At 36.1% G+C, this 144,179-nt stretch overlaps 4 protein-coding genes and 1 long non-coding RNA gene across 26 annotated transcripts in view; 2 read left to right on the forward strand and 3 right to left on the reverse strand.

Moving 5' to 3' along the window:
* Positions 1-2,223, reverse strand: part of LOC148679791 (uncharacterized) — a 7,129-nt gene extending 4,906 nt beyond the window's left edge. Inside the window, exon 1 of the long non-coding RNA XR_015945353.1 lies at positions 1-2,223. This exon is cut by the window's left edge and continues 1,134 nt beyond it. This is a non-coding gene — a long non-coding RNA (uncharacterized LOC148679791).
* The window catches only part of mrpl3 (mitochondrial ribosomal protein L3), a 28,300-nt gene extending 26,075 nt beyond the window's left edge, over positions 1-2,225 (forward strand). For both annotated transcript variants that reach the window (XR_015515759.2, NM_200007.2), the window contains 1 exon segment: positions 1,870-2,225. Coding sequence is in view for 1 of the 2 variants with exons in the window: in NM_200007.2 (NP_956301.2) it covers positions 1,870-2,010 (141 nt within the window). In the remaining variant the exon portion in view is untranslated.
* Positions 2,226-25,538: 23,313 nt separating this feature from the next.
* On the forward strand, positions 25,539-45,320 carry ptpn23b (protein tyrosine phosphatase, non-receptor type 23, b). 3 transcript variants are annotated; one of them, NM_001044928.1, is given in 20 exon segments: positions 25,539-25,798; positions 28,131-28,205; positions 28,342-28,469; positions 28,560-28,636; positions 28,747-28,796; positions 30,100-30,231; positions 30,358-30,438; positions 30,523-30,648; positions 30,742-30,831; positions 30,942-30,998; positions 31,387-31,445; positions 32,309-32,388; positions 32,483-32,597; positions 32,713-32,778; positions 33,146-33,285; positions 33,544-33,849; positions 37,279-37,433; positions 37,535-37,686; positions 39,549-39,728; positions 43,099-44,758. In NM_001044928.1, coding segments are annotated over 20 exon segments (3,690 nt in total). In that variant the 5' UTR covers positions 25,539-25,714; the 3' UTR covers positions 44,636-44,758.
* Positions 45,321-49,953: 4,633 nt separating this feature from the next.
* cspg5b (chondroitin sulfate proteoglycan 5b) lies at positions 49,954-109,614 on the reverse strand. Of its 18 annotated transcripts, none has more exons than XR_015515994.2 (8): positions 109,134-109,614; positions 89,395-90,238; positions 79,362-79,550; positions 72,652-72,727; positions 69,737-69,793; positions 66,414-66,454; positions 59,144-59,269; positions 49,954-52,797 (listed from the first exon to the last, which is right to left on the reverse strand). XR_015515994.2 is itself a non-coding variant. In XM_087294588.2 (8 exons), the coding sequence occupies exons 2-8, from the start codon at positions 89,624-89,626 to the stop codon at positions 52,507-52,509; spliced, it is 882 nt and encodes a 293-aa protein (XP_087150714.2). In that variant the 5' UTR covers positions 89,627-90,238; positions 109,134-109,614; the 3' UTR covers positions 49,954-52,506.
* Positions 109,615-112,483: 2,869 nt separating this feature from the next.
* smarcc1b (SWI/SNF related BAF chromatin remodeling complex subunit C1b) overlaps positions 112,484-144,179 on the reverse strand; it is a 37,630-nt gene continuing 5,934 nt past the window's right edge. Inside the window, 22 exon segments of one of the 2 annotated variants that reach the window (NM_001089367.1) lie at positions 112,484-112,891; positions 116,171-116,333; positions 117,836-117,970; positions 118,065-118,198; positions 121,027-121,120; positions 121,243-121,292; positions 122,937-123,089; positions 124,008-124,266; positions 128,191-128,250; positions 128,374-128,484; positions 128,574-128,727; positions 131,375-131,488; positions 131,565-131,636; positions 132,036-132,148; positions 135,728-135,762; positions 135,845-135,904; positions 138,626-138,750; positions 138,939-139,018; positions 143,325-143,447; positions 143,568-143,643; positions 143,759-143,828; positions 143,946-144,012. In NM_001089367.1, the coding sequence (NP_001082836.1) occupies positions 112,818-112,891; positions 116,171-116,333; positions 117,836-117,970; positions 118,065-118,198; positions 121,027-121,120; positions 121,243-121,292; positions 122,937-123,089; positions 124,008-124,266; positions 128,191-128,250; positions 128,374-128,484; positions 128,574-128,727; positions 131,375-131,488; positions 131,565-131,636; positions 132,036-132,148; positions 135,728-135,762; positions 135,845-135,904; positions 138,626-138,750; positions 138,939-139,018; positions 143,325-143,447; positions 143,568-143,643; positions 143,759-143,828; positions 143,946-144,012 (2,322 nt within the window). In that variant the 3' untranslated portion in view covers positions 112,484-112,817. 2 annotated transcript variants of the gene reach the window in all.

Genomic DNA, 144,179 nt, shown 5'->3' on the forward strand with positions numbered 1-144,179 from the left:
AGTTTGTTCTTCAGTGCTACGAATACATTGTAAAAGCATGTCCTGCTCAATTAAATTACTTTAATTAAACTAGTTAAATTGAAACTGACCTGCACAATGGAAGATTTTGTCATTAACAATGAAAATATCAAATATTTTATACCATATAAAATGGTTTTAAACTAAATATTTCACTTTAATTTTATTTAGGCGAGATTATTATTTCATTCAAAACCAAACCAGTTTTGGTACTGATAGTAGACTGGTGTTGAAGCACTTCACCTCAAATGTTATTAATTATTTTTGTTCATCTAGTACAGAGATGCCCAAAGTAGGGCTCGCAGGCCAAAGTTGGCCCATTGTAACCTTTCATTTGGCCCACCATCCCATCTGACATAAACCTTTTTTTTGTTTTTTTGTTTGTTTATTGCTGACCTACAAAAAAGCAGACCTAATTAAATGTTTCAATTTAAAGTTGTAAATGAATCTGATTTTTTAAAATGTAATTACTGTCACTTGACTGCAGAAGACGGGCAAAATTAGTGTAATTCCATTCTGTTGTGTATTTGATTGTTTTTGTTTATACTGTAAGAACTTCAATATAAAATGTAAAACAAATTAGAATGTATTAGTTTCTAGTTATTTTTAAAAACTATTAAATAAATTAGGAAAGTACCCATGGCAACTCTTTTCACCTTCGGCCCACTAGCCTCATTCAAATTTGGTTTTTGTGCCTTCATAAGAAAAAGTTTGGGCACCCCTGCTCTATTAGATAACTGACCAACAATTTTTTTTGAATCAATATACAAATTATAACAAAAGAAATTTGTAAAAAAAGTTTTTTTTACAAGAAATATTTTAGAATTATATTTTTCTTTTTTTTTTTTTTTATCCATTATTCAATTATGTGGTGATGATTTGTTTTGCTCTATGGAAAAAAAGATTTAATTCATGCTTAGCTGTAATTATTGTAATTGCTATTTTTTATATGTGGTTATTTTAAAGATTATGTCTTGAGCATCTGATTTTTCCTCTGTGCTGATGTGCTTTCATTTCATTTTCTCTGTCTCATGGCAAGTTTAGGTGAGGAAGTGTTTTATAACCTTGGCAGAAAAATATACGTTTAGATTTCAAAGAAAATATCTTACGGTAGTATTAAAAAGAAAGCATGAGATTGATCCTGTCAATGTCGTAATGAATGCCCTTAAATCATGTAGTCTAGTTGTCTGTCACCAAGCATCAGTGTTTATTGAGGTAAGAAATATTGTTATAGCAACACTTGTGACTGGTTTGGGAATTAACGCTCATCGTAGGATGACTGATTGGAAAGCAATTAGTAGTCTGGCACATTTGTTACCCGCGACGAGTCAAAATTTTGTCAAGACAAAGCTGCATAATCTGACATAGTGACTTTTGTAACCAACAATAAAATTCATGACCGGGGCTTTAGATGAACTCATACTCAAGTATGCAAAGTCTCGAACACTTCTTTGATAGAAACTTCTTTAAAAAGTGAAGAATGTTTTTCCTCTCCATCCTTGATGCTTTTCTGTCTTCATTTTGAGCAGCATTTAGCTAAATAAAAAAAGTTGTGTATTGTACTGTCCATGCCAGCCCAAGCACTGACCTTGGTAAGCTAGTGCACATTTGTGTTGAGTGATTCATCAATATCACTGCGCAGAGGCGTTTTTGTTCACAAAGTCCTTTAGTAAATTAAAAGTATGTGGTTAACATTTCATCTCAGAGTTTATTTACATATTAAACATATAACTAAAGTTGAACTACCTCAAAGTTTACTTCATTTAGCAACAAAGTAGTAAAAACATCTTGATAAACTGGCACTGTTTTACCCTTATTGTCTAAACACTGTACTTACATTTCTTCAATCAGGTCAGGGACACAGTTCTGCCAACTCGGTTGGAGAAGAACAAGAACCTGCCGTTCCCCACATTCTTCGCTGATGGAAACGAAGAGCTCCCTGAAGACCTCTACGATGAGGACATGTTCCAGTTTGGGGAGCCTGAATCTTAATGAGGTTCTGATCCCTCAAGTTTTCTTGCTTACGCTGTTTAAAAGATGCAGGGCATGAAGGGATTGGGCTCTTTCATTTGAAAGAATCAACACTGCTAGGCTGACTTAAGACTGTTAAGCAAGTGATTTTGTCACAAAAATATGTACACACAAATATGTGAGATCATGTTAAAGTGTCAACTGTGTATTTAAACAATAAAACTGGTTTGATATTATCTCTTTTCTTTTTTTTTGAGGGTTATAGCAATAAAACACTGCATGCAAATATTCACTTTACTAACAGAATGATAGCAAGTTTGTCTGTATAAGTGTGAAAATTAGTGGACGAAATCACAAAATATCTTAAAGAAGAGCTATTAAACTAAAAAAATCACTTTATAAAGGCTTTTAACATGGTTGTTTTAAACAACACTGTGTGAAAATAAAATTATAAAAATTAATTCAATCTTTTAAAATCACACTTCATAAAAACAGTCTGCAGAAACACTTTGGTTGAAATTCTCCATTTTTACATGTCATCAGAGGGGGAAAGTCCTGCCCATTAGATCACACGATTTTTATTGACTGTAACGAAAGTTGATGTAGATTTTGTCTTGATAAAATCTTGACTTATCGTGGGAAACAAATGTGTCAGATTACTCGTTCCTTTAGGATCAGTCATCCAGCGACATGTGCGAGGTGTGTTACTTGCCAAAGCAGTCACAAGTGTTGTGTCTTATTATCAATGTTTTTTTATTTCAATCGCTATAAATACTGATGCGTGCTGACAACTAGGCTACATTATTTAAGGTCATTTATTATGACATTGATAGGATCAAACGCATTTCCTTTTTAATATTAAGATATATTTTTTTATCTTAATGTAAATTTTCAGCATTAGGTTTCATTTATAACACAGCAAACTTGACATTGCAGGCAGATCATCTTTAAAACCAAAATGCAAAAAGGTTTGCATTATATGAATTAAAAAAATGAAAGCAAACTTCGTACCGCAGCACTATTTTTATCAGCCTAGAAGGCACGTCATCGCGAAATTCAAACGCAAAAGCGTAAAACTTGTGAACATGTATTTAAAGCTAAAACTAATTAGTTTTGTATTTTGAGTTGAAACTTTGCATACGCTCTAGGGACATCAGAGAGTTATTTGACATCTTGTAAAAATGGGTCCCCTTTTAAGCTAATTGTTGCTCCTAACTTTGATTTTGCAGAAATTTTGAAAAATAACCAGCGTCCACAATTTAGGCCATTCATTTTGGATTTAAGAGTATTACAAAAAAAGCAGTTAACACTATCTCCTAAAACAGTGGAATGTTAGAAGTAGGGAATCTCAAATGATTTTAGCTTGTTAATCATTCATTCATTCATTTTCTTGTCGGCTTAGTCCCTTTATTAATCTGGGGTCGCCACAGCGGAATATACCGCCAACTTATCCAGCAAGTTTTTACACAGCGGATGCCCTTCCAGCCGCAACCCATCTCTGGGAAAAGCTTGTTAATCAGCACAAATATTATTCACATATCACACTGTAAGACAATGGTCTCAAACTCAGTTCCTGGAGGACTGCAGCTCTGCAGATTTTAGCGTCAGCCAACTCCAACTCACAGCTGCTTAATAGTCTCTAGTAGTCTTAAATATCTTGATTAGTTGCATCAGCTGGGTTTAATTAGGATTGGAGCAAAACTGTGCAGAGCTGCGGCCCTCCAAAAATCCAGTTTGGGACCTATGCTATAAGAGCTTCGCTGCCATAACATCAGACTACACGACAATCAATATGGACCAAACAGACATGCAAGAAAGTGGAATTTGATGTCGTTCATCTGTGACACATTCATTCTGAAATGTCACAGCCAACATGCATCACTTTACGCACAATTTTCTTTCATAATATATAAAAGAAGAAAGTTGTTTTGATGAAAGTTGTCATGCCGATTGTGTCATCATGTTCTGTGCTCTTATTGGTTCTTGGTTTGATGGTCATGGTGGCTGAAGTCACACTGCAGAAAAGTGACATTGCCAGTACTTATTCAGAGGGATAATTTGATTGCAAGGGCCATTAAGCTGCCTGCTGTCATTGAACATCTGAAACCAACATGGCAGAGCACGCATTTTAACCCAGAATTACAGAAATCTTTTGGGATGTTCCAGATTTTTCTCTGATGACCAAATTGTGGCTGGAATCACAAAGACCAAATCAACTAATCTGGCTGTAAGGAACATTTCAACAACATTTTAACACAACAAGCTTTTTGTACGTTTTCTTGATAATTGCTGTGGTATTTGCATATTTTTTTTTGCACGAAAGTTTCTTTGATAAGAATATAATTTTAAAAGATTGTTTAAATAACTGTGTTGGGGAACTGTGTTAATCATTTAACATCAATTAGGATAGCATCTGTATAAAATATAATAAATGAAAAACATAAATTATTGAACAAAGACAAAAGCGACATATAAATTGCAAATGAAATAAAAGTGCTTCAAGATTTTCTGGAGAATCTAACAGTATCAAACAACAGAAATAATTAAATGCAAAAAAACAGTCTTTATAGTAGTCGATATTTGATGGATCAAAAACTTTCATCATCATTAAGAATATTGAACCACACTCGTTCTTGTCTTAGGACAATTTTGATCCATACAGAAATAATTAAATAAAATGAACCTTTGTTTAAACATATATATATATATATATATATATATATATATATATATATATATATATATATATATATATATATATATATATATATATATATATATATGCCCTAATGGTTTAAATTAGATTGAAATCATACAAAGTCACAGGTCTTAAAAAAAAAACGTCACTTTTTAAGGGTTTAAGTTTCCAACCTAATTGTGTTCTGAACTTTGCTTTCTGCTTAATTATAATCCCAATTCAGCATTGCAGATCCTGCAATGTGTGTATTTCAGATTTGCACATTACTGTATCAACTCTAAACTGATCCATTCCACCTATAGCTGTTTTGTTTGCACTGGCAAACGCTGTCCTGTGGCTGCCAACGCATCATCCAAGTGGATGCTGCACACTGATGGTGGTGTGGAGAGACCCTTCCCCCCTCTTGATTATGAAGCGCTGTGGGTGTGTAGCCACACGATAAATGCGCTATATAAATACACATTAAATTACATCCTTTAACCATAACATCTATTTTTAAATAGATATTTTTATAAAAAAAAAATATGTTTTATTTCGACAATTTGGGCCATTTTAGTTTAAATATATATTAAAGCTTTTAAAAATAGATTTGCTTAATTGTTCTAAAGTAAAGAAAACTCTTTACTCAAGGGTTTTGTGAATATGGGTTGAACTTATATGGGTATATGTTGGAATCAGAATGAAGATTTTTAAGGGATTTGAAGTGTTAATTCACCCCAAAATGAGAATAATGTCATGAATTTCTTAACCTTTGGCTGATTCCAGACTTCTGAGACCTTTGATTGTGTTTGAAAGGATTTTAGTTAAAGCCTGAGAGCTCGCTCATCCTTGCTCATAACTTGCTAGTCTCTGTTTAAGTGTGTGTGTTTGTGTGTGTGTGTGTGTGTGTGTGTGTTTGTGTCTGTCTGTGTATATTCAGTAAATTATTAATTGACATTTAATCAGTTGTAAATTTTAAAGGCATGGTCCACTCTGATAGCATATTTTAAACTTTAGTTGATGTGTACTGTAGCTGTGTGAACATAAACAGCATCTCTAAATGTAATTCGCTTAAAGTTCAATGCACATTAAAACATTGGCTTTTACAGAGTTAGCTTAGCAAAGCTTACAGCAAAAGAAGTTTGGGGACTACAAAAAAATACATTCGGGTTAGTAAGATCACAAATGCTTCAGGTTATGCATGTTCACCACACGCATACACCCTGCGCAGCAAAAGGGCGTGGCCAGAGGCCGTGTAATCTTGAAGCAGAGAAAACTAAAATGGCGTCCAAACGCTGCTATTTCCAAAGAGCTTCATCTGTTTTTCTATTTAGGCTTTCAAAGGACACGACACAAAGAGAGAAGTGCTTACAGTTTAATTTTAATTATCTTCCAGAGAATTGTGAACATGTATAGCTAACATTTGACAAAGGACAGCTTCCAGTATCTCTCCCAGTTCGATGCTGGATTCGGCTAAAAACTCCTTAAAGAAAGGAAAAGCTACAACCATAATAGACGAAGCTGTGGATTGTGAGCCACAACCTGTAACTATTTTTATTTGTTCAAATTAATCAATTACATGCACAGTTTCTTGCATTAACAATATACTTTAGTAAGGACGTAATCAAGGATGTAAACAATGGGAAATGCTGTTTGGCACTGTTAACAATTTAGCTACAAATTCATATTTATCTGTCAAACTCCTGTAAACAATTACAATCTTCAACAACGCGTGCAGTGTCTCTCTATGCAGCCACTTTTTGTACTTTATATATCTCAATTAACAAACTCTCAGAAGATACGTGAATATTTCATAGTACTTACACATGCTTATAACCCGGATTTATGTGTGCATCCTCATCATTTTCTTTTGGATTTAGGCTTAAACTGATACAGCTAACATTGACAACGGAATGTATTTAGACAGTGCAAAGCGTGTGCTATTAGATGTATGATGCTTTTCCTGGTGATGTGGAGCCGATCTGCAAATCACAGCACGTTATGTTAGCTAACCAATCAGAGCCTCTTGAGGGCGGGCCTTTCAGAGTAAAAAAAAACTTTATATATATATATATATATATATATATATATATATATATATATATATATATATATATATATATATACACACACACATATATACATATATACATACAACTAAGCCTTAAAAATACATTCTGGACCCTAAATATTTAAGCATTGTATTAATGTAAACATAATCCATATCTTAACACAAGTCATCTCAAAACTATTAAACCATTTATAAAAAGCGTTATTTATATAAATATCATTATTTATTGTTCTAAGATTGTGAAAGTAATGCTGCAGATTCACACATATTAAACAGTTTGGATGCAAAGTTGCATATACATCCAGCTGACAGCTAAACCCTGTATGGATACCCTGATGGGACACACATGCTGACCTCTGTGCATCAGAGAAGAGAGCGAGAGGAGGAGGTGGAGACTGAAGGATGAATAGATGCTGACAATGGTTGACATTTCTTCTTCTCTCTCTAAGTGAGAGGAATGAATCAAGGCATTAATGTTGCATGAGTTAAAGCTCACTGACTGATGAAGAGAGCAAGAGTGTGTGGATGGAGTGGCTATATTAGAGGCAAAAGCCCTCAAACCCTGTTTCTTACAAACAAAACACAACCTTTCTGCATCATAGAAAGGTTTTGGAAAGACTTTTCTTCTCTCCTCTTTGTCTTTTTCTAAAGAAACACAGCATATTAATGGATACAGGATACATTCCATTTTCTAGAACAACAATAACATAAGATGGTAACAAAAATCATGATTTTGTCATCATTTACACAGTGTTTACATCTTTTCTTCTAAGAAAAGGTCATTTAAGTTCAGTGTCATGTTTAATTCATTGTCATGTTCAAGAAACACTTCTGAAATTATTTGCACTTTATGACATGGCGCATTATCTTGCTGAAAGTATCCATCAGAAGATGGCTACACTGTGGTCATAAAAGGATCGATATGGTCAGCAACAAATACTCAGCTGTGATGTTGACACGATGCTCAATTGGTACTAACAGGCCAAAAGTGTGCCAAGAAAATGGATGGATCCATGCTTTCATGCTGTCGCAGCAGAAATCTTGACTTATCAGACCAGGCAAATTTTTCCACTCTTCTAGTGTCCAATTTTAGTAAGCCTATGCAAATTGTACACTTGTTTTCTGTTCTGTAAAATGTCTTTACGAAAAATTTTACTTCCCTTTTACCAAAATGTAATCTTTCTGTTTTTTTTTTTTTAATTTCTTGTCAAATGAAAATCAAATGCAGTTACCAGGCAGAACCTGTTAAAATACTATATGTGGTGTTTTATATTTTTGTCCTCAATCAGTTCCTCCATCATTTTGTGTAAAACAAATCTGATTTTCTACTCAAAAATTACTGGCATTACTAGAGTTGCTTTGCTGTGAAAGTATACATTAATTAGCACATTTTAATTCTTCATTACCTTTTGACCTCAAGAATCATTAACCTTTCTAATTTGTAAATTAAAGACAAAGAGCAAGAGAGAGAGAGCAGAATCACAAAATTCCAGAGGGATTGCTCAGCACAGCAGCTGCATGTTTTTTATTCATTATAGTTCATGCAAATCCAGCTTTTAGGCAGTGAAAGTCAGAGAATTTGACATTTGGCTTAGAGCTGGAACCCAAATCAGCCAAAAAAAAAAAAAAACCAAAAAAAAACCTTACAATTATATATTAATAAAAATATGTAGTACTTATTTTAACAAAGTATGGATTACCTCATGATTTACAGTTTACACTGGGGTGAATTTAAATAATTCCCCCTTACATTGTACACTCACTGCCATTTTATTAAGTTCACCATACAAGTACCATTTTGGACCCGCTTTTGCCTTCTGAATTGCCTTAGTCCATCATGGCATAGATCACAGGTGTCAAACTCGGTTCCAAAAGGGCCGCAGCTCTGCACAGTTTAGTTCCAACCCTAATTAAACACACCTGATCAAACTAATTGAGTCCTTCAGGCTTGTTTGAAACCTACAGGTAAGTGTGTTGGAGCAGGGTTGGAACTAAACTGTGCAGGGCTTCGGCCCTCCATGAATTGAGTTTGACACCCCTGGCATAGATTCAACAATATACTGGATACTTTTTTAATATTCCTCAGGGATTTTGGTCCACATTGACATGATAACACCACGCAGTTGTTGCAGATTTGTCAGCTGCACGTTAATGATGCGATTCTCCCATTCCACCACATCCTAAAATTGCTTTATTGGAATGAGATCTGGTGACTATGGAGACCATTCGAGTATAGTGAAGTCATTGTCATGTTTAGAAACTAGTCTGAGATGATTCGCGCTTTATGACATGGCGTGATATCCTGCTGGATGTAGCCATCAGAAGATAGCTACACTGTGGTCATAAAGGGATAGACATGATTAACAACAAATACTCAGGTAGGCTGTGGCATTAACACAAGGCTCAGTTGGTACTTATAGGCCCAAAGTGTGCCAAGAAAATATCCCCCACACCATTCCATCACCACCACCAGCCTGATCTATTGCTACAAGGCAGATTAAATCCATGCTTTCATGTTGTTAATGCAAAATTCTGACCCTACCATCGGAAAATTGCAGTAAAAATCGAGATTCATCAGACCAGGCAACATTTATCCAATGTTCTATTGTCGGATTTTGTTGAGCCTGTGTGAATTGTAGCCTCAGTTTCCTGCCAACTGGAGTGGCACCCGGTGTGGTCTTCTGCTGTTATAGCCCATCCGCCTCAAGGTCCCATGTGTTATGCGTTCAGAAATGCTCTTCTGCATACCTCAGTTGTAACAAGGGGTATTTCAGTTACTATTGCCTTTGTATCGGCTTGAACCAGTCTGGCCATTCTCCTCTGACCTCTGGCATCAACCAGGCATTTACACCCACAGAACTGCCACTCACTGGATATTTTCTCTTTTTCTACCCATTCTCTGTAAACCATAAAGATAGTTAAGTCAATTAACAGAAGTCAATTAAATCACTTTTCATCTCTATTCTGATGCTCGACTTGAACTGCAGCAGATTGTCTTGACCAAGGCTGCGTCCGAAACCGCGTACTGCTCAGTAGGTACTGCATTTGAATTTAAACGTGCTACTCGGCCGTTAGAAAAGTACGTTCTCATAGATATATACACTAGATAAAGCATAGGGACCCTGAGTATGCATCAATAGAGCCGCCACATTTGTACAGTGCTCCCAGGACAAATGTCATTCAACTGCACTAGTCAAGACAGTGTTACTACGTGAAGATGCTGGACTTTAATGCTGTCTACGGGTGTAGTAACAAGCAACAAAGAAAACAAAGCACACAGGCAGAAAGCGTTGCCGAACATTTTATAGGTAAGATTTAGTTTTTTACGTTTTTGTATGTTACGAACTTTTGTGCGAAACAGGTAACGTTATTGATGATAATACAGTCACATTCACAAAAGGCAAAGCAGCACCAACTCACTAATACAAGGCTTATGCTAGTATTGTTGAATAAAATCAGCAAACAATGAAAAAGAAATATGACGAGATGCTGCATTAAGAGAACTTTTATTATTGTCTGCTAGTGAAAGAGTCGTTCATAACGGGGATTCATTCACGAATCGATCCCTCCGCAAGAGAGGAGGTGTGTTTCAGGACACGGATTAGATCAAATTTAACTGGGAGGGTGGATAGTACATTTCCAGACACACAAACACAAGCTTTTTGTCAGGAATGCCTATGCGATCACTTATCCACCAATGTAGAAAAGTGATGTAAAATTTTAATAAAAAAAAAATAATTGCATACTGACCTCTGGGAAAACTCCCGATCATAGATATATGTGTATTTGTGTATATCTCTGGCTTTGGATGGCCACAGTCCTCCACTGCAGCTTGGCCCCTCATTCATTTCAAAGGAGCGCAACCCTGTACTAAACGTGGCTCTATTGACACATTCTTTCCAATAGACAACAACAGGGTAGGCGACATCTAATGTATATATCTATGGTACGTTCTATACAATATGCCTATGAATGAGAAAAGTATTAATTGAATGCGGACGTACTACATCTGCCATTTTGTCATGTTCACGTGACCTACCTGCGTTAGTTGCGTTGCTTTACTCAAATTATGAATTCTCTCGCGGGGCATCGCTATGGATAGCGCAGTGTGCATGGAATGCGCACTCCAGAATCTCGCCGGAAGTAGTAAGTTATCTGAGTATTACTCGCATACTGATTTTTGAATTCTAGGAAATCGGACATACTACTCGGCTCGCATTCTGATTTTAGCGTACTATACAGTATGAAAGTATGCAGTTTCGAGTTGCTGCCATATGATTGGCTGATTAGAAATTTGCATTAACAAGCATTTGGACAGGTGTACCTTATGAAATGGCTTGTGATTGTACATTTGCATTTAAAATATAAGCTAGTTTAGAGTGGAAGGGTATTATTATTACCTTTATATATAGACCTACGAACAAATAAACTACAATATAGTCACATAAATACTTTTTGTAAGTCATAAAACATGGCTTCTCTATTCTTCATGGTAAATAAAAAAATGGTGGAAACCTCAGCTGCCAGTTCACAGTAATTTCGATAACATTTCAACCGTTTCAAAGTCATTAGCCACGGCTGAGGGCAACAGTTGTACTTTCTTAAAGTTGACAAGCTCTGCGAGCCTCATGCATTATAGCAGAGCTGTCACATATTGTGTTCATGTATAATTCAGTCAGAAAACTGTCCTCCTCTGCCTGTTTGCACTACAGTTAAAGACACCACCTTTGCCAAGTGTGCTGCGTATATCATTTTACAACCAAAATCCAGTTTCTGTATAACCTCCCTTTTCGCTCTGTTTTTGGTTTCCCTCTAGCATTATTATAATCGTTCAGCATCTATTTCTTATAAGATGTAAATATTTGGTTATATGTATCATATATGTATGTTTTATGAAATGTGACATGATAACAATGGTTTGTTCAAGACAAAATGTCTTTCTGAAATTTAGAAGATCAAGCATTTTATAATCGACAGCAAATGGTTTAGTTCAGCTTGAATTATATTAATATTATATTATTACCTGTGAGACTCGCATTCATCTACCGAAAACAAATTAAAAGATTTAATGTCAAATAAATGTCAGAGTGAATTCAGTAGTTGAATAAAATTGTTCTGAAGAGGCACACTTGCTTCATATAATGGACAGTTTTCATTTTCAAACATTCCTGCCTGATGCACAAGAATGACCTCATTGTTTCTTGGACGTTGGGCATTGAATGCTTTACACAATGCCTGTTGATTATTGTCTATAATCAAATTTGATTATCGCTTATTAAGTAATCAAGTCTCTGTAGAAGACTTGGATCAAATCGCGGAATCCTCAAAATGTCAGATTATGTGTATGAAGAATAGAAAGTCAAATAACATTTATAAGGTTTCATGTTTGAGTATTATCTTTTGTACACTTCCAGATAATGCCCATTAGCTGCAATCATGACTAATTAAAATTAAATTGTATAAAAATGGGACTAATTGGGTCTTAAGTGTTAAATGTGTGTATAGGTGTATTTTGCCAAACCTGCCACTGAACAGACTTAATGGAGGAACAAAAATATCATATACTTCATTTATCCTCTGAAAGTCAATCCTTTTTTAATTGAGGTATAAAAAGTTTTTATATTTGGGGTATTAAGAAGAAGAATAAGAAAAAAGTATTTAGTGGAAGCTACACAATATACATACACTCACTGGCCACTTAATTAGGTACACCCTGCTAGAATCACGGCCTCAAGGTTGGACGTGTTGTGCATTTAGAGATGCTCTTCTGCATAACTCAGTTGTAACGAGTAGTTATTTGAGTTACTGGCTACGTTTAGATGGCGATCAGTAATCAAAATATTTGCCTTAATCTGAATAAGACAATAATATGATTAAGGTGTTTAAATGAGTTGCTTTAAGAATGTTCCTTACATGATCCCATTTTAATATATATTCTCACACACTTTTTTTTTTTGAGTGTGTGAGAATGCTGAATTTGAAAGATGCCATCTTTTGAATCCTGCCTTTCTTGGAAAGTATAAAACATTCTTTTAAAGAAAGAAGTTAATTGGTTGGATGGGGGCTGATTGTAAAAGTAACTTGTAACAAGTGTAAAGCTTGTTGCTGCATGAAAGGTGATTGATAAAATGTTCGCTGTGCAAGCGTTACATCAATAAATGTCTGCAAGGAGAAAAGAAGCCTATAAATGAACTGATGCAACCACCATAAGCCAGTGTCTCCCAAAAGATCTTCAGCTTCAGTAAAATCTTTTCAAAGGATTTGTGTGTCCCAGATGTTTCAAAAGATTTCAAAACTGTTCAATGATTTTCATGGTCTGTCACCTCTAGAAATCTGCAGTCTGTGCATTGCAGATAAATCAGATTTCCTCTTCACAAAGCTCAAGTGACCCACATCTGCTTGGTCCAAGCATCAAGACCTGCAGGAAGATCCAGCTTCTCTCTACCACTGCATCATCAACAGCAGAAGTGTAAATATACTCCTTTCTAAACTTCTGTTAAAAACCTTGGCATAGTGTGTCGCAATTTGTCATATTTTAATTCTAACTGGATGTTTGTAACAGTACGATTCTGTATCTGGTGCCCCGTTCAAGGAGGTTTTTATCTGACACACACACACTATGGGCCCTATAATACACTCAGCGCAATAAGGTACCAATGCAACCCTAATTTGCCACGTTGTTTAAATAGCAAATTCATTTGGCCTTTTTTATCATGGTCCTTGGTGTTAAACAGTAAGTTCACCCTCGAAAAAAATCAGCCCATAATTTGTTAAACCTTAATAAAAGCACTTTCTTCTTTCAGTCAAAATCAGTCAGTTTTTAAAAGATTTTCCTGGGCTTTTTCAGCTCTACAATGGCAACATACAGTAGAATCCAAAATAAGTCCAATAAATTGTTTAGTGTGATTTTTTTTGTCCTCATGTGAGGCACCAAATACTGATAGTTACTTTGTGTTTTCTGAAATATTATCCTTAATATTAGTATTAATATTGAGATTTGGGTCATTCCTCACTTTAAGGGCTCTATTTTACTGATCTAAGTGCAAAGTCTAAAGCCCATGGCGCAAAAGCTTTAGGGTGTGTCTGAATTAACTTTTGCTATTATAAGGATGGAAAAATATGGTTTTAAAAGAAAGAGTAAAAGTAAACCAAAGAGACTGGAGGAGGCTCATTCTTTATCCTCACACTGCAGATGGTTTGTTTATGGTTGTTTTTCTCGCTAGTAAAACATTCAGTTTTTACTTTTACAAAGTCTGCCATGTAAATAGCAAATGCACCATGGCGTGATGCAACTGACTTAAAGGGAATGGGAGATGAGACTCTGATTGGTTTAATGCGCATTATGCTCAAAGCACACCCATAACTCAACACCAATGACCGTGATGAAAAAGGCCAGTTCACACAAAGGACAGTAACTTCAAGGTAACAATAAATTTATTGTCCCAAAAACATTTCTAGTAGGTTTATACTACAACTAAAATAATTTAAGTGCTGTAGATCCACATCATTTAATCAGTTTCAGAGCATTTGTTCCAGGTGAAGAATAAAAACATTTACAGCAAATTTTATTTTATTCTGCTTTAAATAACTTGAGCATGTAAACTTCAGATGACAAAACTGCAGTGTACTTAAAATAAACTAAGTGTGCCTAGAATAAACAGGTTGTTACTGTCATGAATGCTAATTTAGTTATCTTTACAGATATCACTCTTGGTGTGAAAGGACTTTAACCCATATAAATCCTTACAGACCCACATACTGTATGCATGTGTCAGATGCCTGACCCAGTATGTTTTTGGGCTCTCCGTACACATACATAATTGAAAGAGTTTTTTTAATCGGAGTACCATCATCGCATGAGTGAACTCCCTGATGTCAGCACTGCACTAAAAACTGTCTTACCAAGCCTGAACACCGCTCATTTGTACTCAATTTAAAGCCATAAATGCGCACACACGTGAGTTGCAACCAAACACATTGTATAACCCATTCACACAGTGGGGTTTTGATTTTCTGGCTCTGCACCCAGCCATGGCACATCTGCGCCCTCACAGAGTATGTTTAGTGTGTGTGTGTGCGAGTACCCCAGTGAGAATGTAATGCCAAATGCCTTGCCAATCTCCCGATCTAATCTTCTAAACACACACACATCCTGTCCCTCTAGATTTCCGCCCCAAATCACCTTTGATCTCTCCACCAAATCTCACAGTGGTCACACCTCCCCCTGTAACCACACCTGCTCAGCACAGCACCCCTCTTCCACATACACACGCGCACACATCTCTGTCAGATGTGGCTAGAAAAAGATGCTGTATAAAAGCCAAACAGTCAGAGGGGAAATCATTTAAGATATACATTTAATTGATAGCTGTGAAAAGAATTCAATTCATGTTTATTTCTATAGCGCTTTTACAATGTAGATTATGTCAAAGCAGCTTAACATTGATGTTCTAGTATACTGAAAATGTGTCAGTCCTGTGTTCAGAGTTGAAGTTCAGTTAAGTGTGGTTTAATTTTCACAACTAAAAGCTCTTAAGAGAAAATCCATTGATGTGCAGCTCCACCAGTCCCAACCGAGCAAACTTCACTAATTGATGAAACCCCGAGAGAAACCAGGCTCTGCTGGGCACGACCATTTTTAATCTGGCCAAACGTCCTGTGTGGAGTTGTAGTCAAGAGGCTAGAGAACACCAGGTGTCCAATATGGAGAACTGCAGGTGTGAGTAGGTCATCAGCTGGCCCACATCAGCTCAGGGTACGGCCTGGTCCTGGATAATGGTTACCTTGGCATCATTTCTTCACAGGTCTTAGATCGCATCAATGGTGCTGAATAATCACTAGGGGCCTCGGGATCAGTATCCCCAGGTGGAAATAGAGAATAAAGAAAATAATTAGCATAGCTGCTGTTCATAGTGTACTTAAACGTGATTGTTCTGTAGCGGAAGCACCGCATTACGCACATAAAGATAAGGATGACAGTGTATTAAAAGAGGTCACCTGGAGTTCCCTTATCTGCTCCCCAAGTACACACACAGGCCAAGTTGTCAAAAGGGGGTAACAGATTTATTAAACAAATATTTCCAATATCAAAACCAAGGTGGTGAGGGAACAAAAGACCAAAACAACAAACAGAACAAAGTATGCTACCTAATATTAAGCATCTCTAACCTAAACCAAAAATAAAGTTCTGTAAATAAAACAATAGTTCACAGAGTAATCTCACCAAATGACTTTGGGAAACGGTTGTGGACAGGAAATAAATGCTCAGCCACCGCTAATGCAAGTTACCGTCTTATTATTGTATTTAACAGAGTATCTCACCAGATGACTTTAGAAAAGAATTGGGGACAGGAAATAAACGCTCAGCCATCGCTAATGCAAGTTGCCATCCTATTACCGTATTTAACAGAGTATCTTACCAGATGACTTTAGAAAAGGGTTACAGACAGAAAATAAATGCGGTCCTATTACCGTATAACAGCATATCTCACTAGATGACTTGGGCGATCTGCTCACACACAACAGCGAGGGGAAACAGGAAGAGAACTCATCGAACAGCGACAACAGTGTGCTTTTATAATTGGCGCCGCCCCTCTCACAGCTGCACCTGATTTTCACTTATGTGGATAGAGAGAAAAGCTGTGTCTCAAATGGCACACTATACACTATGCACTCATGCACTATGTACTTATGCACTTACACACTCAACAGGATAGTATATGTATGTAGTTGTGTCCCAAATGGCACACTAATGTTTTTTTACCAAGCAGAAATTCAAACCGTTTCCCTGATGACGTTTGACGGTTGCCAAATCAGTGAAATAAACAACAGAATTATCAAATAATACCTGCCGTGAGTATTGCCGCATTCACCATCGAGAGGCGCTATAACCACTCTCGTAGGAGAATTTTGTTTCACCATCCAAAATAAATAAAGTTATTCAACATGTGCGTCTGTTAGCTCCGCCCCTTCCGCTACGTAAGCAAACCTGTGTTCGTTGAGTGCGTGAAGTGTCCATCATTCCACACTTCATTTTAGCGGCTGAATGAGTGCATCATCCGGGTAATTAAAGTGCACTTATTATTTTTAGAGTTTTCAGTGTGAACACACTACTTACACTATTTATACTACAAAATGGCGTAGAATAGTGCATAAGTATGCGATTTGGGACGCAGCTAGAGACAGATAAGGGAGGATACAACACACAGGAACAATACACACCAGCATTGTCAAAAAAAGTTACTCAATGCGTAACAGTGATGAGTTAATGAAGTGTTATAAATGAAAATAGTAGTTGTACAAACAAACACATAAAGCATAAGAGTATTTCTAACAAAATGTCTGGGGCAATAAGACAGCAGTAGTGTGTTCTACAGGTGGCTGTCAAGCCCACTCACCTGCATAGAGCACACTCACGCATCCTACCATTATGTGATGCATTGTGTGTATGCCTTATTAAAATGATAGACCTTTAATCTTGTTTTGAACTGAGAGAGTGTGTCTGAGCCTCGGAAATTATCAGGAAGGTTATTCCAGAGTTTAGGAGCCATAAAGGAGAAGGCCCGTCCTCCTTTACTTGACTTGAAGCTCAATGCCAAAGTACTAACAGAAGCCCTGAGTTTTGAGATCTTAAAGAGAGGTTGGATTGTAGCGAGACAGAAGTTTGGTTAGATAAACAGGAGCTAGATTATTTAAAGCTTTATAGGTAAGAAGCAATGCTTTATAATCAATACAGAACTTAACAGGCAGCCAGTGTAAGGAGGATAAACTTGGGGTGATATGATCATATTTTATAAATCTGGTAAGAATTCTGGTAGCTACATTTTGAACTAGGTGAAGTTTATTAATAGAAGATGCAGGGCAGCCGGCATACATCGCACTACAGTAATCCAGCCTAGAGGTCATAAATACATGAACTAGCTTTTCTGCATCTGGGATGAACAGCATTCATCGTAACCCAGCGATATTTCCCAGTTGAAAGAAGAATTTGAGAATTTTGTGACATGGGAGATATGATATCTTAGACAGTTCAGACTTCTCATCAGGTTGTGTTGAAATATATAATCAAGTATTATCTGCAAATAAGAATGTTCTCATCATATTTTCCTGTCACATTTTCTCGTGTTCTTTTAAAAGCTGTATGATTTCTTTAATCTGTAAAATACACAATATTTTTTATTGTAAAAACAGATCTTGTAATGGCTTAAGGTTAAATGACTGATAACAGAATATGAATTGGAAAATAAATTCTTTTGAATCAATAAATATCTTGGTTACTATTGTAACCCTTGTTTTTTAATGGAGTCAACAGAATTATTGTGTGAAAACTAATGCAATGGGTTGTTCTTGGGAGTCTTTTCTTTAGAAAAGGCCCATGAAAATTAGCATGTGAAATCTGCATGCCAGGCCACTGCTCAAACATCTGGGTATAAAAAAAGGCCAGCATGCTTCACTCATTTCAGCTCGTGCTGAGGATATGAGACTCAACCCATTCAACAGCAGTTCATATTTGTGGCCAGAGGGACTTTCGATGGGACTTTGATGTTTTGTCAACAAAAGACACTTGCGGTCATTGTACTATATGCATCAGCTGCTGAACAGTGTTATGAGCTATGGATTTGCAAATGCCAGCAACAGTAACCATGCTAAGAAGCTGGTTTACATTTCCCTCTTACAACCATCTAAATCCTACAGACTAATTTTAACTCAACACAAAATGGAAACAGTCACTTGAGTTAGAGTCAGCCTTTTTTGATAATCAGTTTATCTGGATATGTAAACCTTAACTAATCTCACCTGAAGTTGTTAATGTTGGGCAATGTTCCCTTTATTATACTTCTCTGTCGAGTGTTTGCATTGCATTGTGTGTAGTCGTGCATTTGTACTTCTGCATTCTCTGCTTTGCAATTACACTCCCAAAACGCTAGCTGGCAGTGAGGTTACTATGTTTCTGTGTTTCTCTGTGGAGAGTTTCTTCACAGATGTTTTGTTTACACCAAAAATACCTGTAACTCTATCTTACTGTACAAGTAGCTCAAACTCATCATTCAGAGGTGAGAACCAGCGGACATGCAACAACACAGCTCACAGCAGATCTCACAACTTGATCTGCAATTAGCTCTACTGTAAAATATCTGGCTGTTATAATATATTATATATTACACATCCACCACCAGGGTGCAGCATCCACCTGGATGACGTGACGGCAGACATTTTGCTTCAGACCACTCACCACTCACCAGTGGATTGGTGGAGAGTAGACAGAGTGATGAAGCCAATTATGATATGGGGAGGGTTAGGAGGCCATGATGGACAGAGGCCTTTGGGCAGAATTAGCCAGGCTGCCGGGGTTAAACCCCTACTCTTTTCGAAGGAAATCCTGGGATTTTTAACGACCACAGAGAGTTGGGACCTGCGTTTAATGTCTCATCCGAAAAACAGTGCTCACTGAGCAGAATAGAGTCCCCGTCACTATACTGGGGCATCACTACCCACACAGACCGCAAGTTTGGCACCCCCTGCTGGCCACGTCCTGTAGCAACCTAGCTTGTGGTCTTCCATCCAGTTACTGACCGGGCGTAGCCCTGCTTAGCTTCAGTGGGCGACCATGTGAGAGTTGCAGAGAGCTAGCTGCCGGCAAAGTTTACTAAAGGAGGTTGAGCCTTCTCATATATGGCTCCTTAACTCTAGAATAGCCTTCCTAAAATTGTCTGAGGCTCAGACACACTCTCTCAGTTGAAAACAGGATTAAAGATTTTTAAAGATTAAAGATTGTTTTATTAAAGCATTTGTTCTCTATTTCCACATGGGGATGCCCATTCTAGAGATTGATGGGATCCAAGACCTGTGAAGAGATGATGCCAACCATCATGGACTTGCACATAACACATACACTTAATAGACAAATAAACTTCATTAAACATATACACATCACCTGTTTACTATAAAACTGCAGGTTACCCTTAATGTTTTTATTCATTCATTCATTTTCTTGTCGGCTTAGTCCATTTATTAATCTGGGGTCGCCACAGTGGAATGAACCGCCAACTTACCCAGCAAGTTTTAACGCAGTGGATGCCCTTACAGCCACAACCCATCTTTGGGAAACATGCACACACACACACTCATACACTACGGACAATTTAGCCTGCCCAATTCCCCTGTACCACATGTCTTAGGACTGTGGGGGAAACCGGAGCACCCGGAGGAAACCCACGCGAAGGCAGGGAGAACATGCAAACTCCACACAGAAACGCCAACTGAGCCGAGGTTCGAACCAGCGACCTTCTTGCTGTGAGGCGACAGCACTACCTACTGCACCACTGCTTTAATGTTTTTATATAATAACTTACATTTGATTGATTAATTCATTCATTCATTTTCTTTTCGGCTTAGTACCTTTATTAATCCGGGGTCGCCACAGCAGAATGAACCACCAACTTATCCAGCATGGTTTTACGCAGGGAAAAAATCCACATCCACACACACATTCACACGCAAACTCATACAATACGGACAATTTAGCTTACCCAATTCATCTGTACCGCATGTCTTTGGACTGAGGGGAAACCGGAGCACCCGGAGGAAACCCACGTGAACACAGGGAGAACATGCAAACAGTGTTTACCAACCATGTTCCTGGAGGCACACAAACACTACATATTTTCAAACTCTTTCTAATCAAACACATCTGATTCAACTCATCAGATCATTAGATCATCATTGGAGAGACTCCAAAATTTTCTGAAATTAATGGGTCAAATAAGGGAGACATTATCTGACTCCAGGGTATGAGCCTAGAAATTCCAACAGGAAATATGCGGTACAAAACCTGTGTTCCACACCACTTTTAGACACACACTTACAAACTTCCCTTCCCTTGGGAGAATCCCTATATACGGCCATTTTAAAATGAGAGATTTACATTGTCATACTCTCAATGCCTCCATTTTGACCAAGGAAGCAAGTTGGCTTTATAAATCCACTCAAGCACCTGTTTGTTCCAGTATGCATAGTGATTGTGACATCCCAACAATGTAGCTCCCAAGTGCTCAAGGGTTTAGGGCATTCTATTTAAACCCAAAATCAATAAGATCCTGTTCATTTTTGTTTAAGGAAACATTTTAATTTATCTCTAAGTGAATATGACAACTGTGATGGGCCGACTCAAAAATTTTAAAACCATGATTGGTTTGAATGAAGCAAGGACTATACTTTTTTTTTTTTTAATCTCAGCTGGAGGTTGTGTTTCAGCTTTTGCTAACAGGACCTCAACTGAAAGCCCAGCTAACTCACTGGCCTCTGAAGGGTTTAGCCTAAAGATTCCTGTAGTACCACCAATGCTAAACACAACCGATTCATGTCATTATATCATTAGTAGACAGAAATTAGCCAAGGTAATCGAACTGTTCCACTCCACTTTTCAACACGTTCTCTCTTGCAAAATCTCCTGCCCTAGTTATTTTGGGGAAATTAGAGATATTTACATTGGATGTTGCCTACACAGTTGTTGTCTATTGGAAGTAATGCATCAATCGAGTTACTATTTTGGTACAGGGTAACGCTTCTTTGAAATTAATGTGAGACCAAAGTCAAGTGGTAGACTATAAATACGTAAACATATATACATGTATCTATGATCAGAAGTTTTCCCGGTGGTCAGTATGCAAATGTTTTTTAAAATTATGAAAATTATAATTTTACATCTCTTTTCTATATCGATGGATGAGTGACCTCATAGGCATTGCTGACAAAGAGCATGTGTTTGTGTCCATGGAAATGCATTATCCACCCTCCCTGTTAAATCGGAACTAATAAATATCCTGAAACACACCCCCTCTCCTGCCTTCACTTCTAATTTTAATGGAGGGAGCGATTCGTTTGTGAATGAATCCCTTTTATGAACGATTTATTTGAATTATCGTTATCTCTGAGACTCAAGGCACTGTTATGTCATCAGGCACCCTTGTAACTTCAAAAACTAGCCATTACTTCACTTAGCTGACAATAAAACAAGTTTCTGGCACCGCAGCGTCTTTACATATTTTATTTACATTGTTTGCTGATTTTATTCAACAAAACCAGCATAAGCCTAGAATTTAGAGCATGTTGGTGCTACTTTGCCTTATAGCCACTGCAGTGACTGTATTATAACGTTAAACTAAATCTTACCTATAAAATCTTATGCCTTTATGCTTTATTTTCTTTGGTCATTACTACACTAGCACGCAGCACTAAAGTCCAGCATCTTGAGATTAATTGGCTTTAGTCTTGACTTGAATGACTTTCGTCCTAGGAGCACTGTACAAATGTGGAGGTGGTATTGACGCATGCTCAGGATCCATATATAATATCTAGTATATATATCTATGCGAGGGAATCCCCGCCGGATTTAAAGTGCATTCCACTTCATTAAGTGAATGAGGAAAGCTTACATCAACATACCCTCAATTTCTCTTTTGATTTAACCCTTTTTAATTTACCCATGGGTAGTCTAATTGAGTTGAATCGTTCATAATATCTTTAAAATATCTGTTTTACTTTTTTAATATTGTCTGAAATCTTTTTTGTTTGTCTCATTGTCTCATCTCATGCATCTTCGTGATTAGGAAAGGGACTTTTAAAAGCTTTTCTGGAGCTGACCTTGTCACAGGTGTGTGTGAATCAGACCATTGTATACTCCACAGTAACCCATCATTCACTCCACATAAGACACATATGAGTTTAGGCTATTTGCAAGGTATACGAAAATAATTAAATAACAGACTTTGAGAAAGAAAGGTCTAGAAAGAAAAGTAAGGATGCCCAACACTGCCTGCCACCAGCCAGAAGTCCTGGCACCTGTGCTCTGTTTTACCCAGCATGCATTGCACTCTCCTTAGGCACATTAGCATCAATTAATGTTAATGAATTTGTTTTCCCTGACAAACCAACACATATTAAAAACAGTATACATGTGCATTCATTTAGTCATCACAAGTCATCACCACCATTCCTTTGATATTCTACCACATCTTGTCATGACAATACTTGCTTTTTCCATTATCCTCATGTAGCCATCACAAACATATACTCAAACTTTCTTGCATTGTTAACCCATTGAAATCGTCTCCTCTGTCCTCCTCTTTTTTAAAATGTATAATCTATTCAAGCCACTCTAATTCTACAAAGTCTGATTCAGTTCAGTAAACTCCAATTAAAGTCTCCAAGACTTGAGACCACCAGAGACCAGGTGTCACCATGGTTACAGCAGGGAGACTGCTGGCTGTCAGTCATTGGTTAGTCAGAGGCAGGACCCAGCTGGGCATACGAGTGATGAGATATAAAATATTAACATCTTATTAATTATTGGCAAATGATTTCAACTCATTAAAATAGATACACTTTTTTGGATGCACCACAGAGAATCCACTAAGCATCTGAATATTTTACATAAGATGTCCCTTGATATTTTTGTTTAAGAAGAAATGTTTTTGTCATTTGTATTGAAAAAGAGGATTTATTCATGTTAACTTTGCCTAAATTTGAAAACGCAAGTCATTTATTTACTAACGCTAATTAAAAATATAACACAAGACCTGCAAACAAGCTAAGTCAAAATAAAATAACTGTCATCATAAACGAAGAATACAATGAACATGATAATGGACTAGTCATGTTTCATACACAGGAGATGTAAATTCCTTATCAATATTTCACAACTAATTACACTACAGTACATGTGAAAACATCTTTGTCTAGCTTCGACTGTTCCTTGCTATTTCCTTTTACTCACACTCAGATGCATCTCTCTCCACTTCACTGATATTGTAGCAGAAGTCGTTGGCTCTTTGATTAAGAGTTTATTATGTACCCATAATTCCTTGGTAAATGTCATGGCCGCCCCATGCAGGCAGATTAGCACCCCACCCCGCAGAAGAGAGAGGAAGGAGGCCTTGCATTCAGGAAAGACTGTGGGATGTTAAATAATCAATAGAGTGCCAGTGCTAGAAACAACTGGAAAACAAAGACTTAAAGTGAGATGTTCTCCTTCCAAACAAATCTTCGACATAATTCATTTTCATGGGAAGCCTCAGTGAAAAACTTTTTAACTTGTTCAACAATTATTGTTTGTTATATTACTACATAATTAGATGTTATACCCGTCTGTCAATCCTAAATTCAATACACTCATACAGACACATACAGTAGGTGACAATTTCTGCTTTAGTCTAAGTCTGCTCTAAGGGATTTTTAACAGGCTTTCTCTAACTGAAATTGATGTTTATAGAGCTTGATGTGGCTATCTGCTTTCTGACTGTTTAAAACGCCAATTAATTAATCTTCTACCGTCTTCATATCTTACTGTACTCTTTCTAAAGAATAAGGTATTGTTTCTGGGCTAAGTTTATTTTTTTCAGCCTCCAACCTAAATGTCACACAAATATTAAAAATATTTTAATCGCGAGATTGTTACCAACTTCATAAATCGCTGTTATGACTTTTTAATTCGTCATAATCGAAACCCTGACAAAAACTAATGCACTGCTGCCACCTAGAGCACATTATCATAGTGCATGTGTGTTTGAACATGAGAAAAGCGGAAAAAAAAACATTAAGGAAGAGCAACATTTCTGCCAAATTAAGCATTTAACAGCGTTCATTTGGTGTTCAATAACTATAAATCAACATTAATGAAAATAAATATAACATTTGCTTTAATATATTTGTTTCCTTAAAATGGTGCATGCTGAAAATGTGACATTTAAAACTGCATTTAAAAGGCAAAATTTTAGTCTTTTATAAGTTATTTGTAACTTAAATTTACTTAATGAGTGAAAAAGTATCATGTTATTATAGCATATATTATAGTATAGTATATATAGTATATATCACATAGTATATATAGTATCATAAATATTAAATAAATAATTATTATTATGATTTTTTTATTTTTAAATTAAGTAAAACAAGATTTAGGTTTCAGCTTCACTTGTACAAAAAAAAGTTTTATGACATATATTCGAAGGCAGAATAATAACGTAAATAGATTTTTTCTTTCTTTTCTTTTTTCTTTTAAGAATTGCATTGGGTTTTAACAATACAATCATAATAACCATAACAATAGATGGCATCAAGTAAAATCATGAACAAGTAAAATTAATAATAATAATAATAATAACAAATAATAACAAAAGATGATAAAAAACTATCAGGTAAACTATCAAATTAAATAATATTTACAAAATCCTTATAAATTTTCACAGTTTTAACTCTTTTTTTGCTGTAAACATTTTAGACAATTAAAGTCAAATACAATTCTGCAACTTAGGTAATGATGAAGAAAACCTAAATTTATGAATATAATTTTTACCCAATAAAATAAATAAATTGCCTCTAAATTCTGTTATTTTTGTCATAAGAAAAGTAGCAAATTAATTACGCATGGAAAAATCATTGTTAAACTCACATTTTGACGTAAAAAAAGACGGATAAATCAGACCAAAATACCGTAATATGCGGGCATTTAACATAAAAAGATCAATCGATTCGATACTTGAGTGACAGAAGACACAATTTGAATTAGGATTACCAAATTTAGAAACAATCTCGTTAGTGGGGTAGATATTGCGTAACACTACCTTTGTTTGGAATTTGTAAAGGGAAGAGCTAGCTTTTTTCCAATTAATTTTATCTATTAGAGAATTCCAAAGAAATGCTTCCCTCTGAGTAATTATTTTCTTTGACAGAAACACATTTCTAATATTTTTATAATAACGTAAATAGCTCATTTAAGTTGTAAACGTTTGTTGACGTACTTCCGGTGACGTATTTGTTTTGAAGAAGAGTCAAAGGTGGGAGCGTCAGGCGGATCCGGGCGACAAGTTTTCTGATCAGATCGAAGCATAATTAGCTTCGTCTTTTGAGATTAAAAAAGTAGTTATACGAAACAGCTGAAAAGCGCTCTCTAGTTGGAAGAGTACTTTCGCAGAGGTATTATGGAGGCCGTTCCCAGGATGCCAATGATATGGCTGGAGCTTAAGGAAGCGGGGGACTTTGAGTTTAGTCCCACTGTCAGACAGGTGAGCCCATTTTTCAGGCTGTCGTACAACAGTGATCAGCTTTTTATGATTGTTACTGTTTCTGACTGACAGAAGTATGTCTAAAAGTGTTTTTGCGAAAGATTAATATGATGTAAGGTGACACTTTAAATTGATCACCAGTTAGAACTTTATTATGAAAGATTGTTGTCGCTTTTTATTCCATTTTCTTCATGTATGCCAAGCTTCCTTAGCACAATTTACATTTTAAAAAGCACTATGTAATTAAAGATAACCTGGCTTTTTGAAACATATAGGAGTCTTTTTCAGTGCAAGTATTGCAAAACAGTTATTGCGCAGTTCTTTATACCGTTTTTTCTTTTTGGCAAGGAGCTGTATTTTTCTTTCAAGTGCAGAATTACTTTTAAATCTATTTAGCAGCAGTCATAAAGTGTAAATGGACATTGTCGTCATTAAACCAGCAAGCATATAGCATGTAACATGGCCATTTGAAAACCAAATGATCTTCTTCACATTTGCATTGACACCACACTACAAACTTTTAAAGACGTGTTCATGGACCCACGCATTTAACATATATTAAAATCAACATTTAACCATTTGATTGTTGTTAAAGTTTAGATTGTTATAAAATGTTTGTTTTCAGTGCATTGTTTCAAAATGTTATTATGTACAGAAGGTCAAATAATGAAAAATTAAACACGTCACCATTTTTCTCAGAAAATATAAAGCTGCTGTTGACTTGCAGTTTTCACCAGATGTCATTAACAAGTAAAATAATTGATACATACAAGAAAATAAACTAATAATTAGTATAGAAAATTAAGTTATTTCTAAACAAGTGCAGTGACACCAGAAAAAAGCAGTGAAACACATGAAGAAAGGGAGGTGTAAAAAGACATAGAAAGCGCAGACAGCAGCTGCAATTTCTCAGTAGCTAAAAAAGCAACCCTGCCTCTCGTCAGTGAAAATTAATTAATTAATTAGTTGCTTCAGTCCCAATACTAGGCATGTCATGATAAATGGTTTCAAGGTTTATTGTGCTTTAGAAACGTCAAGATTTAAAACCTCAAAATCTTTCTGTTATACTGTTCCTTGGATATATGTAATTTCATATATATATATATATATATATATATATATATATATATATATGTATATATATATATATATATATATACATAGATTTATTTATTTATTGTTTTTTTTATTTTTACATGTTTTTACTAATATTTTAATTAGTTTTTTTTTTTTATATTTTTTTAAGATAAGACCTTAAAGGACTATCCACATCATAAGCTACTGGTTAACCCATGATTCTGAAAAAGTCAGAACATCGTATAGGCCAACTATATATCTGAACAGTGCAGTGGCTTACTTTATATCCAAAGACAAGAAAGAAATTCAAATATGTCTTTTTTTAAAGTTGTAAAGAAATCTGTCTGTTTCAAACTAATGAATATAGCGGAGATCAATAATTTGTTTAAATTATTTAGACATGTTTACGGTTCCAAAATATTTAAAATGTTTCTTTATATAGAAATATACTGTTCACTTAACAAAAGTTGTTGCAATTTGAAAGTTAAAAAGCAGAAATTTAAAAAGAACATATTTTAAAGCAGTAATCACAATATCGTGATATTTTTATCCAAGGTTATACCGTCAGAATCTCACACCGGCCCATGCCTACTAAATACCTACATTAGCAGGATGGCATATCAGCTAGATGATGAAAAATCCCAAATACAGCCAAGGAAACTCCAGATTGGTTTCAGAAAAAGCTGCTAGAATGACCCAACCTTTGAAAACTATATTGAAGTAATATGGGGGAAAAGGTCATATACTGTATGATCAATGTATGTGACTCCATTTTCCATACAATCAGTGCCTTAAAGCTGTCATTAACAAAAAAAGGATTTTATACAAAGTATTAAATATGTTTCAGTTGTTCATTAATTTTCTCATTGGGTCATCCAATTGTTGAATTTTCACTTTTTTCCTTGATATTTTTAATTTGTTTTAAATGTATGTTTGGTTTGTTTGGATTTTTACCTAAATCTGGTACAATTTCATGTGAACAGCTCCTTTAGAAATGTATTTACCAGGAAAACTTATCATGTGTTTTCAGTACTTCTTTTACCTAATGTATCCACAGTACCATCTATTCAGTTCAATAGACAATGAAGCTATTATAACAATAAATTATTTATTGTTAAATTACTTGAAATAAAATTATATAAAATACTGTTAGTACTACTAGCATCTTGCTTGACTTTGCCATTATTTGACTGTATGTCAGAAATACTGGTTTCAGAAAAATATGACAGTGTCTTTTCTTCCTCGTATGTCCTAGTACATTGAAATAAACTATGGTGAGAACCCGGAGAACTACAGCGAGGCACTGAAAAGACTGGAGCAGCTTAGACAAGTGGGTATATCAGTGGAATTATAGGAAATATAGTTACACACTTGCATATGGCTGCAGTTAATGAGTAATAGATAAAGGTTGATGATGATGAAGATGATGATGATAATAACTGCTTTGAAATCTCTCTCATTCTCAGAGTGTAGTAAACATCCCAAGGGATTTTGAGGGCTGCAACACTCTTAGAAAGTACTGTGGTCAGCTGCACTTTCTGCAGAGTCGTGTTCCCATGGCAACTGGGCAGGAGGCTGCTCTGCCTGTGACATGGTAAAGATCATACTTGTTACAGTCAATGTGCATCATTTAAGTTTTTTTTTTTTTATATATATATATTTTCTGCATTTCATCTTCTTTCAGGACAGATATCTTCACAGGGAGGAATATCACACATGAGGATATTAACTATGAGCATGCTTGTGTCCTTTATAACCTGGGTAATATAAATACAATCAAAGCATCAGCATAAAAAATCTAATCAAAACTTTGTCTCTGTTTTGCATAACAAACTGCAATTAAATTTGCTCTAATCTCTAATCTGTTTTAGGTGCTTTGCACTCGCTGCTGGGAGCTGTGGATAACCGCCTATCTGAAGAGGTGAACATGGGGTTTATTCTAACTTATACTTAAAATACAACAAACAGTAACTGAAATAAAGTAAAATGTTCAATGTACAGAAGGTCAAATAATGAAAAATTAAACACGTCACCATTTTTCTCAGAAAATATAACATAAGATAACATAAATCAGGTATTAGAAATTAGTTATTAAAATTATTATGTTTAGAAATGTCAAAAATCTCTCAGTTAAACAGAAATTGTGGAGAGAGGAAAAAAACATGGTGGCCAATAATTCTGACCAGTATATGTTTGCATATATATATATATATATATATATATATATATATATATATATATATATATATATATATATATATATATATATATATATAATGAAAAATTATTAGTCCTCCTGAATAATTTTTCCTCAAGTTTCTGTTTAACAGAAAAAAATATTTTTTTGACACATTTATAAAAATAATAGTTTATAATCTAATTTCTAATAAATGATTTTTTAAAACCTTGTCATAATGATAGTACATAATATTTTAATGGATGTCTTTCAGGATGCTAGTATTCAGCTAAAAGTGCAATTTTAAAGCTTAACTAGAGTAATTAGGCAAGTAAATGTTTAACAGTGGTTTGTTCCGTAGACCGTCGACAAAAAATATTGCTTAAGGGGGCTAATATTATTTACCTTAAAATTGTTTTATAAAATTCTTAACTGCATTTATTTTAGATGAAATAAAACAAATAAGATTTTTTCCTTAAAAATAGAGAAAATACTGTGAAAAATTCCTTGCTCTTTTAAACATCATTTGGAAAATATTTTAAAAAGAAAAACAAATAATAACACGGGAGGTTTTATAATGTTGACATCAACTGTATATAGAAGTTAACATTTGAAGGAGATCAAAAAAGTTGATCAAAATTGTCCCAAAAAAGGATGTTGTTCAAAATGGTGTTGTTCAATAGTTGTAGTACAATTTTGATGAAAGGTTTTGACCAACTTCAAATATATATACACATCGACTGCAATCTGCAGCATTTTATTATTATTATTATTATTATTATTCATATTTAATCAGTTATCAATGCTTTCTTGCATCTAACTTGTAGGCATTATCATGTGCATTCTTCAATTACCATGTTTCCTCGTGTTATCTCAGATGAAATGACTGAATCACAGTGCACATATCAAAGTTTCAAGCACAACCACACAATATGCTTTGAAAATATACACCAGCATAGCATCAGTATATTTGAATAAAGTGTTAAGATATAAATATTTCTCTAACCGAATGCCTCTTGTTTTTGTTTTGGTCTGTTGGTGTGTTAAGGGGATGAAAGTGTCCTGTACTCATTTCCAGTGTTCTGCTGGGGCTTTTGCTTACCTTAGAGACAACTACAGTCACAGCTACAGCTCTGACATGAGCAGCCAGGCACTGTCCATCAACATCAGCCTCATGCTGGTAAACAAACTCTACCAAACAAATGCTGCATTTCAGTTTCCAGCTACTTTGTGGAGTTCACTTGAATCAGGTGGCTACTATTTTAAACCCTCATCCCTTTTTTATTTATGTTTTTTTTTAAACAAGGCCCAAGCTCAAGAGTGTCTCTTGGAAAAAACTCTTCTTGACAACCGGAAGAGTCATTTAATAGCAAAGATTTGTGCTCAGGTAAGCGGTTCCGTTCATGTACTCGCCTCTAAAAATGAACTTGAGCACTTGCTACTCCAATATTAATGTCAAGTCTCGTTTCAGGTGTGTGACTATTATAAGGATTGTCTCAGGGTGTTGGAGAATTCTGAATGTGTGCCAGGGAGGATTCAGAAAGAGTGGAGGAAACTCATTAACATGAAGATCAGCTACTTCAGTGCCATCACACATGTAAGACCAAAACATTAACCATGCAGTGCTGTATACATTATACATTTCCTAAGACACATTATTTTAATAAATGTATTGTTTTATTTCCATTAGTTGCACATGGGAAAGCAGTCAGAGGAACAGCAGAAATACGGAGAAGCAGTAAGTGTATGCTTGTGTGCGGTTAGTGCACTTTTTGACTTGGCAGTTTGGTTCGCCAACTATGAAGTGAAAACATTATTAGGTGTACATTTTAAACGTCCAACAGCTCTGTGGAATGTGAGCCCTCTGATGATAGTGTTGTTTGTCTGCAGGTTGCATATTTTCAGTTCTCTCTTGACAAACTTAATGAGGCAATTAAACAGAGCAAGGTAACTGTTCCTAATCATCCACACACACAGCCCAGCCATTTCAACTTTTTACAGACACCTTGATAATAAAATTGCCTTTGCTTGTATAGTGTTTTATTTAATCTCAACCAGTCAAATGCATGCATGTAAATACAGTATAAAGATACATACATATATATATAGTCAGTTATGTTATGATTAGAAATGTGTTGAAAAAAAACTTCTCTCCATTAAACAGAAATTGGGCAAAAAAGATAAACGGGGGCTAATAATTCTGACTTCAACTGTATGTGGTCTTGAATATTGGTTTTGAATATTAATCACCTTGTCTCAATCACAATATTCCCACTTGCTACCAAAGAAACTGGTGGTGTGGTGTATATTAAGCATATTTACATGTGCTTCACAGGGCCAACCAGAAACTATACAGGAAGCATTGAAATTCACAATGGATGTAATTGGTGGAAAGTAAGCCACTTCAATTGTGCATTTACATTTGTGGGGTCTAATATTTAAATCACATTTGAGTTGTAAAAAATCCCAAAAATGAACATTGTTATTAATTACTCACATTCATGTCATTCCAATTCCCTGAGACTTCATTTGTCAACGGAATACAATATATATTTTGGATGAAATCCAAGAGCTCCACGATCTTTGAGATCTCATAGATGGCAACAGTGCATAAAAGTCTGCAGAAACATCATCAAAACAGATCATATTCATTCAAAGGTTCAGTCGGAATATTATCAAGGTTTGAGAATACTTTTTTTATGCACATACAACAAAAATAACTACTGTTCAACAGTTTTTTTCTCATCAGTGTCGGTGTAAAGCACATGTTCCGAAGAGTGCTATGCTCTTTATGTGTGTCACTGCTGATACCTCGGATGCACGAGTGCTTTGTTTCAAACAGAGGAGGTCAAACACAAGGGCATTTGAGGTGTACATCAGTGTACAATGCTTGTGAAAGCACACCTATACTGGCACTGAGAAGATACTACTACAAGTTATTTATCTTTCACACACTGAAGACACATAGACCATTTTGATGATGTTTTGGTACCTTTATGCACTTTGAATAAGTCGGTAACATTTGGAGTCTATGGGGCATCAGGGAGCTCTGGGGTTTCATCCAAAATATTTTCATTTGTATTCAGAAGAAGGTCTTGGGATGGGAACGGCATGAAGTTGAGTAGTTAATAACATAATTAACAGTTCTTTGTGAACTAACCCCTTAAAAAGCGTTCAACATTCATGACATGTAATGTTTGAACTATAAGAAAAGAAGGTTTGTTACTGAATTCTTTACTACTTTTTGTCTGTCCAAGATATAACTCAGCTAAAAAGGACAATGACTTCATTTACCATGAGTCTGTGCCTAGTCTGGACACATTGGGTGCAGTAAAAGGTATAATGTCTGTTATGTTAATGTTATGTTAATCTGTTTTAAAACGATCATAGGTTTTTTGTTATCGCTTACTCCTTTGGCATCTGCTCTGCAGGTGCTTCATTGGTGAAACCCCTGCCTGTGAGCCTTACTGATCAAAGTGTCACTGGTCCTGACCTCTTTTCTAAGCTTGTTCCCATGGCAACTCATGAGGCCTCATCCCTTTACAGGTCAGCTAGTGCATTGGGAACATGCTTCAGTGATGTATTATGTGCTATGCATAATGTAAAAAGCTTCTATATGTGTTCATCATCTCTTTCCTCCTCCTTTTCCCCTCTCTCTAAGCGAGGAGAAGGCAAAGTTACTTAGGGACATTGTGTCGAAAATAGAGGACAAAAACCAAATTCTTGAGTAAGTCATTCTTACGAACAATTACTAACCTAAAATGCATATTCTGTCATGATTACTCTAGAACAGGGGTCACCAAACTTGTTCCTGGAGGGCCAGTGTCCTGCAGATATTAGCTCCAACCCTAATCAAAAACACCTGAACAAGCTAATTAAGGTTTTACAAGGTATACTTGAAACACCCAGGCAGGTTTGTTGAGGCAAGTTGGAGCCAAAACCTGCATGGACACCGGCCCTCCAGGACCGAGATTGGTGACCCCTGCTCTAGAAAATGGATTCAGATTTACAGGACCGGTGAACAAACGATGATTTTTGTGAATACCCTTGAATATACAGTATATGTTGAAATATTTTCTTCTTTTCCTGTGTAGGAAATTCATGGAGTCTTTAAGCAGTGACTCTTTGTATAAGATAGACATGTTTAAGTCTCTCCCTGATGCTCTGTTGGAAAAATGTGCATTTCTCAGTGTAAGACCAGACACTGTCAAGAATCTTGTTCAAGCCATGCAAGGTGAGAGTGGACATACACAAACTGAAAATATGAGTTAAAACACAAATTTAGAAAACAAATTGCAGTGTTAGTATTTTTATCAAACATTTCAACATCAAAACATAGGTTTCATGTCCCATGTAGTTTGTGAATGGTTGTCTAATAGTTTTAAATAAATAAATAAAAAAAATTCAGTTTTAAAATGGAATTCATTATTTTCATTGTTATTTGATTTTATTAAGATGTATTCAATGACGTTCAGTAATGTATGTGTTTCAGCACTGTCTAATGTTTACACTGATGTGGGTTCATCTCTGGATGAGGTCCGTAGTGCCCTGGAAGAAGATGAGGCTGGGGAAAAGGGTTTGATAGAGCTGGTGGGACAGAAGGGATTGCCAGCAAAGCCTTCTGTCTTTCAAGATATTCAAAAAGATTTGAAGAAATATGAGGCTGCTCATCAGACAGCCAGCAACAGCAACACTGAGCTCCACAGAGCCATGAACCAGCACATCCCAAACCTGCGTCTATTACAGGGATCTGTTGAGGAACTCCGAAAGAGCCTACCACAGCCGGAACTTAGTCAAGGTAACAGTGTTTCTTACCTGAAATATGTACACTCAGGGCTTGACATTAACTTTTTGATCACCAGCCACTGTAGCTAGTAGTTTTCCAACGTTACTAGCCACTCACCATTTTCCCTAGCTGCAATTGTATTGTTGGGAAAATATGTTTTATATGCATAAATTTGACTTTGGCATGTTAAAATTACTTAATTTGAATTATGTGTTATGTCCACATGCCTCCTTGTTCATTTTACTTTATTGTGTGTTGTGACCTTGCACAATGAGGATGAGCAAATGTGTTGGGGTTTCTTAGTATTACATTGCAATTAGTTTTATTTTAGTTTACTTTTTAGGGCTCAACACTAAGGATATTCCAATTTTCTCTCTGGCTGCACCAAACTAATTATTTCCTTGCAAAAAAGTTTAAATAATGAGGAAAAACAAGCAAAATATAGCAATATATTCACACTTTGTATTCAACAAAAATGCTCTTAAAAAACAATTTACATTTTGAAAAATTTATTCTCATGTATCTAAAATTCAGTGGTCTGTCCTGGCTGAAGGTCTCAGATCAGCAGTTAACTACATATAAATGGAGAGTCAATCTCATATTTAAACTATGTTATTGTAAAGGACGATAATTAAACCACATCATTAAAAATAACTGTTAGCAAAAGAAAACATGAAAAATATACCATGTGTGATAGTGAAAGGATGACCGCGCGCACACAATTAAGGTTAGGCCCATTAATAATCTGTTCAAAGAATGGTTTAAGTGGAAGGGAAAATCTCAAGCTCTTAAAAGCAGCAGGACTGTGGGTGTATGAGCACTGTTTTTTCCTGTCCATTTCAAAGAGGAACAATCGCACCAGTTGCGTTTTCAGGCACAGTTCTTTTATGCAAAAAAACTGGACATGGGAGCTTTAAAGCACTCAAGCGCCACACAAAGCCCTTGTAAGTGCTTAAGAATCGCTCAGGATCACCTGATCATCACATTACATCGCATCACATTCGGTATTCTATTGCTTAATTTTGCTCGCGTGAACAATTATTAGTCGTGCTGCTTTTCGATTCTAAGGTCACGCATTTGCACGCATGTTGACAAAGCCAGCGCTGGCAAATTAAAAATGATTTTCAACCAGCCAAAGTGGCTAGTGGGAGTGGATGTCTAACCCGCAGAAATCTACCCACATTTTGCAGGTGTTATTGTCAAGCCCTGTGTACACTCATGTGAAAAAGTTAGGACACCATATGAAATTCTAAGTTTTCCATATCTAGACTAGGGATACAATGAATCTAGATTTTGGTTGTGTGATTATAGTCTGAGGAATGATCACCGTTTCATGGTTATCAAGATTTCAAAATGCTAGGTTAGAAAGTCATGTGAAAACTCTTTATATTTTAAAGTGTTTTTTATTGCTGCTCAGTAACCGATTAATATAACAAATAGTAATAAAGCAACAAACAATAGCCCATTTCTTTTGACTAAAATAAGTGAAAAAAGTTTTTTTTTCATTTAAACATAAGGAATAAATAAGGAATAACTTTAAACTGAAGATAAATGACAGAACAACGAATAAATAATTAAATAACAATTTATAGAATAAATGAAAACAATTGTCTTTGCCTAATGTAAACCTAAGCTACATATTAGTAATGGTTTTAGCAGTTTGTTGGGCTGGTGCCTTCAGGTGTGTGAACACAATGCCTAGGTGTGTGAACCTACACTGGTCTCAAGGTTCGGTTCGGTATGGTTACGATTATCATGACATCCATTCGGTTCAATTCAGTATACATTTTTTCTTTACAACACAAGAATTTTTTTTATTAAAATCTATAAATATATTAATATTTATATATTATTTGTTATACAATATTGTCCTTTAATATAAGCAGTAAGATATAAACAGTACATTTGGCTTTAGAAATGAAAGCGCTGTTCACTTAACGCAGTTATCACAGGTAATCCATAATAGACACAGTGTAGAAAACTCGCAACTTAGGCACGCGCGTGTCTCGATTCACAAGTATCGCTTTAACAGCGAAGAGGAGAGCAAAAGTTACCTCACAAACAGGCCAGCGGGTCAAATGTCCAAAATGTGAGTGAGAGAGAGGCAGAGATGGATTTTTACAGCATTTCTCCCTAGTAGTGAAATTTGCTGTGTGCTGTGCCATCTTCAGTGTCAACAATAGACTTTCCAGCTAACTCTTAAGCATTTAAATTGTGCATAATTATCTACCTTTTTAGTAGTCGGAGCATATTAGTTAATCACCCTCACCTTCTTCGCCATAGTATTCTACTGCGACATCGCACATAGGTGATAAATGACATCAGTATGTAATAACTTATGACTATTACTGAACCGGTATTGAATTTTCCTCGTCTGCATTGCAGTGCATCGAAAAAACTATTAATTTTGACACCCCTAACAATGTCCATCCCACATATAAAGCTTAGCCAAAATTGGGTCATGCAATTGGATAATGGTTCTCATTGGCTAATAAATGTGCACGTTTGTACTTCTAATAAAAAACTTCTTCATAATCCACAACACATGCATAGGCACATGAGTTTGTTCTAAAACTCGTTCTACTGTTGAATTTGGAGTGTGAGGCTCTTGTCTAAATTAGCTTTTACATGCACAAGGGTAGTAATTTATAAAAGTTTGTAGTAGTACACCCGAAGCTTCTCTATTTAAGGACTTTCCTCATAGTGGCACTTGTGGAAAGCTCTATTTAAGGGCTTTCCTCAAAGTGGAGAAAATTCTAAATTGACAAAATATGAATTATGGCACCAAAAAAAAAAAAAAAACTTGAACATAACTAAGGTGTTGATGTGGAACATGCTTTCAGTTTCAGTTCATTTTCGTTGACTTTAAAAAAAAAACACTTTTTTTTTTTTTTTGATGCAAGGCAACCACACTGTATCAAAGGTCTTGATGTTCAGGCACTTTTTCTGCAGAGAGTTGACCTTTTCCAACTGCAGGTGCACAGAGCGCACTGTCAAAGCTACGAAGACCAGACCCCAGGCCTCATTCTAACTGAAAAGCTATGGCAAGAGCAAAAATACAAAAAAAACAAAAGCAAAACTTGAAGATTTAAAATTATTCATTTAAGCAGTTGCTACTAAAAGTAAATCTACAGGCATCTGAATCATATGGTGTCCCAACTGGCTTTTCTATCTTGGCCTATTTGTAGTTAAATGAATAATGACACTGTTGTGAGATATTGTGATGTTCATCTGAGGTTTGATCGTCTAAAATTTAAGACCTGCCAAGGACCTTATTATGATGTCCTAATATGGAAATTCAACAGGCTATCCTATTTGGTTTCTCATGAAGTTCATCAAATTTTTGAGTAATGGATGAATGGAAGATAAATGAATGTAATCTGTTTTGAATGTGTGCATTATCCACAAAAAGGTGTTGATAAACCTCTCTTATATTTTAAGAGGAAACTGTTTCCTTGCAAAAAATGAAGACTATTCTTGGTAAAGTGGATGAAATGCGAAAGCAGAGAATGTCATTGGAGAGTCAACTTCGGGACCTTATTCATAAAGATGACATCACGGGAGTCCTTGTAACTACAGATCGGGCTGATTTCAAGGTTAATAATCTACCTTCTTTTTCCTTTCTAAGCTGCTCTGTTATTGGACAAATGACCAGTCTAACATAAGTCTTTATCTCTCTTTGCTATCTATTTTTTAGACATTGTTTGCAGAGCAGCTGAAGAAATATGATCAGCTGAAAGGATATATAGAACAAAACTTGGTTGCCCAGGATAACATTCTAAAAGCCCTAACAGAAGCTAATGTGCAGTATGCCCCTGTGCGGAAGACACTCACGCTCACAGAGCAACAGTATGTATTTATTTGGTCAAAAACTGTTGAAGGGGTCCTATTTTTTGGGTTGACTAGAACATTCTTTCATGCTTGGTGGTTTGAAAAACATATTATTGTTTAGATGTTTGTTTAGATTATTCATTCATTCCTTCGGCTTCCCTCATTTATCAGTGGTCGCCACAGCAAAATGAACCAACACTATTCCAGCATATGTTTTACAAAACAAATGTCCTTCCAGCCACATCCCAGTTCTGGGAATTGTTTCGATGATTGTTTAAATAGCTCAGCTTGTTGGAGGTTTGGTGAAGGCCTGCTTTGCAAAAAATATGTTATGATTGATTAGTTGTCTTATTGTGTTGTGATTGGTGAGACTGCATTTAAGTACTGCCAAGCTCCTCCCCCAAAGCAGCCACAAAGGGAAAGACTGCTGGCTGAATTTTAACCAGACAATGACAAGCGCATTTCTTGGTAAAGATCAAAACTTATCAGACATTTCAACCTAGAAAAACTCTCTTCAGGGTGGTGTCTCAGCAGCTCCAGCTGGCATGACTCGAGAGAAACCTAGGTATATCATTTTTATCCAGCGTATGCCCTTCCAGCCACAACCCATCTCTGGGAAACAACCCCACACACAGTCATTCACACTGATACACTACGGACAATTTAGCTTACCCAATTCACCTGTACCGCATATCTTTTGACTGTGGGGGAAACCGGAGCACCCGGAGGAAGCCCACGCGAACGCAGGGAGAACATGCAAACTCACAGAAACGTCAACATTCTTGCTGTGAGGCAACAGCACAACCTACTGCATCGCCTTGTTGTAGTTCCTGAAAAAAAATTCCTTTAGAGTGAACTTAAATGTTTGTAACTTTTTAGATATTTTTTATGCTTAAATAAGCACTGCACAATGATTGACATATTTCATTTGTGAAAATGCGTAATAAATCTCCTTTATATATGTCCATGTTATCTGAAGTATGTGGCAGTGACATCAAACTGATAGCTAGCTTTCTGCAGCTCTCAAGCAGGGTAAGCAGGGTTGTGCCTGGTTAGTACATGGATCATGGAAGTCCACATGGGAAAACTAGGTTGCTACTGGAAGAGTTGCTTGTAAGGCTAGTAGGGAGTGTGACCTTTGTCCGTCCTAGTGCTCCAGTATAGTGAAGGGGACATTGTACTCTCAGGAAGCACCATCCTTTGGATGAGACATTAAACTGGGGTCCTGAGCCTCTGTGGTCTTTTAAAGGGTCATGAAACACCAAAACACATTTTTTGTGATGATGACAGTCATATATATTTACCACGCTGCTAAAAGTGTGCAATCGATGTTCGTTGTTTATGTTTCTACAGACAGCAAGGTAATATTGTATCGTCAATAGTACTCTTTCAGTTTTTGAAAACATTACTTAGTGAAATGATTGTTGCTAAGCTGTTTACAGTAATATTACTACAATATTATGGACTGAAAATGCTTTGTTCAGTGTCTTTTTAAACGGTTGTACAGTTAGTTATATCCGTCTAATGGGGGCATTAATGGCCCTTTAAAAACCACATGATGTACTTTAAAAAGAGTAGGGGTTTGTCTCCGACATACTGACCAAACTTGCCCACTGGCCTTTGTCCGTCATGGCTTCCTAACCATCCCCATATCCTCTAATTGGCTTCATCACTCTTGTCTTCTCTCAGTCATTAAGCATGTTTGTGGCGTTTTGGTCTGGCACAGAAAAGCCTCTGTAGCATAATTCAGATTGAGGGACACTGATGGTGGTTGCGGAGATTCCCTGCATCTGTAAAATGCTTTGTGTATCCACAAAAGCACTATGTAAATGTAACAGATTAGTTAATTAATTTATTAATCACCTTACTTTGTCCTGAAGATGGAACACCACTGTGCAGGCTCTGATTGCCTCATTCGAGGCATATGAAGAATTGATGAAGAAGGCTGAGGAGGGAAGAGATTTCTACCAGGATCTGGACAAGAAGACTTCTGGCTTGTTGGATCAAACAAAGTCCTATTGTCAAACCAGAGAGGCAGAGCGAGTTGCCTTGCTGGAGAGGTAAGATGTCTTGTGTAAAAAGATTTCGGTATGTGCATATGTGACTTTCAGAAAACCACTCGAAGAGTTGCTTTGAGGAAAGCCTGTACAATATAAGAAAATCATTTGCATATGCAACTAAATTTTATGGGGTGACTAAATGATTTCTAATGTTAGCCATTAGCTTACATTTCAGAATTTCTTTCACCAGTGATTGAGTTGAATGTGTAGAATAAGTTTTTAGCAGATACATCTTCAAGTTTATGCTCTTGAACACACTTTCTATGTGTCTTGACAGTGCAGTGAGACCATTATTTCTGCTCATATTAATGAGTGTGCATTATACAGTATCTGTCACTCTGTTTGTCATCATATTTTATTATTTTTTTGTTGGTTGGTTAGAAATAGTGGCAATTTAAAGAAGAGGCCTCATGGAGTACAATAAACATTTCATTTCGGCAAACTAGTTTAAGTAAACACAGACAACATGAAAAATTCAGAAGCCCAGGAGATGTTCTGTAATTATAGTACACTGCTCAAAAAATAAAAGTAACACTACAATGAGATATTCTAGATCTGAAAAAAATGAAATATTCTTAATAAATACTTTGTTCTTTAAATAGTTGAATGTGCTGACAACAAAATCACAAGAATTAACAATGGAAATCAAATCTGTTAACCCATAAAGTCAAAATTTAAATGGTGCACACTACAGGCCAGTGAAAAACACACTACAGGCTAATCCAACTTTGATATAATGTCCTTAAAACAAGTCAAAATGAGGCTCAGTAGTGTGTGTGGCCTCCATTTTCCTTTTATGACCTCCTTACAATGCCTGACCATGCTCCTGATTAGGTGGGGGGTGGGCTCCTGTGGAATCTCCTCCCTGTCCTGGACTAAAGCATCCGTCAACTCCTGGACAGTCTGTGGTGGCGTTTGTGGATGGAGCGATTTATTTATTCATTTTCTTTTTGGCCTTGTCCCTTTATTTATCTGGGGTCGCCACAGCAGAATGAACCACCAAATTATCCAGCATATGTTTTATTCAGCGGATGCGAGGCATGATGTCCCAGTGCTCAATTGGATTCAGATATGGGGAATGGGCAGGCCAGTCTATAGCATCAATGCCTTCGTCTTACATGAACTGCTGACGCATTCCAGACAGATGAGGTCTAGCATTGTCTTGCATTAGGAGAAACCCAGGGCCAACCCCACCAGTATATGGTCTCACAAGGGGTCTAATGATCTTATCTTGTTACCTAATGCCAGTCAGGCTACCTCTGGCGAGCACGTGGAGAGCTGTGCGACCCTCCAAAGTAGGGATGCTCAAAATAATATATTAACTGTTAACTGAACGGTGCAATACCCAGCTGATTCAGGCATTTCATAGTGACATAAAAAAAGAGGACCGCGCCTTTTTTCCTTGTCAACATAAAATGAGTAAGGTGCGCCTCACGTTTTTAGAATGGAAAATCACGTTTGCTGTCATCAGACATATTTGTTAACTCGCGGGACGATAAGGTATGACTACACGTGCCTACAGACATATTTTCCAAAGAAGCAAAATGGAAGAATATTGCTGTTTGATACAGATGAGTTGATGCCAAACCAGTGCTGATGCTGGTCGCCTCCTAGACTTTAGCTTTCATTTTACAGCTTATAAAGCTTGTATGCAATATCATATTTAAACAACAAAACTGTTTACAAAAAGTCAACATATGCGCGCATTGTCATTGTTTTTTCAAAAAGGATGAGTCAGTGTTTTCGTTTTGTAATCTAAATGAATTATTTAAGTGAAAATAATTTAGGGTAGGCCTATTTATTTTATTCATTTTATTTATTTTATTATGTTTTTCTATGTCTTTTGGGAACACTGCAGGTGCGAGAAGATGTTCTGTTGTTATGTTCTGTTATTAATATGCTAGCATGTTAAAATAAATCAATATTTTAAAATGCAATATTTAATGTGTCAGACACAAAATAGACCGTCAATTTGTTTTTAAAAAATTGTTAATAATTTTGTCGGTTAGCAAAATTAACAGAAATGAGCATCCCTTCTCCAAAGAATTGTCCCCCACCTACTGCCAAACCACAATAATACATTACTATGGTGTGGAGAAAGGGTGCTGTATCTGGAGATCTACATTCCTGCAGAGTTCAACTCCAACCCTGCTCAAAACTAAACCAACTAAACCCTGTTCAAAACTAAACCAACTAAACCCTGCTTAAAACTAAACCGACTTAAGTACGATCTAAAGGAGCACCTGGTAATTAAAGACTGGTTTGTTTGATCAGGGTTGCGCCGGAAAGTAGCTCTTCCTGGGCACCCCTGGTGTAAGGCCTCCTTTTGTGGTCAAAACAGCATCAACTCATTTTGGGAATGACAGATAGAAGCCCTGCACAGTAGCCAGAAGGATTTTGAGACATACTTCTTGCTGAATAATGGTCAGATCACTACGTGATGCTGTTAGAGGAAAACATTTCTGACTCGCTCCTCCAAAAAACCCTAAATTGGCTCAATAATATTTTGATCTAGTGAATGTGCAGGCCATCGGAGATGTTCTTCTTCTCTTTCTTATTCATAAAATTACTCTGGCACCACTCTGGACTTGCTGTGTGTATTGGTGCATTATCATCCTGATACTCAGCACTTTAGAACACAATAGTTCGGTAGTCCTTGGCAGTGACACGCCATCTAGCACGAGTTTTGGGCCTAGGGAATGCCTTGATATTGCAGCCCTAACCATCACTGATCTACCACCATGCTTTACTTTAGTCATGCAACATAACCCTCAATGCTGTAGCTCTTGATACATCACAAAGACTTGCTGTCTTGGTCACAGATGTGCCAGCAAGACATGCACCAACTATTTTTTTTTTCAAAATCTCCTTTTGAACTCTAATATGTCACCCATAATGTTGTGTGCATTGCAATATTTTAAGCTAAACTGTGCTATTACAATTGCTAATTAAACCTTTACTATCTGCCCTCACTGGTTGAATGTGCAATAAAACAAGAAATTTAATCTTGAAACATCCAACATTAAGTTGGCCAGTGTTTCAGTTTCATTGTCCAACTATAGTCATAGTCACACATTTGTCTGGAGAGCAAGCAAACTTGTAAAATGTACTAGCCAATTGAGAATATTTTACTATAGTGTCTGTACAGGTTTACTCTACTAATGATTGAGTACATTGATTTGCTGTAGACAAATATCTGTTTTCAGTAAATCTACAGAATATGGGTTCTGTGTTGATTGAATTTACATCTTATTGTTAGTTCAAATCTTTATTAGACAACCACTACCTAGCATTAAAAGTTTTCATTTCATACTGTGAATTTTAGTAATGTATGTTACTTCATGCTTGTCTGGCATACTATTTTCTGCAGGGAGATTGGAAAAGGATCACCTTCTAGACCTACCGCCCAAAAGCCAGTGGTTGGACAGAAAGTTGTTGGTCCTAGAACTGGACCTTCTAGTCTTGAATCTGTCAGTCCTTCCATTGCCTCTTTTAAAAACCACCCACTAGAATTGCAAAGCCTCCCAAATCTGAATTTACCCCAAGGACCCCAAAGGACAAATCAATTTCCATCAGCTCCATTTCTAAACCAGATTCCCATTACAGATCCTAAGCTCAGGCAGCAGGGGGCCCACCATCTCCCTCAAAATTTAGTGCCTTATGGCCAACCCTCAACACCTGTACAAACACCTGGACTGCCACCTCAGCAGTTTCAGGTAAGACCAGCTGCAGGCATCACACCTGTCAATCAGTCGGCCTTCCCACAGGTGCCAGCTCAGGGGTACAATCCAGCTTTCTGGCAGCAAGCTCATGGTGGGCACATTGCTGCCACAGGCGGTTATTCTGTGCCTCCACAAATGGGACAGATTAATCAAAACTCCATAAGGTCTACTTTAACAGGACAACCACAAGCATCCTTGCCAAATTCCCAAACTGGGCAGCCAATACTAACTGGTCAACCTCAGTCTTCCTCTGCCCAACAAATAGTACAAGGCCAAAGCTTTACTCCCCAACCTATACAAAGCATCCATTCAACCTCACAAAGAGGTGCATTTTCTGGGCAAATCCTGCCACCCTTCTCACCTTTACAGGTTCAGCCCATCATGCCAGGTCAAACACAGCAACAATCTGGCCTCCCCTCAGGTTACCAACCAATGTTACTTCCACAAACCCAGCCCCAGCTTGGACCATCAGGCCAACTAACAGCATCCCAACCTCAAGGAGCCCTTATTCCAGGGCAAACTCAGCCTCACTTCAATCTTTCAAATCCGGCCCATCCTGGACAACTTCCACAAAACAGGCCCCAGCAATATATGGGTTACGCCACCACATCTTTTCCATCCTCACAACCACTCCATATCTCTGCACCACAGCAAGTACATTCCAGATCTCAACTCTTTTCACAAGCACCCTTGAACCAAAATTCCCAAGTTCCATATGGTCCTCGTCAACTTGGTCAGCCCCAAATGCCACCAGGACCTATACCACCCCAGAACAACATGTATCCATTTGCACCAACACACATGGGCCAGCAACCTATGGGACAACAGCCAATTCCACTCCAATTCAATGCAATGTTTAATGGATCTGGGAGACAACCCATGCACCCTCCTGGTCAAAGCCAACTACTTGGTCCCCAACAACTGGCTTACCCGTCATCAGGACCTACAGTTGCGGCAGTGATGGACAATCCAGTTCCACCATCACTGGCCAACACACTCATACCTACTCCATCACCTCTTCAGGTTTCATCCCAGAGCCAGACCACTACTCCCACATCATCTTTTGCAACACAGAATTTCAAGCCACAAACCACAAATGCTGCTCCAATCAACACAAACAATTTAGACTCTGCTACAGTTCTGGATTCTGTTCAAAGCAAGGTGGATAATCTCAGCATTGGCTGATTGTGGATTGGTATGATTGTCACAACAATCTCTTGCTTTGTTCAAGACATCAACTTTGCATATGCTGTCACTAGAAGTCAAGATACCACAGTAAGCATAATTAAAAATGATGGTAAAAAAAAACTCTTTTTTTTTTTTTTTTTTTTTTTTTAATTTTTTTTAGAAATTTAGATTTGTTGTGGTCACAGAATAAGATCTTATGCCTGCACATACACTAACAATTGCCTTTTCTTCACGCACAGCACTAACACAGAATTGCACTATTCTCTAGACATAATTACACAAAATGACTTACCAAATGTACTGCAAGCACTACAAACTGCTTTTGCACTGTGTTCCTATGCATTCCTCTGTTTAGTGTCCAGTATTTCTGTATATTTCTGTTCCTAAATAGCACTTTTGTCTGCACTCCAATGTGAATATTGACAACTGCGATGATGATGATAAGCGATTGTGGTTGTTTCTGTCTGGGGTAATTTTCCATGGTTTTTGATAGGAAAACATTATAGTTTTTACATGTCATTTTTTGATTAACACCTTTCCCTGAGCTGTATTTTAAACCATAGCATACTGTTTTAAATAAAAAGAAACACAAGTATTTTGACAGAAAAATTACAGCACTGACTTGTATGGAGATGTTGCTTCTGATGAAAAATTTAATATTAAAATAGTTTAAGCTTCAAAACGTGCTTGTATGTCTGGTTTTTTTTAAGCTCTTTTTTAATTGATTGAGTGCATATTTTTGAGTGTATGCTAAAAACTACACCACACACTTTATAAACAGGATTTTTTTACATGGAAAAGTGATTGGTGCCTTTTTAGGTTTTAACCTGAAACATTTCTTTGGGACAAATTTGCAATATTTAGAAATCTTTAGGCTCACTAATCAAATAAAGGATTTTGCTATTGACAGCTCATTATATGCTTAAGAAAAAAATAGGGAGCATTTAGAATACATATTTCACATCTGGAAGAGGGTTGTACAGAAATGTTTTTGTGTCTACATTTGTTTTTTTTAAATCACCTACAGTGAAGATTGAAATTTGAGAACAGACTATTAAGCATTTTTCTGAAATTATATAATTATCATTCAAAATTGAATTTTAAAAAAAGAATAATAAATTCAAGGTAGTCTTTTTATTCTTTCTGCTGTTCCCTGTGCCTGGAGCGCTAAGTTCATGCAGAATTCAGCTCCAGAAAGCAGCACTTGATAATTCCAGAGAGGTGTGTTTGTTCAGGGTTGCAGCTAAAATCTGCAGGAAGGTAGCTCTCTAGGAACAAGGTTGATGACCCCTGTCCTAGATGATCCAGTTAGCAATTCCTGCTGTAGTGTTCAACTCATTCTCCACATTATCATGTTCTCTTTTGCATTTTTATTTTGTTGACAACCTGTTTTTTTGGGGGCAATTTAGTTAAATTGTTGACTTGTAATTGCACACATTGCAGAATTTCAGAAAGATTAACTTCTCATGCTAAGACTGGAAGGCTCATTTACTTTACTCACTTTCTTGCAAAGCCAGTGAAACTGGAAAGTTTGACTCCTAGTTAAATCTGTTTGTCAGATAATAGAGTGTTTTCACTTTGATATATAGAGGTATTTAAAGGCTCTTGTTATGTAATGCTGCATCAAACAGTCAAATCAGTTTGGGGAAATCTAACATATTTGATGAACGAGCATTTAATGGTACTAAAACAGAACTACCCCCTTATGGAAAAAAAAAACTGCTGCATTTTTTAAATATTTATTTATTATGTCAATAGTTTAAGTCAGGTAGTCCACAAGCTTGAGTCTTTATTCTAATCTAAAGCCTTGATTGAATTATGCTTTGCATATTTGATTATTGTCTGCTGCCAACCTTTCTGGCAATTTTCCTATCAATACATACACATTCTCATTGATATAGCCCTTAGGTTTTCCCACTCAGTGAAATCCATGTCAGTGGTCTGGATTTGCTCCTTACTGTTGGTAAAATCTTTTTATTCTTCTTTGTGGCAAAAAGTGACTTTCCAATAATTAATGGTTGTGTCCTCCATGGTTTAAGGCAAATTCTCCCTTTTTATGCAGAAACATTTTCACATTTTATGAAAGACTTTTTTTTTAGATTGAAGACATAAGACGTTCAAAAAATATATAGCATTAATTATATAGTTTCATACAAAAACATACTATTGAATGCTAATGAATCATTATTAAAGAATATTGTTCAACAAAAATGTACACAAGCTGTATTTAAGGTAACTGATTGATACCTTAAAGTCTGTGTGAACTGGAAGTTGCTTACACTTCTCAGTATGTTGATGTACTTTCAAGTGAAACCGCTTTCTTTTGCACGACATTCCCAACAAAAGGCCCACCACTACAATTGCGGAAGCAAATAAGAAGACTTTAAGTTTGATTGGATTAACTTGCACAGAGTAATTGTTTACGGTTTCAGAGAAAGTCATCTTAATGAGCTAGGATTGTAAATTTTGAAGTTATACTTTAAAGGTATATTAGCAGTATATAGGCTACCTTCTATCATAACGCGTACCTTTAATGCAGGGGTGTCTAAATTCGGTCCTGGAGGGCCGATGTCCTGGAGAGTTTAGCTCCAACCCTAATCAAACACACCTGAACCAGCTAATCAAGGTCTTACTAGATATACTAGAACAGTGGTGTCCAAACTTGATACTGGAGGGCCAGAGTCCTGCATAGTTTAACTCTTAACTAGCCTGGAAGTTTTAGTGTACCGAGAAAAAGCTTGATTAGCTGGTTAAGTTGTGTTTCATTGGGGTTAGAACTAAAATATGCAGTATAACGGCCCTCCAAGACCACCTCTGCTTTAATGTATCTGTTTGGATCATAGACTGTAAAAGATATGGACATTGTATCCCTTATGTCATCCATAGGTAGGCCCAACCGGAATCTGCCCGCGCAGAATTCTGCAGATATTTTCACAGATTTTTAGCTCATCATTAATTCTTTTTATTTACTTGAGTAAATGTGTGTAAATTTATGTTTATTCAGTTTTTTTTATTAATTTCAGTAATATTATTGGCTAATGTGAAAATGTTTGTACAGTAATATTTTCTGTCTTTTGCTAGATATTTTATATGACAAACTTGCTTTATTTACCAAATAAATTGAATCTAATTGGATTTGGATTTTAAACATTTAATACATGTTAAAGAGGTATTATTTTTTATTTTACATATTAAAGTTTTAGTTATGATACTCCCAAAATAATTCCGCAGAAATCCGCAGACTTTTACCAAAATTCTCTGCAGTAATAGCAAAAAACGTCCCCAGATTCCATGTGGCCCTGCCCATAGGTTTCTGAAAAACGCAAAAGAAGCTACAAGTAGGCATGGCTAACTGTCGCTATTTTGTTCATGCGTCATTTCACTGACTAGTATACTAAACTAGAGGCGGAGCGTGAGTGGAGCTACAGAAATCTGCTAGCATTTTGCTAAATGGGCTTTTCTTTGGGAGAAATGCTCAATACTTCATTACCAGCAACTCATATGTGTTCTGACCTCATGTGCTTGTTTGTACACTATATCAATAAAGTGTTTAGACTTTTAAAAACACTGTTGTAAAACACTGAGCCTCTAGGAATTGTTCTTATGAAATGCAAATTACTTAAAAACACTTATAATATAGTTAAATATAGTGTTAGTAAATGCAAGGCTATTTGAGAAATCCAGGCACAAAACATGCCTGATGATGTTTCAGATGACTGTTTTAGAGCCTACAGCTAATCAATTTGTCGGATTCTGGAGTGCATTCAAGGTGTAAAGAAAAACATAAATGATAAATGATCTTAAATAAAACAAATTCATTTATAGAGATGTAGCTATATAAGTATATAATTTTACTCACCTGGGAAATAAAGGCCACGTCAATGGTTTGTAAGCACAATTAAGTATGCCATATCATCTGATAATTGCAAGAATAATTCCAAAAGGGAATTGACTGTGTAAATACACAGAACAAAACAAAAATATGATGTATATTCCGAGCTCAGCGGCTAATCAGCCGGAATCAGCTGAGGTGAAGTGACAGCAACCAGCGAGACCTAGCTGTCACTCAAGTGGCCACACCCTTAATTATCCAGACTTAATATAACTTATAAATTAAACAGATGAGTTATATATATATATATATATAAAAAAAATCACCCTCAGTTGTAATGAAGGGTACTTAGCTATATAAACCAAAATCGTTCTTTGTACCAAGCTATAAACACTTTTTTTCTGCTTCAAAGTTGGCCATTTTAACAGTGTTGTCAATAGAAATTTGCTATATATGGAGCCAGGACTAGGAGAATTTCGATGAATTGTTGTTTTAGTTACTTCCGCATTTCTCCACGAGGGAGAGCGGGAGGTTGCCGCTTGGTTTGGACCCTTTTTAGATACAGATGTGTTTCTTTTGAAAAGGTCCACCATCCCATTAACAGCTTGTGTAATTTGCTCAGAGAGTTTTGAAAGCACCACTGACTTACTATGGCCACATGATGGCACTGTCTGCTTGTGTTCGTGTGGTTAAGAGTTTGTCAGTGGGTGTCTGTGTTCATAGCCTACTGGATCTGTCTAGATGAAATCAGTTAGCTTCAGGCACAAAGAAAAAACCACACACAGATCCAGCTTTTAATAAACTGGGTGCTCATATTGTCATAATCACTCTAACCTATTTGGAGAGACATATTTTTTTCTCAAAACATACATACTCTTTAAACTGTACTAATAAACCGGTCAGAGAAACAGCTAGGGTCTAGAATAAGGTCACATAGTTGACATGCGTAATGGTGACTGCCTGGAATCTATTATTGAACACGGTATCGATTAATCACTCTGCATGTAAACATGAAAATGGCTAACACAGAACACAGGCTCAGTGTACTTGTTGCTAATATTTTTGTCTTGGTAGTGATTTCAAGAGCAATTTTACTCTTTTATTTCAGCAGTCTGTGCATGCAGTTCTTTGACTTGCTTTGATGGAGTGAACGCTGAGAGAGCAACTGACCTACTTTTTCTTTGTAAGATGCTTTTGGCTTGAGCAGAATTGCACACTGAAGTGTTTTGTAGAGAATGGTTGTAGTTTAGGTGCTACAGTAAATCTATCACTTGTAACATGTACATTATTAACATTGAGAGATTTTAATATACAATGTAGTTTTTAATTTGCCAACATTAAGACAAATTTTTTATCAAATTTGCATACAGTGTGATATAAAAGTGTGCATAAAGTAGCAACCTAAAGTGATAACAATGAGCTTATTTTTTAATTGGATAAATGGATTGCCTTTTGTCCAAGGAACTGATAAACAAGTCACATCTAAACAATTCTAAAGTTCTTTATTTTCTATTAATCTAACAATAAAATCACACAAAAAGCACCTTGTTAATAATAATAGTTATCAAGTTTGTCCTGAATGTTTACAGGTTTCATCATTTCTGTGAATGCATGTGGGAATAAGAATGAGCTATTTGACAAAATACAACATTAAACATGGCACCAAACACACATGACGCATATCCAAATAAACAGATCTTCTGCCATACACAACTTCAACATTTATGATCTGTTAACCTTGAAAAGTTGAGTTTACCCCAAAACAGTTATTTCATTCATTTACTCACTCTTATGTCTTCACAAACCAATAAGGAATTTGTTCACCTTTATTAGAGGTCCAAGCACCAACGGTGACGGAATCCTATTGAAGATTTTCTTCTTATTATTTATATTTCTGCCCTAATAGTGTCTGGCATTCAGAAATTAGTTCAAAAAGCATTTACCAAGTTTTCATATTGCGAACTAGTTAAAATGAAGTCAATGCGTAAAGCGGAGATTGATTCCTTTCTCATGGACATTGCTAATCCCACTCCCTTCTCTTTTGCTCATCCTTACTGTCATATTCACTGTCCTTTTTCTGTTGTAAAATGTATTTATTTATTTTCTTTTGGCTTAGTCTCTATTTCAGATGTTGCCACAGCAGAATGAACTTCCAACTATTCCGACAAATGTTTTGCGCAGCAGATGCCGTTCCAGCTACCCCACCCCTAACCCTACCAGTCACGGTGACGTCACCCACTTCATGGAGTGCATTGTGTCTCAGCTTGCATCATAAAGGCTTCATCCAAATACTATTGAAATTGTTCGTAGTGAGTTAGAGTGTATGGATGTTTCCCTGTGATGGGTTGCAGCTGGAAAGGCATTCGCTGCGTAACACATATGCTGGATAAGTTGGCGGTTCATTCCCCTGTGGAGACCCCAGATTAAAATAGGGACTAAGCCAAAAAGAAAATAAATGAATAGAAAGCTAATACATTTATAATGGTTTATGGTAGCAAAAAAATATCAGCCAAAACTTTCACTGTTGACGCCAAATATAAGCATTAAAAAGACGTGTGCATCATTCTAGAAATTGTAATCAACTTGCAGGAATTGATCACATTTTATCAAATGTATAAAGTAAACAGACTTTATACATTACTATTGCTGTGTATGAAGTAGAGGGGATGGTTAATAATGGTCTTTTCAAAACATAGCCTTTTCACCCTTCAACCTTGTGTGTTACTCCGCCCACATACAGCGACAAATAGATGACACTACAGTTCACAAATATTGCTGCTGTTGGACAACATAATGTACTTTTAAGGATTTTTTAGTCAAGAATGCAGTTTATTTATAAGGATAGAGCCTATTTTGAAATATTTATAATTTTGGCGCATCAGATTCAGTTCATTGGCGCCATCAGCCTGTCTGAGCAGAGGAAAGAAAGTGATAGTTGATGTTCTACCACAAGATGGCAATAGAGACAGATAATAATTCCTAGGGGAGAAAAACATTTTCTCGGTTTAAGTTTTAAACTAAAGCTGAACCAATCATTACAAATCAGGTAAGTGACTTTCTAAGTTGATCTCTTTTTTTATTTTGTAATGCTGAATTTATACCACAGAAACTGGTAGTGTTTGATTTGCTTTGGCTTTTTTGGGGTAATTTTTGTGATATCCTGACTGCAACAGAGAAATACTGGGAAATCTCTGTAGATTGATGGCATTTCAAGCCTGCTCATGCTGTTCATCACTTTAGACATTATGCTAGAGAATCATTTAAACACTAGTTCTAAAGTGACGTTGGTCAATTAGTAAAGGTTTTTAGAGTTCAGATGTCAGCTGCAGATGTGAATGAGTGGCAAAAGAAAGTAGTTCCTCCTACAAAAGGGTTTTGGAATCCGTGTTTGATTTTCTTTTTTAATAAACAAGATTATGGATTATAAAAGAAGGAAACAAATAAAATTTTGGAAAAATCAAGAGAAAGAAAAAAATATATAAAGATTTTGTAGTTTATAGGAATCTTCAATATTTTGCAATTATTTAAATGTCAACTTCTAACAATGTTTAATGACTAAAATATTATTTTAATAAATATATCTGTTGAATAAATGTGTTTTGTTCAAATGCTCCAAAATGTATTATCTATATTCACTGAAAGAATTATCAAAATATTGAATATATATTCTGTTTTTTCTGAACATAAGTTTTTGGTAAAGCCAATTTGAATAAAATGTGGCAGACAGGACAGAAATCAAATCTCTTCGTTTCTGTTTTGAAGATGAACAAATGTCTTGCAGGACTGAAATAAAAGTGAGTAAATGATGACATTTCGTATTTCAGGTTGAGCTTAGTCAGCTTACCCATTGCTTGCACTGGTTTGGGACATATACAGCATAAGTCAAGGCCAATACGGCGACCTGATTCATGATTAGTTTAAACAAAAGACTCACTCATTACCAATCAAAGTCTCTTAAATTTGTCATGTTCAAGAGGCATATGTGAATAATGTGAAGTCACTGTGAATCAGCCAGTGTTGGAGTCTTCCGCTGGTTTTAAGGTGTGTAGGCTGTTCCCAGGTGAGGACTTGATGACCCGGACAGCACCCCCGGAAGGGAACGTGTGCTAATGGGGCTGTATCCGGGTTCAGAGCTGCGTCTGGGGCAGAGCTGGGACAGAGGCCTTCCCTGTACGGATCTGCCAGGGGGGCGGCGCAGCACAGGGGACTTTTTAGGGGATTTGGGGAGCTTGTAGAGAAAGACATTGTAGTGGAGTGGGGGACTTGTCTCGGGGACCATTTTTGCCTCTTTGGGGAGCAGCAACTCTAAGTCGATGGTCACACCACCCTGGACATGGATACACATAAAGACACAGGCACAAGTAGACACAAGCATAACAATAAATGACGTACAACACACAGTTACACACAGATGGACACATGGTATACAAAACAAAGAAAAAGCAAAAACAGAAATAAATGAACAGAAATCAAATATATAAATGAGAAAAAACATTATTAAGTCATTTGTTACATCCCAAACAGCATTTTATATACATCCTAAATCGTGCTCAAAGTTAGAACTTAAAACGTGACCCAAATTTTTTTATCTAAAATTAGTAATCCAAAGGAGCCCGAGTTGTGAACCCAAATGGTCTGCCATTTTGGGTAAAAATTATTAAGATTAAGGATTAAATAAAACTACAAATCAATATAAAAATGCTAAAAAAAAATTATAAACATAGAAGATGTGTGAGAATGAGGGTTTAGTACAGAGATGCCTACCATCCCATCTGAGAAGAGAAAGAGAATTTTGGGAAGCGTTGGGGTTAATGCCTTTAATGCACATTGTAATTTAATGTTTCGATTAAAAGTTGTAAACGAATACAATTTTGGGTTCGTTTTTTTAACAATCATACTGTTGCTCAACATATAGAGCACAATTCAGAAGTTCTCGGTGAGCAAATCAAGGCAAAGGCATCTTGGCTAGTGTATTCGGCATTAAACTCCATCGTGTTATAAATGGAATTATGTGTGCTTTATAATAGGGCCGTTATAAAATGTAAAATAATATATTATGCAATTGTTCATATGATTAATGTTTTCCATTTATTTTGAAGTAATAATAATAACTTTGTAATACAGTTGGATGTACAGATGAAGTCAGAACTATTAGCCCCCTTTTTATTTTTCCCCCAATTTCGGTTTAATGGAGAGAAGATTATTTCAACACATTTCTAACATGATAGTTTTCATAATTCATTTCTAATAACTGATTTATTTTATCTTTGCCATGATGACAGTAAATAATATTTGAGTAAATATTTTTCAAGATACTAGTATTCAGCTTAAAGTGACATTTAAAGGCTTAACTGGGTTAATTAGACAGGGTAGGATAATTAGGCAATTTATTTTATAACAATGGTTTGTTCTGTAGACAATATATAGATTAAAGGGGCTAATAATTTAAATCTTAAAATGGTTTTTAAAAAATTTAAAACTGCTTTTATTCTAGCCGAAATAAAACATATTTTTTTATGGTTTTATGGTTTTTGGCCTTTCATAGGAAAAAGCTTGAGCATCCCTGGTTTAGAAGAAGTGTTTTAGATAGATAGGTGATTGAAAGAACAACATTGTGAAGTTTTGAAAAGAATCGTTTCTGTTTCATTCAATTATATTGGCATGTGTGCTGCTTTATATTATAAAGTAGGAATTTAAAATAAATGAATCATGAAAATGTAAATTGACAAAAAGTTGGACATGGCAATATGAATGGTGATGGACAAAGATGGAATTATGACATAGAATTATTCAAAGACTCAAGAGCATACAATCCTTACAGAAAAACAACATTCACCTTCACATGTTAAAATTAATGGTTTTGGAACATTTTGACATGAAAAATATGATAATACAAAGCTTCATGCATTTGAGATGTGATTTTAACATGAATCTTCAAGTTTTTCTGTATAGGTACAGACTTAGAAGTATGTATGTTTTCCTGAAAAATGTACATTATGATATAGTATAAGTATCCATTTTGGACAAAGCAGTTGTTTTGAGAATATTGCTGTAAATCAAGCAAATTATCAGTTGAGGCTAAACTGGCACAAACAAAAGCCACTGAAAAGACTTGTGCATGATTCTAGAGCTTGTAATCAGCTTGCAGGACAGAGGGATTTACTTTACTTTTGCCCTGTATGATGTTAAGGGAATGGTTAATCTTTTTGAAACCCTTTTTAATACCTTCATTTGTGACTCATTTTCAATGGTCAAATTTAGCAAACTGAGGGCCAGCTTGTTTTTATTTAGTATGCTCATAACTGCTATGCAGACATCTGGCATTAGTCACCAAATTAAATCAGATCTTGTATCAAATACTCCAACATTGGAGCTCAGTTTCTGCCCTTTAAATAAACTCTGAAGCAAAAGCAGCTTTTCAAACGCTCACTTTCACTAAGCAGTTTTTAAATCTTAATTTATGTTTGGATATATGTTATAATATAAATATACAATGGGGTAAATAAGTATTCAACACGTCACCATTTTTCTCAGAAAACATATTTCTAAAGGTGATGTTGACTTGACATTTTCACTAGATGTTGGTAACAATCAACGAAAGCCATATTTGCTGTGGGATAATTGGAAGGTAATAGGAGTGTTAGGGGTAACAGGCCTGAATATAGTGGACATCATTTTTAATACAACAAGTTATCAGAGTTGATCAAAGTGGAAGAAACTGGAAAATTAAAGACTAGAACAAGAAGTGTGCAAATTGTTAGGAGAAAAAAAAGTACAATTGGGGTATTTGGTTATCTGTGGATATACTGCACATATTTTGTGTTCAGCAGAAACCTGTTTAAACTGAACACAAAATATGTGCAGTTGAGAAAAGTCTTATTTTTTTATTTTATTTTTTTGGTGCAGAAAATTAATATAAAAAATGGACTTATGTCTGGGGTGTGGCCAATGGAGGACTGGAGAATAATTGACAAGTGACGAAATCCACTAAACTCCACCTGTTAATATCAGCTGCAAATATAAGTTAAAGTGAGGAAATGAAAATTGTTGCGCAAATCCTGAATGTAACTTTTGCATTACATTAAGGATAACAGAATTCTGTAAATCAAATAATTTATTTATATTTAATAAATTGTTACGATTTTTGACTTTGAAAAAAACCTCTTCTGACCTTTTTTATTGAACAAGCATGAAATTGATTGAATATTCCAAAAATGCAATGAAAACAATTTTAATTAGTTTACAATCTAAGCTATGTGTAATAAAATGAAATGACACAAGAATTTTTTTTTTGAAAAAAGTATTAAACACATTAAAGGTGCAGTAGATGATCTGCCAAAATGCTAACAGCTTAGCATATTATCTTTGGACGGCGGGGAGGTACTGTGATTCAAAGCCACACCCCCTGAAATCACGAGTGCGAGCACGGCGTCACAACAGCAGACAGACAACCCACTAGTTCATGTCATTCGCCAGTTAGTTAGTGCCAGCGGCGTGCAGGAATTACATTTATTACTTAGCCACACTTACATGCTATTGCAGAGCGAATATTCAGAGTAGCATGGTAAACAGTATAGGAAGGCTGTCATTGTTCAAAAATGACCCAATGTGAATATAAAAGCAACTTCAGCTCAATAAAGCAGGTTAGGCGGAAAAGCGCTATTTACTGATGTTTTGCGCAGAAGTCCGAATCTACATTTGCTTACAGACAGTCTGAGCTGCTTATCGGAATTATGGGAGATGTCGGTTCGACTCTATTTAATTGGATGAACATTTTTTAGTTTTATCCCTTAACCAGATTTTGAAAATACATATAAACACATTTAAATCATTTACTGTAATCGTTACTATTGGACTGTGAAGAAACTTTCAACCAGCTCAACAAAAAATGTTTCTAAAGACAATCACCTACTGCACCTTTAAGAAAGGACAGTGTAGAAAGGCAGTTAAAGCAGCTGAAATCTCTCAGTAGTTATTCAGCAACCCTTTATATAAAGTATTAAATACATTTCAGTAGTTCAGTGCATTATCCTTGTGTCATTACATTGTTATTACATATAATAACATAATAATGTATAATTTTTTTGTTCTGTTATATTTTTATGTTTGTAATGTTTGGGTTTTTACCAAAATCTGGTTCAATTCCATGTCAACAGGTCCTTTACAATATTTTTTCCCAGAAAAAAAAAAACATGTTAAATACTTTTTTCCGCACTGTATGTACTATTGAGTCATTACATTATGACCACCCAAGCCTAGACCAAGTTGCATGGCTTGCAATTGAATTGTGTCTTTGGTGCAGTTCACAGATCAGTATGTATACTGCCTCAAGACAAGCAGAAAAGTGTTTGATGCCAGATTGGGAAAATCTTCTCATTTATCGGAGTTTGATAAAAGATTATGATGTCACAACACCTCGAATCTTCAGTCTCAGAAATGCTGCACTGTAAAGAGTATACATCAAAAGTAGTACACAGATAGCCAAAAGATGAATCACTGTCTAGCCATGTGTCATCCACAGCTCTCTGATGGGAAAGGAAAGCAAAAGCTGTTATGTGTTGTTCACAGTTACTGCATGACAACAGTGCAACAAATCACCAGCAGCTACAACAGTAGTGACCAGGATTATGTCACATCACACAGTTTATCACAGCCTTTTGTGTGTGAGCAATGATATGGTAACTGTACACAAATTGCTCTCAACCAAGATTTTTGAGTTTGGACAGTGAATGTTTGAAAGAAAGTCACCTGGTGTGATAAAAAAAAAAAGATTCCTGGTACATAAAGTTGACCGCCAAGGACAGAAAATCAATTTCCAACAAAGGCTTTGGCACTTTTTGCCAGGGATATTGGTGTTATGTTGTGGGCAATGTTTTGTTAAGGCACAATAGGTTCCGTTATCCCATTAGCACAATCCCTGTTTTCAGGTCTCTGATCATTGCTGCTGACCCATTCATCGCCATCATGGTAATATTATGTCTTGGCATCCAAATTCACCTGACTTGATATCGATCAAACATTTTTGGTTTAACCTGGAAAAGTACGTTTGTCCTACATCACTGCCATCCCACAATTTTTAGGATCCAAAGGACCTGATGTTGAGGTTATAAGTTCTTTCCCACTTTATGTTACAGCATGGGTTTGTTTAGTGTGGCTCAATTTTGTTTTTTTAAACTGTGTTATACTTGCTACTTTTTAATCCTTTTTCAAATGAGCTCCCCCAACTAGAGCTGGGGTGACCTTGAATGAAATAGATTTTCAGGAAATCACGGCAGTAAATTGCACACAACTATAGCAATAATCCCACCCACTTTAAGAAACATTTAATTGCAGTAAAAATGCAAACAGAGCTGAGCAAAACTGAACTGAAGTGAGTATCTTTAATGTGTTTTTATTGTTTACTGTACTGCAAAGTGAAAGCACGGCTAATGCTATCACATAATTTACAAAGGAGACCTGCTGCATCAAACATAACCCGGTCTACAGCTTATTAAGTGGGTGGTCATAATGTCATTGGTGTGTGTGTGTGTGTGTGTGTGTGTACATAAACAAACAAAATAAAATATAAAATATACTTTTGAAAAAATTATGTAAGATAAATTAAATAATTCCATACAGTGACATTTTATAATTTAGTCATAAATTAGCCTTTTCTATTTGCCAAATACCAAACATTGCTCAGCAAATGATAAAATGTCATGGGAATTATTTTTGTTTTTGTCAAAAATATACTAAACCCAACATGTCATCCTTTAGTCTTATAATAAAGTATTGATATGAGGGTTAAATGTACCTGAGGAACGCTAAAGCCATGCACAGGAGCCAAGCAAAAGAGTGAGGAGGAGCAGTAAATGTGAAAAGCAGTCAAAATGGGAGCAGTGGAGTTCAGGAATACACTGGCACTTCGTTGTGTAATTGTACAATTTGTTTTTATTCCAAACAAACTGGCTTTATTTATTCTCATTTCTCAATTTTCACAAAAAAAAAAAAACATTGCAAAGTACAAAAAAAATCAGTACATCAAAATAATCCGAATCAGTTAGTTTCAAGACACATTGCGCATCGAAACAGTATCATACTGCATGTAAATACCAATCCAAGCAGTATTTGTAAGTATATATTCAGACCTACTCACTGAAGAAGTCAAGAAACATCTACAAATGTCAATTTTATAACACTGTCTAGCTATATAATTTCCCACAGACAGTTTCTTTATTACGAAAGACCACCAATGCATGCTGACTAGAGTAAGGCAGGACAGACAGGAGTTCAGATAGTGAAGGTGTCACAGCGGTGAGGACTGAAGGTCAAAGGTTAAAAACCTGATGGCTAAACCTTTGCTTTGAGGGGTGTAGAGTGTCATAGTGTAGCGTGACGTAGCATAACAAAGCTTGACATAACACAGTGCAGCATGACATCAGCGGTGACAGCAAGCAAGGACAAGGTGAATGTCTGGCAATTGGAAATCCACCATATGGTGACAGCACACAAACATACGCTAGCATGCTAGTTCAGGGTTTCCTTTGTGTATTTTGAGGCTGAAAGAGTGCCATGTCAATTATTAATCCACTAATTAAGCCAATTTAGTAACTTTGAGTGTGTCAGTCACAGCACCAGTGTGTGGCAATGAAGTGTTACTACACGTTGTTCACATTGTTCTGCGGTGAGTTTACCTCCTCTGCATTGTCCTCTGTGGCAGGCTTGTCGTTTTCCAGTTTTGGCGTGACTGAGTTCTGGTTGTTCAAAGACTCGTCCTCTTTAGGGGGACATTTGCATGGCTCTTCTTTGCTTGTGTCATCCTGTGGAGTAACATACATACACGAGATTATTGAAAGTACAGACAATTCTGAAGTCTATTATAGCTGCAGATGGACAAAAGTAACACATTGTTTTTCACTTCACTACTGTGTTTATGTGCATTTTACAAGTACTGTAAATCATTTGAGTATTTTTATTTTAATGATCACTACATTAAAAAGCCAAATATATATATATATATATATATATCATTCTTGGTTATATTGAACTGGAAAAAGTCATTATCCACTCAGAAGTGTGATGAGGTCTCCAATTTAAGAACGATCTTCAGTTTATGAAATGCATGTTTCAACAAAAAGTACCTCACATTAAAAAGTACATACAAAGATGTGCTTGAAAAGAAAGTAGTACCTACTATATAGTATAATACAGTAATATAGTAGTACTTAACCATAGATATATACACTAGATATCGCATACGGACCCTGAGCATGCGTCAACACCGCCGCCACATTTGTACAGTGCTCCCAGGACAAATGTCATTCAGCCGCATTAGTCAAGACTAAAGCCAATCTCAAGATGCTGGACTTTTGGGCTGTGTACAGGTGTAGTAACGAGCGAACCAAGAAAACAAAGCATAAAGTTATTAAATTTCATAGGTATGTAAGGTCCACCCAATTGGCCCAATGAAGGTGTCCACTGGTGGACGAAGGTTCACTGCGTATTTCCAGTGCACAATGTTGTTTCAGTTTAACTTTAACTCATATCTGACTCCAATTTTAATAGGGGGTGGTTTAGAATATTCAGTCAGATCCCTAAAATACAGTTAGTGGGCCCAATGCTCCATGTCAACTGGACTTCAGTCCGTCTACTGACCTGACGCAGGAAGTGCAGAAACAAGGATACAGTGTAATCTACTAAAATGAATAATTACAGAGTAAGCAGAATGTGTTCAAACAAAAACAATTTAACAATCAGGGAAATATGTATTATGCCAATTATTCAGTCAATTCATAAACAATCAATACAAAACATTAAATTCTCAAAGATAGATCTACAATCAAAAAATGCATACCTGACTTCAAAGTATACATAGTAAAGCATGACAGCTCCACACTACGGGTTGATCTGGTTACAGAAACACCCTGACACTTTCCTTTAAATAGTCAAACTAGGAATATCATTCAAGGAGGGATATGTGTGGAACAACAAAATGCGTTTGCATTTAGTTGCAAGTAAGATCTGAAGAGCTTCTGCCTATAGGGAACAAATGGTAATTTGAATAGAAGCCCCCTAGATAAAGGCACACCCTTAGCAGTGGTTTAAAAGATACCTGAAGTTATATATCTATTATTTTGATTATGCCTATTTCTGAGGGAATGAGATTGTTGTACCAATCACACTGAGACATTTCAAATGACATCTAACATGATAGATAAAGTCACTTGGATTGATATAGAACATTCATATTTTGAGATGACCATTCTGTGTGACATGAAGAGGAAGGTGAGTAAACAGGGGGTTGTGGGAGATGATTTAAATGTAAATGAAGGATAGGAGAGGAGTGAACTTTCCCACATTTCCACCTGGTGGGGTGTGGAGCCAGCCCAAGCTTGTACTGTCAAAGATATCAAAGTATCTGGTATCTCAAATCAGGTTCGATTTCGTTTTATAAGTTTTTGTATGTTATAAACTTTTGTGCTAAACAAGCAACACTACTGATGATAATACAGTCACTTACTGGACTGACCATAAGACAAAGTAGCACCAACTTGCACTAAATTCTAAGCTTATGTTAAAGATTGTTGAATAAACTTAGCAAACAATGTAAAGGAAATATGTCAACAAGACGCTGCGGTGCCAAAACCTTCTATTATTGACGGCTAAGAGTTTTGAAATAACTTATAAGGGTGCTTGATAACAAAGTGCCTGTGTTTCGATGTGCATACTGTCCACCTTAAATTAGTGGATAATACAAATGTTATATATACAAATGTTTGCATACTGACCACTGGAAAAACTCCCTATCGTAGATATATGTATACATTTTTACATATGTATGGCTTCAGATGGCCAGTCCTCCGCTACACCTTGAGCCCACATTCATTTCAAAGGTGTGCAACCCTGTACTAAAATGGTGGCTCTATTGACGCATTTCTTCCAATAGACAACAACAATCTTTGTTGAGAAAAGGTAAATTTGGTCGTTTTGACTGTAAGTTATTAAATTTGGCAACAGTGTATTGAGTTTTTTTTATATTTATTATTATTAGTATTAGTGTTAAGCATCTTTCCAAAATACAAAGGTGTTAATTCTAAAGATGTCATTTACTTGAAATTTTGTTGTTAGTAACAGCCTGAGAAATCCATATATGCTAAGAAAACAAATCTAATGAGTTTACAAATATAATTGCATAACTTCATAAGAAAATGAAATGATGCGGGGGAAAAGTATTGAATACAAGAAGAAAGGCAATGAAAGCTCAGACAGCAACAGAAATCTCTCAGAAGTTATTCAGCAACCCTTTGCCCTTGGTCAGTGTAAATTAGTTTTAAGCCTAGTTCACACTACAGGATTTTAAACATCAGCAGATCACTAGCCGCGTTTCCACTATCGCGCCTAAAGCGAGCGAGCCAGGGCGAGCCAAGGCCAGTGGCGTTTCCACTGTCACTTCCGGGGCCTAATCGGGCCAAAGCGGGGCTTTCTCGGGGCCAACGGCCAGCCTTTTTCGGCCCGCCGAATACCTTGGGCCAAGGAGGGCCAGCCGGGGTTTGGGGCGGAGTGAAAGGAGAGGCGGAAAGAAAAGGGAAAGAAAACATCTGGAACAAATTATAGGCTGGGGTCTTTTTTGGATATGATCGCCCTTAAGTTTCTCTTTTAAATGTAAGGCTGTTGCATAAAATGATCTTTCTTTGCTGCATCTTTGATGTTTCAATAACGCATAATAATCTTTACACCATATTAAAGACACAGCAGACAGTAAAGGTTTTCAAGAGGTTTTGTCAAGTTTAATACTGTGTGTTTTTGCGCGTTTAGATGCCTGTGTGTGTGAGACCGAAAAAAAGAGCGCTCCATTCATAGCTCTGTTGATGCCGCGAGCGGCTTTTTTCTTTTCTTTTTATTGTTTTAATTTATTTTGGAGATAATACACTATATGAATACAACAGTAGGACATTAAACTTTACAAATTTCATGTCCACTTTTGTAGGCTCAAAACAACAGTGTCATATCTAGATAAAATAGCCCTATATTGAAATAATTTAAAGAATTACAAATATTAGATAGGCCTATAATAAAATCACATTAAATAAATAAACCAATATAAAACTAACAAAAGCTATAGCTATAACAATTAGGTACTATATCAAACTGTTTCAAATTTATATTAAACTTTTATTTTTCAAAAGCCTCTTTGAAAAAAAGATTTTAGATATTTTCTAAAATAATAAAAATAAATAAACACCGGAAAATGTTTTAAATATTATTTATAAAGTATTTGGATACGATGAAATTAATCAAATCATGCAAACAGAGCATTTTCGGGGTGAGTGAACGCAGAAATAGGCGACCTTTTTTTCTGTCTGCAGCCGCGCAGCACTTTTTTGACGGGGAAAACTGCAAGTTCAAAATGTGTTCTGTGTCCTCAAACAAGTGTGTATGTTTTTATATGACGTGGTAAAATTAAAAAAGGAAATTTTAAATACATAAAGAGCTTTATTAGTGCATAGCTGCTGAGCGCAACGAAATATAGGCTATATTTTATTACGTGCTGCTCTTATGTGCTGAAACACTGAACACTTTCCTTTACTTAAGATATAATAAGCAACATCTTTAAATAAATGGAATCACCTATTAAGTGTCATAAAGCCTATAGGGGGAAAAAAAATCATGTTTCAGTTCTCTCCGGAGCATTTGGGATGAATGTTGGACAGATTCTGTCTAGAGGATGTTATAAAAAAACATTTTATATCGAGTTATTAACGGAGAATTTTATATATGTGGTGTTATATTATGGATGTGTGCGCTCCCTGCGCTCCGGGTCCCTCCGTTGGTGGCAAGACCACTGGATTTCGATGCCAGTCGGTCGGCGAGTAAATGAATATGATGAATGAAAATACACAGGCATGTGCGTATAGACATGCGTTGTACTGCTGTACAGTAACGTGTCATTTGTTTGTTTTGGTTGTCCTAATTTTAATAGTTTTGTGATGATGTGATGGTGTGCTTTATCTGCATGATTCTCGCTGAAGTGGGCGGTTTGAGTGACGTTCGATTCGGGGGATGTTCTGGGGGCGGGGTTTGCGTGACGCGCTGCGAGCTACTAGCCCCACAGTGGAAACGTGACATGATTTCGGCCACACTGCTCAACCTCCCGGGCGATTGGCCCGGCCTGGCCCGATATAAGCCCTGGCTCGCACTGGCCTGATAGTGGAAATGCGGCTACTGTGCCGTTCACACTACATGACTTGACTTTGTGTCTTTTAATCTCTGTGGTGTTCACACTACGCAACACTCCGTGAACGATCCACAAGAGGGGGGTCACACACTACATGATCTGACAACAACTCAATCCCCATCAGCTCATTCAAGCTACCAAACCACAGCCAATGAAAATTTGAGGGAGGAGTCGTCAGAAAAAGCTGAACACTATTGGCTGCTTATGTGCTGATGACATCACTGACAGCGTTTCAAGCTTTGGAGAAAGCATTTAAAAACATCTTCAAATCAGCTGATTTATCAGCGGATTAATCACTCATCTGCAGGTTCGAGTGGATAGATACACAGGGAGTTTTTAATTTTTGTAATTTTATAACTCTTTGAAATAAAACTAACATATTTATAACACCCTGCCGTTTTCTAACTATCAGTGTATTTCTTTCTGACATTGTTATTTTTTTTATTACAAAACAGTAAAGAACTGAGCATTTCTGCCTTAAATTACCATATTGGTCAAAATGCCTGCATGCATGTCTGATACTTTTCGCTGCGACTTTAAATGTGTGTGCATTTTCTTGCCTGGCAACTTCCTGCTAACATAAACAAAACTTTCTGATGGCAAAAACATCAATCTACTTCAGATATCTTTCAAAACAGCATATTCTGTGCTGTTAAATAGCTCCTGTTTGAAAGTGAAAATGAAAGCCAAGACCTTTAAGTGTTTTAGTATCTTAACTACATATTTATAGGCTGTATTACCAAAAAAAATATTATATTTTTAGGGTAATGGTGTCATTAAGTATGATGCCAAACATTCAAAGCTTAATTTTAATATCTCAATAATAGCTTTGAATGTAAATATGTTTTTATTTATATGTTTATATAAATATGCGTTTTATATGAGAACGGTCAGAATGAGCAGTATGGTAATTCTAATAGTTACAGAATTCTGGTTCCACTGTTAATATAGCCTACTCTCGTGTCTGTGTTAACACAGAATGAAGCGAGTGCACCGATGCCCATTCTGACCAATCACAGATGTTTCTGCTTAGCTCCTGAACACACAGGCATTCAGCTCATGCTGATATGCTCTCTCATTGGCTGCAGCTCGTCACTACATCTGACCAGACGTGGGGTTGAGTCGGCCGACTGCTCTGGAATATTTAGCATGCTGAATGTTGGATTTCCGCCTGCGAGGTGTCGGCGACGCGTCAGCGAGCCTCGTTGATGCGTTGTTCAGTAGTTCACACATAAAGAGCGGCGAGCGCCGTGCACCCGCAGATTTCTTCCCGATCACAGCCCGATCTGTCGGCGAGCTCGTTAACTTCCAAATCGGGCTCAAATCAGGCTTAAAATCCTCTAGTGTGAACTAGGCATTAGCTGCTTTAGTCCAACATCTACATTGGCAAGATGATGAAGGTGAAACCAGGGTGGACATTTCAGTCAGACAATGATCCAAAACACAGCCAAGAAAACTCTCAAATGGTTTCAGAGAAAGGAAATCAAGCTGTAGAATGGCCCATCCAATCCCCTGATTTGAATCCAATAAAAAATAAAAATAAAGATCTGATTTTAAGACAAGACTCAAAGAACCATTAAGATTTTTACACTCTGTTAAAGTCTGTGAAAATAAATTGCAGACTTTAACAATGCATTTCCTATATGAGAGGTGTCTTTAAGCTGCCATCACTTAAAAAGCCTTTTATTTAAAGTATGCTTCAGTAGTTCAGTACTTTCTCCTTTTGTCATTGTCATTGTTATCACACATAACTAATCAATTTTACAGATTTTTTTGTTTTGTTTTATATTTATTTGTATTGTTTAGGCTTTTACCAAAATTCGGTTCAATTCATTGTCAACAGCTCCATTACAAATATTATTTCCAGGAAAAAAACATGACATGTTAAATACTTATTTTCCCCGCTGTATGTGTCAAAATAAAATTTGCCACTAAAATATTTCCATTTGCTGAAACAGATAAATTGTGGCCAAATTAAGGCTTGAAATCTCTCCAGAGTGGATGAAAACATTTTTAACATCGCACAAGAGTTAAGACCAATTGTGACATAAAAATGAAAAAAATTATAATAAATGCCAATTACTGAATGATTAATCAAGTCAGTGATTGAAAAGTCAGTGAGTACAGTATATTATTTAGACACCCAGTTATGATTTATGAGTAAGTTAGTTAAGTTACATAGTTAGTTAGCTAAACTGAGAGAACTGAAATTAGATATAAAATAGAAACTGACATGTGAAATAAGAAATAGAAATTGTGTGACTTTGTGTGATTATGTAAATTGATTCATAGTTATTAGAACTTTGACTTTTCATGACAAAATGACCTAATATAAAATGTTAAAATGTCAATTTATGATATCTTGGGGATCACTCGAAACTCAAATACTTGACGGATCACCACATAAATATTAGTATAATAGTATAAACAAAACTGTCTGGAGTTCATTAAACAGATATGAATTCAGCTTTTACTTAAACTAAATTAAACAAAGCATGAACTGCTAAATAAAATACACCAGCAGGAATTTCAAAGAATATCTGCAGTTTCAACTATTTTGCACGAGATATTATCTACAAATAAAAACATAGTGGTTACATGTAAATTGAAAGATATTCGAGCAAGGAGTTTTAAATCCAACATTTACAGCTATAAATGTGTTTGAATACAAATAGCAAGTATTAAAACATTTGTGTTGACTGAAATAAAGCTTTTTGTTAATTCTCTACCTGTGATCTCCTTTTCTGAAACCAGAAAGGCAGTGAATGTACTGCACATGGAGAGGGAAGAAAAGAAGACTTTACACATGCTGCTGAAATCAGACATAACATGTAAATGGGCAATAAAATTTTAATTCAGCTCCATTTAATTTTGACAATTTATTTTTGTCTTATCGTTCTAACACTCATGATTCAGTGTTTTTGATTATACCGCAATAAAGAAAGGAAGACTTTATGCATGCCCCTGAAATCAACCGTGTAACTACAGCACTTATCCTCAAGAGAGAGGGTGAAAAATGTCAAATCAAGTCTCCCCGGAGGTGCTAAGACAAGTAAACAACACACAAGAAACAAAGTCACCTAGGGACACTTTCATAGCTCTTTCTTCTACGATCTGTCATGCCTCGTTTCTTGTCTCATCTCAGTGTTGCTTTGTTTCTCCTCCCTGTTGCACACTGAATCTGTCAAACGCTTTTAATCATGAAAGAGGCTCTCTCTTTATGAAATCTCTTGGGGGTTGGGACTATAAATGAGGTTTGAAACAAAAAAAAAACAAAAATAAACCCGAAATGTCAAATGGTAGATCTAGATTTTGTTTTTACTTCAGAATAAACAAATGTCTTAAACCCAAGTGCTGGAGAACAGGATCTGACAAGGTCAAGGGTTCAAAAGGTACTGCAGGGTAAAGGGTCAATATAAAACACAGTTTGAACGTCCTTGAAAGAGCAAATGTTACAAACTTTGAGTCTATGAAATATTTATTCACGTTAATCTAGTTTGAAAGGTTTCCTCAAAATGGGAAAAAGAATATCCAAAACAGTTTTCTGACATTAGAAATGCAGCAGTGTTAAACAAAAATGTAAAATAACAAAACAAACATAACTCAGCTGTTTTATTTCATGCATTACAAATTATTTTATCATTTTGACACTCAAAATTCTAACAGTCAGTGTTTGTTTTTCTCAAATCTCAGGTCTTGTATCTCACCACTATGACCTTGTTGTATATATAAACATTCCAAATCATACAAAATTTGCAGAAACTCACGTCTTGTCCGAGCCCCTCCCAGCGAGTATTGTTTGTCCTTTGTGGACTGGCTCCTGTACTAGAAGGCAGGCTTTATTCACCATATAGCGATCGACGATTGGCTCCTGTAGTAGTAGGGGGGCTTTATTGACCATATTGACCATTATGCTTTTCCCCATTCAGAAAGATACGAGTAACATGTAGTCTTTGCTACAGTTTAACAAATATTGCAACTATTGGACAACATAACATAAGCGAGATTGTAGTTGTTTAGATTGCAACTATGCAGTTCATTTATAAGGACAGTGCCTATTTTAAATATTTATAATTTCAAAGATATAGTGTGTCTGCATCCATCAGCCTGTCATACTGAGCAGAGCAAAGACGATTGACGGTCCGCCACAAAATGGCGACAGAGACCACATAATAAGTCCTGAGAGGAGAAAAACTTTAAACTACCAAATCATTATAAAACAGGTTAGTGACTTTATATGTTGTAGTGCTGTATTTATACCACAGTCTGGTAGTGTTTCTTGTAGTGTTTGCTTTGCTTGGGCTTTTTCAGGGTTAACTAATGTGATGTAGATTTTAACAGAGAAAAACTGGAAAATGTCTCTAGATTGATGGCAAAATCCTCTGTTTTTTCATCACTTTAGATATTATGCTAGAGCAATAATATCCTTTAAACTTCTTCTTATGAAGAGCCAAAAACCTAACTTGACTGAGGCTAGTGGGCTGAAAGTAAATATAGATGGGTAACTTCCTAGTTTATTTAATAATGTTTAGAAATGACTAGAAAGCATTTCTTCATATTAACTAATGCATTGTTTACATTTGATAATGAACTTATTACAATAAAAACAAAACAATCTCATTTAAAACAGAATTACACTAGATTTTGCCTTGATTTGCTTGCCAATGTCTTCTGCATAGTCCTCTATCTGTCATGTGACAATATTTAAATTTTAAAAAATCAAATTCATTTACAACATTTAATTAAATAAACATTTCATTTCAGTTTGCTTTTTTGTAGTGCAGCAATAAAACAAAGAAAAAAGGTTACATCACATTAGAAATGATGATGTCTGTGTTAAAGACGTTCGTCCCAACCCTCTCCATCATACTCACTTCTCCGCTCAAATGGGATGGTGGGCCAAATCAAAGGTTACAATGGGCCAACTTGGGCCATCTCTGCACTAGAGAATCCATTAAATACTAGCTCTAAAGTGATGATGTCAGCTGCAGATGTGAATAAATGGCAGAAGTAGTTCCTTATACAAAAAGTTTTGAAGACTCTTCGTGTTTGATTTTTTTGCACACAAGTATGCCATCAAACTGTTGTATAAATGCATAACACTAATAGCAGTTCGATATAGCTGTATATTGTCACTTTTTTATTTTTTATTTTTTGCACCAAATGTAATTTTGGAAAGTATAAAAATTTCTTTCTCTAGAGATTATTTTCAAATCTTAATGTTTTTAACACTTTTATGTGGGTTTTCAAGATTTTTGTTATTTCATTTTTCTAGTATTTAATATTCAAGTATTTGATTTGATAATGAAATATATTAATTTATCTTATTTCATTAATTTTTAAATACAGATAAACCTTGGTGGCGACGCAGTGGCGCAGTAGGTAGTGCTGTCTCCTTACAGCAAGAAGGTTGCTGGTTCGAGCCTAGGCAGCGTCAGTTAGCGTTTCTGTGTGGAGATTGCATGTTCTCCCTGCGTTTGCATGGGTTTTCTCCGGGTGCTCCGGTTCCCCCCACAGTCCAAAGACATGCGATACAGGTGAATTGGGTAGGCTAAATTGTCCGTAGTTTATGAATGTGTATGGATGTTTCCCAAAAATGGGTTGCAACTGGAAGGGCATCCGCTGCGCAAAAACATATGCTGGGTAAGTTGGCGGTTCATTCCGCTGTGGCGACCCCAGATTAATAAAGGGACTAAGCCGGAAAGAAAATGAATGAATAAACCTTGGTATATATTTTGTGCATCTCAAGAATTACACACAGAATGGACTAGATAGTGATACTACAAGTTCTCATGAAAAACAGGTAAATGAAGCAGGTTTTATGCAAACTACAAAGTCACAGTAGCAACTACAGAGAAGAATCGCCTTTAACCTCTAAATTGCTTATTGCTTTGCCACATAATTACACAAGAAATAAAGTGATTACTGTGATGTGATTACTAAGATATTGGACTTTCTGAGGTGAGTAATAATAAAACTACAGGATTAAAGCATTGTTTTGAATTAGCAGGGAAGGTAAGTGCCATCAGGAGGAGGTCAGTTTGAGTCTTACCTCACTGCAGGGATCTTCTTTGGGCTTATATTCCCACGTGTATCTGCTCATGGTTTTCTAAGGAGTGGGGTGGCGAGAGAGGATTACTCTAGTGACACACTTCTAATACTGCCTCATCATGCCCTCTCAATTAACCTCAGCCTCAGCATTATGTCCATTAGTGCGCATTTACATGGACAACAATAATCTAATTATTTACTTTTTTTCAGAATCAGTCAATAAAGTGTTTACTCAAGCTATTTTTTTTAAATATTCCTGTCAGTTTCCTATTTTACATGTTAAGTCCAATGCACACTGCTGCGATTTTTGCTTGTATTTTTCGATGTCCTTCAATGCTTTGTGACTAAACAAAGGCCACCAAATGTGATTGTGCACACCAATTATGCAAAATGGCAGGTGTAAAATTGTCATTTCTAAAAATAAGCATGCTTTGGGGATTTTTTTTGGGGTGGGTTTTTCACGTTGCTATACACTGGTCCACCAATAAGACTTTTCTTCATCGACGCTGCATTAAATCGATGCGACAGAGATTTAAAAATGTTAACATGAGGGAGTTTTTAACTGCAGATCAAATTGAATTTGATGGTGAGTTTTATTTCACTTTTTTAATGCTAAGTTTATTAAGCTCCATTTAACACCATGAGCCTCAAAAATACTATTTTTCTCATTTTTATGTAAATTCTGCAAGTGTAAAACCCTGGTGGAAAACAGGCCTACAGTATAGTTTGCTAACTGAGATTTGCATTAGCATGCGATCAACATTTGCTTTAACTTTAGGTCAAATATGCATCATCAGAAGTTCAGCAGTCAAAACACAGAGTGATATGTTGCACACAGGATTATTAATAAGCAAGCCCTAGGCAGTTTTTTTATCTTTATTTTTTATTAAAGCTTCAAAATACTGGTCTCTTTTGTCAAGTTTAATTATAGTTTAGGCTATATTTTAGGCTGTATTTTAACTCAACTGGGAAGAAAAAAAGTTTACTCTTGTGGCTCATATGAGACAACTCACTCACTCTAAAACAGCGTATTTCATTCATTCAGTCATGAAGGCTCTCAAAGCATGCGCCCTTGAACAAAATGTGTGGACAGTAGCAACACACACAACTCCAAAATGAGATACAGATTCAGATTTCCACATGAGGTTATTAATTAGCAAAAAATATAAATATTATGAACACAAACTTTAGGTGAGCAGTTTACATTGTAACCCTGCACTCAAAATTAATATTTTTTTTATTTGTTCAAACTATTTAAATAAAATGAGCTGAAACAACAATACTCTTGAGATTTCATTTCGACAATTACATATTTTTTCTGTTCAATCCACATAAATTTGTTAAAAGTGTTAAGTTAACTTAATCGATTTGTATTGGGACAACATAAACGAATTGCGTGGAACACTGCATTTTTAATAGTGTGTGTTCTAATACGCTAAGTAATGCATAGTGATAAGCAATTTGGCTGTTTGCACCAGACGAAACATGAGAGAAATTCAAAAACAGCCATTCAGAAGCACTGAATAGTGCACTTACTGCACTCCAACAAAATGGTAAGGTTTACAATCAAATTCATACATATTTAACCTCTTTAACATTATTGAATGTACATGCTGAATCATTACCTTTGTTGGCTTGCACTAAGCCACAGTTCTAAAATTCAATTTCAAATGGTTTATTTATTTATTTTATTTTATTTTTAAGATCTGAGGTGAACTATCGGCTGCTGCTTTCAGTAGTAAGGCAATAAATGTCATGCAAAATGGCATTCAAACACACATTATTAGCATTTAAAACTGAATAAAGCACATGAGGTGTACCTGAGTAGATGATTGCCCTCTTGTACAGCTACAAGAAATAGAAGCCGTTTCTAAAATATAATATTCAGGTGTTGGTTAGAACAAAAACTCCTTTTAATATGGAAAATATTCTAAATCTTGCTCCTGTTGATGTCATCAATCTGGCAACCTGCTTTATTTGTGTTTTAAACCAGGCATGCAATACAACGGGGTATCAAACTTACATACTGCATCTTTAACTTATTGAATCAATGCAGTATATGGCATGTTTATATTGTGAATATGACTTTAGCCGGACTAAGTTAATCAAACATTTCTATTCACATGGTCGATTAATTAGATTATTGTCTTAAAGGTATAGTTCACGCAAAAATAAAAAGTCTTCTATCATTTACTCAGTTCCAACTTTGTTGTTTTGTCCTTCAGTTAAAAGCAAAGGAAGATATTATGAAGAATTTTGGTCTTCCAAACTATGTTTTTTTGTATTATGCTTCCAACATTCTACTAAATATCATGTTTTGTGTTTAACAGAATAAAGAAACTCATAATGCTTGGAACCATTTGAGGATGAGTAAATTGTGAGTAAATATCAGAACAATGTTGTCCATGTAAATGTACTGAGTTTCACTGTGTCCTGTGCAAGAACAGGACTTAAACTGCACTTTAAGTACGGCTGTTTGAAAAACATTGCACTGATTGCCCAACCCCGCTTCACAACCACTAACTAATACGATCAGTATGTTTGAAACCACATGAAATAATACAGTTTCCGCAATGCTTCATGCAGCCTGCAGTACCTCACATGACCTCGGGAGCATGTGAGGTAATGACGACAATCACAGAAAAGAGACAGGGATGAAGAGAATTTCTCATTATGATGATAATGATGATGACAGTGGAAAAGTGTGATCTTCCACACATGAAGTGTGTCAAGAAAAGAAGAATATACCACCTAAATCGAGACAGGGTGAATAATTTATACCTCCAGTTCTCATGCATGGTGGAAAACAGAGGGGAAAGAAAGGAGAGGAAAAGTTACCTGACACACAATGTTATCATAGTAAGCCAAAGCACGAGCATGGGGGAGGTTAGTCGGGGTGTCACACAGTTTCCTTACGTTTGCCTGAGAGCCCTCTGCAACAGTGGACAGCGAGAAGTTATCAATGTGCTGCTCCGACTTTGGACGGTACTTACTGAAAGACAGAGAGAAAACAAGAAATGATTACATAGTAAAACGTATTGGGACAAACTTAATGTTGCCTTGAGAAAGAGTTGCCTGAATGTTTGAAACGCTGTAGTATGCTATATTTATTGTCATGGTCCTGACCTGACAGTTTTGTCTGTCCAGTCAGTGTTTAATGTTTGCTTGGTTGTCCTGTGCTTATTTACATTGCTGTGCCTTAATTTGTGTTGGCCATGTGTTCCTCTTGTCTTTCCTCCTCGTTTTCAAGTATCCCGCCCTCTCATTTAGACCTTGCTATCCTGATTGTTTTTACCTGTCTTTCGTGTGCTTTGTTCTGTATATTGTGCTGTCTTCTCATTTATTTGCTGGTTTGTTCCATGTGTGCTTGGCTTGTATCTTTACTGAGCTTTTTGTCTTGCCTGTTCTAGCTTGTAGTTTGTTTGTACAGTAGCTATTACTTTCTTTTGTTTGTTTCTAGTGTTTACTTAATTTTGTGTTCTAATCTTTATTTTGCTTTTATCCTTTGAACTATTTTTGTTCCATTTTGTTTTTCTATCAATCCCAGTCTTTTTAGTAGTTGATTTATTATTAGTTGTTGTTTAATTACTTATTAAGATTCTAGAAGTCTTTATTTCAGTTTGTTTTTTCAGATTGCCCAAGTCAGTCTAGTTCTCTTCTAGTATATACTGTATATTTGATTGTGTTATTTTAGATTTGGTTAGTTTTATTGTATATTATTGCTGCCCTGTTTTGTGTCTTATAATTTTCCAGTCCTATCCCATGTCCGGACCTCCCTGGCCTGCCAGTCTGGAGTTTACATGGCTTGCTCCAGGATCTAGCTCTGGTTTTGACTACTGTTGCTCCTACCCCTGGCTGGTTGTTTATTTTAGAACCATCTTGGGCCTGTTTCAGTGCTGTGGTTCAACCAACTTGGAGTTTAAACTTGAACTCTGAGTTGATTTACCAAGAGATTAAAATCTTTTCAGTTTCAGAATAGCGGATCTGAATTAGGTCAATCAACTTTGAGTAGACCAACTCAGAGTTAAGTGGCATCAGTGGTGTAAAGTGAATAATTACAAAATATTTAAATTACAGTATTTGAGTAGTTTTTCTCAGAAATTGTAATTTACTAAGTAGTTTAAAAAAATTACTTTTCCTTGAGTACATTTTTAGTGCAGTATCTGTACTTTTACTCCACTACTTTTCTTCAACCTGCAGTCACTACTTTAAAACTTTTTTTATGGGAATTAGGAAAATCAGTCCTGTAATTCCTGTCTAATCAAATCACACAAAGAAGGTAAATTGCATCATAATGAACTACCTCGAGACATGTGCACTTTACAATGCAGCAAACTGTTTGGAAGCATTAAAAGCATCCAAGAAGATGTTCAAAATCTTTACACACATTGTCCTAGAGACTGTTAAGATCAGGGATGCCCAAACACAGTCCTGGAGCGCCAATGTCCTCCAGATTTTAGCTCCAACTTGCCTTAACACACCTACACAGATGTTTCTAGAAAGCCTATTATGAGATTGATTAGCTAGCCCAGGTGCATCTAATTGGGCTTGGAACTAAACTTTGCAGCACACTGACCCTCCAGGACCGAGTATGGACACCCCTGGCTTAGATGCATGTTACTGATGAGACGATGATGTATATTTACAGTATGATGACCGAAACACCCTTAAACATTTTGTTTGGAAATGAAAATCGGGTTCACATCAGAACTCAATGTCAGCCCGATGTCAATGTCCAACGTCCAACCTAAAACCAACCAAATATCAATGTCTAATGTTGTTACAGCTTGACGTTGTGTCGACGTTACCACTATGATATCTATCAGACGTTGAATTTTGGTTGCCATAACTGATGAATAAATGTCAGTATTTGACATCAGTAGGATGTTGGTTTAAGATGTTGGCTCGACATTGGATTTTGGTCACTTTCTAACAACCTAAAATCCACCAAATATCAACGTCATTTGGTGTCATTATTGGACATCAAAATAATATTGTCCTTAGATGCTGACTAGACATTGAATTTTTGTCATCTGTAATCCAAACCTAAAACTAACCTAATATTAACGTCTTATGACATTGTGTGCCTGCTGGGCAATAACTAAATGCACTACAGAATGTAACGTTTACACACACATTTACAAATTACATGTAAATGCATCAACTTCTAATAGCATAATACTCACTACTCATGAGTACTTTTAAAAGGGCTACTTTTTACTCCTACTTTGACTACTATTTACAACAGGTATTTTTACTCTACTCACACTGCCTTTTTAGGCAAGTAATGGTACTTTTACTTAAGTATGCTTTTTCAGTACTCTTTCCGCCACTGAGTGGCACACTGCGACTAAAAGGCATTATCAATAGAGCACAGATAATACAAGTGACTATGGCAACATCTTCTAAAATAGATCACCATTTCTTTCTCCAGCTGAACTTGATCTGCTTATGCAAAATTATAGCAAATATGACCATATGTTTAAAAAGCAACACCACTGCATCAGTGAAACAGAGACAGTTAGCGTGGGAAAATAGCTCAAGTTAATGCGTAATTTTACATTTAAAGTATTTAAATATCAAAGTATAAAAAAATAAGTAATGTTATGTGTGACATTTATAAAATTTTTACACACGTTCCCACTTATACATGTTCAGTTTTAATAGATTTAAAACTGCACTTTTGTGTCTGCCTCTATTATAGATCAAGTGATAGAGGTTGATATGACATTAAGAATGTAAGCAGAACTAAACAATAGTTTTTTAGAAAGAATAATAATCCCGTTAATCTAGTAACAGTACATGTCCCTGTTGAAGGTCAGTCTATTTAAGCTAATTATTTATTTAAAAAGGACAAGGCATTCTTATATGTGACTTGTTCCTTGTGTGACTGAAATGTAGGCAATAGTTATGTTTCCATCCAAATATATTAATTAAATTTATGTGAAAATCTGGAATATAAAAGAGCATAAAAGATGTGCGAATAAAGCAGAGTTTCCACTCAACGAGTCTGAGAAAACAAAATCGTCATTTCCTGATTACTGGTGCCAAATATCAAAAGTAAAAACAGAATTTATTGCGGTAGAAGAAGCTGCGTCAATCTTTTCTTTACTTAATAAATGTACTTGCGCCTCAGAAGACAATGCTGACACAAAATGAACGCATGGGGTCGTTTGAAGCCATGAGACGTGGAGAACAGACGCTCTACATGCTCCAGAAGCTCTGGAGGTCATTAATAATATAATAACATTAATACTAAAACATAAGGCCTTTTAGAATAACCAAAACAACATTTAAGATGTATTACAATACGCTCAGCCTGCTGTGTTTGTCCATTCACACACATTTTCATCATCATATGATCTCTTATAACAAAATTATTTTTGATGCACATACTGTAATTTGTTCAGTAAAAGTGTTTCCATCATAGTTTAGGCGGATCTTTTCTACCGAATAAAAGTTAATCTTACTCTGTTATGCACATGTTTTTATGCATATTTTTAAAAGTTATGTACATCATGACATTTCCATCAACCGTTTTTATGCGCATCTCCAAAACGAGCATTAAAATCAGTGGGTGGAAACGTAAGGCTAAGGCGAGAAAAACCGCTTCGTCTTTAAAAAAGGGGAGGAGACTGACAGAAACTCAAAGTTTAGGGTATAAAAACGGCTCCTGAACAGGTTAGGTTTACAGAGTAAGTTACCACAGTACCTGACTCTAAGTTAAAGTTACCTCTCTTTCAGAAACAGGCTTTACTTACCCTGCTTTCTTTAGTTTAACAAACCTGCCGTTTTGAAACGGAAAACGCAGTTTCTCTCATTTCAGGGTTAAAATACTCTGAGTTTTCACTTAACCTCCTTTCTGAAATGGGCCCTTTGTCTCTACCACTGGCTTGCCTGTGTTGTTGCCCCTACCGTTTAGCCCTTGTCTGTCTTTTTGTGCCTTATTCTGTCAATAAACCCCTTTTTTGTATAGTTCATTGCTGCAACTGGGTCTGCTTTCTTGCAACCAACCGTGACATTTATACTTATACATGAAGTGAAAAGAAGGACAGATGAAATAAAGAAAAGAAGATGTGGTATATTTTTACCCCTGCTTTAATATATCGATTTAACACACTATGGTCCAATTAGTACTGCATGGATAGCATGGAAGATAAAACAGCCATGGCAACAACATTGGTGATTGGGTCTTTGCCTTTTACAAAGCTGCTCAGTGTATTTTTGCACAATAAAAGTATTTGATTATTGTTGCCTTTACCCTTTGAACTTAATAAAAATTAATTCATTTATTTTCCTTCAGCTTAGTCCTTTTATTCATCAGTGGTTGCCACAGCGAAATAAATCGCCAACTTATCCATCTTACACAGCAAATGCCCTTCTAGCTGCCACCCTACTCTGAAACACCCAATATACTCTCATATTCACACACACACTACGGCAAATTTAGTTTATTCAACTCACCTGTACAGCACAGCTTTGTACGATCGGTGAAACACAATCAAACATGCAAACTTCACACATGCCAACTGGCCTGGCCGGGACTCAAACCAGCGACCTTCTTGCTGTGAGGCAACAGTACTAACCGCTGAGACACCATGTCGCCCCATAAATAAACATGAAAAAGTTTGTGATCTATACCTTTTACTTTTTATGTTTAATTTGGTGAAGTTCATAATTAATGCACAGTTCTAAGGTCCGACCAAACTCTTGTGAAATCAAACAGGAGACAAGTCAGTCAGTTGAGTTCATAGTAACACCTCCTTTTACAGGGCTTCACAGTCTTTTATTGCATATGATTGAATTCATACTCAAAATAAACTTAAGTAATATTAAATACTTCCGTCAGCTGAAGAAGTTAAACCTTCCAAAGGAGCTGCTGAAACAGTTCTACACCTCCATCATTGAATCAGTCATCTGCACGTCAATAACTGTCTGGTTTAACTCAGCAGCCAAATCTGACCTTCGAAGACTTGGTCGAATACTTCGGACTGCTGAGCGAATCATTGGTACAACCCTCCCTATCTCTGAGAACTGTACTTATCCAGAGTGAGCAGAAGGGCAGCCAAAATCACTTTGGACCTCTCACACCCAGCACACTGCTTCTTTGAACTTTTACCTTATGGTCGACGTTACAAAGCACTGCGCACCAGAACAGTCCGACAAAGAAAGAGTTTCTTCCCTCAGGCAATTCATCTCATGAACACTTGATGACAGTTATTGTGGAACCAACATCTCTACTTGCTATACACTTTTTATACACACATATACTTATTTAACAACACTTTCCTTGCCAATTTGCATTTACCAGCTGCACATATAAAGTTGTATATAGTAATATACCTACTACATACACTTGCCAATTTATATACTTGCAATGACAACTTACTTCTTTTTTAAAATATATTTATTATCTGTTTTTGTTCTGTCTCTGTAATTCTGTTGCACTGTAGAAGCTCTGTCACGAAAACCAATTCCTCGTATGTGTGCATATACCTGGCAATAGAGTTCTTTCTGATTCTGAATACAAGATGATTATTCATTAATTCATTTTCCATTTTTATGCAACAGATGCCTCTCCAGCCGCAACCCAGTACTGGTAAACACCCATACACACTATGGACAATTTTTGTTTTACCCAATTCACCTATATATCTTTGGACTGTGGGGGAAACAAGAAGAAACAGCAAGAAGGCCGCTGGTTTGAGCCTCGGCTGGGTCAGTTGGCATTTCTGTGTGGAGTTTGCATGTTCTCCCTTATGTTTGCATGGGTTGCCTTCAGGTGCTCCGGTTTCCCCCACAGTCCAAAGACATGCAGTACAGGTGAACTGAATAAGCTAAATCGGCTGTAGTGTATGTGTGTATATGTAAGAGTGAAAGGGCATTCGCTGCGTAAAACACATACTGGATGAGTTGGCGGTTCATTCTGCTGTGGCGACCTCTGATGTGTTTACTTGTGTTATTTTTGACTAATATTTAAATTGTGTGATGATTCGAAACATTAAAGTGTGACAAATAATGCAAAAACAAACTCAGAAAGGGGGCTCACTTTTTCAAACCACTGTAGATGCTCTTAAAGCAAACATACCTGAGCAATAAGCCATAAAATGTCGATTCCATGAGGTCTTTGACCCCTAAACTGTCACCATCCCACAGGAGAGATGATTTTCAGTGCATTTAAAAAGAAAATTTAATCCAGAATTATAGCTTATGCACACAAATGTGCTGGAGCAGATGCTCCTCCTGGACAGTAAAAACTTACACTCCCTTTCCACTGTTGTCATCTTATATTCTTCACTATGCTCGCTTCCCTTTATCTCTTCCACTTCTTTGCACTCCATCTCACCCCTCTCTTGGACTGTTTAAATGCCTTTGGCTGCACAGTATATAGGTCACTCTCTCTCTCTCTCTTGTGTTGCACAGTCAGATTGGCCTACTTTCAGCAAAGAAGGGTGATATCATTGTGTTCAAAGCCTTTGTTAACACTGTACATTTTATTGTAATCCAAAAAGTACTACTAAATGCATGCTAATGTATCAGCTCACCTCGGGTAACATTAAAACAGTCAAATGTGAAACTAAAGTCCAGCATGTGTCGTCAGTCGTGTGTTTATGTGTGAGTTTCACCTGTGCTTGCGAAGACGTCTGTTTTCAGTCTTAAGCACATGCAGCCTCTTGGAGAAAAACACTATAACCATGAAGAGGAGAAGCAACATGATGGTGGCTCCACCCACGGCTATACACATCACTTGGAAATCTGAAATGACTGATTCACACCTGGAGCCCTTGTTCCAGATATACTCCTGAATGTTGCACCTATACAAACCAGAGAGACAGACGTTAGACAATTTTTTATTCGAACTTTATATTAAATAAATATATATAAAACAAAGAAAGAATGCGTTTTCACAAACATTTTAAGCAGCAACAATAAGAAATGTTTCTTGACCACCAAATTTGCATTTTAGAACTTTTTCTGAAAGATCAATTGACTGATGACTTTCCTGTCATCACTGGAATAAACTGAATATTTAAAAAAAAAAGAATTATATCAATATATAAATAATACTCATTTACATTTTATTATGGTCACAATATTTTTCACCTTAAACAGGACTGTATATAACATCCTTCATAAAACAATAGTATTGCTTATCGATAGTGTTGCTGAACGATATCAAGACTTTCAGAAAAAGAAAAAAAAATTTGAGACTGAAAATGGCAGCTAGAATAGTCAAATTTATTGTCTCTCATGGACACTATGTTATATTCATTTTGTAAATTAAAACTGAAGAAATAAAAGATTTAAACGAAAATGGAAGTATTTACAAAAAAAAAATCTGGTCAAGAATTTTGTGAAAAAACTGAAATAAAACAGTTTCAATAAAAACTCAGGTAACTACTGATAATAAAAGTTCAGATAACTACTTCTCAAATGGTTAATATTTTTTGAAATTGCGTTTTTTATTTTCAAATCTTTGGGCTTTTAATTCAATACTTATGAACCAAAGGAAATATGAACAAACAAAGAAAAACCCATAAACAATACAATTCAACAATATCAAATAAAAACATAAAATGTAATATATAATGTAATATTAAATACACACTAACACACACATATGATATTTGATAATTGTATATAATGTTATATGTTAAAATTTCTCATATTTCAACAATAAAAACAGCTTTAGTACTATAAGGAGTGTGCATGTTTATAAATGATCAATTAAGGTGTTATCTAATGGTGTTTAATTTTTTTTTTTTTTCGACATTTAAACAAACTGGCCATGACAAACACATCTTTCTCTGAAGACGGAAGTATCTTTGTTCACTGGTTCACACTGTGTGTTGTGTGGCCTGCTGACCCATTTATTGTTATAGTGATTCTACTGCAAGGTTAGACTCCTGCAAAGCTGCACAGCTGGACAGATGGCCCAGTCAAGGTCATGCATGTGCTCCTCTATTTGTGCGGTCCAAGAGAGAGTAAGTAGTATTAAGCTCTGCTCATTTACAATATTTTAAATGTGCTGCCATAATTATATTGTCTGAAGTGTATATTTGAAGATAATATATTAGCCAATAATATATTAGCCAATACAGTTTGTTGTTTAAAAGCTCAATATACCAATAGTAATAGGACAAAAATCTGATGGCAATGTTGTAAAATAAACTTTTAGACACCAGATTATAAGTTACATTATCTGGTTTTACTCTGCCAGAATAATAAAGTCAAATAAAATGCATAGGTAATAGAAATGTGATATGATGGCAGTCAAAAACAAAACACAAACCATGTACAATCAACAGTCTACGGGTAACATTTGTAGTGAGTGAAAAAAATCCATAATACATTACTGCAATACTGTGTATATAGGCCATGCTTACTCATTGGGTCAAAGAGATCAATTTTAAACTGTATATGGTCCATTACTAACTATCCATCCTTTAAATGTAAGCCATTGGTTAGTCTACATGCTTTGGCTATGCATATCTACCAATGGTTAAGTAAAACGTCCACCCCATCTGGAGCTCCTCAAATCTTATTAAAATCTAATAGATGATTTTTTCAATCTATAGATAGAAAGCTGGCCTTTTCTAATAGCACTGACCCCATTACTGTTGACATCACCCTGTTATTCTTTCTCTCAACGATCGACAATTAGCCCTACGGCATGTGCCACACACTGAAGTCCAGATTCTGGTTGGAAATTGCTATTACATACTAATAAATTAAAGTGGGTGTAGGTTTGCTTGAAAATATATAAATAAATAAACAGGCAAAAAAAATTCTGAAACATTCTATCTATGTATTGTATCATATTATTGTACAAATGGAGTATATATACATACATATACAGTATATATATATATATATATATATATATATATATATATATATATATATATATATATATATATATATATACTCCATTTGTACATTTGTAAATGAGCTCAAACAACACATACATATATATATATATATATATATATATATATATATATATATATATATATATATATATATATATATATATATATATATATAACACAAATAATTTACGTTTTTGAAAGTAATTAGGCTGAACAAACATAAAACAATTAGGTTGTCCCAAAAAATCCTCAGGAATTGTGTTGTTTGAGCTCATTTACAAGTAGTTAGAACAAGGAACATTTTTGAGAGTATATGAACACTCACTGGCCACTTTATTAGGTACACCTGTCCAACTGCTCGTTAAAACAAATTTCTAATCAAATGGCAGCAACTCAAAGCATTTAGTCATGTAGACATGGTCAAAACGATATGCTGCAGTTCAAACTGAGCATCAAAATGGGTAAGAAAAGTGATTTAAGTGACTTTGAATGTGGCATGGTGCCAAACGGGCTGGTCTGAGTATTTCAGAAACTGCAGATCTAGTGAGATTTTCTGACACAACTATCTTTAGGGTTTACAGAAAATGGTTCAAAAAAGGGAAAATATCCAGTTCTGTGTGCACAAATGCCTTGTTGATGCCAGAGGTCAGAGGAGAATGGCCAGACTGGCTTAAGCTGATAGAAAGGCAACAGTGACTCAAATAACCACTTGTTACAACAGCTAAAATATGCACAAGAGCATCTCTGGATGAACAACACATCCAACCTTAAGGTGTATGGGCTACAGCAACAGAACACCACTCCTGGTGCCACTCCTGACAGCTAAGAAAAGAAAACTGAGGCAACAATTCTCACAGGCTGACTAAAATTGGACAATAGTAGATTGAAAAACCTTTCCTGGTCTGATGAGTTTCGTTTTCTGCTGCAACATTTGGACGGTAGGGTAAAAATTTGGAGTCAACAATATGAAAGCATGGATCCATCCTGCCTTGTATCAATGATTTAGGCTGGAGGTGGTGGTGTAATGGTGTGGAGGATATTTTCTTGGCACACTTTGGAACCATTAGTACCAATTGAGCATCATGCCAATGTCACAGTGTACCTAAGTATTGTTGCTGACCATATCCATCTCTTCATGTCCACAGAGTAACTATCTTCTGATGGTTAATAACAGCAAGATAACGCGCTATGTCATAAAGCGCAAATCATCTCAGTCTAGTTTCTTGAACATGACAATGAGTTTACTAACCATGTCCATCCCTTTATGACCACAGTGTACCAATTTTCTGATGGCTACTTCTAGCAGGATAATGCACCATGACATAAAGCGCAAATCATATCAGACTAGTATCTTGAACATGACAATGAGTTCATTGTACTCAAATGGCCTCCACAGTCACCAGGTCTTAATCTAATAGAGCACCTTTGGTTGTGGTGGAACGGTAGATTAGCATCATGGATATGCAGCTGACAAGTCTGCAGCAACTTTGTGATGCTATCATGTCCAAAATATGGACCAAAATTTTTGAGGAATATTTTCAGTACCTTGTTGAATCTGAGCCATGAGAAATTAATGCAGTTCTGAAGGCAAAAGAGGGTCTAACCCAGTACTAGTAAGGTGTACCTAATAAAGTGACCGGTGAGTATATATATATATATATATATATATATATATATATATATATATATATATATATATATATATATATATATATATATATATGTATATATATATATATATATATATATGTATATATATATATATATATATATATATATATATATATATATATATATATATATATATATATATATATATATATATATATATATATATATATATATATATATATATATATATATATATATATATATGTATATATATATATATATATATATATATATATATATATATATATATATATATATATATATATATGTATTCATTCATTTTCATTTCCTTTTCTGCTCGTCTCTTTATTAATCCGGGGTCGCCACAGCGGAATGAACTGCAAACTTATCCAGCAAGTTTTTATGCAGCGGATGTCCTTCCAGCTGCAACCCATCTCTGGGAAACATCCACACACACTCATACACTATGGACAATTTAGCCTACCCAATTCACCTGTACCACATGTCTTTATACTGTCGGGGAAACCGGAGCACCTGAAGGAAACCCAGGCAAACGCAGGGAGAACATGCAAACTCCACACAGAAACGCCAACTAAGCCAACGCTCGAACCAGTGACCTTCTTGCTGTGAGGCGACAGCACTACCTACTGCGCAACTGCGTCGCCATATGTCTTCTATTTATTACTTTATTAATAATAATATTTCAATTATGTAGGTGAGATCATTTATTTATTGTTATATTTCTGAAGATATTTTACTTATTATAATTTGATTATTATTGCTGTTGTTATTGTTGTTATTTATAAAATATTCAATGATAAAAAATCTAGACAGACAGGGTCAGGTTGTGGATGTGAGAGTGTGAATCCATGTGTTAAGTGAACGATCTTCTGCTTAAACACACAGCTTCACACTTCACATAATCTAGCCTTGAGGCTTTACTACGCTCAAATAAGATTCCTAAAATCTCAGTAGTTTGGCCCAAACCAGCAGCTTGAGGCAGGGTCTTTAGCTCTTAAACTGAAATACACACATTCAAAGATCTGGGCTCTGACCCAAATCCCTTTGGGCAAATGTTTAATAAGGATCTGAGCAGGCCTATGAGCATGGCTGCGGCGACAGTAGAGGATGATTTAGTATAGATTGATATGCGCCAAGCCACAATGGCAGGCTTTCAGAATTTCACATTGTGGTACTAAAATTACAGCAATTCATATCACAAGAATGATTTTTGTAAAAACATTGTGTCAAATTTGAGATTATATTTAAGATCCAATTATACATGCTAATATTTGGTGTTTTGTATAAAATAAAAAAAAATGTAAAAACTGTAAATACAAAATTATATAAAGAGGCTCTGATTGGTCAGCTAACACAAAGTGCTGTGATTCGTGGATCGGCTACTCATCACCAGGAAAAACTTCACGGCGCTTCAAGCATGTGCTTTTGTGCTGTGTAAATACTGTCAGCAAGAGTTGCTGTTAGCCGTATCAGTTTAAAATAAAACCTGTCAAGTGTCTTTCACGTACAGTATATTAAGAATTAGCATGTGTAAGTAATATGAAACATTCACATATCTTTTGCGAGATTGTTATTTGAGATGTGACCCATGGAAAGCGTACCCATAGAGAGACACTACACACACTGGTAAAGATTGTGAGTGTTTACAGCGGTTTGATGGATAAATATGAATTTGTAGTTTAGTTGTTAGCTGTGCCAAACAGCATTTTCCATTGTTTACATCCTTGTTTACAACCTTGCCACACAATACCATTCACGCTAGAAACTGTACATATAATTGATACATTTTTACAAATAAAAATACTTAAAGGTTGTGGCTGAGAATCCACAGCTTCATCTATTATGGTTGGAGTGGCTCCTACTTAAAGGAGATTTTAGCCGAATCCAGCACAGAACTGGGAGATTCTGGAAGCTCTCCTTTGTCAAATGCTAGAGTTATATCTTTTTATATATATATATAATTCTCTGGACCATAATTAAAATGAAATGGTAAGCACTTTTGTCATTGTGTCGTGTCTTTTGGAATAGCAGTGTGTAGACGCTATTTTAGCTTTCTCTGCTTTAACATTACAGCACCTCTGGCCACGCTCCTTTGTTGCGTGGGGTGTATGCACGTGGTGAATGCATGTAATCTGAAGCGTTTGTAATCTCACTAGCCTGGATGTACTTTTTTGTAGTCCCCAAGCTTCGTTCGCTGTAGGCTTTGCTAAGCTAACTCTCTAGAAGCTAATGTCTCCCTTTGCCTTGAATTTGAGCATATTACATTTAGAGATGTTGTTTATGTTTACACAGCTAAATTACACATGTGCTAAAGTTTAAAATATGATATTGTAGAGGACCACCCCTTTAAAAATGTTTCAAGTTCTAAAAAATTGGTGGTGGGCAGTATTAATACATAGTTACTGTGTACTGTATGTTTTTTTTTTTATGTTTTGTTTTACTTCAGTCTATTCCAAAGCATTATTATATTCAACTTTTCATCAAAATAGCCTTTTGTCATTATTTTGACCTGGAATTAAATGTTGCAAACTGTGAAAAAAGCTATTTCATTTTAGTTACTAAAAAGCAATTTTTAATAAAAAAAATAAAAAATAAATAAAACATTTGTGAAGATGACTGATCTGATTGCATTTGTTCTAAGGCCAACAACTCATTGATTTCAATGATTTGATCAGAGCGAGTCTCCAGTTTACAATTCACTGATTCAGATGATTTAGTCATGCTGAGTCTCAATTGAATTTTTCACTAAATTCAAGCCTGGCACAAAAAGAGCCAATAACAGGTGTTGAAACTGAATTCAAAGGCCCACTGAATTGAATTCTTAAATGCAAACAAGTCCAAGTTGGCTAGTTGGCTTTTCTGTATGGAGTTTGCATGGTCTCCCTGTGTTCGTGTAGGTTTCCTCCGGTAGCTCCAGTTTTCCCCACAGTTCAAATACATGCAGTATAGGTGAATTGGGTAAACTAAATTGGCCGTAAGTTATGAGTGTGTTTGGGAGTTGTGTGTTGTGAGAGTTTATGGGTGTTTCCCAGTACTGAGTTGTGTATTTAAAAGCATTTGCTGTGTAAAACATGAAATAGTTGGCGATTCATTCCTCTGTGGCGGCCCCTGACAAATAAGGGACTAAGTCGTAGGAAAATTTATAAACGAATGTCTGAATTCGTGAATTTGTATCTAAAAAGAGGAGGTTTTACTTAACTAAACATACTCTTTACTTTGAATTAATTACATGAGTATTTGAGTATTCTGTCTACCACTGTAAGAATGCATAATAAGAAATACAAAGCACAACTTTGAGATTATACAGTTACATTATAAATATGACACAATAAATAATTTATTTTTATTTCAATTAAAAAGAATTGGAAAAGGTTTGGCCCACTATGCTGGATAATAAAAGTAAGAACATTCAAATGCAGCCTAACATAAGGCTGGGCGATTAGTTGAAAAATAAAAAAATAAAATAGAAATCAACATTTAGAACCAATAATCGATATAAGTAAATGTTTTCAATTACTTTCCCTACCACGTGTAGAGTCATGTGACCCCACTCTGTTAAAACTGATTTATACTTTTGCATCGAACACACGGGTGTGGTTCAGTGCAGCCTGTGCACCCTAAAAAAATGTAACTACACATTCCAGGTTTGCACTACACTGACGATGATTGGAAGCTGCGCCAGAAAAGCCTTGAGATGGCATATTTTCCATTACAATAAAATTATTATTTACATTAAAATATTTGATTACAGAACATTCAATAAATGCACTGTTAAATAGTATTTACAGGATATATAAAAGGTATTTTATTCAGACGAGATACTGCTTATTTTCTGCTTTTAATATGAAAAAAGTACTAATAATAATAATAAATTTTGCTTCCAAACGTAATTTATTTTCACTTTTTTACTAATTGTGACTGTTTGCAATCTGTGTTTTAATTTCAGTTGTTCAACGTTGAAGTAAATAATATAGATAGTAGATGGTGCGTGTTTCCTTCAAAATTAAGTAATGGACCCTTCATTCAGATATCTCTCACAAAACTTATCAGTGAACTATGATGGCAATAAATAAATAAATAAATAAATAAATAAATAAATAAATAAATAAATAATCATTCATTAATCATAATCGAGTTGAAATGTAAAATTAATTGAGATTTTGATTTTAGGTCAAATCCTCCACCACTAGCATAACAGTAATAAAAGTATGACATTTTTGTCACTATTAAATGACTTACAAAATAACTCACTTATGAAGGCACTATGCAAGATTTTCTCAAGGCCACTGATGAAAATACTTGAGAACTGAACATTCTGTTCTATATAATTACACAATTTTTAGGCAACAGCTAATAATCAGTGATATTTATTTCTAACAGATGTAAGGAGAAAAGATTGAATAAATACAATATTGCCATGGTTTTGTCACCAAACATGTCCCTCAGCTAAAGCATTAGAAGCATCTTTATGTGCACATAACAGCAAAATAATGACAGGAGAACATAATGGTGTGGCCTGTCTGACCTTTCTTTTTATGAAAGCAATGGGATGCGTAATCACATGCACAAATATGGCAAAATGGTGTTACGCTAGGATCACTGGACTGTTTAAGAGAGCATTTAGATAAAGGGCTCAAGCTTTCCTATAAACCCTATGGCAACTGACGGCGTGCATGACCTGGTTAGCCCAGTCCCACATGTTTGCAGGAGCTTGGCCCAGTTTCAAGATCACTGAGGGACGGCCGTTAACTACTGTTCCCAAGAGATGCCTTCAACTGAGACTCAATCCGTCTTCAATCCCAACATTTGATTTTGCAACATTTCAGAGACCAGCTGTAAGCTTCTCTTAAAATAAATGTCAAACAAAAATAATCCCACATGGACAGATGCATGAACATGACCAAAGGATTGAGCTTCATCTTCAAATTCATTATGAGCATTTGATAAGATGCCACTGATGCTGGCAGAAACACTGAATGGGTCTTTTACTCATGTAGATAATGTGGGTTATCTTGCTTTCTCCAATAAGCTCTTAGATGTTTCTCTGTTGGAACTGAACTACAGAAAACTGCACTACAGAGTAAATACATTATAAATAAATGAAAAAATAGGCCTGCGTGATATTGGTAAAATCTGATATTGTGATATTTATTTTTTTCTGCAACACATTAGCGATGTTTTCCCAATGCTGGGTTGCAGTCAGAAAGGCATCCACTGCGTAAAACATATGCCAGAAAAGTGCCAAAGAAAAATAAATGAATGAATGAATGAAGGGCGAGGCAGTGGCGCAGTAGGTAGTGCTATCGCCTCACAGCAAGAAGGTCGCTGGGTCGCTGGTTTGAACCTTGGCTCAGTTGGCGTTTCTGTGTGGAGTTTGCATGTTCTCCCTGCCTTCGCGTGAGTTTCCTCCAGGTGCTCCGGTTTCCCCCAAAGACATGTGGTACAGGTGAATTGGGTGAGCTAAATTGTCCATAGTGTGTGTATGTGAATGTGTGTGTGGATCACCCACAGAGATGGGTTGCGGCTGGAAGGGCATCCTTGCCCTTCCAAAAACTTGCTGGATAAGTTGACGGTTCATTCTGCTGTGGCGACCTAGGATTAATAAAGGGACTAAGCCAACAAGAAAATGAATGAATATTAGCGATGTGATTGAAATTTCACCAGATGGTTTAAATAGCTTTATTTAGAAAGAACTTGTCAAAAATTTTTGATTGAGATGATTGCGTCTGTGATTTGTGCATAAAATGTGATAAATAAATGTAAAAAAAAAATTATTTAAAAAAGCATAGATAAATGGGTGTTTGATGGGGTGTCACGGATGAAAGTGAGGATTGGGTGGGTTGTCGCGGACGAAAGTGAAGAGCTGGGCCGACCCTAGGCAGCTGCATAAGTTTCATTTATGGTCTAAAATGCTGATTCAAAACAAAGGATTTGTACTGTAGCTTTAAAGCTTCATGAGGCAACATGAAAGCATCCCTCACTGATTTAGTAAGGTTGTTCAACCAAAGATTATTTGCTTGAATAAATGAAATTTAGTTTATTGAGTGGAAAACTTTTTCCTCAATTTAAATCCATCATTGACCCAATGAGATATCTGTAGCTATCATACATGTGCTGTATGTGTGCATCTTACCGGCAAAAAGCACCAATACCATCAACCACGTAACACCGACCCCCATTGAAGCAGTATCCGGTAAAGATGTCGCACGGTGACACACAGGTGCCGTTTCTACGCACAAATCCAAGAAGACAACCAGAGTTGCCAAGCACATTCGCTGCTCCGGGTAAACTCTCTCCAGATCCACTATAATCAACAACCCCTGTGTTGGAGGGAACCGCACTGGCAATGAAAGGAACATTTTCATCTTCCATGTCAGGTGGTGTTGGTTGGCTCTCCTCTAGATACACTTCAGTTGGTGAATAGTCAGGTGACAGATAATCATAGAAATCAGTCCAGGATGTTGGATCTCCTCCCTGGAGCTCCTGAGCCAAACCAGGAGGATCATGGACGATCTCCAGTTGAGGAGAAGGACTGTGAAAATTGACTGTGATGATTTCTTCTGGTTTGGAATGACTGGACTCAGAAGGAGGACTTGTGACTGGATCTAACAAAGTCCCATCCGCTTGTAGTCTATTGCTCTTCCAATGTGGTGCGCTGTCTTGCATTCCCTCCTCATTAAAATCTAGCTGGAACAGTCCTCGTTTTTGGGATTCAGCTAGAGTGGGCAGTCGGGCAGCTATGCCACCTATTGTAAGACCAACAAGGTGCTCCCTTTCAGAAGTATCAACAGTGATTTCTGTGACGGCACTGGTTGAGGTTTCTCCACCGCTGCCAGACTCGTCTCCAGCTCGTGGTTTCCGAGAGTGAACATGTGCCCTGGCGATAGGTGTGTTCTCACCAGTAAATGCAGGCTTTACCTCTACGCCATTCAAATCTGAGGAGTTAGTGCCGGTAGAATTGGAGATAAATGAACTGCCTAAAAAACAAATAATAGTAAGGTTAGACTGCATTTAAATGGAAAATTATTTGCAACAATATTGTAGATTGGTCACATTATGCTCAAAGGTAGTATCCTCACTGTTTTCAAGTAAAACAAATTGACAAAAGGTACCCAGGTGACCTACGATTTTCATTGATATTCTGAAGTATAAAATTGATAGTTTTTTTGTTGTATGACCACATGGAGAATTTGAGATTGACAGTGAAGAAACATAAATAGCAAATGCAGAATGTCTATCTGTAGATTACAATCATACACACATTCATAGATAGAAGATGAAAATGCAACTTCAGATGCACACTAAGTCACACATTTACAGTATATGTGTTTTTTGCTGCTTGAATGATTCATAGTTCTCCATCTCTACTCTAGTTTTCACATGCTGTTCTAAAAAAGAAAAAATATTAAGCAAGTGCAAATAAAATTGAACGACTCTCTCTCTCTCTCTCTCTCTCTCTCTCTCTCTCTCTCTATATATATATATATATATATATATATATATATATATATATATATATATATATATATATATATATATATGCAGTTAGGTCCATAAATATATATCTGGACATCGACACATTTCTAACCTTTTTGGCTCAATACACTAACACAATGGACTTGAAATGAAACAAATAAGTGCTTTAACTGCGGACTGTCAGCTTTAATTTGATGGTATTAACATCCAAATCAGGTGAACGCTGTAGGAATTACAACAGTTGGCATACACTATGTGCCTCCCACTTGTTAAGGGTCTAAAAGTAATTGGACAGAATAATTATCATAAGTCAAACTTTCACTTTTTAATACTTGGTTGCAAATTCTTTGCAGTCAACTACAGCATGAAGTCTAGAACGCAGAGAGCTCACCAGACGCTGAGTTTCATTCCTGGTGGTGCTCTGCTAGGCCTCTACTGCAACTGTCTTCAGTTGCTGCTTGTTTTTGGGGCATTTTGCCTTCAGTTTTGTCTTTAGCAAGTGAAATTCAAGCTCAATCATATTCAGGTTAGGTTATTGACTTGGCCATTCCACTTCTTTCCCTTAAAAAACTCTTTGGTTGCTTTTGCATTCTTATTCTAATTTCATTCTCCATCTGCACTGTGAAGCACCATCCAATAAATTCTGAAGTATTTGGCTTAATATGAGCAGAAATTATTGTCTGAAACACTTTAGAATTCATCCTGCTGCTTTTGGCAGCAGTCACATCATCAATAAATACAAGAGAACTAGTTAATTGATAGTCATAAATGTTCATGCCATGTCACTACTACCACCATGCTTCACTGCTTAGGATCATAAGCAGTTCCTTTCCTTCTCGATACTCTTCTCTTCCCATCAATCTGGTACAAGTAGATCTTGATGTTATCTATCCATAGGATGTTGTTCCAGAACTGTAATCTGACTTTCCTGTTTTTGAGGCTCACCAATGGTTTACATCTTGTTGTGAACCTTCTGTAGTCACTCTGATGTAGTCTCCTCTTGATTGTTGACTCTGACACACATACACCTTCCTCCTGAAGAGTGTTCTTAATCTGGCCAACTGTTGTGAAGAGTGAAGAGCGTGTCTTCCACCACAGTTGTTTTCCATGATTATCCGGGTCTTTTGGTGTTGCTAAGCTCACTGGTGCCCTTTCTTTTTATGAACATTCCAAACTGTTGTTTTGGCAACGGTTAATGTTTTTGCTATCTCTGTGATGGGTTAGGTTTTTTTTTCAGCCTAATGATGGCTTGCTTGACATAGTGACAACTCTGGATTTTATCTTGTGAGTTGACAGTGACAGGTTTTATCTGCTCTTTGTAATTGAAATAGTGAGGAAATAACACACACCTGGCCATGGAACAACTTGGAAGTCAATTGTCTAATTACTTTTGGACCCTCAACAAATGGGAGGCAAATGGGCAAACTGTTGTAATTCCTACAGTGTTCACCTTATTTGGATGTAAATAGCCAAAAAATTGTTCAAATAAAAGTATATATATTTAAATAAACACTATAATTTTGAACCTTCTATTTCTCAAATAAAACTAAAAAAATAAAACAAATAAAATTACACAACAAAAAATAAAACAAAAATATACACTTACACTAAAAATATTAAGTAGCACAAAATGTTTTTTTTTCTTAATCACCTAACCACTATATTGAAGACTCAATTCTTGGTTTCTAAAAATCTATCTCTGATAGATCTCAAAATGTATCTCTGTTGGCAAATAAATGACACAGTGAGACCTTTAAAAATAAAGAACAGTCATTTAAATTGGTGATTTTCATTACTTAACCACTTGAGGATATGTTTTGATCAAACAAATGCACTGTTGGTAAACTAAAAATAAATTTTTGTGTTTACTGCTGCATGAAAACAGTATCTGAATATGTACTGTAGGATTTCACTTCAACTGAAAAACGTCACACCTTTACCATCACAATCACTTACTACCACAAAACCATCAACTATAGACATTCAGAGAGAGAACAAAAGATAAAATATATAGTCTATCTCACATAAACAGACAAATCTGCTTAATTATACACTGCTGTGCGCGAGGCCCCAGATTTCTTTGCAAAGCTGCTTGTGGTAGCTGGATTAGGAGCTCTGATTTACTAATGTAGCCCCCTGAACCTGGGCCAGGATTGGTATTCAGATTAGGATTAAAGGCTGTAGGTTGAGACTTGCATTGGTCAGTCTGGAGACGAGGAAGCTTTAACGCACAAAAGATAAACACACAATAGGGATTCCTCTTTAGTACTGTAAAATCTCACTGGCCTAACTCCCTTGGAAGCGTTTATTCCTAATGCTGTAAACCATCCAATGCAATCAGCCTCAAATGTTAACGTGCAAGGAAATATCTTTAAACTTCCTTATTTTAATCTCTGATTGTGTAATATTATCTTATGATATCAAGACACTCTTTTTATGTTCACTATACTGGTGTTTCACTTAATGGTCATTTAATTCTCGTCTGCTTAACAGTCAGTCTAAATATACTACTGTATAAAAAAGAATGGATTGTTGGCATATATTTTGAATCAGACTTTCAAAAACAATCTCATGTGGGTACACATGATAATATCATTAATCGTGACGTTGTGGTGAAATATTGTCAACCCACTTGTTGCTTGAGCAGACCGAGGACAACTTCTCCCCTCCCTGAAACACTGTAGCGGATTCCAGGGGAACGGATTGCATCATGTCACAAAGATGCTGTATTCTGCATTGAGAGAAAAAGTATTTCTATTGGGTAAAAATGAGGCTATGAGAAATCAATAGTCAAAGTTAACATGGCCTCAATCTTGTGTTGAGTTCCCGTCGTTTTACTGATGACTGCTACAATGCAGCATTTGCCAGCTATATGCTATTAAAGGAAGGAACAGTACCAAAGACTACAGAGGAATATGCCATTCCATGACAGGGATTTGTATTTATTATTAATATGTATTTAGTTGTGTGTGGCATGCTCACACTGTGCAGCTTGTAGATCTCTGCTTAAGCAGCTAAACTGGCTTTCACACTGGACACGAAAAGCGCTGTTCTGTGGTATGAAACCCATTTATTTAAGTTGTTTTGTTTGTCTTCCTTTGTAATTACTTGGATTTGTGATGACACAGATGCACAGCCCCTGCCCTAATTACGCAGACAATATGCCCTGGGATTGGCTGGAGTGATCCAGGGCATCTTTAAAAAAAGGGAAACACACAATTTGGTCTTGTAGAAAAAAATATATAATTGCAGAATTTTATTTTTGACTTTTGTTTTTTGTTAATCCATCCGTGTACCCCCAAACCTTGTAATTTTGTTTTTGGTTTGTTTGTTGTAAATTTAAATCGCAGTGGATGCCCTTTTAGCCAGCACTGGAATACACCCATACACATTCAAACACACACTCATACACTACGGCCAATTTGCTTCATCCAATTTACCAATAGCGCATGTCTTTGGACTGTGGGGGAAACCGGAGCACCCGGAGGAAACCCATGCCAACACTGGAAGAACATGCAAACTCCATACAGAAATGCCAAATGGCCTGCCGGGAATCAAACACTAACCACTGAGCCACTGTGGCATCCTGGAATACTTAGGTTAAAATAAATATATATTATTAAGTAGAATTATTTATTAATAACTATTACATATTATAAGACAATGCAAGTGTTTCTTAGCCTTGCATGCATATCAGCCTGTTTTGGGGACTCCCAAAACAAAAAATATGACTCTTTTAAAGTCCCTAATGGGGCACTTTAATATATTAAAGTATTTACGTTAATTAAAAAATGTACCACAACAAGAGAACAATATAATGGGTTGTCTGATTGTAAACACACACCCTAATCCAACATAGGCAAACAAAGTCATGTTTACAGTTTTGTTTTTTAAAGAGCTTCATATGATAACAGTTGATCTAATGAAGAATGCAATTTTTGATAATGTTTTTTGTTTCTTTTCCGGACTTTGAATGTCTCGGGAACATTGCTGTCTATGGAGGGCCAGAGGGTTTGTCCCATTTCATCTAAAACATCTTAACTTGTGTTTCAAAGATGAACAGATGTCTCAGGGGATTGAAACGGCATGAGGGTAAGTAATTAATGACAAATTTTTCATTTTTGGGTGAACTAATCCTTTAATACTGTAAAAGCTGTAGGTTTGAACATGTTTTCCTCAATTTGAATTTTTTTTTATTATTGACTAGTTTTATGTACTGTGGGAAGATAAATGTATATAATCTAGTTACAAATAAACAATAATCTATCTATCTATCTATCTATCTATCTATCTATCTATCTATCTATCTATCTATCTATCTATCTATCTATCTATCTATCTATCTATCTATCTATCTATCTATCCATCCATCCATCCATCCATCCATCCATCCATCCATCCACCCATCCATCCATCCATCCATCCATCCATCCATCCATCTAAAAAGTCTAGATTTTTGGGCTTTTTAATTATCTTATTTCATTCAAAACTCTAGCTAGGTCGTGACAGACCCAAAAAAAACTCTTGCTTCCTGAGCACTGGCATTGCCAAAGTAATGCAAATGCTAAAGGTAGGATCCCAAAACTGTGCCTTTATCTTTGGGTGATACTTTCAAGCTGGTTAGGGCAGGTGAAACCTCGGGACCCTAAAACAAGATCTTTAACTAAACTACCCAAAGAGCATATGTGAGCCACTTTAGGCAGTTATGTGGAACTGGTGGTCTTCCTTCGGCCCACACAAAATAAATATGAACCTGAAGTGGCCAACCTGTTCAATGGCAAAAGGGGGCCAAAGATTCCCATTCATTTACAGGCCATCTAAGGCAAAGATTTTGCACTTATGGCAAAGTGTAATCTGTAAAAAGACCCTAATGTTGCCCGTGTCAAAAATGGTAAATTTGGCCCAAATGACGGAAGATACATGTGGGCCACAGTTGGCAAAAATGTGGCATAGTCATTTAGGGTAATCTGGGACTAAACCCAAAGTGGCTCACATGTGTAGGTGCAAATGTGGCCCAGTTACCTTAAGACATATGTGGGCCACTTTTGGCAAATATTCAGGACAGTAAGCTCTGGCTAATGTGGCTGTGTGGCCCAAATGAGATATGGCAAATATAGGCGAGTTTCTCTGGCTAAAGATGGTGTGAGCTTAAAGCAGCTGAGGTAAGATGTGGCAATTATGGTACTGTTATCCTAAAACATGTACTAGGTCACTTTTGGTAAAGTTAAATACAGTGATCATTTGATAAATATAGGGATCAAACCATAGCTCTTTGACTGGGCAGATATGGGTAGTAATATAGCTAATTTGTGGCCCAGATCTGGCAAACATCTTAAAGCCATCATTCCATTCAGTATGTGTCCGGATGTAAATGTCTGGTGTAGGCCAGATATGGGCCAGAATAAAAGCAAACTGTGGCCCAGAATAGAGTAAGTTCTGGTTCATTTGGTTGAATTCTGGCAGATTTGTGGTATTTCATTAGTGTTTTTGTGGCCCAGATCTGACAAACAGGAACGGACCATCCTAGAGCCAGCATTCCATTCAGTATGTGGCCGGATGTAAGTGTCTGGGTTGGGCTAGATCTGGGCCAGAATAAAAGCAAACTGTGGCCCAGAATGGGGTCAGTTCAGGTTTATTTGGTTGAATTCTGGCAGATGTGTGGTATTGCTTTAGTGTATTTGTGGCCCAGATCTGACAAGCAGGAATGAACCATCCTAGACCCAGCATTACATTCAGTAGGTGGTCTGGATGTAAGTGTCTGGGTTGGGCTGGATCTGGGCCAGAATAAAAGCAAACTGTGGCCCAGAATGGGGTCAGTTCAGGTTCATTTGGTTGAATTCTGGCTGATTTGTGGTATTGCTTTGGCGTATTAGTGGACCAGATCTGACAAACAGGAACGGACCATCCTAAAGCCATCATTCCATTTAGTATGTGGTCCGGATGTAAGTGATGGTGTAGGCTGGATCTGGGCCAGAATAAAAGCAGTTTTAATAACTGTGGCCCAAAACAGAGTTAGTTCAGGTTCATTTGGTTTAATTCTGGCTAATATGTGGTATTGCTTTGGAATATTTGTGGCCCACATCTGACAAATAGGAAGGAAAAATCCAAGTGCCATCATTCCATGCGTTATGTAGGCCAGATGTAAGTGACCGGTGCGAGCCAAATTTGAGCCAAATGATTTTTGCTAGCTGGGTAGTCTCCATCAAGCCACTCCCCTCCTCCTAAAACACATAATAGACTTGGGCCCAATCCTAATTCTATCCCTTAGCCCTTCTCCTTACCCCTACCCCTCGTTTTGCGTGTGCCCGTGAAGGGGTAGTGGTGTCCCAATTCTCTTTAGCTTGAAGGCGTAGGGCTAAGGGCAAGGGGTATACACCCTTTCAAACGAAGGACCATACTCGGAACCAAGGGGTAGGAAAAATTTCCCAGAATACACTAGCTCCAGCTGCACCCGGAAGTAAGGAGACCCGCTAATTAGTATTTTTGTCATTATAACAAATTTTTACAACAAACAAACTTATGTTTACATATATTCATAACCGTGTTCGTGTTTTACCGTCATGCTTTAAAAAAAAACGCAAAAATAAAAACCGCTAAATTTTGCGATCTCTAATAATAACTTCTGTACAGCAGGCCCACAACATTCTGACACTCGATGGCACTGGAATACCCTGTCAAAGTCTAGTGGCTGGAAATGGGCTTTTTACAGTGTCTGCTATAATCTTAATGCTGTTTTGAGTGTGTTTACATTAATAATTATGGCCACTGTGTAAATGCGCAGTACTGTTACGATATTGCCACATTAGATCGATAACATAATACATGGCTTCAGTGATTTCCTGAAGATAAGTACCAAATAATAACACAACTGGAATCACTACAGTAGTCGCCATCATCTGAACTCATATGAAGCAAGAGATTGCGAGGACATATGATGACGTGTGCATGTGATGTAGCTGTCCCAATTCTTAGGGGTAAATTTTGAAACCCTTCCCCTTAACCTTTGGTTGCAAGGCCTAAGGGGGAGGGGAAAGGGTAGGGGTTCAAAAATACAATTGGGATTGGGTCTTGTTTTAGACTTGCAAATTGCAGACACTTAAGAGACTCCTATAGACTCTTGTAGACTCGTGGCCTTCTCAAAGATGCTGTATGACTGCAGACTTACCAACAAGTCTCAATAAAGGGATTCTGCCTGTTTGAGTCTCCTGGACTTGGTTCTTTCATTCATTTATTTTTTTCCAACAGTACACCACTAGACATTTTTAGAGTTTCCTTGCTGGAAACACAATAAATGAAAGTGAAATAAAAAAGCATTAAAACAACAAATTTATTTGGCATTCTTGTTTGCCCAAAGTTAGTGTATAAAGCCTATTGTAATTCATCTTTAACAATCCCTAACAAAAAACTGGAATAAATAGTCATTTTTTCTGTATGTCTTTTAGCATCTGCTTTACTTTGACTGACAGTGTGAAATTCTGTTTCCATGGGTATTCGTGGTTTAATTCCTCTTCTCGGTTAATTAAATGCAAGTCACACATCAACCGCTAACAGACACACACACAGTTGCCAAGAAGCAATGTAAAGAGGCTGCCATTTTGGAACATCTCAAAAGCCATGTAAAACAGAGACCCCTCTGTCCGATCCACTTGAATCACTTCCTGTCTTTCTACCATTCATTTATTCACAAAGTCCCCCCGGAGATGCCAGTGTATGCATTAATCATTTCTCACGTATACTTCACGTGAGGTTCAAGTATTTGTTGCAATTCTCATCTAAGTTCCCATCAGTTTAATATCAGTGCATTGACTGGATAATTTTTATTTGAAATATTAACTTAATAAAGTAAATGAAAGTGCCACTGAACTGAAAAATATATATAATATTATACAAAAAAAAACCCTGTTAGCCCTCAAAGACAGAGCAGGAGAGAGGCTACAAGAGAAAAAAAAAACAAACACTTGTTTTGATTTGCATAACTCTGCAAAAAGGTCACCTGACAGAAAAGAGAGGTTGGGGGAAAGTGAGACACTGAAAGAAAAAAACACAAAACACATGGTATAATGGAGTGAAGATGAGAATATGTGACAGTGAGAGTGTTTCTCCTTCCGCCCATTTGAAGACTAGTGCCAAAGCCTTTGAGAGGGATTTCTGTCGCCTATTTAGTAAGCATGTCGAGATCGCGAGAGAGATGGGAATAGACAGAAACAAGGGAGTAAGACGATCAAGAGTGAGAAAGAAAAACTATTTTCTCATGACCTCACCAGTTAGTCATTTAAATGAGAAAGAGTGTGTGAAAGTATGCTGTCTTCATTCTCTCACACCGCTTATGGCCTTTGTTTACAATCACATAAATCAGGTTAGTAATAATTGAAGACCAATGTAAATGGTAAACTTTAATTCATCCATACAGCACTGTACCATTAAATAAAGTAGACAACAACCATCTCAAAGTTCTTTCTTTGTCCTCATTAAAAAACAACACACAATCTTCCTTTCTCAGTCTGTAGTTGACATTTTTGCTTATGTAACACTCTTGAGGGGGGAAAAACTATGCATGGAAAATTGCAAATGTCAACTTCTCCTCTTGCTGCCCTCCCACTTTCTTCCTTTCTTTCTCTTTCTTGCTCTCTGATGACCTGACCAGACCTGTATTCTGGGGGAGTATTTGAGGTAAAGTGTCAACATGAACCATGAAAAGGCCAGTGCACAAAGAAAAAGCAATAACACTCGAATTACAATGGTCTGGATGGTTTTAAATATGAAATTATGAAAATATTCGGCTTTTTTGTATATTAATATAATATTGTATTTTGTTTTTTACAGTACACTACCTGGCAAAAGTCTTGTTGCCTATACAAGTTTTATGAACAACAAATAATAACTTGACTTCTAGTTGATCATTAGGATTTAGAAGTGGCTTGTATGAAAGGCAAAGGTCTCTAAATTACGCTTATTTTAACTAAATAAAATATGATCATGCCTTGATTTTTAAATATTTAATTAGGACAGTAAGGTCTGAATTTATCGCTGAACAGAAATAAAGTACAGTAAATAATATAAAGTCATGGTGCAGTGGAAAAAGAATTAATATTGTTTATGACTCCCATGAGCTTGGACAACTGCATCTATACATCAATTCAATGGCTCAAATAACTTATTAATAAAGCAATCTGGAATGGCAAAGAAAGCGTTCTTGCAGGACTCCTAGAGATCTTCACAATTATTTGGATGCATCTTCAATGACTCCTTCATCTGACAACAGACATGCTCAATAATGTTTATGTATGGTGACTGGGCTGGCCAATCCTGAAGCACTTGACCTTGTTAGCTTCTATCCTGCTGAAGAATTTTCCCTCTCCTGTGGTTTGTAATGTAATGGGCAGCACAAATGTTTTGATTCCTCAGACTGTTAATGTTGGCATCCACTCTGCAGATCTTCTGCATGCCCCATACTGAATGTAATCCCAAACCATGATTTTTCCTTCACCAAACTTGTCTGATTTCTCTGAAAATCTAAGGTCCATGCAGGTTCCAAAAGTTCTTCTGCTGTATTTGTGATGATTGGGATGCAACAGATGATTCATCAGAAAAATCTACTTTCTGCCACTTTTTCAAATTATAGTTGAAGTCAAGTTATTATTTGTTGCTCTTACAACTGAGATATTGATATCACTATACATGTTGTGTCAAAAACAGTATTGGAACCGACTCACGTTTTCCACAAACACTAAAAATGCAAATAATGTATATGTGACAATATATCCATTTTCAAAAAGTCAGTCTCAATCTTATAAACAATTAATTGTGCGCACATTTCATTTTTAAATACATAATTTTTACAACAGAATGTCATAACTTGATCTTCTGGTAAATAAAAAAGTCAGTTTTAACATTAAGTACTCTAAAAATTTAAATCCTGACGCTTTCTTAATTTTAACGCCTCAATCTCTTTAAAGCAGTGTTTCTCAACCACGTTCCTGGTGCACATTTCCCTGTCTCCTTAATCAAACACACCTGATTCAGATCATCAGCTCATTAGCAGACACTAAAAGACCTGTAATCGGTGTGACAGACAAAGGAGACATCCAAAACATGCAGTGTCGGTGGTCCTCCAGGAACCTGGTTGAGAAACACTGCTTTAAAGCAAGATTAATTCTCATTGGCTGTTAATGATTATATTCCAACGATATTGTTTGTTTGTTTGTTTGTTTGTTTATCATTATCATAGTTATGTTAAGAACTATTCTTTTATATATTGTTATATTGTTTTATATTTTATTATATTCATACGTTTTTCATCTGTTTCGATTTAATAGTCCAGTTTCCACCAGCATTTGTATCTTTTTTAAAATCTGTACATCCCAATATGTAAGTAAATACACAGCAAACAAATCCTCTGAGTAAAATAATTACTCAGTTTTGATAGTGTTTGGTCCCTCTCTAAATTGAGTTTAAGTTACTCAAGTTAATGAGACAACGAAAGGATTAATTAGGTGATGATTGAGCACTGATGATGAACACCTGTTGTTAATAAACAAACACAGAAGAGAAAAACAAAACTACAACTGACTTCAGTCACAGCCTTAGATGAAATCAGCGGAAATATAATACATTGAATCTCTCCAAATCTCAGCAGAGGATCATTAAGCAACTCCACAAACAGCAGCTTTACTTATTACCAACCTGTTTGCCATTATTTAAAGAAGGATCAAATACTCTCTGAACTGAGTAAATTTTGCTCAGAGGTTTTAGCTGTGTATCTTCTGGTTCGTTGCAGTTTTAAAAATAAGAAGAAAGAATGTGAAGAACTTTTAATGACTTGCGCTCTAATTACCGAATGTGCCAGTTTGCTCTACTACCAAGCCAACACACTTTACATGAGAGAATAATCAACATTTAAGTCAGCTCAATTCAAAATCTTATTACTTAAAATGCCTTTAGATTACAAATGTATAAAATCCACAATGGCACCCATGTGTTTGTTTATAAATAGATCTGTGTTTCCGCTTGGTAGGGTAGCTGGCATGAATGTCTTCGGCATCAGGGATGGATGTAGATTCACAGCAGTAACAGCAAAAAGCCGAACAGACATACAGAGATGCCCGACCTGTTGGTTGAACAGTGCCAACTCCATGTCCCATCTTACCCACGAAACCAAGAACTCATTAAGACAAAGAGGAAAAGGATAGTTCCAATTGACCAAAAATCCAGTTTTTTAAGTTTTCTTAAAAAAATGTCTATAGGAAGAAAAAAAATCTAGAACAAAAAAGCAACAAAGCGTTACGGTGGCGCAGTGGGTAGCATGATCGCCTCACAGCAAGAAGGTTGCTGGTTCAAGTCCCAGCTGGGTCAGTTGGCATTTCTTTGTGGAGTTTGCATGTTCTTCCTGTGTTCGCATGGGTTTCCTCCATGTGCTCCGGTTTCCGACAGTCCGAAGACATGCGCTATAGGTGAATTGAATAAGCTTATTTGGTGTATGTATGGGTGTTTCTCAGTGTTGAGTTGCAGCTGGAAGGCAATCCACTGCATAAATCATATGCTGGATAATTTGGTGGTTCATTCCACTGTGGCAACTCCTAATTAAATAAAGGCACTTAGCAGAAAATGAATGTATGAAAAAGCAACTAGTGTAAAGAGCATGGACAATGTGCTGTCCATAATCATAATACTAATGCATTACGGCAGTAGGGGGGCTTGTTTATAAATGCACAGATTTGATTTTAAAGCGTGTGTACACTTAAGTCTATGACAATGTTTATTTTTATTAAAAAAAAAAAAACTCACTCCCTTAACAAGGAAATGTGCTTACCACCTGATCAAGGCAGGCATGCACTCTTTTTCTTGAGCTAAAGTTGTAGTGCTGCAGCTGTTTGACCATCTAATAGACCTTGTTTTTTATTTTACTTTACAAGACAATTTGCAATGTCTTGATTTCGAATGTTTTCGAATCAAGATTATTTGGAATTATCTTCAATGCCTCCTCCTTCATCTTACCCCAGACATGCTCAATAATGTTCATGTCTGGTGACTGGGCTGGCCAATCCTGGAGCACCTTGACCTTCTTTGCTTTCAGGAACTTTGATGTGGAGGTTGAAGTATGAGAAGGAGCGCTATTCTGCTAAATATTTTCTAATTTTCTTTCTATAATGTTTTTTTTTTTTATGTTTTGCAAGTATTGAGAGTCTCAACTTTTAATTATTTCCCACAGTTAGTAATTGTAAAAGTAGAATGGCTCACTTTTTACAAGATGACTGAAAGTTGAGATTTTCAAAAAGTGTCCTCGCACAGCCCTCTACCTCAGCCAACAGTACCTCAGTTTCAGACACTGAAACCTTTTTTTGTTTGTTTGTTTATTTCAATTAAATTCATCCTTAATTCTATAGTGCTTTTATAACGTAAATTGTGTCAAAGCAGCTTAACATAGAAGCTCTAGTAAATTAAAAGTGTGTTAGTCCAATTTTCAGAGTTGAAGTTCAGTTAAGTGTGATTTAATTTCACTGCTAAAAAGTCCAAACACTGAAGAGCAAATCCACCGATGTGCAGCTCCACACAAGTGGACTTTGCAAGTCCTACACCAAGCAAGCCAGTGGAGAGGAACAAAACTTCACCATTTGCACATGTATATTTGTACAAATATCACATCTGGAAGAGAGGTGTAAACTTGTCTTTTTGTGCACACGTTAGTTTTCTCTGAAACACACTTATGCAAAATGGTCTTAAAACAAATTTAAGATGGTTTCTGGGTTTTATAAATGAGGCCCCTGGCGTTCAGAAAATAGTGTTCATAGTGCCTAGAAATGTCTGAGTTTAACAAGGAAAAACTGGGTCATCGACAGCATGCTTAATGCAACTGTAATGTTTTATTGCACAGACGCTGAAGATCAGTTAGTGTCCAACAGGTTATGTAGTTCCATAAGTTTCCAACAGCGTAGGCAGCTCTAGTGTCAGCGTCTGGCAGGGTAAATAGCGCTGGCCCTCACTGAGAGATCCATACGGGCAGGCTAGGCGGGCGCTTAACACTAGCTCGTTGACGCTAATGCTCATTGACAGTCTCTGCTGTTACGAGAGCGCAGTGGCAGATGGCTCTCTTGTGCTGTGCATGGAAAGGATCTAAGCAATGTTAACTAGATAGTGCCCTGAAGAAATGATCTAAGGTTGGTTTTACGTGTTTTAAAATAAGCATCAAGGTAATGTCATTGCACATTCAAAAGACTAAGGTTCAAAGACTAAATCTGTGCCATTTTTTTTTCTTTTTTGCATCCTGTCTTTGCCTTTTTTTCTCTGGCTCTCTTAAGGTTGAGGATATGAGTGCCCAGTCTTGGCAAAAACAACAAAGAAGAGCAACAGCCTTTTGTCACAGCATGTCCACAAATTTCAACTAGGATGCATAAAAATCTAATAATAACTGTTTCTATTTTACAAAAGAAACAGAACATTATCAGAATAATGTAAAACAGACATGCATAAAACTTATGTAAAATGGTGTTCACAACCATAAAATCAGAAAATTATTGAGGTAAGAGATAAGATGTATATATATATATATATATATATATATATATATATATATATATATATATATATATATATATATATATATATATATATATATATATATACAGTTATTTATATGAATTTTGTTGTCATTTTTAAAAACTTACCAAATGATGTTTAACAGAGCAAGGAAATTTTCACAGTATGTCTGATAATATTTTTTCTTCTGAAGAAAGTTTTATTTGTTTTATTTTAGCAGGAATAAAAGCATTTTTCAGTTTTTAAAAAAAATTTTAAGGTCAAAATTATTAGCTCCTTTAAGCTGTATATTATTTTGATAGCCTACAGAACAAACCATCGTTATACAATAACTTGCCTAATTACCCTAACCTGCCTATTATTAGACCCCCTGTTTATTTTACCCCAATTTCTGTTTAACGAAGAGAAGATTTTTGCAACACATTTCTAAAAATAATACTTTAATTACTAATTTCCAATAACTGATTTGTTTTATCTTTGCCATGATGACAGTAAATAGTATTTTACTAGATATTTTCCAACAAAGACTTTTAGGCACAACAGGCATGCATGGCTGATCAGAGCTCTGAATAAAGGCATGGACCTGCTGTAGCAACAGATGCAAAATCTTAACACAAACACTGTTTCCACTGGCATGAATAAAGAAACAAAATAAAGGGTTCAAACCGTGTGCTTTTTATAGGGTCATTTTAATCATCAGAACCCACATGCTTAATCAACTTGAATAAATCTAAATAAATCTTATGTTGATGAAAGGTGCATGTGACTAAAGAGCAAATGATCTGATAACACATGCAGTTAGAATTTTGGCCAAAAGGTCAGAGGTTCAGCTTAGCACAACAGTTTAAAGCTCCTTATGCAAATGATAAATTCCCACTTTACACAGTCATTAGTTTGGCGGAGACCACAGTAATGTGATGCAGGTCACCCATGACAATGTGACAAATTGCTACCCATGTGTTTTTAGGCCAATTGACCTACTCTTCATGTGCTGTTGCTGGGCAACGGTATGGGAGATCATTTTGTCCAAAATATTTTATGTGTGTAAAATTGCCACCTCATAAATTACTAGCCCCTTTTACACCGTAGTACCAGTGAAATTATTATCGGATCAACTTTACAGGTAAATTTAAAAAAGCGCTGTTCACAAAGGGAATGACGTTCCACAATTTTTCCGGAAAAGACCATTCACACATCCATTTTAAAATACCGGTAAATTCTGACATCATCAATGAGAAGTGATCTCTATATGGCTGCGTTTGTATTTGTACATCTAAAAATGGTCAGGCTTTTGTTGATTATTTCATTTTATTTAAAGCTTTATTGTTCATGCAGTTGCTTTGTCCCAGAGACATCCATAGGCAGAAGTGCAAACTACAGCTAAATGTTTAGCCATTTGACTACACTACAAATTCTGTGGATGGATAAGTATTGTGAACAACTTCGATGATGAATGGAGGAACACTTTAGCATGTCAAGATGTACATAATATGTGTGTGTGCTGGAACTCACCGAAGCACTTCTTCAAGTGCACAAGGGTCAAGCAACTAAAGCAGCTTGAGGGTAAACAAACAGCGGTTTGTCACAAGCATTATATTGCAAATTTTTTACATAGTCGGCATTAAGAAGGAACATAGAAATGTTATCTGACTAACATCTAGCAGCTGAATGTGTCTGGAAAAATATTCAAAGGCTTTTATTTTCATAAATAGTGTGGGTGTGAACAAGATGTCCTTGCTGCAGCTCGCAGCTTGATGACATAGGCAATTGTCAACTATGTAGCAGACCTTGTTCCGCCCACTAAGGTAACGCCCATGCTACTGTGATGGATAGGTTTATGGTAGGGGGAGGTGTAGGCAATCATCAACTATGTAGCAGAAATTGTAACGCCCATACTACTGTGACGGTTGGGTTTAGGGTAGGGAGAGGTGTAGGCGATCGTCAACTATGTAACTGACCTTGTACCGCCCACTTAGGTAACACCCATGCTACTGTGACGGTTGGGTTTAAGATAGGGAGAGATGTAGGCGATCGTCAACTATGTAACAGACCTTGTACCGCCCACTAAGGTAACGTCAATGCTACTGTGACAGTTTGGTTTAGGGTAGGGGGAGGTGTAGGCGATCGTCAACTATGTAACGGACCTGGTCAACTACGTCATCAAGCTGCAGGCTGCAGCGAGGACTGACTCGATGTGAATGCGTCTGAGTGTTCTGGTTGTCTGGAATGGACGTTTCATGACAGCACGTTCTAATCGAGAATGCACTCTTTCCAGCAATTTTTCTTCTGTGTTCACACAGCACAGCATTCCGGTAAATTACCCGAAACATTTCTTTACGGAAAATTGCAGGAACAAATTTACCGATATTTTCAAATAGAGCCTGTTCACACATGATACATGATATAGGGTCTGTATGTGTTAAGGGGCTATAATGTCACATAAACATGTACAGCTGCCTGGGCTTATATTCTTAAAAGTGCATGTTCATTCATTTATTAATTTTCCTTTTGGCTCAGTCCATTTATTAATCTGGGGTTGCCACAGTGGAATGAACCACCAACTTATCCAACATATGTTTTACGCAGTGGATGCCCTTCAGCTCTAACCCACCACTGGGAAACATTTAAACACACTCATACACGACAGGCAATTTAGCCTACCCAATTCACCTATACCACACCTATACCATACATCTTTGGACTTGTGGGGTAAACTGGAGCACCCAGAGAAAGCCCACATGAACATGGGGTGAACAAGCAAGTTCCACACAGAAATGCCAACCGACGCAGCCGAGGCTCGAACCAGCGACCTTCATGCTGTGAGGCAAACTTGCTACCCGCTGTGCCACTGTGCTACCCTCAAGAGCATATTAAAAAGACAAATCAACAAATGACACCTAAACTTCATTTATGTCACAGCAAGTTTATCCAAAATAACATATATTTCATGCAGGATGTAAGGCTTTACTAATGCCAAAATAAACCACTAAAATTAAACGACAAATGGGTCTTTACAATTTATAATTCTTTGTGAAATTGAAATGTCAAATTACACAGATAGGTTATAATAAAAACCCTGAATCAAATAAATGACTGAATAATAGCACTAACTTTGATATCTTTAAGATTTGCATTTGCTCTTTCAAAAGAAAATATGGCAGAAGCTGACATCTCTATGCATGTAAAATAAGCTTACTATTGTAGATCTCACTATTGCTTTGGTTTTTACAGAAATATGATTGCATTAAAAAGAGATGACTGACAAAACCATGATATGATGCACAACAGACCCTGAGCAACACTGACAAATATAATGTCTTGTGAAATGTGTGCTCAATATAGGCCAATCTTCTTTTTTTTTTTCTCAAACAGGCTAAATAGATTTGTATTAATGGGTAGAATATTTGATGGGTTTAAAACTTTGGGAAACTTAAAATAACATGGTTAATTCAAATAAAGTGGTTTTTGCTACAGATCTGCTACAAATGATCCATATAAGTGAAAACAAAATAAATTTTAACACTGCTTTAATATTCATTATGGAAATAATATTAGGCTTGGCATTTTAACATGGCTTTTACATTAGTTCATGGTGTTTCTTCTAATTACTTTCTCTTTGTATTCCATAGCCAACAGACATCTGTAATATTAATAGGGAAAGACTTTTAATATTCGACAGCTGAACTTTGGGGAGAATAATGGTGCTTGAGAATTGTAACCAGTTATGTAAAACAATTCTCTGAGTGCTTAAATTAAGTCACTGCCATTATTTGCACAAATCATCGTGGGATTAAAAAAACGTGAATACGCTTAAGTACACTGCAAATTTGAAAATGAAAGTAAAAAGCGAACATGCATTCAAAATGTAATTCTACCTGGCATGTGTAAAACTACTTCCTGATGTGTTCGTACATACATTATTATAATATATAACTCTTGTTTAAATGATGATGGGGCAGCCATAATTCAAAATCTACAGTTACAACCTAAATTTGCTACTGATTTATGTTATATATATTTAAAGCAATGGTTCACCCCAAAATAAACTTTCTCTCACCATTGATCACCCTTAACTTGTTTCTAACTTTTATGAGATCCTTTCTTCTACTAAACACAAAAGAAGATATTTTGAAGAGAGTTGGAGAACTTATTATAGTTAGATTTCCCTACAAGGGAAGTTTATTTTGAATACCTTTTTTGTGTGTGTGTTCGACAGAAGAAAGAAACTCATGAAGGTTTGGAAACACTTGGTGAGTAAATATTGATTAAATTTTAACTTTTGGGTCAGCTAACCACTTAAAGGCTCGTCCCTATAGATCAAGAGTACAGAATACAGCGCCCTGCTGTCTAAAATGTGCATTACAGTTCGTTGAACCAAATCGTCCATATTTTTAGATTTTTCAATAACCTCGGAAAAATGTCTAATTTATCACATTTACAAGTATCAAATTCAATTCAAATATTCACAATAAAATGGCAATAAAATGAAGAAAATCAACATTTTTTTAATTGTCTTAATTTAAGTAGGCCTACCATTTGAATTAAATAGTTCTTAAACCTAATGCACATAAAAATATCGTAGGGTGACATTTAGAGGTGAAGACTCAATTACAGGTAGATCCTATAAGAACAATTTTTTATGCATTTTTGTTTAAAATGTTTTTAAGTTTATGCACAATTTATGCCTTTTTTTGTTGCTTTGTTTTGTTTAAAAAAACAAAAAATTAACATACGACCACAAAACAATAGAAAGAAAGTCAGTTAAATGAACAGGCAAGAAGGTTTAGACATTCAGTTAAATGAACATGTCAAAGGTTTAGACATTCTGCCTACTGTAATGATATAGCTCATATGTGTACTCACCATTCACACACAGCGCAATAATGTGAAGAAGCAGGACGCTGGACAGCACCATCGACTCCCAACCTGCTGAAAACAACGTGCGCCTAGAGTTCATCATGACACTAACTGTCTTTAAAAACACTTAAACTAAACCAGCTCAATCTTCTGTTAAAGGTAAAGTCATACGGCAGATATTGAGAAGAATCTAGGCAATAATCCTGAACAGATATCTCCTAAAAATCGAAGGCGTAACGAAGCGCGCGGTGTCCTGCCAACTTCGGATGTTGTCTTCAGATGTTATTCCTCTTTGGTCGAGATTCAGACCACCTTATGCGTCGCTAGGGATCCGTCATCTCTTATCCAACTTCAAGAAGATGCTAAGACGGTTACATGTGTCTTATTTGTAGTCAGTATTAAGAGTCCGCTTAGAAGCGGAGAGATTCGGTACTATTTGCACAACACCATGGGCTGTGGTATCTCGGTCGCACAATTCGCGCGCACTGCCCACAGCTAGTTTTATGTGCCAGTCGAACTCACGGTTCATGTAAAGTCATCTGCGCATGCGCCTCGTTACTGACTGAATATTTGTCGTGTGTGACAAACATTGAAAAAGTCAATCATCGGGGTTGGTATCTTTTATTTACTGTCCCTCAATGCAGAGATATTCACTTTAAACCTAATATAGAAACATTTTCATTATAAATAACTTCTTGTAACCTCTTTGGATGAGATACAAAACATCTTGCAGGCAGTTCATCCAAACAAAGCGTCCAAAATTGGGTCACCCACAGAAGCCAGTACCCACATAAGGGCTTTGTTTATTTGTCTTGAAGTGAGATGGAACCGTACTAGACAGTAACAGTTGCTTCTGAATGAGTATTTAAATAAACGTTTCATATGTTTTATTAACCCATTCTGTCTGGTTCCAAAAATGTCTTTAATATTCATCAGCTGAATCCCATAATTTTATACATCTCTTTTTTATTCAGAGATTTATTTCCCTCAAACATAGATGGAAAGAATTCAGTGTTTTAATTAAATGTCTTCGAATAACTGAAGAAGGCTTAAAAAAGTAAAAGTGTAAGCTATTAATCCTGCATATTTATTTCTAGCAAAACGTAAATATTACTCTTAAAAGGTTCCAAAGAAACGATACATTTACCCTGCATTTGTTGGCTTCTAATTCTGAGTAAGACCAAATATATTTTACCACATTTTAGACACTACTATAAATGTTATCCGTACATACCACATTCCAAAATGACCCGAATATAACAATTTTTAAACATCAAACGTTACATCTGATTAAAATAATAACTGTAATAAAATGATAATAAATCACATGATGTTGATAATAATATTAATAACAATAAATATCACAATTTGGGAAATTTCATTTCAAAAGTTTTGTTACCCTAAATAAAACTATGTACAGTTGAAGTCAGAATTATTAGCCCCCCTGAATTATTAGACCCCCTGTTTATTTTTTTCTCTAATTTCTGTTTAACGGAGAGAAGATTTTTTTTTAAACACATATCTAAACATAATAGTTTTATTAACTTATTTCTAATAACTGATTTATTTTGTTTTCGCCATGATAACTGCAAATCATATTTGACTTAATTTTTAAAGACACTTCTATACAGCTTAAAGTGACATTTAAAGGCTTGACTAGATTAATTTGGTTAACCATGCAGGTTAGGGTAATTAGGCAAGTTATTGTATATCGATGCTTTGTTCTGTAGACTATTGAAAAAATATATAGCTTAAAGGGGCTAATAATTTTGACCTTAAAATGTTTTTTCTAAAAAAATAAAAAACTACTTTTATTCTAGCCAAAATAAAACAGACTTTCTCTGAAAGAAAAAATTATATTGGAGATACTGTGAAAATGCCCTTGCTCTGTTAAACATCATTTGTAAAATATTTAAAAAAGAAAAAAAAAATTCAAAGAGGGCTAATAATTCTGACTTCAACTGCATGTGCTGGTTTCATTAATAATTAAGCTTTGATGTTAATGATATTCAAGTTTATTAAAGTAAAACAAATTTTAATACACTCACAGTCACTTTAATAGGTACACCTGTCCAACTGCTCGTTAATGCTAATTTCTTAGCAGCCAATCACATGGCAGCAACTGCAGCCGCAATTCAAACTGAGCATCAGAATGAGGAAGAAAGGTGATTTAAGTGACTTTGAATGTGGTACGGTTGTTGGTGCCAGACGGGCTAGGAACTTCACGCACAACCATCTCTCGGGTTTACAGAGAATAGTACGAAAAATAGAAAATATTCAGCATCAACAACATGAAAGAATGGATCCATCCTGCCTTGTATCAACAGTTCAGGCTGCTGGTGGTGTAATGGTGTGGGAGAAATTTTCTTGGCATACTTTGGACCCATTATTACCACTTGAGCATTGTGTCAATGCCACAGCCTACTTGAGTATGGTTGCTGACCATGTCCATCCCTTTAGTGTAAACATCTTCTGATGGCTTCTTCCAGCAGGATAACGCTCCATGTCATAAAGCGCAAATCATCTCAGCCTGGTTTCTTGAACATGGCAATGAGTTTACAGTACTCAAATAATTAATAAATTGACAAATCTGCAGCAACTGCATGATGCTATTATGTCAAAAAGGAGCAAAATCTCTGAGGAATATTTCCAGCACCTTATTGAATTTATGCCATGAAGGATTAAAGCAGTTCCAAAGGAAAAAGGGGGTCCAATCTGGTACTAGTAAGGTATACCTAAAAAATGTTCGGTATTTATTCATCACTTTTTTTTTCATTTCTGTAACTAAAATACACACTTAACATTGTTGTTATTTGCCAAAGTTATATTTTTTATCTACTACTTACATTTTTTAGAAACTTATGCATTTAAAAAGCCAAAGTTTATATTAAGAAATTTAAAGGAACAGTTCCTCATACAATAATGATTATTCACTTATCATGTAGCTCCAAACTTATGACACTTTCTCAGAACAAAGCAAATTGAAGCTGCCCATTAAAAATCTCTCTCTGCAGCTCATCGCTTTCAAATCATTTTATGAGCTCCACAGCTCCCATGTTCATTTATTCACAAGTATGAAAAAGAGCTTTTTAAAAAACTCTCCACAACCTTGTGCGCCAGATTGACCTGCGATCTAAGAGTTTCTTTTTAAAAATTAAAGCTGCTAAAAATACATCTGGGACAGATGAAGGGACGGTGCAGCTCTGATTCCTTCATAGTCAATAGCAGTGGACTGCAGCAAAATCGTCAGAAAGATTACTGTTACTGATTAAATGTTTAAACGTGTCAGAGAATAAGCTTCTAAACAAAAATACGATACAGCAAACCTTCTAAAAACAGACAAGCTCACTCAAGGAGATATAACATAAAAGATTTATTCAGCCACAAAATGTTTTAGGATTTGGTGGCAATACAAAACAGATCTACAAACATTAAGTACAGACAGATATGGCGATGTAAAAGCCATGAATGCTTAAAAAATATTAAATATGCACAGAACAACAGTAACTGTAGAGGTGAACGTGGGTCACTCGTACATGAGGTGACTAAATCCTTCATGTGATCTTGCTGAGCTTGGATTTTAAGGCGGTGAAGACCTAACCCTCGGTGAGGACGGCTGAGTTCAGACAGAAAATGAAAAGCAGCTGCATTCAACAGTTTCTGAGCACAGTATTTAAATGGGGACGTGTGTTATTCACACATGCCATTGGGCGCTCCAGGGTGTCGAGTGGCCATCATCTGTCCAGTGCTGCCCACTGGACGACCTGAGGGATGGACACAAAAATCACAATATTACCACTGCATTTTACATACTTTTTATCATTTGAGACATACAAGTTATATACTACAATCGGAGTGAGTATTTTTATAGTTTGAGTTTCACTTTATGCAGTATACATTTACTATTTATAATTATTGTTATGAATTCTGAATCCATTAAGTCTTGTAGTTCAGAAAGCCTCAAATGAGTCATTTTACTTGTTTGAATAAATAGTTTATTGCATAAATTTAGCCACAAGCTTAATTTTCAGTGTTCTATGAGCTCTTTCTTAGTAAAAAGTGCATATTTGTGCTGGTTTGTTTCTTAATGTTTAAGGCTATGTTAGTTTCTATGGCTGTTTTCATGGTGAGAAAATGTACACAGCAGTTAGATTATATGAAGGATTTTACAATTCGTTTTTTCAAAAAATCTAAAATTGAATTTGGTTTAACGGTGTTAAAAATGACTAAAATACTCAACACATTTCTCACAGAATTGATTAACACAAACCCTAATGATGCACTGTATTCAAAGATCAAACATATGACTTCCTCAATGAACCATACATTATGCTTTAACAATGCTTTTGTGAGCATACAATTGTCTTATAGACATATGAAAGTACAGACATTTCTGCACCCTATTTTGTCTTTGCTAAACATTTTAGATTGGGGTAATCAAATTCAGTCCTGCACAGTTTAGCACACACCTGAACAAGCTAATCAAGGTATATTTGTAACGTTCATACAGGTGTGTTAAGGCAAGTTAATCTTTATAGGATACCGGCTCATCAGGATTAAGTTTAGTGACCCTGCTTTAGAATAATCATGATATTAAAACGTGATATTTTTTTTATTCTTCATAAAGTTAAATTTATTATTCAGTTTGAATGCAAAAAATGTTTTCTTTCACTATTTTGAGAGGTTCTGCATCCATATTTCTTGATCAAAATGATGAGATGAAAAAAACTGCATGAATACCATTTTTGAACAAATTAAACCATTTGATACTGACCAGGATTCAATTTGGTTAATTCCCAGTACAATTTTCTGCTCAATTCTTTACATTAATGGGCCTATGTAGCAGATTGCTTTTGTAATGCTATTGATTTTGATAATAAATATAGTAACTGATAAAAAGATTCCTTGAGGTGCTCCTAGTTCTTGTTTGTGTGGATCAGATAAAGTATTAACAACGTTAAAGTATAATGTCTGATAAAAGGTGCAGATAAAAATCTGTAAACTCCTTCAAAAATTCCAGCCTATTTCTAAGATTTGGTCTCCTAAACGCATCTTTATTTTAAAATCTTATGTTTTATTAATACATACAACTGATATGAAAAAAATACAGGGTAGTATCAACACGAGCAATTTCTGCACTGCAAAGAAGAAAAAATAATAAAAATAATGCATTTTAAACAGCACAAACATGAATATATTTTTCACTGGAAAACATGTTACAAGCTTATGGTTTTAAATTGGAGACTGAAAATTATTAAATAAAAATTAGCATATTTGGTTTTCGGAAGAAAGAAAAAAATGGGCAAAATGGGAGTAGCATTCAGTGTGCTGGTTTCACTCTCCCTCTACCTACTGTCACTGCAAAGTGTAACGTGACTTTTACACCAGACATGGAAGGAGCTGCCCTATAAAGCCTATTCATTTCAATGGCGTGCGCAATGCAGCACAACTAAACAGCAAGAGCAGAACCACAGTTCAAAATTCTATCCACTCTGTTGATATTCTGCTTATGTACGCCTACTTATCTAAGCATGAACTGCACAGGAGTCACCAAAAAAAGCAAAGCCTCAAATAACGTGCCGTAAGCTACTGTGCTGTCATGGGAATGCTGGTAAAATCATGCCTTTCTACTCATTCACTGTCAGTCATATTCTACAGTCATTAAATGTGGTTATTAGACAGTATAATTTTAATTATTGAGTTAAAATTATAAAGTGCTAAATTCATTTAAATTAATTTGACTAAATATTCTAGTAGACACAATAGATCCAATCTCTTGGCCATGATATACTATTTGCATACATGACTATAGACCATTTCAATGTGGTCATGTCATTGACCCACGAACATTTCCTGCTTGTTATCAAGCTATTTCATAACTATAACAAGATGCAATTCAATCATCACTTAATGTTAAAACAGCTATCATAACGTTATTTATCAATATGTGGCTCTTTATGGATTCTCTAAACCTAAAGAAATTAAAAATGTAAAACTGAAAATACATTGGTACCATTGTGTTTGTTTATATCCCTCAAAATGGTCTATATCATATTTATAAATATAGTACCTCAATGTTTAACCACAGTGCCAAAGAGAAAAGGTAGAAATGGTCGTAAATCAAAAAAAAAACTGCTTAACTGCACTTACACAACCATGTTATTATCAATATTAACCTTTATCAAGTGCTCTTTACATTGATTGATGGTTTAAATCAGGTGACAAAAATTATTGCACCCGGCCAGGCCCTGCTGAATGACAACATTTTTTTTTTAAAAAAAGCTGATTTTTTTACTTTATTGAAATACTGTATGAGATCATACTGTAGACTGGTGTGACTCAAACTAGGGTTGAGCAAAGTGCAATATGCCCATAGCATTAGAAGTTGTACGTCTGGTTTGGTGAAATTTGGTTCAAGCCTCTAAATGAGCCAGTTTGAGCCAGTTGCACATTAAGGTAGCGTTCAGAAAAAAACAAAACAGCAGCGAAGAAACTCGACACAGAGGAACAAAAACACCTCACTGCCAGCTAGCGTGTCGGAAGTGTAACAGAAACATTCACGCAAATCACTCGACACAGAAGTATAAACCAGGCTTTAGTCTTACACTTGTAGCCAAAGCTTCTTTGAATGTGTTCTGTTCCTCTAGATAAACCAGGTAAAGCATCATAGGGTGTAGGACTAAGGTGTATAGTTGTAGTCGATACTTTTTGCAGTTGCTTTATCGTCATGAATACCATCAATTGTCAAAGACTGACCATGGAGTGACTAGAAGACAATTTATAATGCTTTATTGCAAATGTTTATTGTGGTTTATTTGCCTATTTTAAATTACTTATGAATAGGGGTGTAACGATTCACAGAATTTGGTAACATTGCGCTCATATAATTATGTAATTATTTTTATATAATCAATCAAAAAGTGTGCTGCTTTAAGTCAGTGGAAAGACACCCGAAGCATGTTCTTATGTTTTCTTCTGCAATTATGACAGTGTGATGACTTCTTTTCCAGTTAATACAATGTGTGAGTGCACATAAACTGTACCTTGGTGAAGAGGGTTGAATGTAGGGCTGCTCTGAGAGCCTCCAGTTTGCTGCTGCGGCTGCTGTTGTTCCACATTCTGTCGCACTTTCTGCTCTGCATATTTCACCTGCTCCAGGTGGAAGGTCTGCCTCTCAGAGAGTAACTGCTGTCTTTGCTGCTCAAGCTACAAGAGACAGAAATCAAATTACATTTAAATACACTGAAAATGCAGTTAACAGTCAACAAGATCTTTCGTAACTTAAATAATTAGGAATTTGAGTAAATAAAAGGTGTGTAACAATGAACCAGTGCTACGGTTAAGTTGATGTTATGTTTTTCATCATATAAATTAGTTTAGTTTAAACTTTTGTCTGTTCTGCTTTGCACAGAAAGGAAATTTGTCCTTAACACTGAATTTAAGACAACAACTATATACACACAACAATCACACAATAGCAGCACTCATCAAGAAAACAACCTAAGTTAAAAATTTAAAAATCAAATTAGCCCCATACATATTACTGCAGACCACAGACCATTCTTGACAATCATCCCATTCACTTCAAACAGTGAACAGATTTAAGACAACAACTGCAATGAAGATAAATGAATTTTATCAGCATTTAGGAATTCTAAATCTGCGTCTTGATTGTAACACTTCAAAAGCTAAGTGAAGGGCATGTGTATTATCTCTAAAAATCACAATTGCTGTTTTTTCCATAAAGGAATCCAATAGAATCAGCAGCGAATGCTGTTTGTGACCAGTTATCTTATTTGCCTGATTGATCATTAGCAATAATTTCTTCTTCTGTTTAAGTGTTGTGTTAGCAAACATGAAACAATATTATATGTGCGAACACTTTCTATTAATGCAGTTCATTAATAAATAGAAAATAAAATAGGGGATAATACAAATCCCTGAGGTACCCCTATATTTAAAACTATTTACATACAATTACATACATTTACAGTATAAACTAGTATTGGGTGGAACGACCAACATTTTCTTTCACAATATGAAGTTCTTATACTTACTGTAAAGGTAGTTACTCCAGAAAATGGAGTCAGCCTGGTAAATGTGACCTGTACCATACTGTACCACTCAGTGGAAACGGGCCATTAGTCTCAGTGTGACCTCTGAGTAATTGATGAGTGTTTGTGTGCTTTAGTGTTGCACATTCAGTAAAGAACAAGCAATTAAACTGACAGTAACTCTATGTTGCGTTATTTGGGAGGTAGTTGATAATATTGCGGCTTTTATCCTTTATTATCAACAAGTCGATTCATTGCTGCCGTATAAGCAGCACAGCACAATCATACAATCATAATCAATTATCCACTTTGTGAGAAACAATGTAAAAACATAGAAAGATATTTTCTTTATACCCCTGGCCCACCGGGCAGCGTTTAGATGGATTTTTGTAGCCCGACTAAAAAAAATCAATAGCTCCGGGACGTCGGGCTACTGGATTTTGCGAGCCCTGAACTACAATTGCAATACTACTATATTCATAGTTATAATTATTTGACTTCTTTTTAAAATATCTTGTCTTCATTAGAACTATTCATGCATTAGTTAGCATAAATAACATACAATATTATAATTCAGTATTTGGATGACACGGCATTAAGAAAAATGCTCCTAGTTCTCCCATTATCTTTCATGAAAAAGGCACACTGACTCACAGCCTCTTTTTCCCGATCCATAATGGTCTCCAGCTCTTCAAAATGTCTCAGTTTGATCTCCAGCTTTTTCATCTGAGTCTCAACCAACAGAGCCACCAGAGATTTGATCTTCCTCTCTTCTACTGCTGCCAAGTGCTAGAGGGACAGAAGAGGAAGGAGATTGAGATCAGATCAGTCACTTTTTTTTCAGGCTCTTCACTGATCACAAGAAAACAGGTCTGACATTCACCTTTGCTTTGGTTGCAGCTGAGGCCAGTGCTGCTGCGGCTGCTGTTGCAATACTTCCCTCCACCACATCCAGCTCCAGCCTCCTCTTCATCTGCTCTCCCTCTCCTTGAGTTAGGCTCATGTCAAAACTCTCCTCTAGACAAACAGACAAGGGGAAATCTTCACAACTATACCGCACACAGTAGTAAGGAATTACTGTTCATTTTTAATTACAGTATAATACTTATGATGTGCTTGCCTTGAATGCTATTGTAGAACTTTCAACAGGGTATATGCGGTATTGTCATTAACCTGGGTTAAGCAATTCCGGTGAACAGTATGCTATTACAAAATCGACACGTTTAAGGTCTGTTTTCTTTCAAAATTAGTTTTCTCAATTGGCTATGTGATATACAGTATAAAGTGGGTCTCAGATTGTACAAGAAGTACTGCATTAAATTAAACTTTTTACCTGCCATGTCTTTAAAATATGAGCATTTATTTTACCCCAGTATATTCAATAGCGCTTCTGCGCTTGCCTGCCCATTCTGACAGGCGCATGCGAGTAAAAGTTTTGTCTCATTTTACGCTTGAGCAACTAAATGAATGGCAAAGTCTATTTAACTGATTATATTTTAATTACATTACAACAATGATGATGTACAAGGAATCGTATAAAATGGTCACATTAGTCATATTAACCGTTCACCTGAAGTTTATCAGTATGGGAAGAAACACTAGCTCTGCATAATACCTATAGATATACAGTTGAAGTCAGAATTATTAGCCCCCCTGAATTATTAGCCTCGTGTTTATTTTTTCCCCAATTTCTGGCAGAGCAGATATTTTTAACACATTTCTAAACATAATAGTTTTAATAACTCATTTCTAATAACGGATTTCTTTTGTCTTTGCCATGATGACAGTAAACAATATTTTACTAGATATTTTTCCAAGACACTTCTATAATTTTTTTTTTTTATCTCTATTTATTTATTTTTTTCAGGGTTAATTAGGCTAACAAGGCAGGTTAGGGTAATTAGGCAAGACATTGTATAACAATGGTTTGCTCTGTAGACCATAGAAACAAAATATAGCTTAAAGGGGCTAATAACTTTGAACTTAAAATGGTTTTTAAAAAATTATAAACTGCTTTTATTTTAGCCAAAATAAAACAAATAAGCCTTTCTCCAGAAGAAAAAATATTATCAGACATACTGTGAAAATGTCCTTGCTCTGTAAAACATAATTTGGGAAATATTTATTTAAAAAAAAAATAAAGGAGGGTGGATGGTGGGGCTAATAATTCTGACTTCAACTGTATACCCAATGTTATTATGTTCCGGGGTATTTGAAGAAAAATGGATGTGTATATTTACCATGTTATTAATTTTTTTCAAGGTTTTTTTATTTGTTTATCACGTTATACAGAGCAAACTAAAACAAAACACCCCTTTCCAAGAACACCAGGGGGCTGTTCTACAAACTGAGCTTAGAGAAAAAGCCAGGCCTATTTTGCCAAGTCAGGTTTATTAATGGCAGATTCGGTTTCAAAAATCAAACATACGATAGTTCAAACTCAGTTAGCAACGTATGCTTGGAAACTAGCCTGGTCCGAAGCAGGTTAACTCTCAGGCTAAGTCAAGTTCAAGCTTAATCAAAGTAATTTTAACATTCACCTGCCAAGATTTGATACCATTATATTTCACTACTTAAACTCTTAATAATGATTAAAACTTTATGATAACTTAATAGTGAATATACATACATACATATATACATATACACACAAACACATACATATACACACACACACACACACACACACACACACACACACACACACACACACACACACACACACACACACACACACACACACACACACACATATATATATACACCAAACATCTTTTAGAATGATAGACTGATATACACATTTAAATTAAAATAAGTTACTGCAAACAAAGCAAATACAAACTACAGCATTTCAACTCGTTTTTTATTGTTCTTGTAGATTTTTTTACCGCTTTTAAAATGTTACTTAATATTTTCCCCCAACTTATTATTTTGAGTGTACAACTTTTTGGACTGTGATCTTTAGTGTATTTTGTTACATTAGTTCCAAATTTTGCATTGGTAGTGAATAATCTAATGTATATGCACAAACATTATAAAGCATTCTGTAGAAAATATTCATTGAAAATATTGATCTGTGAGGGGTGTACTTAGCTAGTATGTTAAAAAATGACTTTAAAGCTGGATGAAACCCCTGGATGGAATAGTCGGGAGATGAATCTGGGCCGAGCAGTAGCCTCACTTTAATATGAAGATATTTTCCCAGGGGCCACAGGAAACACATATGTCAACGGGAAAGCAGCATTCGGCAGCGGTTTCAATAGCAAATTAAAAATCCCACCGCTTGTGCGTGCATGGCTTTTTGTTGCCATTATTTTAAACTCAATGTGCTGACGTTAAGCACATTTAGTATGTTACGGTTAGTCTGCAATGCATTAAAACTTTTTCTAGTAAGCAACAGGCAGAAAGTGCGTATTCTTTCTAGCACTCTCTCACATGTTAAATTATACAATTTTATAAATGTTTTTGATCAAATACATGCATCATTAGTGACCATCAAAGACCTCAAAAAAGGTACAAAATTAATCTGAATAAGTACTATTTTCTGATTAGTAGTTTATGTTGCTAAATTCACAGGCATAAATCATGGAGTTCACTTCTTTGTGAGTGAAGCTGGCTCAGCCGTTTTCACATTTCTGTATTTATTGTGTTTTTTTTTCTAAATACATTTGGCATTCAACCACCGTTTGAGTAGGTCAGTAGTAAACTATTTTTAGCTTTAGTGTGCCCGAGCTGTCACATCAAATGTACTTCTGTGAATATTGAATAATATAGCAGCAACGTGTTAAATCAAGGTGAATCAATGCAAAGTGTTTTAATATGCAGAGCATCTGAGCTCCTCTGACCTGCTGTGCTCTCGTCTCCTCGCTCTCCTTCACTCTCTTCTTTCTCCTCGTTCTTCACGCGATCTCTTTCTCCCAAAATGCTGTCACCCTCCAACTACAACAGACAATACAGACTCAGTCACAATCACACTTTGCTTAATTGGGATTTGTGAAATACAAATAAATAATAAAAAAAATAAACCAGCAGAAAATGATTACTGAAGAAGAGTTGTGTACCTTTTCATGCTGGTCATATTCAGTATTCAGCGTTTCTATACCACCCCCATCTTGAAAAAAGAATAAAATATGTATATTTTTAAAATAGAGAACCATATATTAGTCAAAATCCTAATGTTAATTATACACCACATTATGTAGTATAGGGAGTATAGAGGTCATACATGATGACTGGCATTACATTGTTCTTCTACCACTTACTGCCCTCCAATGGATGATTTAAGTACAACCATTCCCTCAGCAACAAACAATAACATTGTACAATATAATAAGAATTCAAATAAATTGTTTAATGTTTTCATTTAAAATGGTGAAATTAGAAACCATAATTTGAGGTCATGTGATCATTCCGAAATCATTATAATATGCTAATTTGGTGAACTTCATTTTGCTGAAAACCTTTTGTTTCAGGACTCTGATAAAAAGGTTTAAAAGAACAGCATTTATATAAACTAAAAATCTTTAGCTTAAATCACCAAGTTTAAATCCTTTATTTTTTTCATAAAAAATATATAAATTCATTAATAAAATTATAATTACATAAATAATATTCCCATCTACAGACCGCTTAAAACATAAGTCTCAAACTCAATTCCTGGAGGACCACAGCTCTGCACAGTTTAGCTCCAACATAATCAAACACATCTGATCCAAATAATCAAGGTTTTCAAGACTACAGATATTTCTTAATGCCCGTTTATGTCCTCATGTTTTCGTGTAACTTCATCATCAACTGCCAAAGTTCAGTTACAAAACTCCAAGACAGCAAGAACAGAGGACGCATGAAAGTTCCCGGACGTGTTTTTGATATCAAGGATGCATCGATGCAGACTTGAGTGCAAAGATTTATTATTAAAGTTCTGAGTTAGAACTTCTTTATCTCTGGAGTTTTCCTAAATGAGACGATGAAAATAAATATTAACATGAAAATCTTAATAAAGGCATAAACACATTAAGGCTCTTTATTCGTTAAAATTCGTATTCGTAAAAGTAATTTTATTTGTATTGTGCAAAGTATATTTGTAAAGTCTTTTTGCGTAGCATATATTGTAAAAAGGGAAAAAAAATAAATTGTTGTATGAATGCTGTAAGATTTTAATAATTTGAACTTGAACTTGAAGACCGCTCTCTACAAGTCCTTGAGTCCATTCTCTGCATTCTTGGAATTGAGAAACAGCCTACTATTAGAGATCAGTCTTAACCACCTTGATTAGTTGGGTCACCTGGGTTTGATAAGGGTTGGAACAAAACTTTGCAGAACTGCGGCCCTAAAAGAATTGACTTTAAGACCTATCTCTTAAAATGATAGTTAACCCAAAAATGACATCATTGTTTACTCACCCTCATGTGGTTTCAAATCTTTATGAGTTTCTTTCTTCTTTTGAACACAAAAGAAGATATTTTGAAGTAAGTAAAAACTACTATTTGATTTGATGTTTATCATCCACCAGCATTCTTCAAAATATCTTCTTTTGTATTCAACATAAGAAAGAAACTCGATAGGTTTTTAACAGGCGTAAGTAAAGGATAATTTTCATTTTTGTGTAAACTGTTGATTTAATGTTGATAACAGATTAATGACATTTAACCATGCAGTATATACCTGGTTTTTAATGCATTTCAAATGAGAATTCTGGGGAGAGTTTCGATCATTTACATAAAAACACACATGCACAAAAAAGTAAGATGAGTACCATTTTTTTCTGAAAGGTCAGAATCGAGTCCTGCAGCTCCGCCTGTTTGGAGTGTAAAGGCTGGTTCTAAATTAAGTCTGACTCTCGGTGCTTTGTGAAAGTTAGCGTTGAAAAACTCTGAAGGGGCGTCTTCTCTTGCTCTTGAGAATTCCTCTGAAAGATACATATTAATACAGATTATCTATCTATAAATACAATTAGGGTTAGGATTCTTTGCCCCCCTGAATTATTAGCCACCCAGTTTATTTTTTCCCTAATTTCTGTTTAAAGGAGAACAGATGTCTTCAACACATTTCTACACATAATAGTTTTAATATTTCATTTCTAATAACTGATTTATTTTATCTCTGCCATGATGACAGTAAATAATAACAAAAATATTATCAGACATACTTTGAAAATTCCCTTGCTCTGTTAAAAATAATTTGAAAATATTTTAAAAAGAAAGAAAAAAAAAACAACAATTTAAAGGGGGGCTAATAATTCTGACTTCAACTATATATACACAGTGCTCAGCATAATTGAGTAAACTCCATTTTAAAGATTGAATCCATTTCTCAGTGAATATAGGCAATGTATTTTGATGCAATTTAAAAACAAAACAGATTTATTAAACAAATACATTATATTAAAATAAGTTTGTCACCACAAATATTTAGAAATAATTATTTTTTTTTTAATTAAATTCAAGCAAAATATTGCAAACAAAAAACTAATACAACCTACAAAATTTCTGCAAAATATTTACATTTTTTTGCTTCTTTTGATTTTTCCTCATTTTAAAATTTGTATTTAATATTTTTCTCTAACATTTAAAGTTGGGTGTACTAGTTTTGGACGGTTATCGTAAGTTATTTTGTTAGATAAGCTCTAGATTTGGCTTCGGTACTGACTAATATAGTGTATATGCACAAATACAATATTGTATAGCTTCCTATTAAAAAGATTAATTTAAAAGAAAGATTTGTGATGGGTGTACTTATATATGCTGAGCACTGTGTAACATTAACATTCTTTCTTAGTAACATCAAATCTTCAAATCACCACATGCAAAACGATACCAAGTCTGACCTAAAGCTGCTTTGGCTGCTGCAGAGGCCACCCGAGAGTCCACCACAGATGCCAGAAAAGCAACAGTGCTCATCACAGGGTTCCCTGACTGGCTGAAGGGGACCGGCTGATAGGCCAAAGGACCCATTGAGGCTTCAGAGTTCTCTAGGTATGGGTCCTCTATTGGTAACCGCAAGAAGTGAAGAATACAGTCATCCTGTGTGCGGCTGCCCACATGCTCTGACACCTTATTCCAGTCATCTTTATACATCTCCAAAGCCTGCCATGAGCAAAAAAATAAATGACAACCTACTCCAAAACAAGGACACGATTGTGAATATAGAGGGCTTTATATTCAATATAAAACTTGCATAATAACTATAATTAATCAGCATTATTATTAAATGGGTTATTGTAATAATTTCTACTGAATAGGACTGGGTATTGTTTTTTAATGATACCAGTACCACTATTTTGACTTTAAAATCAATAACTGAATAATATTTTATACCTATAATGATATTTTTTAATATCAATTTTAAAAATAATACACTTTTCATTTATTTTTTTACACAAAGTAACAAAATGTAACCAACACAGTAAAACATTACTGTGTTGGTTACACAATAAACATTACAATAATTATGTATTAACACAGTATGGGGAAAAAAGGTGATTTAATGACTTTGAAAGTGGCATGGCTGTTGGTGCCAGATGAGCATTTCAGAAACTTCTGATTTACTGGGATTTTCATGCCGACCATCTCTAGGGTTTACAGAGGATGGTCTGAAAAAGCCAAAATATCCAGTGAGCATTAGTATTGTGGGCGGAAATGCCTAATTGATGCCTGGTCAGAGGAGAATGGCCAGACTGGTTCGAGCTGATAGAAAGGCAACAGAATACAAATAACCACTCATTGCAACTGAGGTATGCAGAAAAGCATTTCTGCACAACATGTCGAACCTTGATGCGGATTGGCTACAGCAGCAGAAGACCACACCTGGTGCCACTTCTATCAGCTAAGAACAGGAAATTGAGGCTACAATTTGCACAGGTTGACCAAAATTGGACAATAGAAGATTCACATCATAGATGTGCAGCCAACAAATCTGAAGCAACGGTGTTGCTATCATGTCAATATGAACCAAAATCTCTGAGGAATATTTCCATTCTCTTATTGAATCTATGTCACCAAGGATTAAGGCAGTTCTGAAAGCAAAAGGGGTCTAACCCGGTACTAGTTAGGTGTACCTAATAAAGTGTCCAGTGAATGTATTATTTATATTATATTATATTATTAAATACTTTAAGTATTGTACAGTTATTCTAGTGACAATGCATTCAAATGAATAGCCTGAAACAGCCCTGTTATTTTAAAATACAAATAAATAAATTCAAAGTTACTCGCCTCTGTTCTGATGATAAGGCAATGCTTCAGGTCATACATGAATTATTTATCACTGAATAGCAGGCATGCAATCACAGCTGACATCATGAAAAGCTGACATAAGCAAATACATTTGAGGTCATAGCATGGGCATAGCCAAGATATGATGACATAACTTAAATTTTTGGGTGTATGAATAACAAATGACACAACTTGTGTTTTATATGATTTATATTAAGGAATGTTTATGGATTTTGGCCTGGCTTACACTGAATGGTTAGCAAACTACCAAACTTGATATAAACTTGAAAAAAAAAAAACTTGAAAAAAAAAAAAACGCCATAGCCTTGGCCAGTGTTTTAATTTCTGCTGTTCTACTACAAAAATTTACTTTAAACTTAAAACAACTTTTCAAAAATAAGCTTCTTAAAATTTTGAACTACTTAAAATACTTTTAAACATTAAGTAACTGTAAACTTAAGGCTGCTTTTAAACTTTAAACTACTTCAAAAAAACCTCTTGACAAACATTTTAATCTAGTCTCTGTTGTTCTACGGATCTGCTCTACAGGGATAATATGCCACTATTTTGACGCTGCTGACGGTTTTATATAAACTGTATCATCTTACAACTTTAATTAGAAAGGCAAAAATACAAGTGTAAAAGAGTTATCCTCTCACAGAAGCTGTTCACTTTATGTCCCAGTATCAGTGTTTTTTTTGCAATAAATTTGCTGTCCAACATACTTGGTTTATTAACACTAGCTAGGTTTCCATCCAAAGATGCAAATTAAATTTATGTAATAATCACATAAAAGAATTAAGCAGCGAATTCACATTGCGAATAAAGCAGCTTTTCTTTCTTTCTTTTTTTAAAGTTCCCAGTTTCTGCAGGTTGCAATGTCCTGGATTTTGCTGGCCAATGTTACGCCATTTGTAATGGTTTGTTTTTTGGTTAAATTTAGAATTGAATGCCGCATTTCTATCCAATAAGTTAAAGAGAACAAATTCTTTACTTCCTGATTAACTGGCACCAAATATCAAAAGTAAAAATTTAATTTATTGAGGTAGGAGAAGCTGTGTTAATCTTTTCTTCATTTAATAAATGATTTTCGCCTCAAAAGACCTTAGGTGTGTTCGGCTTCATGCAGTGCTGTGCAAATCGATCAAAATTGGTCTTAAATCGATGCAAGTCTGTTCGAAATTCTTTGCGGCTTGACACTGCGCAGACACGTGACTGTCACATGTGGCATCAAATTACTGCGACAGCGTTCTGAGATCAGACGATTGATTCAGCTGTTGCAGCATCTGAAGAGTGACTGCAAGAGCTGCGATGATGACACAGATATTACACAATTGGCTGAATTCACCACATGACAACAACCACGTGCGTTTCGCATTTATTAATGGACAACTTCTGTCTCGCAAATTTCCTAACAATTAACATTTAATGCCACCTCTATCTTGTACACATCATGCTTACTAAAATACTAATTTATATATAAAGACTAAATTTGTTTGCATAGGTTTATCTTTGATAATTTTCATACAGACCCTTTAATGTATACAGCTTCATATATGATTTAAATGATATATTTTTAATGAATAAACAAATATCAACACAAATAAGTCTTACAGACTTGTAATATAAATCATCATTGCACAAAACCCCTCCCTGCCTCCTCCCCCGTATGAATATGCTAATGACTCTACTTTGGCAAACCCAACGAAAAAGCAATGGCAAAAGCAAGCAAAAAGAGAAACTTTGAACAGAATATGAATTGGAGGTGCTCCTTTCGGAGGTAGACCGGAGAAAAACTGTTTTTTGCAAGTTTGTCCTCTGGAATTAACAACAAAAGAAAAAAATAGAGTGGGAAAGTTTAGCTGATGCGGTCAACACAGTTGGGTCTGAACATCGAACTGAGTGAATTAAAAAACCAATAGTGTGATTTATAGGTGTAAAATGTTGCAGCACCCTTAACAGTCTCAGTGGCGCAGCTCATAAAACGCATGTCAACATGTTTTGACACGTTTGAGCATGAACTCAGTTCGAATCCAGCGTCTGATGAAATCATTCTTCTTTTTTCCGCCGCTACATATCAAATTTTGCCAACTATTTATCACGAGGAAGACAAGTAGGAATCATTAATAAGTTTGTGCATCATATTTTATTTGCACATTTATTGAATGGAAATGTTTCTGATTCACGCATGCAAATTCATCTTTAGATAGTGTCTTTATAGCAATGTGCGTGCAGTAGATATACCGATTACATTGGGAAAACAGGCGACCGCTGCAAATTGTGCTTTAATGTTTAGCTGGTCAACTGTATAGTTTACAATGTGGTCAGCCTGCTGGTTTGTCCATTCACACACATTTTTAAAATCTCAAGACTTTTTTTAATGAGAATTCTGGAATTTGTTTGGTATTAGTGTTTCCGTGGTAGTTTATACGCATCTTTTCTTATCAAATAAAAAGTTTATCCTATGAAGTTATGTGCGTACATTTTTAATGTACACAACTAATGCACATCTTGCCCTTCCCAATAACTGTTTTTTTATGCGAACATCTAAAATAAGCATAAAAATAGGTGGATGAAAACATAGCTACGGAAATCGATCATTTTAGGTATCAAAATGTTGGCTTTAGATTAATTCAATTTGAATTAAAGTACTTTTTTGGACTTGGGATTTTTGCTTGACATTAAAAAATAATTGTCAAATGCATCCAGTACTATTGCTGCTGAAGTCTAGATTACAAATCTTTAATTTATGTACATAAAAATTTAATAAATCTTTAAACCGTTTGACTGGATTACCTCCAACAGCAAGAGTGTTTCCTGTTCTGTCCATTCTCTCCCTGCACTTGCACCTTTACTCTAAAAGATTAAAAAAAAAAAGTAAAACAGAAAATAAGAACACAAAGTTCAGCTGAACAAATAGATTCAAGACAGCTGTGTTAAACACTTCTAAAATAAAACAATTTGCATTTTTTTTTTTACCTTTGGATGTTTCTTAGCATAAATGTCACTTCGTAAACCAAAGTTCTGCAGGTCAGATGGTTTTTCTCTTGATTTCTCAGGGAAATGCAGCATATGCTGAGAAGCTGAAACCTTCAAACACACATAATTTGATTTAACATTTTGTTTTATAATAGCTAAACTGAAGCTTCTCAACGTGCAGTCAAAGTTGTATACATCACCTGTAGTGGTCTGTGCTGTAGTGGGACTAGTCCAGAGGGTGCATCTGTAAGAACATTAAAGTGTGGTGTTGGGGGTGGGCCCATTGGGAGGGGGCGACTCTCCGCGTCAACCTGATAATTTATCAATCCCCACTGCTCCAAAAAAGAATGAACCCTACAGTACATATAACAAGGTTAATAAATTATTTACAAATGATATAATATGCTTAGTAGAGTAGCAAAGTTCTGGATAAATTGAGAATCATGACTTTGGGGTTTAAAGGTGACATCAGATGAAACTAACTTTTTTGCACTTTTTTGTATTTTGTTTTTGCTGTGTCTACTTTCTCAAAAAATATGCAACATTTGTTATTAAATGTGCCATCATTTGACCCAATATATTTTCATGTTTGTGTTAATGTAAACTATTAATTACTAGTTCTTTCATTGTTGCTGCCTCAAAACAAAATATGCACTCCACCTTATTCCTGTCCCTTTTGTAAAAATATGGCAAATGTTGCTAACAAAGGTGCCTTATGTTTTTCTGTTTGAACAACGAGGCGTGTAGCCTGCTCTCTGTTCAGATGTATGGGCTCATGGGTGTCCTTTCACAGAGTAAAAGAAGAGGCAACAGTAAAATAGCTTAATTTTTATAAAATAAAGGAATAGGAATATCCCAGAAAGAATGGACAAAATTATGGAAAACATTTTTCGTCAGACAGATTTGCAAACCTTGGCCAATATGAAGATGGCAAAATTGCTGTATCAACAATTCATATAAATGACAGAAGTGACTTTTTAAATAAAAATAGAATTCTTGTTTATTATAGTTATTACTATATCTGCTTATTAACCAAATATTAACTGTTAACTGGTCAGAATAATATTAAATTATTATTTAATTTAAAAAATGATAAAAACTGATGTATCTGTGTCTGACGCATTAAATATTGCATTTTAAAATATTGATTTATTTTAACATGCGAGCATATTAAGAGTGAAACATCAGCATAACAGCACAGAATAAACTAAATAAAAAGAATAAAATAAATAGTTCTGCCCTAGATATTTTTCACTTAAATGACAAATTTAGATTACAAAATGAAAACACTGACTGAATCCTTTTTAATAACTAGCATAGGCTGTTTTTTCCCATCATATGTTTTTTTTTTCTGTCAAATAAATATAGCAGGCTACCTCAAATTGATTAATCCATGGCAAATAGGCATTTAAATTAATGCTCTGCTGTAATTCCTATATCATAAACCTCTTTAAACATTTTAATGGAAGCCATTATTTTAAAGATTATGTCTTGAGTGTCTGGTTTTACCTTAGAGCTTGTGTGCTTTTATTTCCTCTCTCACTTGCAATTCATGTACGTGTGCTGCGTGTGACGAAAAACAATGAGAAAGCTCATATGTTGACTTTTTGTAAAGTATAAATAAATCTAAACTTGTGTTAATTAAAAGAAATATTAATTTACATATAATAAATAATACTGCTAATAATAACAACATTAGGCAACACTGTGGCACAGTGGGTAGCACGATCAACTCGCAGCATAAAGGTCGTGTTCGTGTGGGTTTACTTCTGGGGCTCCGGTTTCCCCCACAAGTCCAAAGACATGCGTTATATCCATAGTGTATGTGTGCGAATGAGTGTGTATGGATGTTTCCCAGTACTGGGTTGCAGCATGGAAGGGCATTCGCTGTGTAAAACAAATGCTGGATGAGTTGGCTGTTCATTCCGCTGTGGCGACCCCGAATAAAAGAAAGCAACTAAGTTGAAAGAAAATTGCAAATTGTCATGAATAAACTGAAAAAAGTCCCCTGAGATGAAGAAGTCATAGAGGTAGTGTTTTTTATTTATGTAGAAAATAATAATATTTTTTATAAAATTCCAATCCTTTAAGTTTTTCATATGTAAAGAAATTTGCATATTGCTGTACATCCTGTGTGCATTAAGCAATGTGTAAGCATTTGGACCCGCATAGGCACTCAACTAACATGCTCTGTGCTGGACTTTAGACCTGCTTTTAGATGGTCAATGACGCAGTCTATTTCAGTTCCTCAAAATAGCAACGAACCAACAATGCGCCTTAAAACACCTCCTTTGTAGACCGGCACACACCTGAGTCCACAATGTGGCGCAAATGGATTTGCTATTTAAACAATGTGGCACAAAACGGGAAAATTAGGGTTGCGCTGATCTGAAAATAGCAACAAATCGTGGCAAATCCGTCTTGCGCATTGTTGCGCAAGGCTATGATAAGACCCAAAGACCTTTTAATAAGTTCCTAAAGAATCATCTCAACTTGGGAAAAATGGGCATCCGATGTCATATTTAAACAAAGATCTAGATTACATAATGAATCTTTTAAATGAATAACTTAATGACAAATGCATATTTAAGTTACTTGACACATTTTACTGATGTAATAATTTAAGTTGCAGTTGATGTCAGAATAACCAAACTATAATCTTTTATCCCAGAACATTTGTGATTTAGACGTTTTGTAGCACAGAAATGTACTGTGAAAAGACTTAAGCCCAATTCACACTGAACTGACAGACAGTGACAAATGCACTTCAAGTCATTCCACAACCAGACAAGCACAGATTTAGCATTTAATCAGCAAAAACAGGCTTCAACAGATGGCCACAGACATATTAGCACAATGATATGACAGTGTGTAGCTGTCTGTTAGTGCAGTGTGAATAGGCTATTAAGACTGAAGCTGTTTTTGAAACATAAGTGAATGTTCCATTAGATTATTACTATCAAAGATGTAAAACATGTTTATATTGAGTTCATACACACACCTTATGAGAGCACACACATCTCCAGTTAGGTTTCGTCTGGAGGAGGTTGAGGTCAGATACTCCTGAGGGTTTAGCCGGTATGTGTCAATCATGAAGTTGCGATATGCAAGATATCTACAAACACAAATATGTTTATTTAGAGTTCAGATTAATCTAACATAATATATGCATGTACACAACACTGACTTACATTTCTGGAGTTTTGGACTTATTTTTCCCATTGAAAAACTCAGGAAGGGCTCTTCTCTCAATCTGATGAATACTAAAAAAAAAGAGAAACACACACACGCACAAACAGATGCACACACCACAGTATTACTCTTTGTAAAAATGTTTAACAATGGTAATTGCATCTCCCTGATAACTGTTGGTATAACTACAACAGCACGTATAATACTGAGGTTTTGGAAAAACATTCAATGCCCTACACTTAATGGATGCAATTTATGCTCAAGAATCTGTTATATAAAATGCATGTTAGCCAAAATGATTATAAGGAAGTTGAAATATGGAGAAATTACATTTCTTCACTTACACTATGAATGGTACTGTTTGTTATAATAAAAGGAAACCGAATAAAAACTTCGGAAAAGGAATGGCAATTGCATGAGCATTAGCTTCAGCTTTAGAGTTGGAGTAATCTGGACAGTTAAACTCTCACCAGTTGTAGTCGAACCAGGAGGCATAGGTGGGCACAATGATGTGATGCGTTTGCTCTGTGGCACTTTCCTCCCCCTCCATCCCACGACCAAACTCCCTCTGCTCCTCCTCATCCTACACACAATATTGCAGATTAATATTGCAGATTTAAGAACTCACAGAGTAGACAATGAGAACTACAACAAAGTTCTCAATGTTGATTCTGTGTTAGACTGGACAGAAAGCAACTGTCTAACTTGACTAAATGACTAACTTAAAATTTATTAAAATTATTACTTAAAATTACTTGTCTTAAATAACCCACACAAAAGACAAATTGGTTGTCCCCAACTACAGTTAGGTCGATAAATATTAGGACATTGATGCAATTCTAAAATGTTTTGGTTCTATACACAAATACAATGGATTTAAAATGAAACAAACAAGATGTGATTCAACTGCAGACTGTCCTCTTTAATTTGAAGGTATTTGCATCCAAATCAGGAGAACGGTGTAGGAATTACAACAGTTTGCATATGTGCCTCCCACTTGTTAAGGGACCAAATGAAATTGGATAAAATAATGATCATAAATCAAACTTTCAATTTTTAATACTTGTTTGCAAATCCTTTGCAGTTAATTACAGCCTGAAGTCTAGAACACATAGAGCTCAAAAGACGCTGTTTCATTCTGGTGGTGCTCTGCCAGGCCTCTGCAGCAGCTGTCTTCAGTTCCTGCTTGTCTCTAGGGGCATTTTTCCTTCAGTTTTATCTTCAGCAAGTGAAATACAATCTCAATTGGATACAGATCAGGTGATTGACTTGGCATTGCATGACATTCCACTTCATTCGCTTCAAAAACTCTATGGTTGCTTTTGCAGTATGCTTTGGGTCATTCTCCATCTGCACTGTAAAGAACCGTCCAATGAGTTTTGAGGTTGATATGAGCAAAAAACTATTGCCTGAAACACTTGAGTCTTGAGAATTCACATCATCAATAAATACAGGAGAACCAGTTCCATTGACAGCCATACATGCCCACACCATGACACTACCACCACCAGGGCTTGAAATTAACCTTTTTGCTTGGTAGCACCGGTGCTCCTAACTTTAAAAATTTAGGCGCATCAGCCAAAATTTAGTCGCACTTATAAGCACCGTTACTACAAGTTTTATACAAACATATTTATTTTATTTGAAATCAACACTAATCAAACTAACAAGCAAAAAAATATATATGCAAGCGTGAGGAAAATATGTCTCAACGAAATTCTGTTATCACAAGAAAATTTTTATAACATAACTGAGTGACCAAAAGGTACACGGAGCGCTCACCGGCCCTGCACGCACTGCTTGACATGAGTGAATCTGTTAACAGTATAACTGTGCTGTTCTCACAGGTCGTGTCTAATATTGCACTGATGTTTTTGACATATACTGTACCTTATTATATGCATACATGTGTTAATAGCAATACTTTTTTTATGAGTAGCGATATTAGTTTAGTCAGTGTAAGCCCGTTTGCGATGGTGTACGTGGTGTTAAATTTTACATATATCTGCCACTTGCATGGTGGACAGCATCTGGCGATTAAATGAAGGATTAAACAGAAGTTCTCGTGCTAGATGTGGCACACAGTTACCTGAAAATTCTATCCGACAGACTTTTCATAGCGGACTTGAAGCCAATGGAAGTCTTTTATCCACTCTTCGAAAAGTGTAGATGGTGGATTAACATTTAGCACATGATCACTAGTAAGATGTGTCATTATTTGTAACTCATCTTCAGCGCTTTACAGTTTTTCGCGGTAGTAGCTCTCTTTGTCATCCCAAGCCAGAAGGCATTAGCTATGTTTCCATCCAAAAATGCAAATGAACTTTATGCGCAAAACTGGATTATCGCATAAAAGTTGTGCGAATGAAGCAGCGTTTCCATCCAACGAGTCAAAGCGACCAAAATAGTCACTTCCTGATTAACTGGCTCCAAATATCAATAGTAAAAACTGCCTTTGCTGCCGTAGGAGAAGCTGCATCAATCTTTTCTAAATGAATGCGCCTCAGAAGACAATCCTGACATGCAGCGAGCGCGCAGTGGCATATGAAGGTGTCAGACGTGGAGCACAGGCACTTTTGATTCTGGAGGTCATTAATAATATAATAGCATTAATACTAAAATGGTAAGGTGTTTTATAATGACCAAAACAACATTTCAGATGTTTTATAATGTGCACAGCCTGACGTTTTGTCCATTCATACACAATTTAAGCATCCCATGATCTCCTTTAACAAAATCACATGACCTTTTTTAATGCGCATACTGGAGTTTGTGTGGTAAAAGTGTTTCCATCACAGTTTAAGCGCATCTTTTCTTATCAAATAAAAGTTTATCCTGCCCAGTTAGGCGCATAAGTTTTTATGCGCATTTTCAAAATTTATGCGCATCATGGCGTTTCCATCAACTGGTTTTCTTATGCGCATAAAATAGGTGGATGGAAACATAGCTATTGACTGAGTGATTGAGAGCTGATATTTCAGTGCTAGAGCAGTAGTGGGCCAATAAGAAGAGTGCGAAGGCGGGGCAAGTATTACAGACTTGGCTTTGTTTACTGCAGCAAGTTGACATGACAACTGTTTTAAACCATTCCTGAGCGCTGCATTTCATGTTTCAAGTGCAAAGATGCATTCTGCGTGAATGTCTCCCAAATCCGCACATGTGGTAAACATTTTGCAGTAAAAACTGGTCGCACACAACAATTTTTTTGCACCAAAATGGTCGCAATTTCGAGCCCTGACCACCATGCTTCACTGCTTAGGATCTTGAGCAGATCCTTTAGTTCTCCATACTCTTCTCTTCCCATCACTCTTGTACAAGTTTATCTTGATCTCATCTTACCACAGGATGTTGTTCCAGCACTGTGAATGCTTTTAAAGAACTCTAATTTGTTTTAAGGCTCACCAATGATTTACATCTTGTTGTAAACCCTCTGTATTTACTCTCGTAAAGTCTTCTCTTGAATGTTGACTTAGACACACATGCACCTATCTCTTGGAGAGTGTTCTTGATCTGGCCAACTATTGTAAAGGGTGTTTTCTTCACCAGGGAAAAATCTTCAGTCATCCACCACAGTTGTTTTCTGTGATATTCATGGTCTTTTGATGTTGCTGAGCTCACTGGAGTGTTCTTTCTTTTTAAGAATGTTTCAAACAGTTGTTTTGGCCATGTCTAATGAATTTGCAATCTCTCTGATGGATTTGTTTTGTTTTTTCAGTCTAATGATGGCTTGCTTAACTGATAGTGACAGCTCTTTGGAGTTGATGTCCAACATATTTTGTTGGACATCATATTGGAGTTGACAGTAACATATTTTAAATGCAAATAGCACACTTAAAATAAACTCTTGAACTTTTATCTGCTCATTGTAATTAAGACAATGAGGGAATAACGCACACCTGGCCATGGAACAGCTTAAAAGCCAATTGTCCAAGTGCTTTTGGTCCCTTAACAAGTGGGAAGCACATTTGTAAACTGCTGTTATTCCTATACCGTTACCCTGACTTGGATGTATTCTTTGGCACACTATTTGTTCAGTGCAGCCATAGAGTGTTGTCCTTTTATTACTTTTCATAGACCTTCTTGGAGGCTTTTGTAATTGGACCGGCACAGACGTTTCTTTAAATAAATGCACAAACTACTTTATATTGTTAGGTTAACTTACTCTGACACCAGCGAGCAGGTCCTCTTCCTGGTCATCTGAGAGAAACAGACACATTAAATGAATATACTGATATACAAACAGACAAACAGTGAAATACACAATCTTGTACAATCTTACCTAAATCAGCCATAATGCCACCTTTGACTGGAGTGTTTTCACTGTCTTTTTTCAGGTTCACTGTAAACAATGAGAAATAAATGTGCTGTTAGGGCCGGGACACACCATGCCAAAGACAAACAACTAGCAGCAATAAAACCAAACTGTGTTGTTGCCTCATGTTGGTTTCTTCTGGAGTAAAAAGCTGCCTGTGAACATACCAAACGGACAAAAGGCAACTAAAACAAGCTATGTTTCACGTGTGTGCAAGAGGTACACTCCGAGTCTAAGGGTGTACTCACACTAGGCACAGTTGCCTTGAACCAAGCCCTGATGCGATTTTTTCCCCCTCTTCGTGCACTCACACTGTATTTTTAAAGGGTCATGATATGTGTATACACCATCCTGTCACAAAATGCGGTGAAAATTCAGCATGATGGTAATTGTTTGATGAAGGGAGCAGCATCTACAGCAGAACTTCAAGCCCATCATGTTGTAGTGATATTAATATACTGTATACTTAGTAATTAAATCATTTTGACTAAGGTATGTCTTTAAAAACTGAAAGAGTACTGCTAACAATACGAACTATATTTGTCATCTGAATAAACATAAACAAAAAAAAAAACTGATCACACACTAAAGCCTGATTTATACTTCTGCGTCAAGTGACCGGCGTAACCCACGGCGCATGCAACGCGCGTGGCTGTGCATTTATACTTCTGCGCGCTGTCTCTGTTGGTCTGCATTAACACTTCCGAAACGCTAGTTGGCAGTGAGGTGTAAATGTTCCTCTGTGTCGAGTTTCTTCTCTGCAATTTTGCTTTTTCTGAATACTTCCGAGATGTACAAGTGGCTCAAACTAGCTCATTTTAAGGCAGCAACCGGCGGACGTGCAGCAACTTTAACTATGAGGTAAACACAAAACAAAACTTTCCATACGGAGCTCCATTTACGGGACTCCACACTTGTAAACAATCGCTACATTGGGTTCGCGCCATTCGTGCGGCTCTCGGTCCCGCCCCGACTCGTCAGCGCTACCAAGTTGACCAATCACAGAGCTTGCGCTACGTGATGTTGCGAAGTGTAGTTACATTTTTTGAGAGGTGCACGTCAGTGACGGCGACAGCCACGGCGAAGGGCTATGCGTCAGCAGCATAGCATACGCCGGTGTTTGACGCAGAAGTATAAATCAGTCTTTACCAAATCTGTAGACATAGGACAATCAACACCAACTGGAACAGTGTCTTTTTTCAAAGAAGACAAGTGGCAAATCTGGATTTTACCATTACCAAATGCGAAAAGCTCTCAGGTAAAAAAATGTTCCATACAGACATATTTTTGCTGTGTGTAACCAGACCATTGTCATCCACACTTCAGTCCAGCTGTGCTCTCATAGAGGGAAAATGGAAACAAAAACCTTCATTGCAGCACATTTGAAAACGAAACGCTCACGACCCATGTCTCTAAACAATCCTTCTTTTTCCACTTGTTTACAGTGACGTAGCTTCAAAATTTCTTTTCAAACTGAAAGAAAAACAACTACACAAAATTACACAAAAACAACTTATTTTTTACTTTTTTGTGGAATATATGTGTCCTAATAGTGTTTTTAGCAGAGTGGGACACATAAATGACTGTCAACATCTCAAAAAATGTGTTTTGTGACTCTTTAAAGGGCACATAGTTTACCCCTTTTTATGATTTAATATTAATATTATGGTTCTTCTCAGTGTGCCAGTTTAGGTTCAGTTCAAAACACAGTTCAGATTCTTTTATTATATTGTGTTAAAAAGTGTTATTTTGGGGGCGTGTACACAGCTCGCTGTTTTAGGGGTGTGTTGCTTCACATGAAAATTTGTTTCAAATTCCCGCCCAACGCAACAAGGGGATGGAGCCAAGAGTTCCCCTGCTCTGTGTTTAACAAGAGACAGGCAGACAGAGACCATCATGGGGTGAATGTTAATCATGTGTTGAGCCTAATGAGCCTTTTACCTACAAATAGAGCAAGGGTGTTCCTTTAGTGACATCGCTTTTACTTACACACTGAAAATGGCGGACATGAAACAACAAACTAAGAATATGGTGATGCGCGCCTGTCAATCAATATTGGTGGGCGGGGGGGCCACACTCCTTCGTCAAGTTGCAGTCGCTCTGAAAACCACTCCAATTGGTCCACCATTTTTATGTTGTTAAATTGAAAAAAAAAAAAAAAAAAACTGGGTGTGTTTATATCACCCCAATACGAAGGTCTATACACTTAACCTACACACGTCTGTCCAAACAGCTTTAAAAGTAGATTTTAAAGTTATAGGTGCCCTTTAAATTCCTAGCCCAGGCACATACATCATCAATGATGCGACTGTTCAGTTAGGAAGGGAAGCGCTCTTGCTCAGTACAATGAAGATTCCTTTAGTTTTATATTGTTTTGTATTATTTTGAGTCATTTGACATGCCATTCAAAGCACTCACCATTGTCAAACAAAATGACAATGGGGTAAACACGATCAGGCACTGTTCAAATAGCATAGTGTGAGTACAACCAAGTTGCTGAATAACCGATTAGAGCGCTCACTTCAGCTGACGGCTTGATGCCGAATGTTTATGCTGAATCAGGCCAACAAGCACCAGTGCTAACCCGACGAGAGCTACCATGTGGAACACACCAAACCAACTAGCTGGGCTAAAGCTGCCCGACGAACACCAGTCGGCTTGTTGTGTTCCAGATTTTTCACTCTTTGCATCACTACAAGTATTTAATGTGTATAAAAAAAATAAATAAATAAATAAATAAAAAAATACCATTTTTAGGCAGGATGACCTCCTCCATGTTGGGGACAGGTGTGGGATCCTCCATCTCCTTAGTAAGATCCTCCTCTGGATCTGCCTCTTCTGGCTGGCCACGTTTTTTATAGACCCCTGAGCTACTGGGTTGCATCAAAATCAACATGTCATGCTATCAAGAATTAGATGCAATCTTAAATAAATCTGCACTGGATTTATTCACACTTTCAGAGGGGGAAAAGGTAACAATACCTTGTGATTTATTATAATATATTTGACACATAATATATTAGAATGTAGCACTGACTACAAAATAAGAAATTTAATTAACCTTTTCTTTCCTCCCTTTTTTTTGGACTCAGAAGGTGGTGGAGATGGGGAGCGCCGCCGTTTCTTAAAAGGTTTCTGCTCCTTGTTGAAGAAAAAACAAAGAGATGAGTCTAAAACACCCAACCAAAGTCAACTGCAAATGAAGCAAATTCAACAAAACAAATGAGTTTTAACCCTTTCACGTTCACGATCACACAGGTGTGATCAGCCTTGACTGGTCCCTGAAGTACAATGACACCAATGTGATTATTGTTCAGAAGGCACATGGTCAACTGTTAAACTCAAATGAGATTTTCCGCTAGAGGTGTGAACCTACACTGGTCTCACGGTTCGGTTACGATTATCATGCCATCGATTGGGTTCAATTCGATATCTTGGTGCATTGACAATGCCTTCCATACACAGTGTTGTATTTTTGGGGGAGGCTATAACAAGCTGTCCACACACACACACACACACACACACACACCACACACAAACATAGGCAGCACCAAACAAACAAACATACACGCACACGTGCTTGCTCACTCGCTTGGTCGGGAGCGATATTGTGAGACCGCCCACTCCTCCAAAGAGAGGGGAGGAAAAAGTCATGCCAGCAGCCGAGAGGAACAGTCACGCCAGCAGGTGAAATGGGCCACAGAGAGAGAGAGAGAGAGAGAGAGAGAGAGAGAGAGAGTGAGAGTGAGAGTGAGAGAGAAAGTGAGAGAGAGAGAGAGAGAGAGAGAGTGAGAGAGAGAGAGAGAGAGTGAGAGAGAGAGAGAGAGAGAGAGAGTGAGAGAGAGTGAGAGAGAGAGAGAGAGAGTGAGAGAGAGTGAGAGAGAGAGAGAGAGAGAGAGAGAGAGAGAGAAAAATGAAGTAATTTCATTCCCTCAATTGCAGAGAAATAGGGACTTCTGCTGTAAGTGTCAGGGAAAAACTGTCCAGAAAACAAATCCTCGCAGTGAAATTGTGCATAGTGCGCATATGAGATAAATGACGTCAGTACATAATAACTGGTTATGATTATTACTGAACCGATACCGAATCGTCCGCGTCTGCATCGCGGTGCACTAAAGAAACAATTAATTATGCGCAATACCGCATGTCAGCCATAGAAAAAGGCACACTGTGCTTATCAGTGTTTTCAAACAAATATAATTTATTTTAGATTTCAGACATTCAAATATAACATTTATCGCTTGTAAAAATTTACGATGAGGTCTATGGAGATGACAATAATAATTATTTTGAAATATAATTGCAAGATATGCATGATTTACATGAGATAAACATGGTTTAAGTGACTATAACATTTAGGCCAAATCCCAATTCTATTTTTGTACCCCTACCCATTCCCCATGACACTTGAAACAGAGTGTGAAGGGAAAGGGCTCTGAAATTTACCCCTAAAAAAATGGGACAGCACTACAGCTCCTGCGCACATCATCATATGTCATTGTGATCTCTTGCTTTATATGAGATCAGACGATCGTGACTGCTGTAGTTATTCCAGTTGCATTATTTTTTGAATATTTATCTTCAGGAAATAACTTAAGGCATATTTTACGTTATTGTAGCGTTATAATGTGACAATAAGATCGTAAGTATACTGTGCATTTACACAGTGGCCATATTCATTTATGTAAACACACAAAAAATAACATTAACGTTATAGCAGACACTATAAAAACTACTTTCCAGCCACTAGACATTACTGACAGGGTATTTAAGTGTCATTGAGTGTCAATGTTGTGGGACTGCTATACAAAAGTTAATATTAGGGATTATAAATCGCGAAATTTAGCGGTTTTTATTATGACGGTAAAACACGAACGTGGTTATGAATTTATATGAACATAAAGCTTATTTGTTTTAAAAATTCATAATAATGACCAAAAAATCTAATTTGTGAGTCTCTTTACTTCCGGGTGCAGCTATGCTGCCGTTTGTTACTGGTGTTTTCAGGGAAATTTTCTTACCCCTTGGTCTCTAGAGTGGTCCTGAAAAATCTCAGTTTAATGAGATATCTACCCCTTGCCCTTAGCCCTACACCTTCAAGCTAAAGAGAATTGGGAAGGGGTAAGGGGAAGGGCAAAGGGGTAGAATTGGGATTGGGCTTTATTTTAATACCAGTTAAACAGCATTCTATTTCAGGAGAAAATTATGACTTAACATGTTGTAAATCCAGCAGCTCTGACCCCTCCTCCAGCATAGACTAATCCCATCATTTATCATAGATTAACTAATAGGGTTGCATGATACTGGAATTCAGTACCAATCAATACTGTCATTTTAAAAAACATTTCCTGCTAACATTTCAGCACTATTGAGCACATTCTTAAATACTGTTGATTTGTCATTGGGTTCACGTGCCCAACAGAAATGACTGTTGGCCCTGAAGTAGGGCTGGGCGATTTAGCAAAAAAAGAAATCTAGGTTTTTTATAAAGTTTGACCGATTCACGATTTCGATTTTTTTTTATTGTGTTACTACTCTTCTCAAAACATTACAACAACATGACTGAAGTAACATTCTCTTTAAAAGTAACTTGAAAACCCATCTGGTTAAGGAACATTGCATTTTTAATGGCCATGTCATATAAAAAATGGTCAAGGTGTAAATAAATATAAAACAAATTCACGAGTTAAATAGCGTTGCTGAAGATTTGAATAGGAAATATTTGTGTAAATATTGTACTTGCAGGAATACAGAGGTATTTTTTGCAAGTTTTGCTGAGTCTAGGAAAGATTGGCTGTCAGCTCGGCTTTGACTTTGTCTTCTGATTAATGACAGGTTGTAATGCTGCTGCCTTTTTCTTAAAAAGATACAGTGGAAAAAAAAGGACTGAACATGGAAACTGTAAAGCCTAATTTAACCCAATGTGTAAAGTTGTGGACGTATAGCAGGAGCAAATACAAGCACCAGATGTGCGTCTAATATAAAATAATATATTTAATCTATTTTTCTTTTTCCCCCTTTTAAATACCGATCATTTGATGCGCTTTGCTCCACTCTCTGTATTATGCTGCCTGAACTGTCTGGTTTTCAACTAGGTCCGCTAAATGACGTCATGGGGGCGGGTACTTTCATTTTCACTGCTACAGTACCTCACCTCTGCTCGTGTTCAAACCAAAAGATCGGCGTGGTTTTTCCACATGGCAGGCTTTTACATCCTTCATACATGTTAAGATAGAGTTTATCGACTTGATGAGGGAATGTCTTGACAATCCACACAGACGTGCAACAAGTAAAATCCTACATGACTTCACGCTTTAACAGGCAGTCAAGCAGGTCGCACACCAGAAGCGCCGCGACACGGCGCCGGACATGACAGTTTAAACTATCACACACCAAACGCGCACATTCGCATGATATTTAACATGAAACTAATCAGATGGCGCTCTGTGGGCCGGCTGAAATATGAACTGCTTCGTGAATTGTGGCTGGGCGGTGCCGGTGTGAGTATATAAACCTGTTTAGAATTCTAAAATCCATGACGCTGCATGCTGCTGCGCGTCGCCGAGAGGCGCTTCTGGTGTGCTTCCTGCTTCATACAGAGAGTGAACCAAAGCGCATTGGTGCCATTATAATGTATTATATATATTTTCTTTTAAAAATCACGATTTCTTGATTTGTTTCAAAATTAATCGTAAATTCGAATTAATCGAAAAAAAAACAGAAAAATCGCCCAGCCCTACCCTGAAGGTCATCAGTTCACCAAACTCAATGCTGTTTACTGAGTGTAACCACAGATATATAGACACTGGAATATTTCAAAGTCTTGTCGATCAGCTGGTTTGTCTATAAGCTGACATATGAGTGATCCGTTGATGAATCGTGGCTTTAAAATGCTGCAGTGTGTCTGTATCTGTTATTGCACTCCATAAACAGTGGTGAGTTCAGTGAATTTATGACCTTCACAGCCAATCACAGTCATTTCTGTTGAGCACATGAAGCCAATGGAAAATCAACAGTTTAAGAACGTGCTCAATAGCGCTCAAATGTTAGCAGAAAATGGGCTTTTTTAAAATTTCAGTATCGATTGGTACTGACTTTCAGTATCGTGACTACCCCGTCAACTAATTCGACCATTATTAATATTTTTAACTCATTTTTGAAAGTCAGAATACCAAATATCTCACAATATAATTACATTTGTACAGGGACATTTGTCAATATTGGCAAAGAAGTTAAAAAATAAACAAAATCGGGTATATATGCATGTCATTGGAGTAGTGGTGTGTCACATGATAAACTTTATGCATCACCACGAAAGCATTAAAACGATTTGTTCTAAATAATGGTTACATTAAAAAAAACTCCCATTGGAATGAGCAGGAGTATTTAATAGGTAAATGTGAAAGGGTTAAACATGGTATGTAATCAAATTATTAGATAAACATACTTCAGTATTTTGGTAGATCCGTCGCCGAAAACGCAAACTATTCCCGTTCTCGTCAATCTCATAGTCTTCTTCATTCATCCACTCGTTATATGTATCCGTGTCGAGAACCCATCTGGAACTAACCTGAGGGGAAAAAAATTTAACGTTTTAATGTCATCAGGAAAAGCTAATCTCAATTGTTTAATGATCCGTTTTGGAGGATCATGGGAAATCAAAGTATTGTTTTTAAAAGTATTATATCACCTTCAAGCATCTGTCAGGGTTAGGAGGTTCCTCAACATCTGCATCTACATCACTTGCTGATATAAGCGAATCATAACTAAAAAAATTAAATATGGAAAGCATATACAATCATTAGAACACAAAGCAAAATGCCGCAATTTACAATGCAAACATTTAGTGCGTGAGAAAATGTTTGTGCAATCCTTCACTACCTGTCTGGACACATGCCCCAGTGCACCATCACTTGCTGATCCAATCGCATGACTGGTCTAAACCACTCTTCTGAAAACCACCCAAAAAATAAAGAGAAATCATTTTTACATATACATTACTATGCCGAACTAACTTACAAAATAATTTACATGCTGCCTGCACAAACAGAAGAAACAGAAGACACACCTTCATCTGTTGTGGATGATGGGTAAATCTGGTGAGTTGCTAGTGACTTGTCCTCTGTCACTGTGCCCTGAAAAAGTCATGTGTATTTGTTATAAAATTGAAGTCAGAATTATTAACCCTCCTTAGTTATTAGCTCCCTGTTTATTTTATCCACAATTTCTTTAACGGAGAGAAGATTTTTTTCAGCACATTTCTAAACATAATTATTTTAATTACATATTTCTAATAACTGAT

The sequence above is a fragment of the Danio rerio genome, chromosome 19, assembly GCF_052040795.2.
Source record: "Danio rerio strain M-AB ecotype USA chromosome 19, GRCz13ab, whole genome shotgun sequence".
Lineage (NCBI taxonomy): Eukaryota > Metazoa > Chordata > Actinopteri > Cypriniformes > Danionidae > Danio > Danio rerio.

Excerpts from the sequence above, each read along its gene's own strand:
- cspg5b (XM_087294581.2), bottom strand. The coding sequence starts at position 109,230 with ATGATGAACTCTAGGCGCACGTTGTTTTCAGCAGGTTGGGAGTCGATG. Across the intron at positions 90,239-109,133 it reads TATTGCGCTGTGTGTGAATG|GCAGTTCATTTATCTCCAAT; the intron begins GTGAGTACACAT and ends TTTGTTTTTTAG. Across the intron at positions 79,551-89,394 it reads GGTATTGGTGCTTTTTGCCG|GTGCAACATTCAGGAGTATA; the intron begins GTAAGATGCACA and ends TGGTTTGTATAG.
- ptpn23b (XM_087294613.2), top strand. The coding sequence starts at position 25,715 with ATGGAGGCCGTTCCCAGGATGCCAATGATATGGCTGGAGCTTAAGGAA. Across the intron at positions 30,999-31,386 it reads AGGCAATTAAACAGAGCAAG|GGCCAACCAGAAACTATACA; the intron begins GTAACTGTTCCT and ends TGTGCTTCACAG. Across the intron at positions 37,687-39,548 it reads CTCACGCTCACAGAGCAACA|ATGGAACACCACTGTGCAGG; the intron begins GTATGTATTTAT and ends TTTGTCCTGAAG.